The sequence below is a fragment of the Antechinus flavipes genome, chromosome 3, assembly GCF_016432865.1.
Source record: "Antechinus flavipes isolate AdamAnt ecotype Samford, QLD, Australia chromosome 3, AdamAnt_v2, whole genome shotgun sequence".
NCBI classification, from domain to species: Eukaryota; Metazoa; Chordata; class Mammalia; order Dasyuromorphia; family Dasyuridae; genus Antechinus; species Antechinus flavipes.
In genome coordinates, this window is record NC_067400.1 from 434,600,026 (window position 1) to 434,744,204 (window position 144,179).

Consider the following 144,179-nt stretch of genomic DNA (forward strand, 5'->3'; position numbering starts at 1 on the left):
CAAGAGATGAAACTTAAATATGCAAAATACAATATAGAGAAAATATGGCAAATTTAGTATTAACTTTACCGCTAGAACTTTCCAAGTCCGCACCCAGCACAGTATTTTGCACACAATAGGTACTCTAAAGATCTATTGAATGTAATTGAATCTGTAAAATGAAGGAATCTCCAAAGTCTCTCTCGCTGATATTTCAATTGAATGAAAGTTCTTTGAGGGCAGGAGTGTGACTATTTCTTTGTCCTTGTATTCCCAGCATCTAGGCAAGAACGTAAATTGAAACACATTGAATGTGAGCTTTGTAGTTCTAATACGTTTTGGTTCCGTTTTTTACTCCTTAACGGAATGTTTTCCTCTGTTGGGTTCATTAATTTAGAACAGTGGGTCACAATAACAGCTGAAACTGGATTCATTCTCTTAACCACCGGAAGTAAGGATTGAACAGGGCCCCCTCAATTACTCCAGCTCCACTGTCCTCCAGAGATCAAAGCAAAACCAAAAGGAAAGAGCTAAAAAAAAAAGGGCAGTTCCCAGTTCCCCACTGGGAGGAGGTATAAGGGGCCAGCCCCCAAGCTTGCTGTCTTCCCTGGGGTCCTGAGAAAGGAGGCGCTTGGCGACCTCTATGAGCCAAAAGAAGCTACGGGGAGCAGAGGCAGCTAGCCGGCCAGTCCCTGGTGCTTTTCCGGGGGACTAGAAACAGGGTCTTTGCCAAGGCTCTTCCCACCCCGCAAGGGGCCCTCCCCCCACGCAGTGTTTGCCTCCAGTGACAGCGACTGGGGGGTCACGATCAGGAGTGGGCTGCGGTAAAGAATCCAGGATTTCTGTGAGGGGCAGGCAAACACCGCCTCCCTCTGCCCCCCGCAATTTCATCCACTCCGCCAGATTGCAGAGGAGGTTCTTGGTTCGCTCGCGTGGACCAGCGCACCCGACTCGCAGTCATGTCCGAAGCTGTGGTCGCTTCGCTCCCCACCCTACTGCTCCTGCTGGGCCTCACCGCAGCTGGTAAGCCGTCCAGCTCTCCCGGCCCTGCAGAGAGACCGCGGGAGGGCAAGGGGGACTGGAGATAATGGGGAGGGGGGGAAGGGGAGAAACTAGAGCACTGCTAGGGTGCGGGAGAAGGCAAAGGAGAATTAGAGGAACGGAGGGAGGAGAGAGGGAAGCAGGGAAAGGAACGGAAGGGAAGAGGGGGAGGAGAGGGATGGACAAATAGACACCAGCAGAGAGATAACAGATACAGACTCAGCGACCTAAGTCAGGTAGACAGGCTGAGGAGCTAGCTCAGGCAGGTTTTGATATGAGGCCTGACTGGCTAGATCCTCACTGAGATCAAGAGAGAATCCTATAAAGCGGGCTGGAGGGGATGAACACACAACCCTTGACCAGATTCTTCAGAGCACTGAAAAACATTCCCCGGAGGAGGGGGAGGGGGGAAGCGGGGAGGATGTGATTCCTGAACATTGAAACTCCTCCTAAATCCCCTCCCTCCACAAGTGGTTCTCCAGGAGCTTGTCAGAAATCTGTACCACTCTGGTTCAGGTGTATGCTGTCACTCCTTACGGCATTTCTTCCCCTGCAGAAGTGGGCACCCATAATCTTGGTAGGTCTAATGGATCAATGGGGAAGACTGCCTAACAGTTCAGATTAAAAGAGAATTAGGAAGGAAAGGAGGAAGTTGTGCATTTTTTGCTGAAATTGTCTAAAGGGGAAATTTGGAGAGGAGAGCAATTGCCTTTCTTTGTGAACATCAGGAAATGGAGTGGGAGGCAAAACTGCTCTTTATCCATTTGGACCATAGACAAGGGAACAGAGGATTGAAAAACTCAGCACAGCTAAACCAACCCAGCAGAATCAGTAAAGAGCACTTCCCAAAATAACTCAAGCACATAGGATCCATACCACTGAACTTGTGGTAAAAGAAATGTTTGCTTTAGAAACAGACCTAAAGTGGGGTTGTTTTCTGGGGGAAGTGAGTATGGGAGGAGAAGATTTGGGAAACACTACAATTTAGAAGTATTATTGTTGAAAAATTCCAGGACTTGAAAACAAAACTAGAACAGCCTGTTTTCTTGCAACTTTTTTTTTTAATCAAAATAAAGTGATTACACAAGAGAGTTCCTGAATTTTCAATGTCATTCTGTGATAGTTAAGCCCTGTTTCAAATTTACTGGCAAACTAGACAATATGCAGTCAGACTCCAAGCTTCAGCCTTTAAAAGTTTATGTAAGCCCTTGAGTCTACAAATGCAGACTGAAATGTGGGACATTTGTTTGAGGTGGGCAAGAAAAGTGAGAGGTTAAGAAGTGACAGAACTTGAACAGGAGTCAAATCAACTGAAACATTAATATTCACCTCTAAAATAGAGGCGGTGCCTACATGGTCTTAAACCTGGAGCAAAGCTGCATTTCTCAGCTCTTTGCCTCCCACCTCGAGTCTCTGCCACTACTTACCACAAAAACTTCCAAATATTTTAGAATGACAAAATTCATGATTGCCATATCCACCACACTATCATTTATTTAGATTTGCCCTGTGGATCTTTGCTTTAATATTCTTCACTTGGAGTATTCTTAGCCTCTTTAGATATTAATTTTTTCATTAGCAAAACTAGAAGCATAAACCTGATTCACATATTCTCCACTTGGGGTATTATCAGCTTCTCTGGATATTAGTTTTTTCATCAGTAAAACTAGAAGCATAAACCTGATGATTCTTAAAGTTATTTCCAGTCTGAAAATCTGAAATTTATGAAATTCAAGCCACTAGAAAGGTGCTGTATTCCACAATTTGCTTCAGGTACCTTTTTTCCTACCTTTGGACAAAGACATGAGGAAAACACCTCTAGCACGTCTAAAAATCAAACTTAACCATTGGGTATTTCTAGTATAATTAGTACTATTGATTTCCAATCATTAAGTTCTGGATAAAACCAGAGAAAAATAATTAACCTGATCCTAATCAACTCTGCTTTAGCAACAATCATAGTTCTCATCGCCTTCTGACTACCACAACTCTATCTATACCTAGAAAAATCTAGCCCTTACGAAGGTGGGTTTGACCCTTTAGGCTCTGCCTGTCTTCCTTTCTCAGTAAAATTCTTCCTAGTTGCCATTACCCAAGAGTAAATGAATGAACACCCTCAAGTGGGGTGATTTCATCTGATACATCACAAAAAATCAACAGTCCCTTTACTTCCCACTACTTTCATCCAAAAATCTGTGGGGCCTTCTTTCTATCCAAGTACAGTTATTTATCTACAAAAAGCTCTATATTAACTAAGATTATGTGCCCTTTTGATGGGATGGATGAAAGGAAAGATGATGAACCTGGAGTCAAGAGGATCCTGGCTGTGCCTTCTTGATTCTAACTTCTTTGAGCCTCATTTATTTCATATCTAAAATAAGGCTCTTGGAACTAGCTGATTTCAAAGATCCCTTCCAGCTATGACCCAAATATCCCTTCCCAAACCATAGGTTTTTCTTCATGATAAGCAGTGCAACACTCAAGATTATGCACCTTTCTTCCTTGCTCAACTCGTGACCAGTGACTAAGATAGATTCCCTGCCATTATTTTGGATAGTGCTTTGTGAATTCTGTGTTTGGCAGTCCACAAGATCTCTTGATTATAGGGTCATTTGTCCAGTCTAATCTCTTCATATCATATAATGATATCATGAGTAATATAATGAAATCATTATGAGTTATCTTCATTTTGTTAACTTTTTATGTTTTATTTTGTTGATTGGGATTGACTTTATTTATAATAGAATACTTTTAAAATTTTTTGAGAAGTTTATCAACATTGTTGTCGTTATAGATGTTGGTGGTTTTGGCGAGTCATATTCAACTCTACATGACTCTCTTTTTGTCCATGAGGTTTTCTTGGCAAAGATATCGGAGTTAGTTGTCATCTTCTTTTCCAGTATGTCCCATTTTACAGATGAGGAACTGAGGCAAAATGGGAATAAGTGAATTACAGCTAGGTGATGCAGTGGATAAATTATTAAGTATGGAGTCAGTAGATGGAGATGAAGGTGGAGAACATTTCATGCCATTTAAAATGCTTAGAGCTGGAAGATGGAAAAGGAGGAAGGTCAGTGACATTGACTTGAAGAGTATGATTGGGGTGCTGCAGGGGTGTAATAAAACTGTTAAGGTGGGATAGAGGCTCAGTTACAAAGACCTTTAAATGTCAGAGGATTTTATTTTTTAGATGCTGGAGATGATGGGAAGCTTCTGGAGTTTAAAGTGGGGAAGGAAACATGACTGAACTTCAATTCAGGAAAATCACTTTGAGAGCTTAGCAGAAGATGGATTAGAATGGGTTGAGACTAGTGGCAGGCAGGTAAACCAGAAGGCTATTGCAATAATTCATACATGAGGAAATGATTCCTCACCTTCAATGAAATGGTTCACTATCAGAGAAGAGGAGATATATTCAAAAGATGTTAGAAAAATAAAATCAACAAGCCTTTGCACCAGATTGGAGATGGGGTGGAGATTGAGAAAGAGTAAAGAGTCAAGGATAACACTTAATTTGAAAGAATAGGAGATTGAAAGGATGGTGGTCTGATCTTCAGTGGTACAAGAGAAAGGGGAAGTGTTTGGAATAAAAAATAATGAGTTCAGGATTTCTACAGGACATGTATGGTCATGAAGTAGTATATCAGGAGAAGAGAAGAGATCCTAGCCAGAGCATTACAAATGTCCCTGTGAGGTACTTGTGGTTAGTATGTGTTATCTGAATGAAGGTGCAGCCCAAGATTGAGAAATAATCAAATAGGTAAAAAAAGAAACAGAAGAATGTAGTGTCCCAAAAACTTAGGAAAAGAGATTTTCAGAGAGAAAAGGATAGTTGTCAGTGTCAGAGGTTTAGAATGAGGATTAAATTTGGTGATTAAGAGACCGTTGGTACTTTGTAGAGAACAGTTTTGGTTTACTGATGAAACTGCAAACTAAATTGTAGAGATTTGAGAAGAGAGTGAAATGAACAGAAGTAGATGTATCTGTTTTAGATGATCTCAAGGAGTTTATCCACAAAAAGCAGGAGAAAGATATGGGACAAGAATTAATAGAGATGAGCAGATCAAGTAAGGGCTTTTGAGGAGGGAGGAGAGAAGGGAATGTGTATAAGTAGTAGGGTCCAAATGAATTGGTATAGGCACAGATGTGGCTAGCATGGATTATAAAAGTATATAATCTTTTATAAAATTATAAAATCTGATAATTTTATGTAAGTCAGGGGAAAAAATAGAAGCCTGAGGCATGAAAGAGTAACCACCCCATGATGTTTTGGCTGACTACATTCAGGATGTCAGAAATTTTTTGCATCAATAACGAAATGATTGCAGCTATATAACATTTGTTTTGCATGAGATCATTTAGCATTAATGGACTTGCCTAATTGTCCCTATGGAAAGGTGTTACATAATATATGGCAAAAAAATAAAATGTACTGACTCTAGAAACATCTCTCACCAGCACCATATTGCTACAGCCTTTGAAGGGATGGAGGACAGAATTGGAATGCAGAGGTTGGACATGATATAGAAAGAAACTATTTTTGTTTGGGGGTGGAGAGGCCTGAAGACAGTAAAAGAGCTGAAATTAGCACTTAATTTATTTCCCCTTATTTACCTCCTTGAGAATTCTAATCTTATCCTCAAAAACTCTATCACCTGGATTCTTGAACCTGATAATGCTTTCAAGGACCCAGATTTAAGAAACAATTTTTTTTATCCCCAAATATAACAAAACAACTTATTCCATTTTCTTATTCACTTCCTTCTTGTCTTACCATTATATTCCTTTCTCTCTTATTTATCTTTCTTTGCCTTCACTTTCAATTGTCCTATCTTCTTTTTCTCTTTTTATTCTTGTTACTTCTCCCCCTAGTCCTTTTTTCCTATTCTTTCCCATTCCTTTCCCCTCTATCTTCAGATCCTTTTTGTTTTGTTTTTTTTTTGTTTGTTTGTTTGTTTGTTTGTTTTGTTTTGTTTTTTTTCTAATTCTTCCTCTTCCCTCTAGAACTCTTCCAGAAAACGGGTCCCAACTCTTGGAGCTTCAAATATTAGTCCTTTGCAAGATAGACATTGCCTGTACTGCAGATAGGAAGCAGAAAAAAAATTCACATATTAAGGAAAGTAATGGGGAAGGAGGACAAGGGGAGAAAGGGTCTCATTAAAAAGCCTGGCTAGCTACCAAATAGGAAATATTTAAAACATGACATGCCCTTTGCCTTTGTTCACATTTAAGGAAATATATACACTGAGGATCACTTCTCCTCATTTGCTTGTGACTTTCAAAAGGGAACAGTTTTATTTAATTTCACTGAAAATCCAAGATTGTTATGAGAACATTACATTAACCCTTTGAAGCACCAACTTGAAGCATCAGTTGATAGAATCTTGAAGCACTTAGAATTCGGTCCATGACTCATTTTAAAAAATTTAACAGGTCCTTAAACAGTTATTCCTTGATTTATCAGTCTGTGAATATTTAATTATCACAAATATTATGAAGCAAAAGGAATGTCGAGGTAATATTGCATAAAATTATTTCTTAAATGTCTTCTAATGAACTCATAGAAAGTTTGACTGTTATGTAGATAATTATATCTCTGACCTATCTATTTTTCAAGAATCTTGTAAGAAATTGCAAATAGGAGTAGATTGCTGCATAAATGGGTTCTAATCATTAGATCAGAAAATCTCAGGATTGGAAGAGACCTTACCTGCCAATTAAGACAAACTCTCAACTAATTTAAAAATGCCCTTTACAACATCCCTGACAGTCCAACCTCTGCTTGACCACCTTTTTCAAAAGACAATTTATTAACTAACAAAGCAACGTGTTCCATTTTAAAATAATTCTGAGTGGTAGTGTTCTTCCTTGTACTGAACAAACTAACTAAATAAAAAAGACTTCCTGTTTTTTTCCTCATAGTTCTAACTTTTACACTTGTGAGATATAGAGAAAAGAGCATTCATTGGACATGACTAAAAAGATCTCAATTTGGATCCTGGCTCTATATTTGCCAGAGGATCCTGGACAAGATGTTTTAATTTCATTGAGCCTTCAAATTGTAAAATGGAGATACTTATACTGTCTACTTCATATCATAGTTGGAAGTAAATACTTTATATAGTAAATTACTATGTAAATATGAGCTGTTGGGCTGAATATTTTATTCTTTTTAACTATATATCAATGGTTTTACATTTTTTGAAATATGTAAATAAAAGGAATCATAATATTTTTCTGTAATTAGATATCTAAAGCACTTGAATCAAAATAAGATTTTAAATATAATATGGGTGGAAAGAGGGCCTTATTTATTTTATTAAAATTGGGAGTGCTTTGGCAGATTATGACCTTAAATCTTTTTGCCTTCCCTTTTCTTTCCCTCTATCATATCCCAACAAATCTAGCTTCTTTGCATATCTCTCCTAACCCTTAGCCAAATGGCAGGATAGTATTAAACTGGGAATTTTTAAACAGAAACCTTAAGGATAATCCAGCCCAACTTTTTCATTTTAAACATGAGAAGACTAAAATCCTGAATGGTTATTATAATATAAAATATGTAAGCAAAATATATATATATATATATCATATATATATTTTATATTATATTATATATTATAATACATATATATGTGTGTGTGTATATTATATACACACATATATAGGGATATTGATGAAGTTCAGCTCCCCTGCATTCCTGGTCAGGGAGCCAAAAATGATGAGGTTGGTTCAGCACAGGGCAGGGAGTTGTGGGAACCTCCTTCTGGTCAGTGCAGGTCTTTTGTAAATTAATTTACAAACCTGAAAAGTTAGACTGGTAAAAGAAGTTTATTGGCACTTGGCATTGGGAAGTTAGCCTTTGCTAGGAAAAACTGACTTCCAAGTGGCAAGGTCCCAATAGAAAAGTAAAGCTCTAGCAAAGAAATTCCAACAAAGAGATATATAAGGTCCTATTAGGGAAATAGGTGAGAGAGATAAAGAAGGAGTAATGCTGAAAAGAGAATGTCTTTTCAGGGGGCAGAGGGCTGCAGCTATGCCAAGGAGAGAGAGAAAGGTTCCTTGGCAAGATTCCTGTTTTTGGCCCTCTGCAAGGAATTGAGCTGAAGGAAACTTGTAATATGGGCAGCTCTTGGTGGGAGCTGGGAGCAATTTGAATTGAAATCAGAATAGAGAATCTTCTAATTAAATGAGATCCTGGACTAATCTCCAACTCAATAGGGTTAGATAGAAATCTCAATCTCCAGCTCTGGCTAAGTAGGAGTGGTCCTGGACTCAATTAATCCCACCCAGATAACAGAATGAAACCACTTTGTCTTGATTCCCTGGGGCAGGTCTCTCAGGGGAGAGCTTCTCTAAGGGAGTTTCTCAAGCTTTCCCCCCAAAGTCTGAGAAAGAGAGTGTGTGTGTGTGTGTGTGTGTGTGTGTGTGTGTGTTTTAGGGTTCCCCTCATCAATATGAGAAGTCTGAATGGGATAAAAAGTCATTTGATATTTCCTGATTCTTTCCTATCTATTAGAATTCTTTCCCCTCACCTCAAATTATTTTATATTTTCTTTTCTGTTTACATATTAAATAGCTCATGGGGAATATAAGCTCCTAGAAGTTAGAAACAATTTTGTCCTAACTCTAGGGCCTTGCCCAATTTTTTATTATTGTTGTTAAATTGTGATTCTTCATGACCTCGTGGACCTTTTATCTTCCACTAGCTCCTAAGTTTTGTCCAAGTTCATATTCATTGTTTCCAAGACACTAATAGTCTTTCTCATCTTCTGCCATCCCTTGAATCTTTTGCCTTGAATCTTTGCCAACATCAGGGTCTTTTCCAATGAGTTCTTTTTTCTCCTCATGTGGCCATTATGTCAGTTAGTTTCAGTATTTGATCTTCCAATGAATATTCTGAATTAACTGTTCATTGTAAGAGCTTAACAAATGTTCGATAAGCTGAATTTAATTGAAGTAGTACCAACTGGACTTGGTGATTGATTGAGAGGAAGGAGATTGAAGAGTCAAAGAAAACCCTTGTCTGAAACAAGAAAGATTAGATGAGTGGTTTATAGGATCATACATTTAGAGCAGAGACCTTGGAAATTATGTACTCCAAACCTGTCATTTTAAGATGAGGAAATTGAAGTTGAAAATGGCTTGTCTAGAGATATACAACTTGTTAAGAACAGAGTAGAGGTTATAACTCCAAACCTATGACCCCAAAGACATTACATTTTCCATTATTCCAGATATTCTTGTTGGTCTGAAGTGCTTGAGTTCAAGTGCAGAGATTTGCAAATTATTTGCTTAGAGGTGAGAATTGAAGGCATGAGAGGGAATAATATTGGTTGAGATAAAGTTTAAGAGAAGACTAAGGAGAGATTCATAGGAAATTACCATCTTAAAGATTTAGGAAGGGAATAAGTAGAAAAGGCTCAGAGTTAAGAGAAGAACCAGGAAACTTAGGGGTCTTTAAAGTCAAAAAAAGAGAGGCTATCCTCAGGAATATCACAGTCAACAATGTCAAATGCTACAGAGAAGTGACAGAAAAAACCTACTTTAAAAACAAATTGTATTTGAAGATTTAGTATTTATTTGAATTTTAATAGGTAGTTTCATTACAGTAGTGAAGATGTAAACCAGATTACAAGGAGTTAAGGAGTGTATGATGGGAAAGTATAGGCGCTGGGTAAAGAAAACTTTTTTTAAGAAGTTGGGCCATGGAAGAGTCATATGAATTGATGCATACTGAAGTAATCATAACCAACAAAACAGTATACACAATGATTGCAATAATGTAAATAGAAACAACAACAAAATGAAATTAAATACAGTATCTCTCTATTGACCAACATTATCTCTACAGAAGAGTTGAGAAAATGCTTCTTCCTTTTTACAAAGGTTGGGAGGAAAAACTGGATATGAAACAATGCACATTTCATTCAACTTGACATATTGTTTGGCTTTGCTACTCTGACTTTTTTCCTCTTTTTAAAAAAATGTTTTATTATAAGGGATGATTCTCTAAGAAAGGAGAGGAGTATAGACAGGAAGGAAAGTAAAGAAAATGCTAAGAAGTTTGAAGGAGAAGGAAGTATTTCACTAGAACTTAAGACATTGATCAAATTTTTTTTTTTTTTCCTTTCTAGCCCAGGGTCACAAAGCTAATAAGAGTCTGAGGCCAGATTCCAGGCCCAGCATTCTATCTATTGACCACCTCACTGCCCAAATGAAAGCGATATAAAGACAAAATATATCAATATGTGTGTGTGTTTAATTTAAAAGGATGAATGGAGAAGAATGGTCATAAATGGGAGAAAGAAATGTGACATTAAACTGGATAAGGTGGAATTTTCAAAGAAAATTTTTTTAAGAATAGCAGAATCTTGATCATGTATTTTGACAGCTAGAAAGAAAAAAAATGGAAAGAAAAAGAGGAGATGTATGAAAGTGAGTGAATGATAGCTAGAATACGTTTCCTGAAGGAGGAAGAAGGGATGAGATTACGGAAGAGATAAAAGGATTTCCTTTTGCCAAAAGTTGGGTTCCTTTTCCTCTGAGACAGGAAGGAAAGAAAAAAAAATGCGAAGAAGTCTGGAGGAGAAGGAAGAATTTGATGAGTTCTAATGAAATAACAAAAAGGATCATCTACAGGATGTTGGGAGTTGGGATAAGATGAGGTTCAATATTTGAGGAAGAAAAAGGAAAAGTATGAACTCCATAAGTAGTAAAATAGGATTTAATAAAAATTAAAAGAAGACTTTCTGAGCAGCATTGAGCACCAAATAATATTATGCAAAAATTTATAGCAGCATGATGTAGTCTGAGAGTATATTTGGAGTCACAGGATCTGGGTTTGAATCACAAGTAGTGATTTACTTAACTTGCATTATTAGTTCCTGAAACTTGATTTCTTCATTTTTAAACTGAGAGAATTAAATTAGATGAGCTCCAAAATCTTTTCCAACTCTAGATCTTGTGATATATAAATTTTTTGAATTTCAGTAGTGATGCTTAACAGTCCAAGAACTGGAGGGAGGAATGAGATGGTAGGTACCAAGGATCAGAGGTCAGAAATAGTAGCAGGACAGAAGGGAGACAGGAATTTTATGATAAATGTGTTTTTATGATAACACTTCCCAGGATGTGGTTATGGATTTACTGGATTTAATGAATCTAGGGTCATAGAGATGGCAGTCTGATAAAATCTACAGCCTCCTTCATAGAACAATATTCTTAAATGCATAAAATAAAATAGGATTTCAAAGGAAAACAATTATGTTGAAGAGGTAATTTTTTTCTCCAACCAACTTTAAAGACCCCTGAAATCTGTCCATAGATCTCTTGAAGGTCTCTGGAACCCAAGTTAACACTCCTTGCTCTAGATTATTTGAACATTTCATAGATTGACCAGTAAAGAACATGTTTTATACATTGATAATTCCTTTTACTTACTTACTACATGACCAACTTAACTCCTTCACTGGACTTACATCTTCAATGATCCTGAATGCCATTTTTCCTACATAACTCTATTGGCAACATGCTACAGCCTGTGTATACTTTATTTCCTCAAAAACTGTGACTTCCCATTAAGTGTAGCTAGTAAGATCATTGAATATTGATATTTTTAAAAGGCAGGCCTCTGTTTCAAAGAAGTTGTTATCAAAAGGAGTACATGAGTCTATTTCCTTCCTAGATTTGTTATTCATCTCAGATGTCTGTCCTAGATATCATATGTAAACACACATATCTTTATATATATGTGCATATTTATGTACTCATATAATAACTCAATGGGTTGTCAACTCATCACATTCTGGACAATAGATATTCTTTATTCATTTAGATTTTTTTTCTTCTTCTGTGGACAATTAGGCTAAACTTTTAGACTGATTGTGGATCTCACTTATGAGGTTCTATGATGTTCTAGGGTTTGAAGCAATCAAAACAATGTCATCCAAAAATAGGAGCATCTAGAAGACTTCATCACCCATTTGGATTCTTTATGTGTGGACATTCTTTATGACAGTGTCCAAACACATTTGGCAAGTACAAATATTCCTCTTTTATCCCTTGCTTCATATTACTACTCAGGAAGGATGAACAAAATTATCTATGTTTTTAAATTTTGCAAAGTCTTCTTGCAAATACTCATTTTGTTTGATTTTGACAGGCATGGGCAGCTCCTTGTTGGAACATAGCAATTAAAGCAGCATTTTTCTCTACCAAATCACATGTTTTTTCCCCTAGTTAGTGAACAATAAACACAATGAAATTTTGTATACTCTGTACTTTTCAGAGAATTGTGTATCTGTAAATATATGGTCTGCTGTAGAATGTTATTTATGAAATCCTCTTGTTCCTTTTTATACCTTCAACAAGATGCCCCCTGAAGATTTTATAGAAGTGGGAAAATAAGTATATATCTCAATAATTAGTAATATTTCCCCTTATTACCTTTTTGGGGGTTAATAATGAAGTCCATTCTGCCTTCCCAGCTTGTCTTCTTAAGATAACTTGCAAGTTGATCTTTCAGCATCCTCAAAACTGTTTCAACCCAGCTAGCAGTTTTTCCTCTCATTGTTTTCTTTGGGGTCATGTCTAGTTACTCATGCAATACTTCGAGGATTGTGATGTTGGAATATAAATGTAGTAGCACCATGTCATTGATGAGAAAGAATTTTTTAAAAGTAAAAATCTTGTGTCTTTTAAGTTTATCACTTGTTTACTGTCCTCCTTTCAGTTTCATCCTAAATGCTCTCTAAGCAAATAATATAACGATTTGGATCTTATACTATGTTTTCTGTAATCTTATTTTCCCTTCTGTTATCTTGTTTCTCTGGAATTAACACAAGGTAGCAAGGAGTTTGTCGACCCTTTCTCTAAGAAAGTGTTGTGAGGGATCTGGTGTTCTCCTTAGAAGAAAGTTAAGTTTCAGTTTTAAAAAAGATATGGAAAGGGGTGAGAGGAAAAAAATAGAAGTTGTGAGGATAGATTTGAAGTTCTACAGGCTACAGCAAAATGAGATATAAAAACAGTACAGAAGCTCATCAGGAGTTCAGAAAAGGTAAAGAACACTTCTACCTGGGATGACCAGGAAATGCTTTAATGAGAAGATGATATTTGAGCTGAAGAAAGTTTGAAGAAACTTGAGCCTAAAGAAAGGAAACTATTTCCATTATTGAAGATAATTTGGGAACTATAGTTGATTTTTCTTCTGTAAACAATAAGGCTTAATAATGTAACAAGAATTTTTTTTCTTTTTTGTTGGCATGGATATGGAATATGCTTCTATGGATTTATCAAGGCACATTTTACTCAGTATAAACAGTATTTTATAAATTGTTCATGTTTGACATTCTTGAGTTATTTACTATGGATATAAAATATTTACTACTCTCCTGACATAAAATAAAACTTGTTTAGACTGTCTTGAGTATGAGATATGAATACACAATTTTATGGATCAGTACATAGCATAAGCATCTCATTGTCATTAATTTTGTTAAGTATATGTAAACTAACCATATTGATTTGGTTCTGAAAATAGTCGTATTATTGATCTATGTACATATTTTATATGTGTATGTATGTATGTGTTGGAGATGTTATGTAATCTGCCTTATTAAAATATAAGCATAATATTGATTCTCAGTTTATCCTGGATAATTCATTTTTATTCTCCTCCCTTTTTAAAGTGTTTCATAAATAATGAGAACCACTAGGAAATATATATACTAGAAAGTATGAAAGCCAATGAAAAACACTTAAGCCAGAATCATCACAATTTTTTTTATTTTTTGCAGGAAGGAAATAAATATTTATTCAAGACCTACTATATACCAGACACTGTACTAAGTGCTTTAGAAATATTATCTCATTTTATCATCACAACAACCCTGGGAGGCAAGTATTATTATTATTCACATTTTACATTCAGAAAACAGAGGCAGACAGCCTAAGGAACTGGCCCAGTCAGCTAAATTCATATTCAGTGTCACCTAAATTCACCCAAGCTTCTGAATTCACTTTCAAATCCAGATCCTCCTGAGTCCAGGCCCAGTGTTTTAACCACTGCATCACCTATGTGCTTCTAGCTACAAGATCACTATTTTTTAAAGAGATTCAGGATTAAGTGACTTGCCTGTTTTCACACAGCTTGAAAGTATTAAGTGTCTGAGGTGAGATTTGAATGTGGGATCTCCTGATTCCTGGATTGCTACTCTATCCATTGCTAACTCCAGAATCATCACTATGAATGGGGTTTTTTAAATCTGTTGTTACAGTATATTATTCTTTCCTGTGAATTAAGGGAATAGGGATGGGATGATGAAAGTGTAGCAATCAAATAGAAGCTGGCAAACCTAGACACTAGGTCTTAACTCATTTGTTTAGTAGCTAAGCAAATCACTTAATCTTTTTGGACCTAATTCTCCTTATCTGTGGAATAAGGGGCATAGACTGAATGCAGATTTACCAGTTGTTGGTATTTAAACTGAACCTTGGAGAAAGGGTAAGAATAAATGCATGTTTATTATATGAAGATTTTCATAGAATGTTAGAGCTGTAAGAGCTTGATGGTCATATAAGAACAAGTCAGGAGAAATGGACAAATGGGCAAGTAAAATAAATTTTTTTTTTCCCAGTCTCTTCTAACTTTTCTTCCATCCACTATACAATGTCTTTCTTTTACCTCGCTCAACTTCTGGTCAAAATTAATCATAGGAAAGAGATGTTTAAACCCCCAGGGGGAGCCAAAACACAGAGAAGTTACCACTTACTGACAATAAATGTTATTATAAAGCCTCTGCAGCCAATTTGGGAGAAAGGGAAAAGTGTAAGATTTGGAAACAGACTCAGCCTGAATTGTTCTTCTATCACGCTCACAGAGCTGTGGAGTGGGCAAGTCACTTGTCCGGGTCTCAGTTTCCCCTTATGGAAAATGAGGGACTTGGACCACATGCCCTCTCAGGAACCTTATAGCTCTCCATTTAGAGAATATGAATTAGCTGCTATACATTACCATCTCTATCAGCAAAAGAAGACTTTGCCTTGCGTATTTTAATTAAAGAAACAATACATAAAATACAATCCTGATTTGCTTCTCTTGATAAATAGTCTAATTAAACCAAGAGCTTCTGTTAATAGCCTTTAGGATAGGATTCAGATGAAACGGTCTTGGATTTCTCGCAGCTCAGAAAAAAAATTAATAGAAAAAATATATATTTCAGCCTATCTCTAGCTTGGCCTATTTCAGCATACAGTATACTTTTCTGTGGAAAACTTTAAAAAAAAATTTAAGTTGGAAAGATCCATAAAAATTTCTGGCCAAGGATAGGGTTCAAGCTAAGGCCTGGTTAAAGACTGTTTTAGGTCATAATCAATGGTTTCTCACTCCTGATACTTCCCTATTCCCACGCGCAGTTGTCATTGAGTAGATAACAGCATAATTAAATAAATATGAAACTTGAGTACAAAGTGTAGTAGATGGAAGTAAACTTCCTAAAATGTATCACAAAAGTCGGAGGAGTCGGAGGGGGAGGAGGAGAAGGTTGTCTTTGCTCAGAAGCTGGGACTGCAATCACAGCAAACTTTGACATTTTTAATTACTAAGTATCTGTATGGGCAGTACATGTGAAAGATGGCATTTCTAATCTGTCAGAAAATGTCTGATGAATGCCGATGGCTTCGTTCCATTTTGACTGTGAGGGTCACTATGCCAGCCTGGGGCTAGGAAGGCAGGTTTCTTAAGAGACTAGCATGACTTCTGCTTGAATTTTATATTCTAGTCAAATGTATTTGATTAAATTTGTTCATTTTGAATCTACATCAAGAGGGGCAACTGAGCACTATAATAAGATTAACAATTCTTCTGTACTATTTGTTTCCCATGTTTTATTAATGGATTTCCTCATGTGTTAAAATAATAGAGAAGTTTCACCTGCCTTGCAGCCTCCAAGTTGCTGTAGCAATAGAATGAGTCATTTTATGTGGCAACAGGCAGTGAACAATTTGTTCCTAGGTTTCTGGGAAATAGACAGTGTTTGCATTTCTTGTCTGAAACAGTTGCTGAAAGTAAAAGCCATTATATCAAAATCTAGATTGTTTGTACCAAGGTAAAAGTTCACTTTAAAAGCCTAGGAAGGGCAACTTGTTTATGTACATCTGTTTGAAGTAGTCAGTAAGATAGATTTTAGTAAATATTTCCTAATTTCCTGGGAAGAATAGTTTTCTGGTGAATTTAAAATTAAGTATAATATAGTAAACAAGTCATATAATTAATAATAAACAATATTATGTGTAATTCATATATAACAAAATTTATTATGCTATTATTTTAATTAACATTCCATATTTATGTTAAATTATTTTATATAAGTATATACTATTTGCTTTAAGTTATAAATTATATGTAATTTATATTTTACTACATTTAATTAAACTTTAACTTTATAGTTACAGTCCCTAGCCAGGAAAAATTATGTATAATGTGAATTAGAAACCTCTTTACATTTCTCTTGTACAAGATATGTGATATTTACCTGTATATGAACACACATACAGAATAAATAACTAGCACATTTCTTCATAATACTATGGAAGGTCACTAGAGATATACTTTTAAAATCATGTTTGTGATTTCATTGTTAAAAAGAACTTTCAAAAGAAGAAATGCCTTCTACTAATAGATGTCAGCACCTTTTCAGCAACTTAGTCTTCAATAATTGCCAAAGGACTGAAAGGATAATTGACCTGTCCAAAGTCACCCAGTTAATATGTGTCAAAAGTAGGACTTGGCCCCAAATATTTCTGGCAAGAAGCCAGCTCTCTCCACTACACAGTACTGCCCTTCTAAGGTGCTTATAGAAATGGGGTCAGTTTGAAAATTACTTTTAGCCATAAATGGAAAAGTCATTACAGTAATAATAGTTATAACTAACAACTAACTAAAGGCCAGCTAAGTAATGCTGTGGATAAAGTGATGAGCCTAGAGTCTTCTTTCATATCTGGCTTAAGATCCTTGGTACCTGTGACCCAGACAGCTGCCTCAATTTCCTTAGTTATAAAATAGGGATAATCATAGTACTTACCTTCCAACATTGTTGTGAGAATCAAATGAGATAATAATGATGAATTAACACAGTGCTAAGTGGCACATAATAAGCAATAAATGTATGTATGTATCTATGAATATGTATATGGAGGGGATGTTATCATAGTAGTTATGATATTCCTGGAAGAGATCTTCCCTAAATTAATGTTTAATTTTTTTTTACAATGTACAATGTGTATTTGAAATTGTGAGTGTGCAAATTAACTCAGAAAAAGCATTACTGATTTGAAAGTTAAAGACTGTAGTCACTAATCATTCAGTCAACTGATATTATTGCTTCCACTATATAGGCAGCTAAGTAGTATTGTGTATAGAGTGTGGGGACCTAGAGTCAAGGAGACTTGAATTCAAATTCAACATTAGATCCTAGCTTTATGATGCTGGGGCCAATCTCTTAACTTCTTCTGTTTGTCTCAGTTGCTGTAAAATGGGAATCCTAAGGGGCAGCTAGATGGTACAGTGGATAGAGTGGATAGAGTCAGGAAGACTCGAGTTCAAATCCAGCCTCAGACACTTAATACTTTCTAGCTGTGTGAACCTGGGTGAGTCACTTAACCCCATTTGCCTCAGCAAAAAAAAAAAAAAAGAGAGAGATCCTAATAGCTCCTGTCTGGAAGTGTTGAAAGGATTAAATGAGGTAATATTTATAAAGCACTTAGCCCTATGCTTTGTGCTAGGCAATACAAATGATGTAAAATACCCCCAAAAAAAACTTAAAGGAGCTTATACTATAATTGGTAAATAAGATATACTCAGCTAGGTGGCACAATGGATAGAGCATTGGGCTTGGAATCAGGAAGACCCATTTTCATGAGTTCAAATCTGGCCTCAGACACTGTAAGACCCTGTATGAGGCACTTAACCCCATTTGCCCAAGTTTCCTCATCTATAAAATGAGCTAGAGAAATAAATGGCAAATTACTGTAGTATCTTTGCCAAAAAAGCCAAAATGGAGTCATGAAGAGTTGGGCATGGCTGAAATGATTCAGCAACAAAAGACAAAAAGCACATAAAAAGATTAAATACCAATAAACAACATTGTCTCCTGTGAACAAAATGAGTGGAACAGCAATGAGTATAATAAGAATTCAGAACAGTAAAATATCATTGTAAACTGAGATGATCAACATTTTAATCAATGATTTGAATGAAGACTTAACTAGCTTTCTTTTACTTATTTATTTTTGAATTATAGCTTTTCATTTAATAAGATACATGCATGGGTAATTTTTCAGCATTGACCCTTGCAAAATCCTCTTTTTCAACTTTTCCCCTCCTTCTCCCCACCCCTTCCCTTAGATGGCAGGCAGACCCATATATCTTAAATATGCCTAACTAACGTTCTTAACAAATTTGCAGATAACAGAAAACGGTGACAAATTGTTATTATCTTTGATGATTATTTAAAGAAGATAGTATTCAAAAGATAATTTCAAAAGGATAAGATGGGAAAAATTTGACAAGAGACCAGTTTGTCTGAAAAAAAACTTTGGATTTTAGTTCAATGCAAGTTATAAGAGTCAACAATATAATGTGATAGACAAGAAAGATAATGTGATTATTTTATTTATTATTTTATTATAGTCTTCATATCACATCTAGAATACTATAATCAGTTCTGGATGTGACTTGCTAAACTGAGGTATGTCCAGATGTTAGGAGCCCTTCAGATCATTTGTGCCATATAAGGACCAACTGAATGAACTGAGAATATTTAGCCTGGAGTAGAAAAGACTTCTGGGAATATGGCAGTTATTTTTAAATATTCAAAGGGTTGTCATATGGAAGATGAATTAAACTTGCTTGGCTACAGAAGCAGAACTAGGACCAAAGAGTAGAAGTTACCCAAGTTGAAGATTCAGACTTTAAAGGAAAACTTCCTAACAATTGAAACTATCTAGAAATGGAATAAGTCATCTCAAAGTAGTAGATTCCTCCCACAGGTGTGCTGGCAAATGTTTAAGAACTGCTAGTGGTTTTTTTTCTAACATGGTATTGAATATGGTTCTCTAGTTAACAGTAATGAATATAAGAGTTTGGAGCCCTGCCAAGGACTTTTTCTCTTTTTAGCTCCTCAATTCAGTTATCTTTCGAATATTTGGAATAGGTATTAGAAATTTCTATGTCCTTCCAACTTCTTTGATTCCCAATTGAGGGAAATTCTTCCTTAAATGGGTCCCAAGCCCAGCTCTACCACCTGTCCCTAAATTTTCAGGTCTTAAGGCCTCATCTTGTTAAAGATCTCCATATTCCTCATCCTCTAGAAGCTTATTGTCCTGTTGTCTCTTTTCTAGATAGCCAAATTTAGACAACTATTGTTAGCAAGACCTTTGAGGGTGGCTTAGTATTTGATGGTTTCACAGATTGTTTGTAGCATATTCTCTTCTTAAACTAATTTTCTCTCTAATTCTTATCTTGTGTCTGTTTCTCATCCCAACATAATCCCATATTCATTAGTTGAGCTAAGCTAAGAAACACAATTCAAGGACCAAAGAGTATTGGACATTTTTCATTATTTTCTTTTTAAATAATTCCCTTACTCTCCTATCTCAAGCTAATGACTTAGTGGCCAACATTTGGGCCTCTCCCCTCCAGTTTAAAGATCAAAAAATATTTTTAGAATAACTGTGTATTAACACACAGATTCACATAATAGTATCAACACATTTCCATCCTTACTCCAATAATGAGGCATTGCCATACTAGACATTATAAATATATTATGGGTAATCCCACAGACTTCTGAATTTTTAAAAAATATGACATATTTCTTTTAAATTTTGCCCTCACATTTCCCCAGTCATAAATATTGTATTCTACATTAATTTCAATATTTATTAAGTATTTGCTTTATGCAAGATATTGGGCAAGGCATTGGAAAACAAAGATTTAATTTCAATATTTATTAAGCACTTGCTTTATGCAAGACATTGGGCAAGGCATTGGAAAACAAAGATTTAAAAGAAACAAACCTAAGTCATTATCCATTAAAAGGTAGAAAGAGGGATTAGATATGAATAATATAAATTTAAATATAAACTCATAAAAAAAGTCTGGGAGACACAAGATGTTCAAGAAGGGCTAGAAGAATAGAGTGAAGCTAGATTGGGGATAGATAAAATATAGATAGGATGACAAAATAAATATGTATTAAATATATACAATGTCAAGCACTGTGCTAAGTGCTAGGGACACAGATGCAAACAGACAAAACAGCCCTTACCATGAAGAAGTTTATATTCTAATGTGGGAAAACTTGTTGTTATACCTTCTTCATTCTCAAAAGATAACCATGACATCAGGTACATGATACCATGGTATGCACGTGCGTTCAGTTTGAGTGAGAAGTGCATTGGATTTGAGTGGGGAAGGACTGTGCAAAGTCACCAGTCTTATTTTCTCCTCCAGAGCCAACTAGATCCAATGGCAAAATAAAGATCTAGACAGCTGGAAATGGTGCTGGATGCAGTAGGAGACTTGAACCTTTTTAAGCTAAGATCTTTGAGGCCATGTCCAATCAATGATTAACACTAAGTAAGAAATGAGAAAAGGAGTGGCCCTTTTTAACCTTAAAAAGTTAGTTATTCTGGGTGGGGAAAACCCCTCACAGTTTCTTGCCAAAATAGCAACAATTATTATTTACACTCATTCTGGAGACTATATGAAAGGGAAAGCTAGAAAGTGGGGGTAAAGCAGCAGAGTATAACTAGAGGGGCTCAAAGAAAGCTGGAGAGTTAGAGTGAAAGTCCTTGATTACCAAACTAATGAACTTTTATTTTATTCTTCTTTTTTATTTTATTTGGTCATCCTTTCACCCTTCTCCTTTGATGTTTCTTTTAATTTGTTTTGAATGGACTCTGTGTTTCAGAGGGATTGGGAATTCTTAGTGAGAATACTTTCCTCTATCAATGTAGTTCAGCAACTGTTTTGCTGCTTCGATTTTAGAAAGTCTTTCCAGGGCACAGGCAAATTAAGTGACTTTTCCATGGTCACACAGAAAAGAATGTCTCAGATCTGGGACTTGATCCCAAGTTATTCTAAATCTAAAACAGAATCTTCCCACTATAACAAGCTGTCTTTCAATTGTAAGAGAAGAGATGGCTGAGAGTATTTAGAAGCAGGTCAAAGAAGCACTTTAGGGAATGCTCACATTTGTGCATAGGAGATAAAGAATAATCAAGAAAGGAGTATGAGGAGAATCAGAAGACAGGATCTCTGAAGTCAAGGATAACAGAAGTAGTTGTAAAACTGTCATGAAGGATTAAGACTGAGAAAAAACCATTGGGATCATTGGTAACCTTGAATGGAGCAGTTTCAATAGAATAATGATAACAAAATCCAGAAATATGTTCCTAAAGATTGTTTGTAAAATATATTTTTAAAAAAATAAGTCAACATTTACATGTTAGCCTCTAACTATGCATGCAAAACACTTAAGGTTTCTCTGGCCACCAAATAAGTGACATCTTATGGAGCTCCCCTTGAGTTTGTCAACAAGCATTTGAGTGATTTAATTTTACTCATTTATATCTAATATGAACACTATTTGAAAACAAAAATAAAAACGACATCTTTAAAATTATAAAGAAACAGACCTTTTTCCCCCCTTTCAGTTTAGGCAGAATTTTGCAACCTTTTATTTTGAATTAACAGCTTAACTACACTAATTCTTAAAATGCTCTTAAGAAAAATGACAATTTCATTTTTAAATGTTTATGTCCCTAGTTTACTGAATTCATTAAATTATTCTTTTATTCATTATAACAGTGTCTTCTTTTCCATACAGATTGTCCTTCTTCTACCTGGGTTCAATTTCAAAGCAATTGTTATATTTTTCTTGAAACATCAGTCAAAATAGGAAACATTGAGGATGTAAGAAATCAGTGTACAGACTATGGTGAGTTGTTCAGCTTTGTACTTTACTTTGGTATATTAGAACATAATAAATACAAACTGATTGAAGCTGAAGAAATGAATTTGGAAAACATCTGCATAAAGGTGATAATTGAATCCATGGGAATAGATGAAATTACCAAGGGAAAGAGTCTATAGAGAGAAACAATAATGATTTTAAAATCGAATGTATAATTAGTTGTCTATCTGTTACCTTTTCAAGCTTCAGTCTAATTTTCTTTGATTATCTTTGTTGCTCTGTCCTAGAATTACCTGATACTAACTCTCTGTTGTGGTTTTACTTTTATGTGTAGGATTTTTTAAAATAACCTTTTCTTAATTTTAAATATTGTCTTTAATTTTAATAAATATTAATCTTTTCATTGTATTTAGAGGGTAATGAACAAATATTTCGTATGCTTCTTCTTTTGTGTGATTTGAGAATAACTATTGAAAGATTAGAGATCTGCATTAGATTTTAGCCAGGTTGACATTGGGATGTATTGTTCAAAATTCTTTATTTATCTGTGTAAATGAATTCTCTAAGGTCCCATGGTGTAATTTGTTAAAGAAAATGGAAATAGGCCTTATTTTCTGGCATAGTAAATTAACATCATACAGTATTTAATTAGATTACAATTTAAAAATCATTATAAACCCATTGGCTTCTACAAGGTCATACATAATGATGAAAAACTCATCTTTTGATAGTTAAGCCTAAACTATTGCCTAGTTAAGCATTCTCCTTGAGAATCTACAGAGAAACTTGAATTTTCTTTTACAAGGAAGAAGAATGTAAAACAACATCAGAGAAGTAACCTTTTGCCCCTGGATGTCACCCCAGCAAGGGAGTAGCCACCTATCAGCATCATTAATAAAGGGGGTAGGGGCCCATTTCCTTCCAGAAGAAACCTTTTCTTCACCCCACAAACCTTTGGCTGTATGTAAGCTAATTGTTCAGAGGAAACTTCCTCCAGCATCTTGTTGCCATGGCATTCCTATAGAGGGTTTTTCCTATGCCAGAGTCTTAAAAACTGAGAGAGAGAGGATTGAAAGATTGGTCATTCCCTCTCCTGATATGACTGCATCCACATTGAAGTCTCCTTTGTTTTCCTGCTACTGCCATATTCCATCTCCAGCTTCAATTAAATATGCCCAGGTATAATTATGATTAGTGACAATTCTAAATATCATCAATTTAGATGATATGAAGTATAAAGGAAATGATTTTCTTAGGAACTCTGAATAAATAGGATATTCATGAGTTTGGAGATAATAGGATTAGACTAAAGAATTCACCTGCCAAGAAAAAAAGACCAAAATATTTTTAACATGAATGTATTAGTTTATTAACAATAGTAATTAAGTAGTAAAGTAGTGTGGAAAGGATATAATAAATAACAGTTTGGGCTTGGGTATCTGTTAGAATTCCATTTCTAACAAAAACTTTGGGACTTTGGGCAAGTCATTTAACCTTTGTGTATCTTAAGCAACTCCTTCTGATATCTTTATGAAGTCAGAGACTAGTTGAAATTTTGGTTGGTTGAGAGAATTCTTAGACTGAGAGCTCCTTACACCGATGAAATAACATGACTGTCATGAATTTGTATTATTAGGATTAATAATAATGCCAATATCAAAGTATGTGGAAATATGCACAGATCTGAGAAGAACTTCTTCTATCAATGCAGGCTGGTACCTGCTCTGTGCAATTTATTTTCTTAGAAGGTTTCCAGAAACACCAAGAAGTGGTTAAGTAGCTTACCCAAAATCACATTATCAGTTTGATTCAGAAATGGGAACTAGAACATTAGAGAAATAGCATGGTATAGTGGAGAGGGAACTAGATTTGGAATTAGGAAGATCTAAGTTCAAACCCTATCTCGGATATTCACTTGATATGTGATGGTGAGTAATCTCTCTGAACTTTAGTTTCCTTCTGTGTGTAAAAAAAAAAAAATGTATGGATTCAAAGGCCTCTAAAGTCCTTTCAGTTTCTCAATCTGTGGTGTTATGATTTTGAAACCAGTTCTCCCTCTTCTTTAATATACTGCCTCTCAATAATTTATATTTTCCAAGAAACTTTCACAAATCAAAATGGACTGATAGATTTTTTTTTCCCTCAACAGCTTCAGGAGCTGATATGATTAGCATACATAATGAAGAAGAAAATGCATTTATATTGGAGACTTTTAAAAAACGATGGAAGAGCCAGGATGATATTTTATTAGGCATGTTTTATGACACAGATGGTAAGTGATAGTTCTGCTCTAGAATAGAATAATGTTAGAAATGCTTTCAGTCCCTTAAGTTTCCTTCAGTTTTAGCTTCAGTGAAAATTGACATTTTCTGTGGCTTACTGGGTAGCTCTTGCTACCCTAGACTCACAAGAAGCTGTTTATCATAGTGTTCCACATGATTCAAACATTTATAGATTTACAAGATACTCTTGAAAGTTGTGAAGAATTTAAGAAATGACATGTTTTAAAAGCTCAAAGTTGGTTCTTTAATTGAAATTTTGTTCTCAGTCTACTGTAATTACACAGATAGCCTTATAGCATTATAAATATTTAATAAGCGAAGAGGACATTATTATGGTTAAATTACCAAATCACCAAAGTGAAAAAAATCACAAATCGATGATTGTTTATGATACGCTAGATCTTCCAGAGATCCTACAGATCTTTGGAGTAGGTGTGATATAGCAGATATATATTTAAGGGTTTTAATCACATTTATTCGTCTACTTGACTATAGAGAAAAAAAACAGTGATGTTAAAGGCCCCACTGTACTTGTTGACAAGGCAATAATCTTGTGCTGAGGACAAAAGAGAATTCTTTCTTTCAAAATTATTCATCCTAAAAATCATTAAATTCAAGATTTTCCTTGGGAAATAAAGGAAGGAATAATCAGTAGGGAATAAAGGAAGAGAACAAATATTTATTAAATGCTTACAATGTCCTAAGAACTTTACAAATAACTCATCATGAATCTCATTTACTAGGGAGGTAAATGTTATTATTATCTCCATGTTATAGTTGAGGAAACTGAGGTAGGCAGAGATCAAGTTGCCCAAAGTTACAGAATTGATTATTATCCGAAGCTAAATTTGAACTCTGGTCTTCCTGATTCCAGGACTATCACCATATCCACTGCATCACTTAATCTGTAGAGGAAGAAAGCTTGAAAGTGGGCCCTTGGTGTGTTAAAATGGAAAGAAGACTGATTTAGGATTCAGACATTCTGGGTTGAAACCTTCTTCCTTGCTCCCTGATTGACCAAATTCTATCTGTGGAATCTTGGGCTAGTTATTTAACTTTTCTGACCCTCAGTTTGCTGATTTGTAAAATGAAGAGATTGGACAAAATGACTTTGTAGGGTCCTTCCATATCAAAATTATAATGATATTCTGCTGTCTCCAGTGATATAATATCTGAAGGGAAGAGCCCCAAATCAACAAAGATCTGTCTTCTTGCAGTTGTAGGTACACTAAGGTTGCTCTTATTTGATGTAACCTTAGAGGCTTCTGGCCAGCATTCTAATTTATTTTAATCTGGTATCACAGTTTATCTGGAGAATATCTCTAACCTCATATTTTCATTTTTCTGAATTCATGAATTTCAACCCCCCAATGAAGCCAGACAAGTGAAAACTTTTCAATAAATTACTTTATCCTAACACTCCTAGGGGGTATAGGGCATACTCACAAAATGTACATTATTCTAACTTGTTTAAATATAATTTCACATTTTGTGCAAAGGATTTTCCTAAATAAAATTCTCACCACTTTCTTAAGAGTATCTAACAAAATTACTCATCTTTTTTCTTTTGAATTCCTAAGTGCAAATTGACTTATCAATTTCTAGTTAATCTTTGCTCCTTATACCTACCTAGTTTTTACTTCTTTTCTTTCATTCACATTCATTTTTCCTCCTTTTCCTTCTTTCACATTTTCAGTATTAATGCTTTCATTTTTTGAGCCTTGTAAAGAAAACATTAGGCCAGATCTTGGTCATTTTCCACCTGTTATTCTAAAAAAATTTTTGTTGACTTTTGGCTCATAAAAATGCTGACAATATTAATATGAGAAGACTTCCTCTAACCCACAGATGAAAGCTTCAAATGGTATGACAAGTCTAACATGACATTTAACAAGTGGAAAAACTCAGAAGAAAGTCCAAATCTAATAGACACATGTGCTTTTTTTCAAACCAAGTCTGGTATATGGAAAAAAGGAAATTGTGAAGTTTCTTCTGTGGAGGGCGCCCTATGTAAAGCAGCTGGTAAGTATGGCTGAAGGCTTTTTCTTATTCTAAGAAGAACAATGAAGTGGGAAAAGAAGATTTATGCTCTTTTACTTTTGTTTCTTTAAAAAAAAAAATGTTGCAGCATGTGTTAAAGATTGAGAACTTGTGAGGACCTTCAAGGTCAACTAGTCCATATACCTCTTTCTTTGCTTTTTTTTTTTTTTTTTTGCTTTTTGCTTTTTGTTTTCTTACTGATGAGGAAACTGGGGCGTAAAAAGGTGAAAACCCAAGGGCAGACAGGCCCTAAGCAGCAGAGCTGGAATTCAGACTCTTCTGACTCCAAATCCAGCTCTTTTCAATGTGCTTTTCAGAATAAACCCCGAAAATGGTCTCTTCCTAAATAGTGTGCAAATTAATTCTGTAACTTGCATAAATTCAGTAGCTAAAGTCAAACCATGTAATCTAGAAGCAATTTTATTCTTCTCATATTTTTAAGTATTGCAAGGGGAATTTCCCTTCTTAGAAAAATTATCTTAGAGCTGTCTATGTGATAGATCAGTTCAAGAAATAGTTTTACAAAGTCAATAGAAAAACTCCATAAATCCAGATTACTTGAAAAAGAATTATTTTCCATGAAAGAATAAATCCTTTTGTCTAAACATACAAAAAGTTAATAACATTTTAATCCTTTTTTAGATTATAGGTCATCTATATTTATTTTTTGCCAAACCAGTGGTTTGGCAGAAAATTAATTTTGTGGACAAAATTATATTAGAGCATGATAATATTTTGTTCAAAAGTCACTGAATATAATGTGAACATTGCACATGAACACTTGCACATGTTCTAATTATTTTAATTTAAATGTTTTTTCTTTGTAGTTGAAAGTTTCTCTTTTTGAATTAAGAGATTTAAAATATCCGTTCATTTTAGCTGACATTTTTTCCATGTGTTGTGACTGTTCAGTCCTTTCAGTCAAGTCTGAGACTCCATTTGGTGTTTTCTTGGCACAGATTTGCCATTTTGCCATTTTCTTCTCCAGCTCATTTTACAGATGACAAAACTGAGGCAAGCAGAGTTAAATGACTTGCTCACAGCCACACAGCCAATTAAGTGTTTAATGCTAGATTTGAACTTAGGAAGATGAATCTTCCTGACTTTAGGCCTAGTATCATATCTACTACTCCACCTAACTGATCACTTTTCTTTATACTGTCAATAATCATCTTTTCAATTTAACTCTACAACCAAAACTCTAGTAAAGACTTTATTTTTGAATCTCCCTAGGTATAATATTGCAGTAACTTATAATGACAATTTTTCATTCACTGAACCATTCTATTTTCCCAATTTTTTAAAATTATGACCAGGGAAAGAGACAAATGTTTTATACTAGTGGAACCCCAAAGACAGTTATGAGATATATTTAAATATATCCTCCCTTTCCCACCAATGCCACCAAGGCAATCTACCACAATTTTAATTGCTTATTTTGTCATTGCTTCTACTGATTGACATCTTAGCTAGACAAAACAACAATAACAAGATGACAACAATGTTGTTAGGCCTTCCTCCCTCTCCTCTTTCTTCAAGAAATCTGGTGGTCTTCTTTCATAATGAAAAGATAAACTACAGCTGATTCAACACAAGATCCCAGTCTGAGGATACTGCTGCTGTGCATTAGAGCAACAAACAGATGCTAGTTATTGTTTTCTTTTGTTGCTTTGTAAATAACTTGAGTAGCTGAAGGGGTAAGGATGAGAAATTTCAGGTAGAATCTGGTTTTCTGCAAAGGACTTCAATATCTTCATTTTCTATGTGTGTTTGTATCCCTGCCTAATGCATTAGTGTTTGATAGATAGTAAAATATCTCCCATTAAAAAAATTGGGAGAGAAGGGGAAGGGAAGAAAGCATGGCATATATATAATTTGAAAGAAATAAAATTTATTTTGCTATGATATGCTGGTGGTTAAATAGGCATTTAAATGTACTAATATAATAATCATATCTCTATTCTTAAATTCTCATACGGAAAAATAGATTTCTTAACTTCTTGTCATTGACAGTTGAAATTTTATAGCAGAGACATATTATTACCATTGTTTGGGGTTATTTTCATTTTTTTAATTGTTTCCTTCACATGCACACTTTAGAGCATAATTATATTAAAAGAAAACATTAATAAGTATGCAGAATGCATATAAGTTGGCAAGTTTTTATTTTGAAATTCATTGCTTAGCAAGATAACTGTATAAATATGCATACATATATTAGATTCAATATATATTTTAACATATTTAACATGTATTGGACTACTTGCTATCTAGGGGAGAGATGGGGGAAGGAGGGAAAAATTTGTGCATGCATATGTTTTGTAAGTAAAAAGCTTTAATAAAATTTTTTTAAAAATAAAGTAAAAAAGGACATTTCAAAAAAATAAAATTCATTGCTTAAAGTTAATAAGCTAAAAACTATGAATTTTTAAATTCTGATTTTCTTTTTTTCAGTTTCTTATGAGAAGAAATACTTGCCAGGTGAGCATTATTCTTTGCTTTAAATTTAATTAATGTTCCACATGTACTATGATGAAAATACACCATGTTATCCTTCTTGTACATATAGACCATGTTTGCCTTTTTGTTTTCTTTTGGGTCCTAGAATCACAGATTATTTAAACAAATGATCCATCACACAAACGGTCTCAGCTTTTATATGAATGGGACAAAAAACCACTTGTTTGTCTGCTTTACATGTTAGATATTTTCTTCCAAAGTTCAACTCACATGCCTCCAGTGCCTCTTTCATGATCCATCTCTCCAGTAGATCTTGCAGAGTACTTTGTTTTATGACACTAGTATCCTTTTCATGTAATAATACTGTGTGTTATTCATAAGTATAGGGGAGGGGAAGACACACAGAAGGCATTTAGTCTGAAAGAGATAGGAGATTGCAAACTCAATTTGAGTGAACAGTGTGATGTGCCTGTCCAAAAAAGAAAAGAAGAAGAAGAAGAAGAAGAAGAAAATATCATCTTGGGGTATGTTAACAAATGCATGGTTTCCAGGAATCAGTATATTGGTCTCTTCTTTGTCGTTCATTTGTTCAGTCATGTCTGACTCTTCCTACCACCATGAACTAAAGTACTCTAGGTTCTTCTATTCTCCACTATCTCTCAAAATCTGTCCAAGCTCCTGTTCGTTGTTTCCAAGGATCTCTCTGTACTCTGTCCAAGTCAGATAATAATTAGAATGGTGTGTTCTTTTTTAATCTCCACAATTTAAATAGGATGATGATAATACTCAGGGCAAACAAGACAGTGAAGGATCTTGAGTCTATGCCATAAGAAAACTGAATGAAGGAATGGGGTTGTTTAGTCTAAAGAGAAGAAAGGGAGAACGTAGAGTAATCTTTAAGTGTTTGAAGAGTTGTCATTTGAAAGAGATATTATTCAATTTATTCTGTTTGGCCCCAGGGGCTGAAGCAAGTGGAGTATGTGGAAGTTACAAAGAAGCAAAATTAGAGGAAGAAGAAAGTTCCCATTTATTGTGGTTCAGTCATTTTTCAGTCATGTCCAATTCTTTTTGATCCCATTTGGGGTTTTCTTAGCAAAGATACTGGAGTAGTTTGCCATTTCCTTCTCCAGCTTTACAGATGCGAAATCAAGGCAAAAAAGGTAAAGGGACTTCCCCAAGAATACATAACTAGTGAATGTTTGAGGCCAGATTTGAACTCAAGAGGGTGAGTATTCCTGACCCCAGACCCAACATTCTATTCCCTGTGCCCCGTAGCAGCCCTTCCATTTATCAGAGTTCCCCAAACAGAAATTGGATCATTTGTCAGGGACTCCTTTCAGGTATGAATATATGTCTGGTATGATCCCTTCTAACACTGAAATTATCATTCTTCCATTTTTAGCTCCCTACTGAATTGTAAACTCCTTAAAGACAGAGATATCTTCTAAGGGCAGCAAGATGATGCAGTGGGTAGGGTGCTGGGTCTGAAGTCAGGAAAGCCTAAGTTCAAATCTGGCCTCAGACATGCACTAGCTGTATGACTCTGAGAAAGTCATTTAACTCTATTTGCCTTAGTTTCCTTATTTTTAAAATGAGTTAGAAAAGGAAATGGTGAACCACTCTGGTATCTTTGCCCCAAAAGGAATTACAAAGATTCATGAAGAGTGAATGAAAAATGAACAACAAATGTCTTCTTTTGTCTAACATAAGTACAATAAGGGCTTAACAAATGCTTGTTACTGAATCATATTGAAAAATTATATTTGAAATTTTTATATTGAATCATATATTCCCACTGACTTGCATAATAATTTCAGAGAAACATTCCAATGGAAAATTACTTTGTCCCATGTAATAATATTCACACCTGTAAATGTTAATTTCACTTCAAGGAGCATCTGTCCTCCTCAGTATTTAATTCTGTGTGCATTTAATTCTTCCATATAACTCCTGCAGGAAAAGTTAATTAAAAGGATAATTAATCAACATGGCCTTTTCAAACATTCATTGGTATATGCTAAAATATACCACACAGTTTTCATTACAATAGTAGTTTTCACTGATTTTATAGTACATGAACATTTGTAAGCAGTCACTAGTTTGGGGCATTGTTTCAGGTATTCCATAAACTCACAAATTAGCAAGAGGCCATGACAAGTATTTTCAGAGTTCATTGAACTTTCACTTGAACGATTCCAGTTTCAGATTACTCACTCGGAGTATCCATCCAGAAACAGAAGCAGGACATTCCATTCCTGGATGTCTATAATTGTTAGAAGGTTCTTTATGTACATATACATATATAGGTGAAAGTATGCCATCTTGCAATTTCTTCTTTTTCTGCCCTTTGGCCAAAAAGACAGAAACTATTCCATGTTTCACAAGAGTTTTTTTAATTATTTGAAAGCGTGTGTTATGTTTCCTCTAATTCTTCTCTGCTCTAAATGAAATAACCCCAATTCCTACAACCAATCCTCAAATTTATTCAACAAAATTAAGTGTATATTTGCACTGAGAAATACATAAAGATAAGATAGACTCTTCCCTCAAGAAGTTTATCAACCACATATAAACAAAAATAATGTGGATATAAAGTAGAGTGTGAAATTTCATCAACAAGTTATTGTGAAATATAATATATAGAAAAGATCATTTTGGACTGGAGTGGGCTAAGGATATAGAAAGGCTTAATGGAATAGGTGGGATTACTGGAGATGGGAAGGGGAATATGGATTCTAGTTACAAGAAAGAATGTGAATAAAGCTGTAGAGAAGAATGTATTTGGCAGTTTGGGGGGCAAGTTGTAGGTATGAATCTGAAGAAAGAATTGTGTGAGATAAAATAAGGAAAATTAAATGAAAATCAAATTTCATATCCTTTACAATCAAGACTTCCTTCCTATGGATGCAGTACAGTTTTTCAATGTTTCTTTAAACATTGTTCACTGGCAGCCTGAACCAATTGTGATATGATCATTGCAAAGTGTTGTATTCCTATTTCTTTACTGATCTAAATAATCCTCCCCCAACTCCTACTTTCATGCATCATTGCGGTGTGGAGGTAACTCTAGGTACTTTAAGATAATGACAGAATGACCATCTTAGGCAACTAATAGATTTTGAGCACCAGCATACATTTGGAAAGACAAATCAAAAAAAAGTTTGACCAGTGAAAAAAAGGCATGGCGATGACAAGGTAGCAAAGATTCAGTCATAACTACTTTAAAAAAAATTGTTTATTAAAGTTTGGAGACATGATCTGTATCTGCAGATGGAATACCCACCATTATAAAATCATGCACTTTTGAAGTTGAAAATTACATTAGGTTAAAAAAAATTAGCATCCATATCATACTCTCAGCTCCTACTAAAATTGTAATTTTATTCAAAGTCATATACACACACACATTAAGATAATCATCATGTATGGATGGATAGACAGAGATTAGCTCAAAATGTCAATCTGCAATTTTCATGGTTTTCATAATCTTCCATTCCTCTCAAGATCAGTGAAAAAAATAAGTTTTTTAATTTTTAAAAAATAGTGAACCTTGGACCATTTTTAATAAAAAGCAGTAATTTATTTTTTGTCATGGAATGAGTTAATGATTCTATCTATAATTTATTGAAATTTTTGAAGTAAATTCAAATTCATTATCTCATTTGATTAAAAAAACTTTTAAAAATCAAACTTCAAAAAAAATTTTAAAACTTCTCACATTAATATAATGCTTTAGTTCCCCTTCCTTCAACAATACAATGAAGTAGACAAGTGTATTATTATACACCATTTGGCAAATGAGGAAATGAAAGCTAAAAGAGGTGTGAAGTATGACTTTGTCTGTTACTGAGTATCTGAAATTAAATTTGAACGGTCTTCTAATTCCATGTTCAACCTCTTATCTGCATTTCTCTTATGGATATATAAACATATAACTATTTTTGTCATCATCCATCCAATAATATAGGCAGTACACCGAGTACAGTACTGAATAGGAGTTAGGAAAACCTGAGCTCCAACCTGGTCTCAAGTACTTATTAGCTGTGTGTCCTTAAGCAAGAAATTTAATCTCTGCCTGGTGGTTTATTTATTTTGTAAAATAGAAATAATAGTATTTATCTCCCAAATCTATTGTGAATATAAAATGAAATGGAATTTATGAAGTTCTTATATACACATTAGAGTGCTATATAAATGTTATTGTTATTATTCAAAATAAATTGATATATGTATATATATCTAAAAACATTTATATTGATTAAGCATTTATTTTAGATTCTTTCAAAAAAATTTGTGTGCCAAATTTTCTCCTTCCCTTCCACCCACTCCCTAACCCATTGAAAAGAAAATGATATATCAATCTTATATATACATGTATATGAAACTATGCATAACATATTTCTATATTAGCTATATTTTTTTAAAGCAAAAAAAAAGTGAGAAACTTATGCTCCAATTTGCACTGTGTTCATGTGTTCTCTCTCCAAAGGTGGATAGCATTTTTTTCATTATGACACCTTTGGGAATGCTTTGGGAATGTATTGATCAGAGCAGACATTTCTTTCACAGTTGATCATCATTTCAATAAAGCTGTTACTGTGCATAATGATCTTCTGGTTCCTCTCACTTTACTTTGCATCAGTTCATATAGTTCTTAGCATGTTTTTTCTAAAACTAGTGTCTTCATCATTTCTTTTTAAAAATATTTCATTTTCCCCTCAACTACATAAAAAAATTTTTAACATTCATTTTTAAAACTGTTGAGTTACAAATTCTTTTTCCTTCCTTTTCCCTCCCACCATTGAGAAGACAAGTATGTTATACATGTACAGTCATGCAAAACACATTTCCCTGCTAATCATATGAAAGAAAACACAAACAAAAAAAGAGAAAAGGAAAAAAAAATTTTTTTTTAAAGTATGCCTCAATCTACAACCAGACTTCATGAGTTCTTTCTCTGAAGATGCATGGCATTTTTCATCATAAGTCCTTCAGAATTGTCTTGGATCACTTTATTGCTGAGACTAGCTAATTCGTTGATAATTGTACAATATTGCTATTACTTTGTACAATGGTCTCCTCATTCTGTTTACTTCACTTTGTACCAGTTCATATAAGTCTCTGAGAGCATCCTGCTGAACACTTTTAAAACACAATAATATTCCACTACAAATCATATGCTACAACTTGTTTAGCCATTGCCCAACTGATGGGCATCCCCTCAATTTTCAATTCTTTACCACTACTAAAACAACTGTTATAAATATTTTTGTATTATGGGTCCATTTCATTTTTTTTAATGTTTTTTGGGATAAAGACTTAGAATTTATATTTCTCGGTCAAAGAATATGCATGGCTTTATAGCCCTTTGGAGTTAATTCCAATTTGCTTTATAGAACATTTGAATCAGTATACTACTTCATCAGTAGTACATTAGCATCTCATTTTTCCCCCATCTTCAACATTTGTCATTTCCTTTTCTGTCATTTTAGCTATTCTGATAGGTATGGAGTTGGAACTCAGAATTGTTTAAATTTATATTTCTCTAATCACTAGTGATTTAGAAGATTTTTATTTGACTATAGATACTTCTGATTAATTCATTGAAAACTACTTGTTCATGTTCTTTGATCATTAATCAACTGAAGAATGAATCTTATTTCTATAAAGTTGATTCCATTTTATGTATTTAAGAAATGAAGTCTTTATCAGAAAAAATTGATATAAATTTTTTTCAGTTATGATTACTATGTATTCCACTCCATCCTATTTTTCACATCTATCCCACTCTCCCTTTCTTTATACTCTGTTTCTTCTCAAAAGTATTTTGCCTCTGACTTTTCCTTCCCCCAAGCTGCTCTTCCTTATATCAGCTGATTTCTCCTTCTCCCCAGCCACCCACCCCATCTTCTCTAATTTTTATCCCCTTGGTCTTTCCTATGGGTAAGTTAAATTTCTATATCCAAATGAGTGTGTATTTTATTCTTTCTTTGAGCTAATTTTGATGAAACTAAGGTTTATGTACTCCCCTTTCTCTTATCATTCCCTTCACGGTAAAAGCTTTTATGCTTCTTTTATTTCAGATAATTTACTCCATTCTACTTCTCCCTTTCCCCATCTCCCAATGCATTCCTTTTCTTCACATTTTAATTTTATTATTTTAGGTAACCATTCTATCATATTCAACTCATACCTTCTGTCCATGTATACTTCTTCTAACTACTCTAATAATGAGAAAATTTTTAGGAATTACAAATATCATTTCCCCATGTAAGAATATACACAGTTTAACTGTATTGACTCTGTCTTGATTTCTCTTTCCTTTTAACCTTTTTATCAGTCTTTTTTATCAGAAATCCTTGAAAGTCATCTATTTCATTAAATATCCATTTATCTCCTTAAGGATAATACTCAGTTTTGCTGTAGGTGCTTCTTGGTTGTAATTCTAGCTCTTTTGCCATATGAGTGAATTCTAATTCTTTAATGTAAAAACTACTAAATCATGTGTTACCTTGATTGTGGCTCCATGATGTTTGATTTTTTTTTTTGGCTGCTTGTGAAAGATAAGACCTAGAAGTTCTGGAATTTGGCTATAATAATCCTGGGAGTTTTCATTTTGGGATTTATTTCAAGAAGTGATGGATTCTTTCAGTTTTGATGCTACCCTCTGGTTCCAAAATATCGGGGCTATTTTCCTTGGTAATTTATTGAAAGATGATGTCTAGCCTCTTTTTTTGATCATGGCTTTCACTTAGTTCAATAAATCTTAAATTATCTCATCATTTTTTATAGCACAATAATAAGTGCTTCATCACAGTCATTCCACAACTTGTCAGCCATTTCCCAATTAATGAGCATATCTTCACTTTCTAATTCTTTATCATCACAAAAAAAGAGCTGCACCTACATTTAAAGAAATGATAAAGTTCTTAGGAGTTATATTTATCATTTCCCCACATAGGAATGTAAATAATTTAACTTTATTGAGTTCCTTAGGATCACTCTTTCAAGTATATCTTTTAATGCTTCTCTTGAATCTTTTATTTGAATGTGAAATTTTTATTCAGCTCTGATCTTTTCATCAGGAATAATCAAGTCTCAGATACTTAACTAGCTGTATAACCCTGGGCAAATTACTTAATCCTGTTTGCTTCAGTCCCTGATCTGTAAAATAAGCTGGAGAAAGAAATGGCAAACCACTCCAGTATCTTTGCCAAGAAAACACCAAATGGGGTTATGAGGAATCCAAAATAACTGAAACAAATTATCAACAATTACAATAATTTCATCAGAAATGTATGAAAGCACTTTATTTCATTAACTATCCATTTTACCCTGAAAGATTATACACATTTTTGCTGAGTAAATTCTAATACTCATTCCTTTGCCTTCCAGTATTTCATATTCCAAGTCCTCCGCTTCTTTAATATGTAAACCACTAAATCTTGTGTGATCCTGACTCTGGTTCCATGATATTTGAATTTTTTCTTTTTGACTGCATGAAGTATTTTCTTCTTGACCTAGTGCTCTAGAATTTGGCCATAGTATTCCTGCAAGTTCAATTTCTATTTTAAACTCTGTATCTAAGATACCAGGAAACTTTTACTTGATAACTTTTTGAAATATAATGTGTGAGTTCATTCTTTAATCACAAATTTTAGGGATTCCAATAATTCTTTGTCTCTCTTGGATTGATTATCCAGACCAGTTAGTTATTTTTCTGATGAAATATTTCACATGTTCTTCATTTATTTCATTCTTTTGAGTTTTTTTTATTGTTCTTGATGTCTTATGAAGTTATTAACTTCCATTTGCCCAATGCTAATTTTTAAGGAGTTACTTTCCTCATTCAGTAAGCTTTTGTACCTCTTTTGCCTTTCTTCCAGTTCTGTTTTTAAGGAATTATGTTCTTTAGTATTTTTAATGCTCCTTTACTGAATTAATTCTCTTTTCATAATTTTCTGGTATTACTCTAATTTAATTTATGAATTTTTTCTCTACCACTTATCCTAAAAAACAACAAAAAACTTTCAGGAAGTCCCATTGGGTTTTGATCTAATTAGTATTTTTCTTGGGGTTTTGTTTTGTTTGGAGCTGTTTTCACATTTTTTTTCTCTTCTGAGTTTGTTTTGGGTTTCCTTATTACTAGAGTAGCTTTTTATGATCAATTTGTTGTTGTTATTGTTTGCTCATTTTTCCAGCTTATTTCTTGACTTTGAATTTTATGCTAAAGTTGGGTTCTCTTTACCTAAGAGGAGAAAGCACCCCAAGCTTTAAGGTTTTTTAATGCTATTATTTTCAGAGGCAGTTCTAGATTCTGCAAGTTTGGGGTGTTTCCAATGTTGAAAGAATTCTTCTGGGTTGCCTTTAATCTTAGCTCTGCATCTTTCTTATAAACATACCACTCCTACATTTTCATCCATGTTTACTTTTTTCTGCTTCTTTTTCCTCTGTTCCACAGCATGCTTTACACTTTTTATGAGTTTTCCTAATTCTTTTCTCTATTTGAACATAAACTTCACAGTTTCTATTCCAATATTCAGAATTCAATATTCTATTCTAATATTTTTTTAATGCGCTATCTTTTCTGTCTTGGAGTTTTATATTGGATTAAAGCAAATTATTTGTTATTCATTATATTCCCTATCATATCTCTTCTTCATCCTGATCTTCTACAGCCTTTTAAAAAGTCTTTTCATGTCATTTCCTAATCTTTTCATTTCTATTTTATACATAGAACCCCCTTGTGACATTTCTTTGTATACAATTTGTGTGATATACTACTTCAGATTTTCTTCATTTAGTCTCTACTCTGTCATCATCCTTTACCACAGTCTTTTTGTTTTTGTCTTTTAAGAAAATCTTTCTTCCCACAAGTCTTTCAACGTGTATTTCTGGAGTCTGAAGGTCACCTCCCAAATCTCACTGAATTTTGATTTCTCAATAGTAACATACAGGCATTAGACAACAAACCAAATCATTAATAAGCATGCTTGGTCCTCTTGTCACCAGTGGCAAATGCATTAATCATCTTCTAACCGACTTTTCTCTATTGTTCCATAAAATGAGCTTCTATCAATAGGACTATGCATCCTCTTGGTGGAAGCCATTTATGACTAGTGCCAATGAAAGTGGCATTAAAATTTCTTGATCCATTTATTCTATTGATATTTTTGTTTCATCCACATCGTTTTCAACTCCATTTCCCAATTTTATTTTGCATTGTCCGTTCCAAAATGCACACTAAAAGTGCTCATTAGCCCACCTTGCATTTTCATACCTTCAGAATAATATCATTCTTCTCTTTCCCTTTTCCACCCCCAGTTTCATCTCCCAACTATCAAAAGCAACAACAAGCATTTACATATAAACTGCTTTATGCCAGGCACTGTCCTAAGTCCTGGGATGGAAACAAAGGCAAAACCGGTCCCTGCCTTCAAGCTCACAATCTAATGGTGGTAATGTGAACAATTATGGACAAACAAAATATTTATAGGGTAAATTAGAAATAATTGTAGTGGGAAACCATTAAGATTGAGGATTGGGAAAACTTCATGAAGGTAAGGTTTGAAACTGAGACTCAGAGGAAGCCAGAGAACTCAAAAACCAGAGATGAGGAAGGAAAGAGTTCTAAAAAAGGAGGAAAGTTAGTGAAAATCCATTGTTAGGAATATCTTGGTGAGGAATAGCAAAAAGGCAAGGGTCAATGAAATGAACTGGAGTAAATATAAGAAGATTAGATAGGCAGAACAGTGGCAGGTTGTGAACGATTTTAAAAAATTAAATAAGGCTTTATATTCGATCCTGAAAATACGAGGGACTCATTGGAGTTTTTGGAATAGGGAAGTGATATGGTCAAATCTGTATTTTAGAAAGATCATTTTGATAGCTCAGTGAAGAATGAACTAGAGTAAGGAGAGACTTAAAATATGAAGAATAACAAGTAGGCTACTGAAATCCCATTATTATGAGTCTTCACTTTATTTTTTAACTTACAGCTTCACTGGCATACTCCACCCTACCTCACAGGACTGTTGTATAGAAAGTGAATTATTACCATTATTAAAATACATTATTTGAATGTATTATTGACAGTATCATGTCACGTGCAAAAGTTATAACTGGGTTCAGTTTACAAACCACTTACCATATTTCATAGATGGTACCTAACTAAAATTTGACATTTTAATTTTCAATTTTATTTATATCTATTGCTTTGCATAAATTCTGAAAAGATCTCTTCTGACCCATCAAGTCATTTGTTTAAAAAAAAAGAAAAAATGTGGTTAAACAGAAACTAAATAACATATTAATCAAGTCTGACAGTATCATCCACCTCTATAGTGTCCCACCTCTGCAGAGAAGTAACGAAAGTGTATTCTCTCATTTATTCTCCAGAGACAAATTTTACAGTCCTTATAATTACATAACAGTCATTTCTTTTTTTTTTTTTGGTCTTTTCATTTACATTTTTATAGTAATTGTGTATATTGTTTTCCTCATTCTGCTTACTTTATTCTACAATAGAATATATAACTCTCCCTATACTTCTGTGAATTCTTTGTAACTCAGTAATTGTTATTAATACATTATGTTCATTTAACTATTCCTCATTCAGTGGCTGTGTAATTTGTTTCTAGTTCTTTGCTACCATAAAAAATTGTTAGGTTCTTAGCTTCTTCTTTACCAAGACAGAAGATGATGGGTGTGAAAAATTGTAGATGCTCAGACTTCCTGAATATGCTGATTAGTTTCATTTAATTGCTTCTTCCCCCAATTTTCTCTCCCCACCCCACCCCCCTTCCTAAATCTTTGTTATTAGGGGATGACTCTCTGGTTAGGGAGGAGAAGAAAGATACATTTGGAAATAAAGGTGATATTAAAAAAAGTTATTAATAAAAATATTAAAGTGCTACAGTAAATATTTTTTATCCAAACCCTAAGTGGACTTTGTGATTTAAACACTTCTACAGTTTGTCCAATATGCAAAATATAATATGAACAAAGATTCAATGATCCTTAAAATTTTAATTTTTATCCTTTATTTTAGCATTTGCCATGCCTTTGCCATTCTTTTCATTTTGACTTCTTAAAACATTTATTTAAGGAATCTCATCTGTAATTTCTCATTCATTGCCATTGTAATTTCAATGCTATTGTGCCCTTTCTTCCTTTGATGACTATCTGTTCTTTCCAATTTGTTTCAAGCACTAAATTACTTTTATCTCTCCTTTATTTCACTTTTAAAATTTGGGTTCCATCAACACTAAACTTATTTTCTCCTCCATTATTTTATCTACAGACTCTTTTATTTTTTTCTAGAGACTTTATACAAAGCTATTTTGAAACATTAGTTTTTTTCTTAGCAAAAAATCTCTTATTCCCGCTATTATCTTCTTGGACTACTTAAACATCCCCAGGTCCTTTGCTTGTTTTCCTTTTCCTACCCCCCATCATCTCTTTTCTTCCACCTGCTCCAGGAAACTTCCTATTGCTTTTTATTTTTTTCTCATCCAGAAGACCTTGCCAACATCATTGTCCTCTTGCATTTATTTCTTAGACTTATAGAACAAGACCCATTTCTCTTATATTATGACCCATTGTTGGACAATCTGCATAAATGTGGCCTTTATTATCACAAAAGATTATACAGTTCTCTTTTATATGGGAGACAATTGTATTCTTAGTCTTGACTTTCTATTCTTTTCCTTATTTTTTTTTGTATTTGCTGGCTTGAGTTGCTACATCTGCCATTCATAGGATCATAGATGATTTAATGCTGGATTAATGAGGTGAGTTAGTTCAACTTCCTCATTTTATGGATGAGGAAACCGAGGACTAGAAAAGTTAAGTGCCTAACCTAATGTCAATGTGGCAGACTTGGAATTTGAACCCAGGATTTAAATAGCCGTAAACTGAAAAGGACCTTTTCAGCTCTAAATTGATGATTCTATGTTTGACTAAATTCTGTGCTCTTTCCACTGGACCTCCCAGTCTTCCCAAGTCTCCTTTCTGTCACAAACCACTCACAACACAAATAAAGGGCATTTCATTTTAATAAAAGTCCAGGGAGATAGGATGAGCATTGCTATTTCTGTTTGACAGATAAAGAAAAAGCAAGCCCACCCAGTTACCCACTTACTTCCTCCCACAGATACAAATAGTGGTAGGGATGAAACTGGCCTCCAGGTCTGCAAACTTCCAAGTCCAGGTCTCTCTATATAGTTATACTATCTATTTTGTGGACCAGGCTGCTACTTTAAATTCAATTTGAAGGCTTTTATTAAGCACTTGTAGTGTCAATGGCACTATACTAAGCCCTACTTTTAACTTTTAGTGGCTATATGTGTCTCCCCTCATGAAAAGGGAAGATTTTGAGGCTTAAACACACATAAACATCAAAAATGTTACTAAGAATTGTCATTACTTTATCACATCATATTAATGCTAATATTTTTTTCCTCAATAATATTTTATTTCCCCAAATACATGTGAAAATGGTTTTCACATATAAGGTTTTGTGTTCCAAATTTTTTCTTCCTTCCTCTACCTTTTCCTCCCCAAGACAGTAAAAAATCAGATATAGGTTAAAGTACACACCTTCCAAACATTTCCATATTTGTCACATTGAGCAAGAAAAATCAGACCAAAAGCAAAAAAACCATGAGAAAGGAAAAGTAGATAAAAAAAAAAGCAAAAATACTGTGCTTCAATCCATAGTCTCCATAGTTAGCATTATCCAGAGAGAGAACTAATATATTTCACTTTAGCAAATGGCAACCTCACTTTTAGAGTCTCCCCTCTCCTTACAGCTTATGGGTGCCTTTTTTTTTAAGTGCTAGGTCAAAGGATTTTAAGAGGCCACCATCAGGATTTGATGGTAGCTTGGCCTTCACTTTTCCCTATCCTATAGAATTACAAAGGGCAAAGAGCAAACAGACAAGACAAGCCCCAGAAAACTGAATAAGATCAAACTCTGAAGGGGGCATTTTAGTTTTTCCAGAAACAAACATCTGTTTCTGTTTTTACATTTCAGGAGCTCTGTGATCTCCATTCCATGGAGGTGGTAAGATAGATTCAGCTTCTTATCCTATGCTCTCTTGCTCTGGTCCTCCATAGGGAGGCTGCCCACTGAATTTATAGCCTCTCTAAGTAGTAAGTTTGGAGGACACTCTAAAATTACTTTACCATCCTAACCATTGAATTTAATGAAGTTTGTTTTATGTAACTGATTCCTGATTAAGAAGAAATGCTCTACTAACTGCAGTGGAACATTTCAGAAACATCTGGATCAATTTAGAATTTAAAAGAATTATCTCTGAAAACTTATAAAAAATCCTTTTTGAAATAGCACAACTAAAAAAAAATTAACGGATATCTAAAGACTATATTAGAATGATAAAAACCACTCTCCCAATCTGCTTAAATCTTTCTTTAAAATATTTCATTGTGGCTAATGTTCCTTACTTGGATAACAGAACTTTAAATCTTCAAGATCATCTAGCTCTAATCACTTCATTTTTTACAGATTTAAAAACTGAAGATCCAAAAGAAATAATTTGTCTAAAACCACAGAAATTACTTTACCTAGATCCAAACCCAGATCTTCTGACTTTAAACAATGCTTTTTGCATAAAGAAAATCCTCCAGGAAATATTTCTCCCAATAGCTAAATTTTTATTATTGCCAAAACTTGACCATTACTTGTAATGTTCTGGATGGTTTTCTGGAGGTCTCTGGACAAGCCTTCATTTCAGCAGAGTAATCACCACAGAATGACCAGAGATAAAGTCCAAATTCTTTTATTATCTCCTTCACAGTCTAGTTTCCTTGCCTGAGGCCCTGGGCTAGCTTTCTGGAGATCTTTCAGAGGGGACTTGGTTTCAGTGATGAAATGGGGAGCCATCAGGAGTTGAATTTGTCCCAGTTTATAATACTGAGTATAAACCAATCATTATATCACTAAGGAATTATTATTTGTTGTAAGATTAAATCAATCATACTGAACTAGAGAACTATTAATCACCACGCTAAACTAGATAACCATTGTCTCATCATTCCACTGAGCACTTTGTAAGAATCCTTGTTTCAAGTTCTGGCCCATTACAATTACTGGCATGAATTTGCAAGTAACCATGGAATCCATATAAAAATATAAAACATATAAGCTATTATCACTGCAAAAATAAGTGCACATATAAGAAAGTTCTAGGGGATAGGAACTCAGACATCATTATATGGCATGGGATCTTTTGCTGCCATTTATGATCTTAAGTCTTTAATTTTTCTTCCTAACTTGCAAATCAATTCTCTTAGATTTAGCTAGCTGAATTATCTCACACAAAGGTGAAGGTACTTAAAGTTTGTAAAAGGAAAGAACTGCATGCTTGCACATTTTAGCAATACTTTTTGATAGAGCTGCAAAAAGTTGCCTGTAAAGAATCCAGAGAACCAAAAAAACTTTGTTATACTATCCTTGAAAAGTGGTTTTTCCCCAGCTAATAATAAACATAATTTATTACCGATATTTATATAGCATTATGTGCCACAGAGTGTTAAGCAATTTTTACAATTATTTTTCTTTTATCTTAATAACCTTGGAAGATATTTGTTTTATGATTTCCATTTTACAGATGGGGAAATGGAGGCAAGAAATTGCCCAGGGTCAGACACTAAGTGTCTGAGGTTGGATTTAAACTCAGGTCTTTCTGACTCCAAACCCAAGAATTTTTTTTTTTTATATCAGCATATTTTATTTTATTTTATTTTATTTTTTTAATTTTTATTTAATAATTACTTTATATTGACAGAATCTATGCCAGGGTAATTTTTTTTACAACATTATCCCTTGCACTCGTTTCTGTTCCGATTTTTTTCCCCTCCCTACCTCCACCCCCTCCCCTAGATGGCAAGCAGTCCTTTATATGTTGGATATGTTGCAGTATATCCTAGATACAATATATGTTTGCAGAACCGAACAGTTCTCTTGTTGCACAGGGAGAATTGGATTCAGAAGGTATAAATAACCCAGGAAGAAAAACAAAAATGCAGATAGTTCACATTCGTTTCCCAGTGTTCTTTCTTTGGGCGTAGCTGCTTCTGTCCATCATTTATCAATTGAAACTCAGGTCTCTTTGTCAAAGAAATCCACTTCCATCAAAATATGTCCTCATACAATATCGTTGTCGAAGTGTATAATGATCTCCTGGTTCTGCTCATTTCACTTAGCATCAGTTCCTGTAAGTCTCTCCAAGCCTCTCTGTATTCATCCTGCTGGTCATTTCTTAGAGAACAATAATATTCCATAACATTCATATACCACAATTTACCCAGCCATTCTCCAATTGATGGGCATCCATTCATTTTCCAGTTTCTAGCCACTACAAATAGGGCTGCCACAAACATTTTGGCACATACAGGTCCCTTTCCCTTCTTTAGTATTTCTTTGGGATATAAGCCCAATAGAAACACTGCTGGATCAAAGGGTATGCACAATTTGATAATTTTTTGGGCATAATTCCAGATTGCTCTCCAGAATGGTTGGATTCGTTCACAACTCCACCAACAATGCATTAGTGTCCCAGTTTTCCTGCATCCCCTCCAACATTCATCATTATTTTTTTCCTGTCATCTTAGCCAATCTGACAGGTGTGTAGTGGTATCTCAGAGTTGTCTTAATTTGCATTTCTCTGATCAATAATGATTTGGAACACTCTTTCATATGAGTGATAATAGTTTCAATTTCATCCTCTGAAAATTGTCTGATCATATCCTTTGACCATTTATCAATTGGAGAATCAAACCCAAGAATTTTAGAAATGATCTGGGTTGAAACAAAAACTTACTAATCTGTAAAATTAGGGAGATGAGCTAAGAGATCCAGTCTGGCCTTCAGTCATATAAAAGTCTCATTGGTCCATATAAAATGAAATGACTTACCCAAGGTCACATAAATACTAAATCCTATTTAATTATGCCAGAAAAGCATATTTAAGCCTCTAATTCTCTAATTACAATTGTTCACGGGCAATGAGCAGGTTTGGCCCATATTTTAAAGTTTAAAGATTTTCAAGTTGAAAAGAGCTAAGTAAAATGCCTAAGCAATGACTTGGAAGGTAGGTTGAAATATGACTGAAATATCAACAAACTATGCTTGGCAGGTGACCAATATTCTTTTGGTAGCCATATGTTAGATGAAATGGAAGAAAAGCTCAGGCACTTTGGGGCAACTTTTTGTGAAATTATGGGTCTCAAAATTTAGAAGGAAAAAGCATATGGAATTTTAGTTGACAACGGTTTTTTGTCTACTTTTGTTTGTCCTACACTTTCATTAGTGACTTTGAATGTATGGGTAAGCATGTTTTGCTTGTGTCAAACTCATTCAAATATATGACGTCTCCAATGTCTATAACCATGCTTAAATGTGTCATGAGAGAAATGATGTTGGAAGGCACAAACACTGAATGTTAACACTGCTGAAGTGAGTCTAACAAGGAAGCTAGAGCACTAAAGTAAGAATTGTGAAAAGGAAATTGCACAAAGGCACTTAACCATTTTGAGGAAGATTAGATGAAGATGTGCATTTTTTTTTTTTTTTTTTTGGTTTGCTTGAATTGGGTAAGAATTTTCTCTATTCCTAAAGTCATCACAAAGATTTATATACTAATTATAGCACATTTAATACATAGCTATTTGGATGTAACTGTGAAAGTATAGTAAGGAGCCTTCTATTTCAATCTACTTTACTTTTGCCAAGTAAGCTACTGTCAGCTTACCAAAAGATAGTATTATTTCTTTCTGGGACAGGTGAGAACCAATTTCTCTCTGGGTATCCTTTTACATCGGGAATAATGAAAACTCCTAAAAAAATTCAAATTTAGTACTATCTAAAAGCATCATCTGGATGTCATGAGCACTTTATTGCAATTACTCAATTTTAACAATTAATCATTACAAATGTAATTCCCAAAGGACCCCAAATCACCATTTTAATAATAAAGTTGAAGCATTTCTGGTCTAAGCATTTAGATCCAGTGAACCTTAGGTTTGCAGAAGTGATTTTAAAGTGTAAAAAAACACTTGGCTCTGTTGTTGCTTTTTAAATATTGAAGGAATTGTTTGTAGATGAATAGTTCCATTTAGAGATTTCCTTAAATCTGTCTTGCCTTTTATATAGTCACCAAAACAAAACAACAACAACAAAAACCAAACAGAGCCTGTTTATAGTTTTCAAAGGTCTCCTTCTGAATAGTTATAAACCTAATGTTCAATGCATTAGTAGTAGCAAATCCTAGAATACAACAGTTTTAAATGGCAAAAACAAACCAAATTGTTCTGAATGTTTTCAATGTTGTATCCTACAATGTTGGCAGGCCATTTTAGCATCTTTTAAATTGTTTTTGAAGCAGTTCTGAACTAAAAAACCTAGGGAAATGGCTGCTTTAGACAATATCAAGAAAAATCTATCATTCAATCTTATGTTGTCTCCTTTATAAAAATGGAGACAATTGAAATGTATGAGATAGTTATTAATGCAGGATGTTAATAGAAACTGTTGACTAATTCAGAAGAAATGAATGAAACTTGGACATTAAAAAAAAAACTGCTTGTCCACAAGAATCTTGTCATTTTCTTCATGTCCCAACTTAACACTACATTACCGATTTTTCTCAAATAGTAAAAGATGAAAAAAAAAAAAAAAGAAATTATGGGTCTCACAATTTAATGATTAAATTTAATTTAGTCATCACTGGAACAAACACACAAACCCATGAAATCCAGATATTCAAGTATTTTTGACGATTTAGATGGCTTAGAACTCAATCATTAAATACGTAGGTGCCATATACATTTTTAGATGTGGGGCATACAAAGAAAAAAAATCAAATAATTCATACATTCAATAAGTTTACATTCTATCAGGCTAAACATCAAAATCATTTAAAGTTAGGAAGGAGGCATCCAGGAGAATTAAGTCCTTATATAAGTGAGCAGAGGTTTGAAGAAAAAAGGGGGATTCTAAGAGATGAAGAAAAGAGATTTCATGAGGGACAACCTGTGCAGACAAGATAGAAAATGGATTGGGTCTCATGTTAAGAATATGATGGCCAATTTGACAGGACCAGAGAGTGCATGAAAAGGGGTAATATACAATGAGGCTAGAAAAGTAGGGTGGAGTTAGATTGTAAAGGGCTTTAAATGCCAAGATACCAGAATGGCATGGTCAGACCTATATTTTAAGAAAATTACTAGAAATAAAAAACTTAATTAGGCATGCCTTATACCAACATTTCCCAGATGTTGAAATATGAAGAGTTTGGTCCCTAACATGTAATTTCTTTTTCTTTTCCCTTCACAGATAACCATATTTTAATAACAGCATTGGTGATTGCCAGCACTACAATCCTGACAATTACAGGAGCAATAGTTTGGTTCCTCTACAAAAGAAATCTCACTTCTGGCCTAACAAATACAGCTTACACAACAGCACCTCAACTTTCTTATAATGATGACTGTATTTTAGTAGATGCAGAAGAAAATGAGTATGTTGCTTAATTTCAATAAGAACTGATAATTTCAGATACAGATTCAAAGCAAAATTTTGAACCACGATCCAAATATAAGCTTCTAAGATAAAGGGGAAAAAAGGTTTTTTAAATCACAAAATCATTTTTCTACTTACATAACAACTAAAAAATCATCTCTAAAGAATGCTGATCATACTGGAAACAATTCTTTGACTAGCAAAAAGAATTTATAGCTTCAAAGCAAAACTAGGTTAAAATTGGAGGAAGTCTTATAAAGCATCTGATCCAATACCCTAATTTTTCAGATAAGGAAAATGAGTGAGGCATGAAGTGATGTGCCCAAACTCTCAAAGCCAGTTATTCATTTGAAAAGGGAGATACTTAAGCTACATGTATAACTAAATTGCAGTTTATATAAACACTAAATATTATAATGGTAATAAAATGAAATGGATTATTAAGAAACATACTGGAATTTTCATATCCACCTACATATTTTTCTTCAAAGTAGAGACATCATGGGACTTATTTATAGATATGAAATATACAGTTCCTGGACTATTCACTATATACGTTCATGGACTACACATCACAGACAACTGTTAAAGGGCTGAAATTTGAACCGAAGACCTCTGACTCCAAATTCTAAGTTCTTTCCACTAAATCATTTTACAAGTTATGCAAGATAATCAAGTCTCATTACTTAATTACCACGGAATGTTTTTCTACTCACAATACGGATTGAAATATGGATGAAACCATAGGGGTTGTTCAATTCCTTGTTATAGGTGCAGAAATTCATGGCAAGAGGTTATAAATTGTACTTCACAGTTAAGAAGCAATCAAAATTCGGATGCAAGAGTTATCTTTAAATCTGGTATTTCCAATATATCACTGTTCTGAATAACATTCAGCAGTTTCCAAAAATTTATATTGCATACGTGGGGGCTTATGCCCCCAAATTTTAAAGAGATGGCAGCATTAGATGTCTTCTTTCAAGTGTTCAAGTTATTTACATAACTGTTAAGCAGGAGAATGCTGGAATTCTGTTCACATTTGATTTGGGAATGAAGTTATCTGTAAGTCACCATGCAATTAATAAGAGGTTTACTTTGCCCAAACATAGCAAGGAAACAGTATAATTTAGCTACCCTGGGTAAACCCTTGCCTTTATATGGAAAACATGTCAGCATGGAAATATGAAGACTTGCATAATCTTCAACCATCTACTTGGTTGGTCAGAGGGGCTCAAACTCTTTCATAGTTGAGACTTTGCTCTTTTAGAAATCTGCATAAAGGGAAAGGGGGCAATCAAGTCCTGGGGACAGCTTTGTCTTTCAGGAAAATTAATTCTTACTATGGGAATTTGGTTCTATCACACATACCTAACTTCAGGTCTTCTCCATTATGAAATACATGAATCCCATTTACCCATACTATTTTTCATCAACATACAAGCTGACATTTACAATTTAAGCTTCATTTACTCCATTAAATTGCTGCAAAAAAACATAGAGAGAAAGCACTCAACACTGGTCAGTGCTGACAGATAGTTCTAGCAATTCCCTTACTGATTGAAAGTTTGTACTGAGGAAAAAAGCCTATGTAATCTACTAAAGCGGAAAAGAGAAAGGGAAAAATTCCGTCTACTGATATGCTCATTACCATGGTGATTTGTCCACTGTAGCTTCTTGGATTAAGGCTTATGACATAAAGGAGAATAAGAAAAAAAGAAAAAGCCTAAACCTGCAGATTCACTATTAATATTCAACCCAACTAGAATTTTGCATTAAAATATTCTGAACCTGGAATTAATGATCTTAAAAATGTCTGTGTACATGTATGTGTGTGTGTGTATAAATATATATTTATTTCAGTAACTAAACCATCTTCTACTGCCAGAATATACTCCATCTCAATCTCCCAGAATTCATGCCTATATATAAATAAAATAGGAAAGGACCATGACCATGTAGTCTAACCCCCTCAATTTGTACAATTGTTGTCATCATTGCTCAGCTGTTTCAGTTGTGTCTGACTTCATGACCCTAATTGGAGTTTTTATGTCAGATACTGTAGTTTGCATTTTCTTCTGTACCTCTACAAATTAGCAGGTTTTTCCAAATCATTAAATATACAGAAGTAGAAAGTAATATTGAATTAATAAAAATAAAGTTCACGAACGCCAAATTAAAAATCTTTTCCATTTAATATGTTGTTTATTTGATTATAATTTTGCTTCTGGCATCAAAAACATTCATTACTCATGTTTCATCAAAAATGATGGCATTAATTTATTAAATTAAACAATCTAAAATAAAGTGAAATTCAGAGGTAAAATAACTTCTCCGAGGTTACAGGCACATTTAAAATGGTATGAAAAGTCAAACTCTGGTCCTTTTGACTGAAAATCCAGCACTTCTATCATACCATTAACTTCCTCTATCTTCCTGTAATAGGTTTTTTTTCTTTGTACTGTAACTGTTTACATACTTTATCCAGCCCCACTCCCTTCAGCAGAATGTATGGTAAGGACTTTTTTTTGTATTCTCAATATTAGTTTATATTAAGGTATTTAAATGAGTTTGTTGAATTTAACTGAAATCAATGACTAACCCAAGTCAGAGGAAGGGGCTAACATTGTCTTGCACATTAGCTTATCAACTATATAATACAATAAATGACTAACTTTAATTCAGACCTTTGCTCCCATGCATAGAAATATGTTTTTAGAATGGAAATATTACCCAAGAGACTCTTAGAAAAAAGTTTTGCAGAAATAGACTTATTAGTACTTGAATAATAACACAAGATATCCCTATAGTCTTAGGGCAGTTTCAAGTTATTAAAGCTTGATGACAAGTTTTGGGTGTTTTGTTTTGTTTTGTTTTTTTGGATAAAACTTAAAATTACACTAAGCCTTTTGGGACATCCTATAAGCATTTTATGATTATATTCAGTTTAGGAATATAATTCGATGCTAGGATTATACTTGTATAATTCTACTCCAGAACTCAAAACTAATAGCTAAAAGAATTCCTTTTCTCTTAAAATAATAAACAAACATTAAATACATAAAACCTGAAAGTTTAAGAAAAGACAACAAATATCAATTATATATACATCATATTTATTTATTATAGAAATGACAACACTAAAAAACACATTGATAACCAGTGTTTTAATTGTGAATGTGGGATCTAAAAAACTTTTAATTAACAGCTTAATTAAGATTGCAATAATTTTGATAAGTTGCATTTCTGCAGACAATTTTGAAATAAAAATTTAGAGTTGTAATATTCCTGAATGGAATACCTGCATACCACATATATCAAATACAATCAGATTTCAAATCAAAACATAATAATTCCATCATTTAAACATTTAAATCCTCGTAATCTTTTATTGCTGTTTAAGTGAGTTAAGAGTTTAAATTTGTTTTAGAAACCTAATATTACAGCTTTTCATAAAGTTTCACTTGCTTACTTTTTTTTTTTAAACACTGGAATTGATTATCAAAATGAGACTGCAACTTAAGGAAGTTTAAACAGAAAAATATCATCCTGTTTCCTGCCCATCCCTCCCTCCCATCTTCAAAAGTATCCAATCTCTTTACTATCAAGGGATAAAATTGAAATTGAATCATCTTCCATAAATATAATCTGACTACAGTAATCAGAACACAAAATGAGGGGAGGAGAATTAAATACTTGAAACAAAGCTAATACTTTCCCACTCACCTCAAGGAGGAAAAAAAAAAAAAAAAAAAAAAAAATCAACATGAAACTGCCAGTCTATAAACATATTATTTTCACTGGCCATGTTTTAGGGCATAACAGTGTAGTTTGAAGTCAGCAACATTTGAAATAAAAGTAGTAATATTCAATGTACTTTTAATAAGCATCCCCTCCCACCCAAATTAATTGTTATTTTATTATCAATTGTTTGCAGCTCATTCGTCTCACATGATGTTAGGCCATGTCAAATGTTCTGTTATGGTCTCCATCTTCTTCAGATTCATCTTCAGAGGCTGTTGAAAGAACAATAACAGAATCAAAACATGACCAAGAAATAAAATGGTTATCAGAAAACAATGTCTGGGGGGAAAAAATTTTGAGTTTTATATCACAATTTGGTTAAAAATTGCCAAAATGAGGATCAAGGATATCATCTTAAAGAGACTTCACAGAAAATTTAATCTGTTACAAGTATAAGGAAAAAGCACCTCACAAGAATGGATGATGCAGACAACGGTAACTCATTAGTTTATGAACACTAATAAATTTAAAGTCACTGAAGCTGTCACTAACAATGCAATGCCAACATATTTGTTCAATTTATTTAAAATAACCAATTAAGTCCACTATAAACACAGCTTGAGCTAAAAATGTCAACAACAAAAAAAGTGACCTTTTCTTGGAACTATTCTATTCCATTTATTTCTATTACACTGAAAGAAAGACTCCTAAAAATGCAAGGTGTGATTTTTAGCAAGAAGCAATAAGATAATCATTACGAAGTTACATAAGGATATCCTAGGATTACTTTAAGAAATTGAATGAATCAATCATGAAGGAGTTATAAAAGACTGAGTTTTAATTACAACTTTGACACTAATTGGCTATGTGACCAGTAGGGGAAAAAAAAAAAAACCCACAATCTTTTCCAAGGTTGATTTTCTTATTTAGAAAGAAGAATATTTATACTACTTACCTAATGAGTTGTTGTGAGGAAAAGTGCACTGCAAATCCTAAAGCACTACGTTCTTAAAGATTGTAAGTTGGATTACCAAGTTTGGGGGGGGGAGAGGGGTAAGAAGAGGATACTGCCAATTTCAAATGACTTTCCAATTTTCTTGGAAAAAATGTCATTATCTGTGTATTATATTTAATAATATGTAACATTTATCTTTTTTTTTAAAACAATATCCAATCAAAATTAAATCCATTTAAAACAACATAAGGGTAGAGAGGAGAGTGTGTGCAATATTTAAGTATTATAATGGATTATATACTATTATGTGTTTCTTGTTTATTCATTCCTACTAGAAATTCCTTTCAAAGAGAATTAAATTTGAAAAATTAATGAAAATCTAAATTCCCACTTTAACCTCCAATTTCTTCACTTGCACTTCATTCAACAAAGAATTTATAACTCCCAGCTGTAAGGCTACTTATAGCCCTAAAATGACAAAGAAATGCCTTTTTTATGGATATAAGTAATATGTGTTATTGTAATATTGTCAACACAACCAAATCCATAAGGAAGAAAAATTCAATGTTTACCTATCTTGAGGAACACATCTTTTTTTCCCCTTTATTCTTGTTCTTACAGAAAATTAAACTGAAACAAGTAAACCAAATTTGTACTTTTATAAAAATGATATGAGATTTTTCTATAACTCATGTTCTCTTCCATTTATTCTCTATTGTTTTTAAAGAAGATGGATATGGGGACTAATAATCTTTAAATGCTAAATAGAATGTATTACAGAAAGTCTGAGGACCAAAAAAACCAAAACAAAATGAAATGAAACAAAACAAAACAACCAAAAAAACAACCCAACTATCAGCCCAAAAGCAATTAACATTAGAAAGCACATATAGCATAAAACACCTATGTTCTTTTTCATAAAAACTTACTAGTTACTGAATTTGAACCATGAAATTCTTAATCCTAAACAACTATGTCTTCATTAAGACTGTTAAATAATGTAATTTTAAAAATAAACACTCAGTTTAAAAATATTGCCAAATTCTTAAAAATAGAAATCTGTTGATAAAATTCAGATCATTTAAAAAGTGCCTTAGAATTACAAAGTACACCCTAGAGTTTGAATGCCCTGCTATGTGCAACATGCATGATTCAGATGTGATTTAGTCAATGTGAAAAGGATAGGAATCATCTAAACAACATGATGGCAGAAGCTTTTGAGAGGAAAGGGGACAGAAGAATACATGGAAAAACAGGGTTCAAAGACATTTGACATTTTCATATAGATGATAAATTACTACCTTAAGGCTTATACAGTATCTTAAAATTTACATATTTTTAAATGTAATTATATAAATTTAATAAGTGTCTGCTTTAAAAAAAAAATATTGAATCATTTACTGTTTTAGTCCCACTTAAAGATTGAGACTGATTGATTCAAGGCATGTTAGGGTTTCTTAACTTCCCATTAAATGAACAGTCCACTGATCATCATCAGTCCCGCCCCTCAATGTTTTCAACAATTTAGTTTCTCTAAATTTCTATCCCATTCTCCCCCCTCCCCCAATTCCGTGTTAACAAAATCACATATCAGTCAAAATGACATTAAAGCTAATACAGCACATGCCTTCAAAAAAGAGGAACAGTGGTAGGTTTTCTTCAATGGGGTTAATTTGCAATAATAAATTTAACAAATCTGGGGAGGGGAAATGTCACCTACTTTCAAGATCTTCCATATGTGCCTGAAGAGTTCTTGCAAGGTTAATAAACTAGAAACAATGCAGAAAGAAATAGAGTAGTTTAAATGTTGTATATGGATCTACAGAATAAGTATAGGTGGTTTATTGTACTTAACACAAAGTTAAATATCATTTTAAGCCCATAAAAATCTAGTTTCTGGGGCTTTATCCTCAATCAATTAAAATACATAACTTAAGGGCAGTATTTGAAATATGTGCATGTATATACATGCTATTAACAATAATCTACTTTTTCAGGAAAATTTTTATTTAATACTAGGTTGCTGCTCTCATTGTTTGCCACAAAGAAAAACAGCTACGACATTCCTTAAATAGAAACAGATTATTCCATGCAATGGTACTCATTCTTTGCACTGAAGCAAATTACTTCAAAATTTAATCCAATTTTGAAAACTCCTTAACCTGGGGACTACATCAATTTAGAGATATATTACAAAAAGACAACTGGATTTCACATTAAAAAGAAAAACAAAAAATTCACAAACCTAATTTTCTGTTTAAATTTGATGTAACAGTCTAAGAAAATTGAAGTTCAATTTTATGCTAAAAATAGTATTGACTTTGAAAAAATCTTCTTAATCACATTTATGTACATAATAGGTTAAGGGACAGATTTAATATTAAAAAACCATCATTCTGTAACCAGTTTTGTTTTAAAAAGAAAAACCATTTTATAATTTGATCAGATTAGAAGAGTAGGAATTCCATGATTTCTAGAAAACATGTGGTCAGGAAATTTTTTTCTGTGGTATCTTAATAATTTATTATTGTTAATTCTTTTTTATTTACCAACAGATGGGTATAATATTAAGTGCAAACAAAATGAAGAACTTACATAAAATGATCTGATCATTTCACATTTTTCAATTTTTTTTCACCATGATTTGTTAATAGAATAAAGTACTGAACTTCATTTACACAATAGCTTCCAAAAAATAAAAAATAAAACACATATATTATATTATAAACTACATTAGGGAACCTTTCTAGTTCTATATAATAAGGAACAGAGTTAAATGCAAAATAAATTATTCAGGGACTATATGAGCATTTAGGCAAATATATTTCAAAATGTTGTCTAGTAACATATAAAATCTAAAAGCTAGCCAAAATAAATAAATCCATAATGGTGGTGTGTAATCATCCACCCCACTCCACCCATTCCCCCAAAAAAAGACCAGGACTTGTTTTGGTATGATGGTGAATAAAGTACCATCTATGATAAATACTACGTGGTAGGATATAGGTTCAAGTAGTTTTTAAGAATATATGGAAAACAATTCATGTTCCAATAAAAATCTGATAGTCCAGAATTAATAGTAAGTTGGAAGTGTAAAAATGGATGATGAAAGGCAAAATTAACTTGATAAAACTATGCCATTCATTACTTCACCAAAAAAATAGCCTAATTTGGCTCTAATAACTGCAGCAAAGTTAGAAGTAAACCTTGTAAAAATGTCAAACTAGCATAGAACTTATGTCAAAGGATGTTTAAAAACAAATGAGAAAATTATCCTGCACATAAGCTCATAACCTGAAAAGAAATATTACATCAAATCCTAAATAAAAATCTTGATGCTGAACAGTACTTAAATTAAAAATTAGTTCACTTTACTAAAGAATTTTTGCTAGTAACTTTGCTACAGTTTATCTCTAAATAATTGTCATGAGACCTCTACCTTCATGACCTAAAATAGAGAGATATTGAATATTGGGGGAGCAAAGGGGGAAGGGGGAAGGGGAGATAAGGGCTTGACTTACAAGTAAGGGGAGAGCTGGTATTTTTCATCTATCTTCAAAGATTAATCAAAAATTAATCACTGAGAAACCCAGAATTTAGAATGATCTAATCTAACTCCCTTTAAAACAACTGTTTTTCAATAACTACAAAATCTACCTTCAACAAAAGTTGAAAATGTTTCGATACAAATAATATATATTGGAAAAAAAATTTTTTTCTACGCTGGAGTTAATTTATAGCATGATCAAATAACTAGAAATAAGCTTATAAAAGTGCCTTCTACCAAGTTTTTAAATTTTGGAAGTTATATTTTAAATTTCCATGCTATATAATTTGTTACAGAAAAAAAATTCTATCTCTTATGTTAATAATTCTATCTAAAGCTGCCATTATTCAAAGTAAAATCATTCTAAAAAATAAACATTATTTCCCTATCCTTGAAAATGTTTTCAAGAACAGAATATTGGAACAGTATCCATACTGGATAGAAAATAGTAAATGTCTGAAAAAAGAAATTAAGGACTTTCACTTTTAAGATCTTTTAGCACCATTTAAAAAAAATAGTTCTCCTAAAACAATTTATATATTTCTAAGCTAAACTACTGATTCAGCCTATTCTCCCATCCCCACCTCAATTATTACTTACTCGGACACGTGTGCTAGCTTCACTCGCAGTTCCCAGCATATCAGAAAAGCTTTGTTCACATAAATGCAACAATACAACCAGGTACAGACCCGAGCTGATAAACTCATACTCTGCCTTCAATTGAAAGGAAAAATATGAGAGAAAAAAAAATCAGAAAAGCAGACTCAAGATATAGATATACAGTGACTAAGTTCCCTGATAAACAGAAGAAAAACACTCATATAAATTAGGTGCCATAGCAGAGGATAAGGCTTAAACATTTTTTAAAAAATATTCAGAAAAACCCTCTTATCAAAACACCATGCCATCTGTTACATGGGAAAGATGTTTATTTAGGCATATTAAAAGAAAAAAAAGTATTTAAAAGAATGGAGGGAAAAGGTTTTAAATCATCCAAAATGGTACAGAACTTTATTTTCTACAAATCTCAGAATAAAGAAAATATTCCAAAATTGTTTCCTTAGCTATTAACTTAAAACTCACATAACTGAAAAAGGATTTAGATAACTAAAATTTTCCATTATGTAAAAACCTACATATCTATAAAAAGTTGGTATAGTAACTAGTGGACTAGTTACTTAGAATATTTGTCAAAATCTATCTGGCTTTTGCATTATGCAAGGCCAGTTAACATATCTGAACTTTAAACTACATATTTACCAAAAACGTCAGCAGTATCCTAATATGCTAAGAAATTTTTAATCACTTCTCTAATTCTAAAAGTCAGTTATTCCTCTAATATTAATAACACTAGACTTGGTAAAAATCCATCTTCTACAGAGGATGTAAAGAGGAAAATAATGAAACAATTCTATTCATGAACATTTTAAACATCTTGCATATCTAATCATGGATTATGATAGATAATGGATAATGAAAAAGTTTACCAAATCACTAAAATCAAAATTCACCAACCAAATCAAGGCCAGGAAGACAGACAAGTGATTATTACAACCAATTCCTAGCACTTAACATTTGCTTTAATAAGACTATTGCTAATTTAGGGAGCCAGAGCCTTCTCAAAAAAGAAATGTTTTAAAGGGCCCAAATCTCCAAGTCTCACTCAAAAATTAATGTTGGAACGGATATCAATAATCAGGCCTATTCCTATAATTCTATTCAACTCACATTCTCTGAGGCAAAAAAAAAAAAAAAGCTTTTTGGCAAAAGGCCAAAATGGGCTCTTGAGATAAAAATAATTCTTCACTATTAGTAGAAAAGGCATTTTTTCCAGCAAAATAGGATAGGGATAGGTTTTGTTTTTATTAGAAAATTTCATTTTCAGCAGGGAAAAATTAGAGGAAATATATCTGTCACTCATATGTCACCTTTGAACCTCTAAGAAGTGATACTAACCTACATAATGACTTGCAATGGAGAAGCTACCATATCACAAAAGTGGATATAGCAATAAATACTTTTAAGGTACTTTGAAGGTACTAATGAACAGATTTGACTAGGGAGCCATGTGAAAGATTAGTTCTTTTGTCAATGAGAAGTTCTAATGAGAAATACTAGAATAAATCAACTCTGTCATGTCAAAAATAAGCTTTGGTCTAACCTTTTTCTTGATCTTCAAGCATATAAAAATTCCCTAAACTGTTTTTAAAATTTTGTTTCATTATCAATAATAATGAAGGTTGTTGGAAACTAATTTTTAATCTCTTATAGACAAAATCAAGGGGGTAAGAGAAGAAAAGAGAGAATTAAAGTGAATGCAGTTGAAAAAAATCAGCATTAATTTAACCATGAAGAAATCATCTATATCCTTTATGGGGAATAGTTAAATGGGAATTCAAAATGTGAAATGAGAGGAAACAATGCTTAAATCATTTCTCTACTCCTTTTCTAAGAGAAATTAAAGCAAAATGCAATCAAATCTCTACCCAAACTGATGGCAAATTCTATTCTTATAGGAAAAGAGGGAAAAAGCTTGAAATTGGTCAATACTATTCACAACAGGCAGCTGGAATCAGAATAATCCTGGTAAAAGAAAGGGGGAAAAATTGCATGACTGAGAAACTTTTTCAAACTTTAATTTGTAAAAAGTTTTTAAGCCTCATAAATACAAAATTAATGACTTGACTAGTGTTTTACCTTTTACCTTAAAAAAGTTAAAGATAAAGGCAGAAGAGAAAAGTCAAAGTATAAGTTCTGAAATAACTCCCAAAATGATGAAAAGCACTATTTGGAAAATAAGTGTTTTGTTTTGTTTTTTAATGCAGGATCCTGATCATGATCAAATTGATTTCCTCAAAAGTTGTCCTCTAAGCACAAAACAGACACTTACCAAATTAGGCAAAATATACTAACTTGTTCATTTGCATGAGCCCTATGAAGTTCATGAATATCAAAATCCTCTAGGTTAAGCTGTAACTTTTCTTTACACAGTTCACAGGTGGTTACAGCTTCCAATGATGAACCTAGTAGACATGAAATTCAAGTTAGATTTTATTTTCATGTATTTCCATAAAACTATTTGCATCCTCATCCCAAACCACCTTTAAAGTTTATTCAGGGGTCCTCAAACTTTTTAAATAGGGGATCAATTCACTGTCCCTCAGACTGTTGGAGGACCAGACAACAGTTAAAAAAAAAAAAAACCTTTAGATTTTGTGGGTCTTTAAATAAAGAAACTTCATAGCCCTAGGTGAGGGGGATAATCGTCCTCAGCTGGCACATCTGGCTGAGGGCTTTAGCTTGAGGACCCCTGGTTTATATAATTAATATATCAACTTTATTCATGAAAAAAAACACTAATTTTCAAAGCAGTAAAATAAATATCTCCTTGAATATGGAAATAGGCAATTTTCAATATGCATGTCAAACAACAACTATTGCCCCAGATAAAATTTGCTTATTCATACTTAGCTTTTCCCAGAAACCTCTACAAAAGAATGGAATTTACAATTTTCCTTTACATGGCAACATACAAACAATGGCAAAGTCTACTCTAATTACTTTAAGACATAAACATCAAGAGACACACCCTGATGAAGTGTCTTTGGTATGTAAATACCTAACAATTTTTAGGGGCTAAGCACTTGCCTCATGTGTTACTAATCCAATTGCTTTAGAAATATGGAAAATAGTCATCACAGTCAGATTCCCAGCAGCATTTCCTTATCCCCAAATACCCTTAACCCTTGGACACTTTTAAATTTCAATTTCCAAACGACTAACAGTAATCCTAAACTAATCAAATATCTTGGTTATTCTTTTCTTTTTTTTTTTTTTTAATTAAAGCTTTTTAATTTTCAAAACATAAGCACGGACAATTCTTCAACATCAGCCCTTGCAAAATTTTGTGTTCCAATTTTCCCTTCCTTCCCCCACATCCATCCCTAGATAACAAGTAGTCCAATATATGTTAAACATGGTAGAAACATGTTAAATCTGATACACGCATAGATATTTATACAATTATTGTGCCGCACAGATCTTGGTTATTCTTAAAAGGCTTCAAAGTTAAGGGCAGTTTTCTAAAAAGCAATTCAGTACTCAATAGAACAAAGTATAATAACCACAAAGTATATAGTGATAATTTGAAAAAATAAATGTAGAAAAGCAGGAGTAACATGTAATAAATTAATATCAGTACTTCAAGGTAAAAAAACTAAAGATGAATACTTAGAGCTCAGAACAACAAGTCAATGTATCTAAAAATGTATTGCAAATAATCCATTTCACTTTCACTATAATTCCAATGAAGAACTAAAATTCAAATTTGTCTTAGATTGAAATTACTTTGTTACAGATTTAGAACAGGAAGGGAACTCAAGATAATCTAGTCATATGCCTTATCTAGAGAATAAATGAGATCTAAACTTTCAATTGATTTTCCCAGACTAATTCAGCAATTTTTCCACTGCAGAACATTTCTTCCCATAAACTTTGTTGCTGCTCTTTTACATTTCCCTTTTGTTAAAAATAATTCCTTATGTGGAAAATCTGTATCTAAAAAACAAGAACATACTGACCACAGAATTTATAACTGAAAAGGACCTTTACTGTCACCTAACTTTAATTTTGCAACTTTATTTGAAGCCTAGAGTTTAACTAATTTATCCGAGGAAATACTTGTAGCAAGGATAAGAATGAAATCTTCTGACAGGAATCTCCACCCCCTTCCCCACTAAACCATACTTCCTTCTACATGTTTGAATTCAAGTGGTGAGGAAACTGCGAGCAGAGCTGCTAAAAATTATGTGCAACAATTAAAGTTTCTGAAAGCACAAACAGACTCATCTAAGTAAACCTACAGACATTTTTCAAATACCAGTGAATAATCAAGTGACAGTTACATAAGGATTAAAATCAAATAAATTTTCCATTCTAGTAGTAACTCAAATTACCTAATTTCCACAGCATTAAACAAAATCTGATTATCAAAAATTATACTAGTGTGTATATTAAAAAAAAAAAAAAAAACAGTTCTCTTAACATGCCAAATCAATTAACAAAATAAAATTTTAACAATACTATGAAAGTAAGAGCTTTTTGTTTCTTCAGGATCAACACAAAAAGCAGTTATGAAAGTGATAGATATTAAGGCAGAAATCAATATTATTAGTATTAGACTCACTCTGCAATTTAAATGCCATGTTCCTGGTAAAATTCATAAAGCTAAAGATTCTCAGGACAATTCATAAAAAGTATATAGGAAAAGATAATTCAAGACAAATATGGAAAAACAGGCAACTGGAAAGGAAATATGTAATGCTAAGATCCTCTTCCCAGCCATAGATAGAAAGTTGAGAAGAGAACTAGCAGCACTGTTAACACTGTCTCCTCCCCTCCTAAGCTTCCACTTTCTAGGGCAGCACACCATTCCATAAACAGTCTGATCCAGCTGTTTAGGATACAAGTTATTCACTTTAAAAGTACTTTTAATAAGAAAATATTGATGGAGAGGTTAGGAAAAGAGGTAAATTAAAACAGTAATGAAATCTTAGCTTTTAGGTGATTAAAATTTTAGGAATGTCACTGTACCCATTTCAAAATGTGATTTTTAATTATGAAATGGGGAATTCAAGAGAATAATTAAGATTCTACAGTGAAGTGATTCCACCAGCAAAGCAAATATATAACTGAAAAAATCGGAAATGTGACTATGATAAGCGTAATGGAACTTGGAAATAAAAATATTAAAAGTAAATGAAATAAAGATCACATGCCTTCTACACCAGGAGGAAAGGCACTCCACTATTATTTTTTTCTTTGTAGCAAGAATTCCAAGCTACTTTGAATTTAAAAAAAAAAGTCTGTTCACAGGTTTGTATTTGATACAAACTGTTGAGTTTAAGTTTGAGTTGAGTATACCACACGTTAATCTCAGAAGCCTCTGAAAACACTTCAGTTGATTAAAAAAATAAAATCCTCATCCATACTTAAATACTAAAAATCCCTATACTTCAACCTTATTTATCATATTAACCTCAAAAATTCCTTCTAAATACTAATATTCTAAGGAACAGTTTGAAGAAAATTCTATTCTCAATGATACCTCTACATTACCCAAGTTTCAGTAATCAGAGATAAAACAGATTGAACTCTCAGGAACTCTCCTCTACAATTCCATGGTTGGAAAACCCCTGTTTTCCAACATAATGCTGCCTCAGACCTCACTCCATATTTTTTGGCTACTTGGATCTAATCTTAAAGAAAGAAGCCCATTCTCCTAGCCAATGCCTTCCCAATTACTTGTGTCCTTAATGTCCAACCCCTCAATCAACTTTCTTCTTCGATCTTATCTTTTTCTTACTTTCAATCTCTTTAGATTCAATTGTTCCACTATGGTTACAACAAATATGACTAGATCTCTATTCTTTAAAAATAAAATAACTGACTTCTGCATCCAAATAGCTATTTAATCTTTTCTATTCAACCTTGTCAATATCTCTCCATTTCATAACTCTTTTCTCCACTAACACAAACTAACTTGGTTCAGATTTTCATGATCTTTCACCTGGACTACTGAAAATAATTTTCTAATCCATCTTTCATATAACTGCTAAATTAATAATTTGAAAGTCTCTTTGTCACTCTCCTATTTAAAAAGTGCTCTGGGGGTTGTCCCCACAATGATCTTTTGGTAAAAATACAAATTCTCAATTGTGATTTAAAGCCCTTCACAATCTGGTTCTAGCTTATTTTTCCAGATTGATTACACCTTACTCTCCCCTCAGGTATTGCTATTGTTCACCATACATAATTTTCTATCTTCCACTTCTATGAATTTGGTTATGATGAGTGTCGAATACTTTTTTTCACCACTATGTGGTTTTGTGTATATGTCCTTTATCCAAATACGAGGAATGAAACTCTCACATTTGTACTTATATCCCAATAATTAACAGTTATCTGGCATATAGCAAGCACTTAATAAATAAATGCTTATTGACTATGACTAGATTACATTTTATATTCACTATTTTTAAAGTTTATAATATATGTCCTTGATTTTAGTTTAGTTTTATTACTTTATTGGAATAATCTGAACACTTTCATTTTGTAACTTTAGAGTTGAGGAAAATGTACTACAACCCAAATCTTACAGCTTATTTAAAAAGTAACTGTGTTGTGATCAACTATTACAAATTTAGCTCTTTTCAACAATACAATGATCAAAGACAATCTCAAAAGATGCGTGATGGAAAATTCTATTCATATCCAGAGAAAGAATTACTTATATCTGAATGTAAATCAAAGCATACTATTTTCACTTTATTTTTTTCATGTTTTTTCTTTTTGTTCTGTTTTTTAGCAACATGACTAATACAAAAATGTGTTTTATAGGATTACACATATATAACCTATATTAAATTACTTACTACCTTGCAGAAGTGGGGGCTAGAAGAGAGGATGAAAACAAATTTGCAACAACTTTTTTTTTTAAGTGAAACATTAAAAATTTTCTTTACATGTAATTGGAAAAAATAAAATACCTTTAAAAACCAAAACAGAGGTGCTAGTCATTTTCATTTCAAAAGATGTTTTTAACTTGCAAGATACTGAAGAGTAAGTAAGAGATAAATTATGCAGAGAAGAGAGTTAAAACAACTTAAAAGGAGATGGGAAGGTTCTTTGACTCAGAAAAATTCAGGTTTGCTTATAGGTAGAGGAGATGAAGTTACTAGAGAAGTTGATGGGGAAAGCAGGGTAGGAAATGACCCATGATGCTCAAGTAAAGTAAGACCTGGTGGTCTGGCCTGGTCACTCCCCTATACTTAAACTCTAGTAGTCTATATTATCTTGAGATACTTGGTTCTTACCCCCAACCCTCTTCAAAATACATCAAAATCTGACCACCTCCTATCTTTCTGGTCTTATCATTACTCTACCTATAATTAGATATAATCTGGCAACCATGGTCGTCATCTTGTTCCTAGCAAACAACACTTCATTCTCCTGACTATCTTTTCACAAGCTGTTCTTCATAACTCGAATATATTCTTTCCTCACCTCTGCATTCCGGTTCACATTCCAGCCTCAGGTCAAATTCCATAGTCCTTTACTAGTTCCCCTAATTGCTAGTGGTATATATAACATATGTGAAAAACTTTCTGTCACACGGTCTCATCCATTATAGTGTCAGCTGATGAAGGCAGGGATCCCATTTTTCACTGCGTGCCTGACACACAGGAAACATTTAATAAATACTTTCTGATTGACCTTTAAGAATCTCTTCTACAATATTACTAATAATCACCAAATTCTACTTTTCTTTGCAGAAATAAAACCTCAATTAAAGTAAAACTGGAAAAATGTGGGTGATGCCAGGTGGTAGTTTAGTAATGTCCAAGCAGAGCTCCACTGCTCAGAAGAAAATCCCACCATTAGATGGTGAGATACCCAGAGCTGGCAACACAGGAAAAGCAGATATTAAAGATTTCAAGAGTGGAGGGAAGAAAAATGTTGAAATCACTAAAAACAAGATGAAAATAATAGAGTAGTAAGTGGCAGGATAGCAGATTATGAAAACATAACTGTTTTCTGAAAGATAACAGAACAAAGTAGAATAGGAGAGGTAGAAGGAAAGGGGTTTTATCAGAGTTTAACATCTTAAGAGATATCAAAAGCAAAAGAAGACTCAAATTGCAGAACTGAACAGACATCTATATGCAGGATCCATAAGTGACAAAATAAATCAAAACTAGAATACAAATGTCATTTGTCACTGAACAGAAAAGAGACAATTCTAAAATTAACACAGACACATAATTATATGCTAGGTTTGAAGGATCCCTATATTGGCCTAAAGTAATCAATACAAGTATCCATTATATTCACACTGTACATATGTGAAGAGGCTACTAGTTAGCTGAAAATTTGATAGGGAATTTGGTAGGAATTTGGTAGGGAAAACTACAATGGATGGGAGAGGATTCAATAAAGCCAATTTCCAGAAGTAACTCTTCAACTAAATTGGCTACATGACCTTGCCAGACTTAAATTTCTTTGAGTCTTGTATTCTTCATTTGTAAAATGAAGTTTTCTAAATTCTAAGATTCTTTAAAGTCTTTCTCCTTTTAAGAGTTTATGCTAGTAAGAAAAATGAATTTCAAGTTAATAGTTCTTTGGAACTAATTCATTGGGCTGGTATATTTTTCTTGACTTCAGATTAAAATTCCAACAGATAATATACATCACATGGAGTCCCAGAACAAATTTTATGCTAATTCTAGAAAGACAAAATAGTCAGAAAACAGTAGATTTTACCAGAATTAATTTTGGCCTGTAACCACTTCTTCATACATTCTTGATGAACATACTGCAAACTTCCAGTGCATTTGCATGGCTCTATTAGAAGATTAGAAGATGATGCAGCTGCCATCTGGCAAATTCTACACAAATCACCTTCTTCTTCATCAGAGTCCTCTAAGAGAAGACTAAAAAAAAAAAAAAGGAAACAAATGATGGTGTGTTTTTCTCTTCAAATAAAGTATTTTTATCCCTGACTCCACACATTTATATTTGGCTTATGTTAGAATGATTTCAAAAGTCTTATTCCCCTCAACTTATAGGGGAACCCAAAGACTACTTATCATCCAAGATGAACCCAAAGCCACATAACAAGAAATTGTCATCATCATGTATTTGGAAGTAATGAAATACCAATTCAAATCCTTTATCCATTATCTGAATGTAGCATATACATAGCAATACTGTTCACGTGTTTCTTCCCAAGGTCTTTTTAATATATAAAGATTTGTCTCCCCAACAATCTTATTTGTGCCATCCTGATTTCTTAAAAGGACAAATGATTTAACGCTTTGAGAGAAGCACCCATCAAGGCAATTCTCCTTTTGAACGTTTTGTGTGTGTGTGGGGGGGGGGGGGGGGGGGGGGGGAGGGGGGGGGAGGGGGGGTACATGCAAACACATACACACACAGCTTAATTATTAGCAAAGTCTAAGTGTTGAAAACAAGCAAAATATGAATCAAATTAGTTAATCTCCCCAAAAAGTTAAATTTTAATCATAATGAAAGGATAAACTTTTTCTTAGCAGCCTCAATCTACTTAATCTGGACTATTAAAACTACTGGATGAAGAAGTCTAGGTTGCTCCCCTAGGTCCAGAGGAAGGGAAAGAAATTCTAAACAGCTACAAGAAGTTTCTTGTAGATTATACAACAACCTACGCCCTCAAAAAACTAATCTTCTTTTCTTGTGTATTTTTGTATTCTAAGAAAATAAAAATTTATTTTGTTTGCTATTATCTATCCTTAATTATTAACACACATAATTCAATACAACCATTTCATAGAATCATATTAAGTACCTATTGGTAATACAGCATATAGACTTTAGAATCTAACTTTCAAAAATTTTCAGTTCAATTATCATTATTGGAAAGCATTTAAGTAAGAGAAATTCTAAGCAGATTACTACACATAGAACTTTTACGGTTTCAAGAAAAATACATTGGTTTACCTCTCTTTTATTTTTTGTAGCCTTTCTGGATCTCTTGATGGTAGGGTTTTAGTCTTATCATTCTGCCCATCAGATGAATTCCAACCTGAGGGAATAATATCTACAGTGATCATGACATTGTCAGATAAACTGCTTCCTAGAGCTGAGGGGACTGCAAATCGGAATAAGGAACCAGGAAGAATTCCAGATATTCCTGTATTTCTTCCACTATGAGCCAAATCTGGTGTGGAAGCAGCAGAAGCAGCTGCACTGCTGGGTACTGTAGGGGTTTGTGATCTGTTAGCAGTAGTCCCAAGGGACTCATTTTGTGTTTCAAGGTGAACGTCTTCATTAGACTCTCTTCTCAAAACATGATGAGGTCTAGATGGCACATCACTAGTGCGAATTCGTGTAGATTCATCTCTTCCTTCTCGACGTCTCCTTGAAAATAAAGGTGTGCATCTATTTCTTAGAGAAGAGGACAACCAGGAACCAGCATTTCTACTTTCAGACTCTTGGCTAAAGTTTTCTGAACCAGTCTCAGAGTTAGGATTTTGGCCAACAGATGATAAACCCCATCTTCGCCTAAGAAATCTAAATCCCTGAGAAGATTCAGGTGTTCTATTATCTGGAACTTCAGAAGATGAAACTGCACTACCACTGGATTGTGTAGAAGTCAAAACTGTTGGAGCAACATAAGAATTTTCAGAATCTAATGATCTTGTATTCAGGGAATCCTGACTAGATCTTCGTGAAAAAAAGGTAGATGACATACTAGAAGCTAGACGAGACAACAACTGCCTGGTTGTCCGCCTTCCTTCAGTGTCATTGGAAGGCTCAGTCAATGACCTTTGAGATGAACCAATCCTTTCAGAATTATTAATGGAAGAAGCTTCATCTCTATTTGGGATGTAAGAAAAACCTTGCTGTACACTCCTCTGGGGAGATTCCATTTCTCTTGGAGAAAAGTTTGATCTGGAAGAATTTCTACTTGGTTCTCTAGAATAAAATGAGGACTGATGTTCAGAAGGCCATTGACGGTTCATGGATGATGTATTTAATCTTAAAGTGTTCAGTGAATTCTCTTTTGGTCTTGCTCCTTGAGAATATGAAGAAGCAACTCTATCTTGAAGATCTATTATTAAAACAGCAAGACAAAAGGAGAAAATGATTAGCTGAACATAATTTTGATATTAAAAAGTTATATCTGTTATTATCTTCATGTTGTCATTACGTTATTCACAAGAACAGACGACGTATGAAATGCAATTTTATTGCAAAAATACTCTGGGACATGATAAAACTCATGGCTTAACTGTTATCTAAGATTATAAATTTTAAAATTGTATATTATTACACATGTACTATTATTTTATATTATATAAAATATAAATTTTTAAATTCAAAAATTGGCTAACTTATGTTATGAAAATATATAGTACTGACCAATAACATCATTTTTGCTATGTTGAATAGAAACAAAGTCCTCAAAAGCACAAGTCAGTTTGAGCAAAAGAATGAAAAGGAATGTGATACAAAGACAGAAAGACATTCTGAAGCCAGATTATAAAAAGCTTAAAATACTAAGCTTAGAAATATGTACTTCTTTTACAGACAATAGGGAATCATAGATAGATATGTTTTAATAAGTAAATGAAGAATAACTGAAGCAGAAAGTTCAACTGAGAGATAAGTAAAATAGTTAAGTGAATGATTTTTAGACCTTTTGATCCCCAAATTTCTAGATTCGAAAATTACTGAGGACCCCTTTCTTTACAATCTTGAAAAGTGACTACCCCAAAAAGTTTTTATTTGGGTTATATCTGTCAATATTTTTAAAGTATTAAAAATTATTCATTTAAAGATAATAAAATCATTGCCTATTAAAATAATTTTAATGGGGAAAAAACTTTTCCAAAAACTAAATTTTAGTGAGAAAAATGGTATTGTTTATTTATTTATGAAAATTTCTTTAATTTCAGCTTAGTAGAAGACAGGGGGATTCTCTTATTTGCTTCTGCATTCAATCTGTTGTGATGATATTTGAAGAATATGAAAAAACCTGAAGCAAAAGATATATAATTGGTAAAGAGGACTATTTTTAATAATCAAAGTCTTATTATAAAAAGTTCTGATATCACAAACCCCTTAAAAGAATCTTAGGGGCACACAGCTTTTATAGAATCATTTGTCTAGAATAGTGATTCTAAATCTTCTGGGTGATTAGAGCTTAAAATGGGGTGGTAGTCATGAGTGGAAAGGAAAAATGTGATTCAAGCATTAAAATTGAAAAGACTTGGCAAATGAACAGATACGAAGGGAAAAAAACAAAGATGAAAGTGACACATTACTCCACATTACTCTTGAATGACCGAGATGGTAGTTGCTTCAATGGATATAGAGAAGTGTGGAACAGATTAAAGAAGATAATGAAATTTGGAGATGCTAAAATCAATAGGCTTACAGGATATAACAGAAGAAATTTTAGACATACATAGCTCTGGCAGTAATTTCCATAAACATAAATCAATCTATTGTGGGCTAATGAGATCACCAGGAAAAAAAAGAGACTAAGAAGAGGACCTAGAAAGAACTTTAGGAGATCATCTGTAGGGACCAGTCAGAGATAGGATAATAAGTAAAAAGGAATTATCACAAGAAATACCCAGAATGGGATAGTGAACAGCATTAAATGTTTCTTAGAAACAGGTTGGGGGGGAGGCAGCTAGGTGGTACAGTGAATAGAGCACCTGAATTCAAATCTGGCCTCAGACACTTAACACTTCCTAGGTGTTTGACCCTGGGCAAATCACTTAACCCAAGTGCCTCAGCCAAAAAAAAAAAAAAAAAAGAAAGAAACAAGTAAAGGACTAAGTAAACATGGTCAATAGAGAAATCTGTTTTGCTTAATTATGCACATTTGTTATAGGTATTTTACTGTTTTTTAATGGGGATGGGTGTTCATTAATTTTTTTTAATTTTAAAATGATGCAGAAAAGTAAAAATGATGAGAAATAAGAACAAGTCAAAAGATTTAACAAAAGTATACACTCAAATCATGGAGAGATCTGTTTCGGTCAGGAGATAGGAGAGGAAGTCTAATTCCAAAGAATTCAAAGTGAATGAGATAATGAAGTATAAGCAAAGGTTTAGACTTTCTTTTTCTAGAAGAATGGTTATGAAAGGAAAAACAATTGGCAAATAAACACTCACCTTATTAGTTGGGGAATCCCAAACCCAAATAATAAAACTGCTTTCTCAACTTGTGCTTCCCTCCTTCTCTACCTAATGTCATAAATTGTACTTACTTTTCTTTCTTTTTATTACTTATTTAAGGAATATATGTAAAACAATGAAAAAAATGGCACTTCCCAAGAAAAATACAATTTAAACGTACATGATGAAGATGTAAAATCACCACTCCTGTGACTATAATCCATAAGATTAATAGAGGGATCTGCTCTCCTTTCCAGATCTCTTCTCTCTCTTACTAATTCAGTCCCCAGTGATCCAAGTACCATTGAAGAAGACCTGGGAATTTGGCTAGTTCTCCAAGAAGAATCTAAAAATAAAAGTGAAGTTTTAATCCAAAGAGCTTTCCAAAGAGTCTTTAAAAGCTCATCCATATGTTTCACTAATACACATTTAAAATCACACATTTTGGGGATACAAAATATAGCAGATCTTTTACAGAAAATAAGCCACCAATGTTTTTGAATTGCTACTTCATTTTTGCATAGTGAAAACAGAAAGGCACTTATTTTGGTACAGGTCAAGATCTATTAAAAAAAAAAATTCTCTAATGAAACACTATAATGACTTCACAACCCATATTCTTAGATTTAAAATGCAACGTGATTGGCTATAAGAAAACTATTTTTCAGAAACAAGTTGGGACAAAACTTCTATTAATATCAATTACTAAAATTAGAAGTTACATAATAAAATTTGAACCAGTTATTTATTTCATTACAACATAAAACAACTTAGAGATAAATGAACAGTAAGTATTAGCATTCAAATTTATCTGTAATAGAAATAATTCATCTCTCTACAAGGCAAACTACCAACCTCATGAAATCAAAAATTTATGACAGCAACAATAGTCATTTAATTCTTTTCATTTGTCTCATGAAGAAAATGAGTGTAAAAAATGAACTCCAGTAATTAGTTGGGAGGAAGGAGAGGGAGGGGTTAAGTGGGAGAAGAAATTCTAAATTTATATACTCATGGAAGACAATGCTTAAAGTCCTTGCCTTACCTAATTCAAAAATCTATAAATTTCACAAATCAATTTTATTTCAAAGAAGTATAAAGCCACACCATGAAAAACCTAGCTTCATTCTCTTGTCTTAATATGATTACCTTTCAGGCATTAGTAACTCATATTTATAGCATATTTTAAAGATTTACAAAGGGTTTTCTTCATAACAACCCTTAAGTTATTTAAAGCATTACTAACTATCAAAAATGATTCTAAAATGTGGGCTCTACACAATCCAGTAGTTTATCAATCCTAGGATAAACAGGAAGTATTTTAATTTTTAAAAGTACCTTCTAATAAAGGTTTGTATAAACCAAAGATTTACATAGAATAAAGTCAATAATAATTTAATTTGCTAAGTACTCGCCCTCCAACTCTACATGCAATGTATTAATATTAGAATAGATCACACCCTCCCAAAAAATACTTCTCCTAAGACACAGATAACACTCTCTTGGTTCTTTTTTCTATCTCTATTGTTCTTGCTATCTCTTTCAAAAACTACCCTTTCTTTTTCTTTTCACCTTATGCCAGGTTCTTCAACTTAAACCGGCATTATATATTTTTCACTATATTTTTTGGCTTGGTAAATTTAGTCATCTAACAGCTGTACCTATCACCTCCATATCAGTTTATTCTAAAATCTTTACTTCCAGTTCCAATTTCTCTTCAAACTACAGACACTTCTGACTTCCTAGAGGCCATTGCCACCTAGATGTCTGTACAATCTCAAATTTAACTCATTCAGATTTGATCTTTTTAATCTTCTCCTTATGATGGTTCTGATTTTACTATTTCAATCAATGGCACCATCATTCATTTATAAGTCACCTATCTTTGAAATCTTGATCGTCTTCCTCATCCCTAATTTCAAATAGATCTGTGATTTTATGAAACGAATATTTTCCTTCAAAGATATAGATGGAAACACATCTGTGGCAGCTCATTCTGTGCAATTCTTGTCCTACTCCTTCTTTAAATACACCATGAGGATCCATCAACACAATGGGGACTGCCTTGCCCCTTCCTGCAAGAATTTAAGTGCTACAAAAGGATAAGCATCACTATCAATTGCCCTCACACTCTTAGTGTAACTAACCTTATTTTAAAATCACAAAATTTTAAAAATTATTTTATTATAATTATAATAGAGATCTTATTATATAAATATAATTGTAATTAATATTGCAAATACTAATTAAAATGAACATTTCCATTCTTTGATTTCTGCTAGCTCATGCCTACCATATATTTCTCAAATGCCATTTTCAATTCTTTTGACAACTCTTACTTTATATAGCACCTTATGATTTGCCAAGAGCTTTCCTCACAACAATCCTGTGAAGTACATATTACCCTTATTTCCATCTTACTGATGAAGAACTTAGGTTCAAAGAACAAGTAACAGAAATGGGCTTGAAACCCAAGTTTTCTTTTACCTAATCCAGGACTCATTCCACTAAACATATTGACTCTCAGTAATCACTTATTGGACTACTATAAAAAACTTCCTAAGAGGTTTTTTTAACACTACCTATCTTCTCCAATTTATTCATCACACTGAAGCATATCTCATCATGATTCCTGTACTCAAAATTTTTTCAACCAAATTACAATACCTCTGCAGATCATTCAAGGCCTTCCATAACCAGCTTTACACCTTCCCTAATAGCAAACACTGGTCATTAAAATACACAATACAGTATGGTCCAGGAATACAGAGGCTCAAAATTCTGTGTTAGTTTTAATAATATGGCTGAGGGATACCTACTAATTAACGAGTATGCCTTACAGATGGATCTTCCTTCAAGGAAAAAGCTAGATAAATGGAATGATAAGTCCATTTCAGTAGGACACTAGAAATGGGAAGCCAATGGATTTCAAAAGTTATTTTTTAAAAAAAATCTGCCAACCCTATTCTCCCAATCAAATTCTTGATTTTACAAAATCCACATGTTTGAAAACTGCCTTAGCATGGAAGCTACAAACTGTTAAGGAGTGAAATCTGGGCTATGGGTAAGATTCTAGCCTTGTGACAAATCCTGCCTGAACTTCTCCAATTCTGAAATGAAATCGGGGGAAAATGGGAAGAATTGTTTCCTTTATTGCCATAGCTTTGTGTAAAGGAATAGTTCAGATATTTTCCTTTGAAACAAACAAAAAAATTGTTTATGTTAATAAACAAAGTTTTCTATTCCTATATTTTTATTTTTAGGGTCAGAGGTGTCTGAGGTGTCTTCTTTCACTATTCCTATTTATAAGAGAGATACTAAAAGTAAATGTGAAACCCATGAGTAATTTGGAAAGGGGAAAGGAATAGTTATCCATAAGACACAGTTCATCACCTCTTTTTTTCCTGCTCCACAACTAATGAGCTCAAGCTAGTTCATTTGCTGGCAAGATGAAGGTAGATTTCTGGGCTAGTCACCAAGAATTCCTGGAGACAAAGAAACGTCCCAGTCCCTCATCAGTTACAAGTTTGAGGATTTCCCAACAATCCCATACAAGTCCTTCTTTTCCTTTCTCAAGTACAATTACTCCATTCTTATCTCTTTCAAAAGTAAGTTCTCTTGGGAGTAACTGTGCTATTAAGTGATCATGATAGCATTTATACAATGGAAGGGCTAACAAAATCTTTTGTTTTTCATTTCCATATGAAAATGAATTCTTGAAGCATTTTATACTTGGAAATACTGTGTGAAAATTAAAATTTTGTATTTGTGGATCACAAAGAGCCTTAAGAGACCTAATTCAATTCCTTGGTCAAACCTTAATAGGAAGGAACTTCTGGTTGGATCCTAAATTATCTAAAACTTAATAGAAGCTTCTGGGATTTCTAAACATAAAGTTAAATTCTAAATAGAATTATGGCCTTATGTTAAAATTTTTATTTAAAAACTAGAAAAACTATCAAGTTTCACTTTCTAATTTCAGTACTGACTTGAAGGATGACTGGACATTTAACATAATTAATAATTCAGTCTCATAACCTATAAAATTATTTCTACCCATTCAACTCCAAATATTTGGCTCATTGAAAGGTTTTGCCTTATGAAAACAAAAACAAAATCAGAATTTTTTTTCTGCTTTTGAAAATATTTACTATAGTTTGACTCTAAGTGATTTCATTATTTACCTGATATTGAATTCAAACCACTTGCACTATTTCTCCCAGTTGAGGTAGATGTACAACTTGTATAAGAAAGCTTAGGTCTCTTTGAATCATGTTCTCGTTGCTGGTTTTGCAATCTTGGGTATGCTCCCTGAGTTCTCTCAGATTCACCATACCATGAAGACTGAAAAGGTGAAGTCAGTGTTGATGATGTTGCCTACAAGTTAAAAAAAAATTAGATTGAAAATAAAATAGTTTGTTTTCTACTTGCAGTTTAAAATTTCATCTAAAATGGTTTGTCATGTTCAAGAACCATTTATCCCTCTCTACAATTCTCAATTTATCTGAGCAAATTCTGACATGTAAACTACACACACACACACACACACACACACACACACACACACACACACACACACACACAGGCTTGGGTAGTTTGTAACTTTAATTAACAATTAATAAGTTTTTTATTTAAACATAAGGTATTTGCTTTCAAAGGACTACTGAGTTTTAATTTGAAATCTAGTCTTGAGTAACAATTCTTGAAAAAAAGATATTTTACATAAGTAATATGACTAGAAATAGTTTTTAAAGTACTAGGCATCACCACAATAAAGATGGATCTATTTAGAACCCTTTATTTTATAAATGATGATCCAGATTCAGAGTTTAAACAACATGCTCAAGGTTCATAAAAGAATCAAAATTGGAACTGAGGTCCATGCTTCTTTTTACTATATACTGACTACTCACCCCTATCGCACACCCAAGACAATTTGGAGGGGGGTTGGGGGGAAAGGCCTGTTCCCAAATTGCTCCTGCATTAATCCCTCCAAAAATACCTTAAATTACCATTCCTAAAGATGTCAAACTACATGTAAAATTAGTTAAATTAAAATTTTAAATGCAAAATTAATTTTATTTACCAGAATGCCAGATTCTAGTGAAAAAAAGTAAATGTCTGAAAACACATAGCAGATATATTTTACACATACACAAAATACTTTTCAACATACTTTTACACATACACAAAGTCCTTTTCAACATCAAGTATTTTCAACTTTCACAACTCAGACCTTAGTTTAAAAAAAAAAATCACTGACAGCATGAACATGCAAGAATACAATCTTACTTAGAAATAATGTCAAGTGAGGGGACACACACACACACACACACACACACACACACACACAAAGTTTAAAACTCTATTTAAAAATAACCATCCCATACCAAAAAAAAACAAAAAAAACCCCCAGCAGGATATCACTAACATTGAACACTTCAATCAAAATCAGTTAAGTTCTAGATTTTTTTAAAGCACAAAATCACTTACTTCCCTTTAATAAGCAAAATATTTTTAGCTAGTTTACCAAATAAAAAGAAAAATGAACTTGAAAACACAATCTCTACCTAAATCACAATCTTTATTTATATGAGAAAGAAATGTTTTAATATCATAAGCTGCCATAAAAAGGAATATGATAAAGAGCTCTGTTATTAAATAATATTATGATTCTAATTTTCTGTGAAAGGACAAGCAAAAATAAGATGTGAACAGCAGACATGTTAATATGTTAATAGTACATTTGCTGAATAGCAAATTAACACACATCAAATATGCCTAAGTTTTAGCAGAAACCATGCTATTGAACATTTATTTCAAATGTTATATTAGAGCTATTTAAATTTGTTAGAAATATTGAAAAACCCTCAATGGACAGGATAAATAGCAGCTAAGAGAGATCACTGAGATGGTGCTATGTCAATACAAATTAAGCATTTGTTTAAAATTACTAAACGGCATATTGTAGAGATTTTAGGATTAGGAACCAGAAGGAATCTTAAATATTATCTGGTCTAATTCATTCATTTTTACAAATGGAGAAAAAGATCCAGATGAAATTGGGATAAAATGATTTACTTAGGGTCACATAAATGATAGAGATAGAATTCAAATCTAGATTCTCATGTCTAAAAAAATACAGATGAATTTTAATCACATATTTGACAAGTGTATGCCAATCCCTTTCATTCCCCACAAGGTAGTACAACAGGATAAATATTCCGCAATTAAAGTGGTATTATTCATCACTTCAACTTATTAAAATCAGAAGTTGCTCTTTTCAAAAAAAAAAAAAAAAAAAGTATGCTCCATAATATTTAGTATATTAACTTTCAATATGCTCAAGAAAATTTAACTGATAACACCAGAAAAATTGTGCAGGCTTCCCTACAATTAAAAGATGTCAGAAGCACCCATACAAATAAATAGTATGTGTAACCTATTCAACATGTAAAGGACTGCTTGCCATCTGGGGGAGAGGGTGGAGGGAGAGAGGGGAAAAAATCGGAACAGAAGTGAGTGCAAGGGATGTTGTAAAAAATTACACTAGCATGGGTTCTATCAATAAAAAGTTATTTAAAAAAACCAAATAAATAGTATGATAGTGATACAGGATATATTTAAAACAAAAATTAAAAACCTATAAAAGTAATTTTTTTAAAAATTGGGGGGGGGGTGAGGATGAAAATTCATAATGATGGTTTGGTTTAAATAATTCAAACTCAAAAACTTCTTTATGGCTTAAGAATTATGTACATATCAGTATTTTTAGATAGTTTTTAAATAAAAATTTTAACGTAAGGCCATAGTTTTATTTAGAACTTAACTTTATGGATAGAAATCCCAGAAGCTTCTATTAAGTTTTATATAGAATTAGGAAGCCAACCAGAGGTTCCTTCCTATTAAGTTTTGACCAAGGAATTGAATTAGATCTCTTAAGGCTCTTTATGATCCACAAATACAAAATTTTAATTTTCAAATAGTATTTCCAAGTGTAAAATGTTTCAAGAATTCATTTTCATATGGAAATGAAAAATGAAATCTCTTATTAGCCCTGCCATTGTATAAACTAGGTTAAGAAGCAAATCTTATAGCTCTTTCCTGCCAATTCAAATCATGCCAATTAGCCACCAAAAAACCACTTCAATTCCCTCTACCAAAAATTCTGTTGATTGGAACTAAATCATTGGCAGAATCCCTTTACTAACTGTATAGTTCAGCTATTGCTTCTTATACTATGACCTACTACTACCATTACAACACTTAGCTAATTTTTAGTAAGATTTGTTTTCTCTTTTCTCCCATACTCTACCCCCTAACTAGGTTTTCAAGTTTCTTAATGATTATATCCAAGTGCTTGGCATATAGTATCTTACTCAATATTTTTTCAAAATATTCATAAATTTATAGGTGAATAGAAGATGACTGGAAATAGGGCAGAAAGGAAAAAATCATGATCTGAGAGAAGTTTTAACTTTCCCGAGGTCTTCATCCCCATTGACCTTGTAATTCAACCTTCTAAATTTAGCCCTAAGAAGGGATGTAAGTTTCACTGTTGGACTCCATACTCCAAGCCTTCCAAGTTTAGAAAGATCTGCCTGAATGAGTACTTTTCTTGGCATAAACCTCTAAAAACCTTGGAATCACCTCCACATTAAGGAGGGCCTGCAGTAGATTAGTACAATCTACAATACAGAGTAAAAATACTTAAACATTTATTATTGCAAAAACCAACATTTTATATAAAAACTAAATGAAGGGAAGGTTGTTGGAAATGAAATAAAATTAAAGAATCTTAGAATTTCAGCTGGGAATAATAAATCTAGGCAAAAAGGAATCAAAATAAATGCAAAGAAAGAGCAAAGACTCAAAATGAATCAAGTCAAAAATGTAAGTAGTCTTAAAAACAAAACAGACTGACAATATAAATAAGCAGTAGTTACATATCAACTAAACCATAAACCTTTTCACAGGCACCAAACCAATATGAGATTTTGAGATAAAAGGTTGAATTAAAGAAAAAGAGGTTAGAAGCAGGGGGTAATGTTGATGATAAAGTTTTTTAAGTGTCTACGAGTCTTTTTAGTATTCCTCTGAATGGAATGAAGGCAAGTACTTCATGTTTACTGAATAAATCAATGAATCCTCAAAAACTATATAGGAGGGAGAAAGGCAGAAAGATTGTGGTAGTAACTGGTTTTGATATTTCCCAAAAGACCTGATTTAAATAACACTTTTCTCAAATAAAGGCAATCGGAATTTAAAAACAAAGGGCACAAATTAAAATTTTATGCTACACTTCAACTACAAACTAAAGAAATAAAACTGAAGATGAATATCAAATCTCATTCATTCCGAAGTATCTCATGTTCAACATGTGCTTGAAATTTAAAATCAAAGAATTAAAAGAACTATTTAAAAAAAAATGATGACCTCATCCTTCCCACATACAATAGAGACCTAGTTTAGGTTTGATGTGAGTCTTACCAATCTGCTTCTACTTCCCAAAAAGTTTCCAGACCATGGACGCTCAAATGTTCCTGAGAAGTGAGTTGGAGAGGAACTGGTAAATTTCCATGGAGTTTCATGGGCTTCTCTTTCTCCAAATCCCCAGTCTCTACCAGAAGTATGCAACAGATTGGACTCCTGGAGTAAATAACATTTTCATGACTCACTTCCAAACTCAAAAGAGTTTTCTGATAGCCTATACAATTTAAACACTATTAACTGAATCCTCATAGTTTATCCTTGTCCTGTGCACTACAGACTTAAGTAAAAAGAATCTTAAATTATCTATGTACTATATCAAAAACTGTCACTATATATGGCAAGAGATTAATAAAAATTGAGATTTTCATGGTATTTCTATAACTATCAATATGGGTTCATTCAACTACAAATTAAGTGTAGCTTCAATAGAAGGTATACTTAAGTATACCTTAAAGTACTTAACTTTTCCTTTATAATAAACTATTTGTCTTGTCCATAGTGAATGGTTATTTCCAAGCTTTTAAAAAGAACAGAAAACATTTTAAACAATCACCTTCCATCTTGCCTAAGTATTTCCATATCAACTAGATCTGCCATATATGACTATGTCCTCAAGCAGAAAAACAGCATTTAAAGTAAGAGTCTAATTAGCTATACTTCTGCCTGCCTTGACATCTGGGAGCTCCTGGGATCTACTGCTATTTCCCATGATGAAATTTCAACTCAGTTTCCCAAATAAGCAAAAACTGAATGTGTAACTAGACATAGTTCTCTTGTCCCCATAGATATCTATATAAAGACTTGTTATCTGGTACCCTATTCTTTCTCCCCTCTTTTGACATGTGAGAAAAGGTTCTTTTTAACTATGCCCTTAAGTGTTGTAATGTATAAAATATAGTTTATCTTTCCTACAATAGGAATATACAAATATTGAAGTCTGCCAGTCACAGAAAGCCAAAACGTCAAATGGTCTGGCTATCCAAAACCACCTTAGTTTGTTCGTGCGTGTGTGTGTCTGGGTAACAAATTTAAAAGTATGCTATTACAGAGATTGCTTCAATTTCAACAATGAACTGATACATATCTAAGTGGACACACATAAAAATACATTAAATTCACATTTATAGTATCCCTTCTTATGTTCTTATAATGTCAAATAGAACAGAATTACCTTGAAAGTTATCTTTAAAAAAAATTCTCATCAAATAACCACATATTCTACTACTATACCCCAAAGATTAGAATTTTTATCTATTCAAAATTATTTTATGCCATTAACATTTATTTTCAAAGATAAGCATTAAAAAGATTTACAATAGCAAGTCCCCAATTTACAAATTATCAATAAAAAAAATACAGCAATTTAGAATCAGAACCTATTTTCCCAAAGAAACAGTATAAGTAATAGAGTTAAGATAGTCAACAAAAAAATCTGTTTTGAACAGAAATCAAATGAAACAATAGTATATATTTAAACAGTACCCTCCAAATAAACCCTGGACCCTAAATCCTCTGGTTCTAAATATCTCTGAGTATCTTGAAGAGAGGGAGGGTTAGAAGGGTAATGTCCCAGCATTAACAAGAGTTAGTAATTGGACAAGTATGCTGGTGAAAAAGTAAGATTTTCGTTAACATGCAAAATCATTCTTAAATTGAATGTTTATAAATTGAGGACTTTCCTTAAAGTATTTTAGCTGATAACTTTTTCAGATCATGAAATCTATAAATTCTCTAAAACATGGGGAAAATTAAAATTTAAACAAGTATGTTTAGTGGGTTTTTTTTTTTTAAAGAAACCAAGAATTTATAGAACAATTCAAATTTGATTTTAAATGCTCCAAATTTTGAAATTTTTCAATAAACTCATGACCACATTAATCTCAGGTAATTTTGAATGAACTGATATAGGATGTATACACTTAGACAAACTTTCAAAGTCTCAAAAAACCTACACTGTGCTCAAAATAACGTACTCCATGTTATTTTCTGTGAAAGTCAATATATTTAAACTAACTTATTCAATTGGAGCCTGATGACATTTAGTTACTGCGCATAAAAGTTAAATTTTCCAGGAAACTGTAAAAGAAAAAAATCAAAATGACATCCCAACCTGTGAACCCAATATTCACAAGATTGAAGACACAACATGGAGAACAAAAACAAATAAACACAAAAATGAGTTCTTTTAATTGAAAAAGATGGGCAAGAAAGGCAGAGTAAAAACTACTCTAGGAAAAAATGAGTATGCTCTCTCAAATGGACACACCTAAAGCCATGTATTTCCTCTTTATAATTTCTATGTATAGAGGAGATTTACCTTGAAGCAAGTCCCAAATGAAGTAGTATAATACCAGTTATGCACCAAAGCGTCTCATCTCTAAATAAAAGGAATATGCTGAGGTGTTCTCTATTACAGCTGTTTCAATATCTGACTCAGATATATTTCAGGTGCTGAAAAAGCCAGTCAGGATTAGACCTATATAGGGCAAAGCAGGTTGGGAATATTTTACCAATTACGGGAACTTGTGCCATATTAAAAAATAAAAATAAAAATCCAAGAAATTTGCTCCTATGGTCATATTAGCAAAGAAAAACCAAAGCCTAAGGGAATAGATTCAATTCATTACGAGTCTAAATCAATTTTATTTTTCTGACCAAAGAAAATTTTAGTCAAAGATAATTTGGATTCTAAATCTAACCCAAATTTGATTGTACTTGGGTGTTCAAATCAGATTAACACATATTGAAAATCTTTAGAATTTATTTTGGAAAATTTGTTTTTATTGCTGGGATAAAACTAGAGAAACAGAAGTTATAGTATGGAAATTTTATCAAAGAACACGAAACTAAAAAGACTCTCAAAGATGCCACAGAATTCTCTTTACATTGAAAGGTTCAAAAAACTTTTTTTACAAATCAAAAATCTTGCTATGCAAATGCTACCATTATAATGTAACATCTTTTAGAATGTTTCCATCCACATTACCTACTATAAGTCATTAATATATGGCATATTAATAACATGCTAAGAATTCATAAATGGCCATATCCAAAACTCAAAATCACTTTCCCTTTTAACTCCCTTCCAAAAACCAAATAATCTTTGAAGCCTTTTTTTATGATAAAACATTGTGAATTGGAAATAAAAAGAAGGCTGGATTTTTACATCGAAATTTTTATAACAAAGAACTCAGGTTTAATCCCCCTATCATTTATTACCTGTATGGCCTACTCTTTACCTTTCTGGGCCTCAGTTTCCTAATCTGTAAGGGGGTTGGACTAGGTTCCCCTTCAGGCTCAAACTTATGATTATGACTAATCAAATTCTAAACAAATATAATTGAATAATGAAAGCTCTCTGACTTTCTGGTTTTGTTTCCAAGATAAATTAATTTAATCCTTGATAGTTTTAAAAGGGGTTCTGCTACCTTGGGAAACTGCATATAGAACTTGCCTCCAAAGAACCATCTTCACACAAAGAATAAAATCTACACCAAGAGTAAATATGGCCACATTTGCTCTGCAGTTCTTGAGAATAATTGTCAATCTATATGAAACTGAATATTTCTTAACAAGGGTCTAATAACCACAGTTTTCAATATGCTTTATACATTTAAAAAAGGAAATGTGGTTTTATTTTTGGCCAGAAGCTGAAGCAGAAATTTTTTTTTAATCACAAATTCTAAATCTTAATGTTTGAAATTCCCACATCTTGTATATAATTAGCACCTTCTCCTACAAGAAAACTGGGACTAAGAAACTTCAACCTGTCATGCAGGACTGCTCAAGGACCTAGTGACAATTTTAAGTATTTGTTTTATTTTTATGTGAAATAAGTTCAGTTACATAGAAGAAAACCATTGTAAACTAATACAAAATCCAGACTTATAAAATTAATTGATATTTGGGATACTGATTTACTTTCTGAGATAAATTTTATTAAAAACTCACTGAGATCTATAACTAGCAAATTAGCAAATTCCCCAAGCACATTTGTAACCAATTGCTAAAATCCTTATATTCAACTCTTCTAAAACTCCAATACATGAGATTATATTAAATAGCAATGTATTATGCTCTTTCTTAATAATACTCATGAAATAATGCTTTATTCCTAGATCACAGACAGTGTGACAAAACCAGTTAGGCATTTCAGTTAAAAAACATAAAACCTTATACAAATTCCCAATATAGAAAAGAAGGCAAAAACTTTGTCCCTACTGATATCATATCATTAGCATCTCATACCAAAAAAAAAAAAAAAAAAAAAAAAAAAAAAAAGCCCATTAATCACTTATTCTTTTTTCTTTAAACTTGCCAAGTTTTTTGTTGTTGTTTTATTTGGAGGTAGGGGAATAAATGTTAAATAACAACTCATTATTGTTTTGGGCATGCACTGTGATGTGCCAGAGAAGGAAAAACAAAATTTTTACTTCCTTATTAAAGGAGGTTTAGAAATATAACTAATTTAGCAACATCTGTATTCAAAAGTTAATTGATATTTTAATTTTTAAAAACACACATTAATCTGATTCCTTGATAATTTCACAAATTAACTATTAATGCAGTAAGTGGGAAAATATTTTTAATGTTTCAAATTAATATGTTACCTGATGCTCAGAATTCAGTCTGAATGGAGATTCTCTTGGGTGATATGCATCACTCATACCACTTCCTCTGCCTCCAGATACAGTTCGAGCACTTAAGGAAGAACTGGAGGGCTCAACAGTTATCCTTCTAGGGATCCTTGAAGGTTTGGATTCCATTCTTAAGGTTGTCTGTGAAATGCAAATTTCAATTAATTGTCTCTGGGGAAAAAAATAAACTCAAACACACTTATCAAAAGGGTAAAGCAACAATATCTAATCTGATTTAAATTATCATCTGCTTAAAAAAGGGATTTCAAAATTAAAATCAATAAAGTATTTTTGAGTAGAGAATACAATCCTCACTCCTGAGAAATCAAAGTCCTGGACACTTTATACACCCCTAACTCTAATAATCTATAAAATTATCCAAACTGCATAAACCAAAACTACATTATAGCACTGGGTGAGACAATTTTTATGGATAATATTTCTCTATCATGATCCTGTAGAGCAGCTGGTATCTGGGATCAAATTTAAGAAAAAGACCTTTATAAATCTCTGCAAAAACTAGTCTGCAGAAAAAAGAAATTTAATAAGACTTATCTCATGTTTTCTCAATCTATAAATGCCATGTTACAAAACTAAATTGGTTCTTTTCAACAAAGGACAGTTCCTACCACATGTGGAATAAAAACATTAAATTAATTCCTAGTCTAATTAACTTCATACTATGTTTCAACTTGTGACAGTGTTTGAATTAAAAGAAACAATGAAAACCCTTCTAAGATGACTTCTGAAATTGTAGGAGTGGTACTATTTGAACCTTCTGATCAAATACTAATTTTACAATGTCTTATTTTAATGTTAGCTATTTTTTAAAAGTCAGCTATTGTTTAAATCAGTAAAGTACAGAGCCAGCATGTGCCAGCCAAGTCAAACCAGCACCAGCATCTGCCTTTAGAACCTGAAGGAGGTAAGCCCAGAATTCCTAAACCCAAGAAGTTTGGAAATAACAATATCCCCCTCCAAAACCAAGATATACAGCCAAGCTTCCTCAATCATTATAGAGGGTAGCAATCACTGTGGAGAAGGGGGCTCACCTTCCTCATCACTATCAGCCACAACTGCTAACCAACTATCATATTAAGTAAGAAGCAGATAAGCAAAAGAGGATGCCCCCAAAGCACAGGTTCTGCTTCCATGGTTCCTTCCAGACAAGCTCTCAGACTCACCATCTAGAAATGCAATTCCTGTGAAAGCAGGCAATTCCATCAATTACCAACCAAAAATTTCTCACAGGGCAGGCTAACCATCCTTGTAGAGAATAAATAGGACAAGGACGGATAGGCACCTCCACCACCACCTTGACCAAATTCTCCCCTCAGAACTTGATAGAGACAGCCCAGGAACCTGAATCTATCCACGGGCTTTGAGACTAACAATGCTTTCAACCCAATGATCTCAGCCATCATCCCTATAGAGATGAAGCATGGCAAAGACTCTTGTAATTACCAAATCTACTGAAACCTCCAGGGAACAAAATGTTATCAAAGTCTTTGGCATGGTCAAATGGTTCAATTTCAGAAACAGTTAAGATTTTTTGCCAGTAGCAATGACATTAAAGAATAGCCATTTCCATCTGTTTTTTTGTCACTACTCCCTAAGGAGGACTTTTTCAATTGAACTGAGCTCTTTGAGAAGCTGGGACTGTCTTGCTTTTCTATTTGTATCCCTAGTGCTGTTTTCTTTGTACACAGTAACTACTTAATACATGTTTCACTCATTTATTCTTTCATTCTCAAATTAGTACATACAGGTCTAATTATTTTTGTTCTTATTTCCCCTTTTATTATAGTAGGAAAAGTCAAAAAACCTAATTTCTAAATCTACAAATTAGCAATATGACTTTTGGCAAGGCTTTAAAGCATTCTTTAAAATATAATTTTTTGAAGACACTAATGGTGGGAAGCAGTATGGCATGATATTATGATGGGAAAAGTGCTAGATTTGGAATCAAAAGATTTGGGTTTAAATCTTGGTTCTGATACTTGATTACCTTGTATAATACTTCATCAAGTCACTTAACCTCTGTAAGTTTTAATTCCTCATCAAAGAAATATGAGGATTATATTACATGACCTCTGAAGTCCTTTTAGTTCTAAATCTAATGTCACTTAGATTTAAATCAGGTTCCTCTGTACTGGCTTATAACTTTTAATTTATCATCTAATGGAAATAGCAAAATTATTTACTGTCTCTAGCTTTTTTTTTTTTTTTTTTCCCTAAATACACTTCTATCTTTAAATCTTATGATTTCCAAATAGGAACTCAGAAGCAAACAATGATTTCAAGAGGGTAAGGTTTAAGTAAAGGTGTCAATCCACAGACCCAAGACATTGCATATCCCCAAATTGCAGACCTCTAACTAAAGAGCCAAAGAGTTGGAGAACTAAGGTTTCCTTAACTGCCTTGCTCAGTGAGGAAAAATAGGATTTTCTATTTACAAGTTCTCAGGTGCTACTTAGACTGTAGCAATCTTAATGTTGCCTTACCACTTTTGTTAACCACTCCCCCCACCACCACCACACACTCACACATCCTTTTCTCTTCAAAATTCTCTCATTTTCACAATTATGTTCTAAGTATCAAAAAATATAATAAATGGGAATATGATTATAAAGTAATATACTTAAAGTACAAGATTGGTATATGTGAGGCTTTCATCTTTCTACCTAGAGGGGATCCTCTGGGATCTTCTAGTCCAACTTAATTCATTTTGCAGAATGAGGAAAATGAAGTCCAAAAGTTAAATGACTTGTAATGCATAAGGTCAGTAGGAGAGTTCTAGCTCCAAATCCAGTATTCTTTCCAATATATCATATCATTCCTGTAAAGAAGGAAAATTCTGATATTTTTAAAAAGGTTTTAAGCAATTCTTAATAGTGTCAAAAATTCTTGTGAAATCAAACTGGGACCTCAATCAATCAACAAGCATTTATTTAGTACATACTATATGTTATATTCTTGATACCAGGATTAGAAAGAATAATAGTTCCTGATCTTAAGAAATGTACATTATAATGGAAGATGGCATACATACATTAAAACACACTATAAATATTGTATAGAGGGGAAGGTGACCTAGATGCTACAGCATTAACCACCACTATGCACCTTTATGTTTTTCCCAGTACCTTATTTTAATAAGACATTATTAAAAATTTTGCTTACTTGGGGCAACTAGGTGGTGCAGTGGATAGAACTCCAGCCATGGAGTCAGGAGGATCTGAGTCCAAATATGGCCTCAAACACAACACTTCCTAATTGTATAATCCTGGGCATATCACAACCTCCATAACCTTGTCCCTACACTTCCACCACCGGCGCAAAAAAAAAAAAAAAAAAAGCTTCTATTTCTAATAGAATAGAAACTCATTTCTTTGTTTTTCCAAAATCAGAAGCCTGACACATTTTAGATGCTTAAAACATTTATCAACTGGTTCCATTTGAGACTTGCATTTTAAGCAATATTCCTTCAACAAAGTTCAAAATGTCTCCTTCGGAAGCAACATGGTAACATGGGAAAAGTAGTAGCTCTGTAACCAGAGAACATAGGTTCAAATATCATCTACTACCAAGTAAACTTTAAGTCACTTAATGTCCTTGAGTCTCAATTTCCTAAATTATAAAAGAAGGTATTAGACTAGGTAGCAGCTAGATCATGGAGTAGATAGAATGCCTGGAATTAGGAAGACCAAAGTTCATTTCCTGCCCCAGATATTTACTAGCTGTGGAACCCTGGGCAAGTCACTTAACTGTTTATCTCAGTTTCCTCATCTGTAAAATGAGCTGAAGAAGCTGGCAAACCATTCTTCTTAACATTTTGCCAAGAAAATTCCAAAGGGGGTCCCAAAGATTGAAATAGCAGCAACAACAACAAAGTATTTTCTTCTAGTTCAATATTCATGATCTTTCTCAAATGCAGCATCCCACCATAGAGATGAACCCCAGATCCTTGGAAGTCTATTAACATAGGTATGCAAGTTCTCAATGGTATTGAAAAGGCATCTCTTACCATATGAGCACCAGACTACCTACTTTCCAAGGTCCCAAGCTAGTTATGGAAAAACCTCATTTTCAGCGGGGGGCCCAACTGGCAATGAGTTCTTTGGTCATGATAATTTTTGAAACAAAATACAAGACAGATTCCAATCTCTTATTGATGCTTTCTATTTTGCTTTCACACCAACTTTTCACAGGTGTTGGCCCATCAGTCACTCACAACCTATAGACAATTTACCCAGGTATGGCCATTCTACATGCTGATTTACCTTGAAGCAAATCCCAAATGGAGTCACAAGAACTGAGTGCCAGCCAGACACCAAAGATGGATAAGCAACATGGAATGTGCTCAAGAAAGCTCTCACACCAGATGTGCTAGTCCTCCTTGAACACCCACATATCCCCAGGAAGAGAAGTATTTTTGTTGCTGAAAATTTACTTGATGGCTCTCCAGAATGACAGAAGCTACCAGTTTGGTAAAACTTCTAAGGATCTGAGATTGAGGTATTCACAATCTGAAATAGCTTGTTCTTTACAATTCCCAATTTTAAAAATTATATCATAGTTGGACTCTATTTTGTACTTTTTCTCACTTATTTCCTAGGTCGTTCTAAACTTAAATAAGCAACTCTGGATAAACTATTACAAACTATTAAACTATTACAGCCAAAGTAATACTAATTCCAGAAAAACTAAATTAGGCCAAATAATTAACATCTATTTTACTTAAGTGTGTATCTCTGATTCTCTACTATACAGCTTTGTAGGAAAATTTTCAAAATCCAAATATTTAATCTTTTGGGTTTCCAGATTTCCCATCTGCAAAATGAGAATTGTACTTCCATTACTTTCCTTACGGGACTGCCAGGAGGAAAAGCATTTTGTAAAACGTTAAGATATATACATACATTTGTAGATACATATTTACACAGGCACATATATACATATATACACACACATATTACTAACAAGACAGTTAAATAACCTGCCCAGGTTCACAAAAGATAGGAGGTGAATCTGTGTACTTGGACTAGTCCTGTTTCCACTGTATACACTGAAAATACTTCTAAACACTGTCACTGTCCCCAAAAATTTTAGTAAAGATTTGAGAAAAAGCTTAGCCTGATGTTAAGACTGGTGAGAAGGTATGTTTATTTCTAGTAGCAAATTAAATTAGGAAGGAATGGATCTGGGGATAATTGTTAGAGTATTTACGTAATGTATTATTAATATTATTATTTGTTCTTCTTTTAAATGACTGTAATGTTCAACCTTAAACCTTCTATGTGTAATTTGTTTTTGCTTCATGAGCTGCTATCATAAGAAAGGGTACATGAGCTGCTATATTATAAGAAAAGGTAATAACAAAAGGAGCCAAACTGAAAGTTACAGTAGTATTTTTTAAAAAGGAAATAAAACAAAATAAAAACAAAAAAAGTAGCAGGCATTTCCTCAGCAAGTGATATGAAAGAAGGTATTAAGAAAACAAGTATAACAAGCACATTTCCTGGTTAGTAAACTAAAAATATATAAGCAAAAGATATTTAGACCCAAAAAAGTACTAATGTTAAATTGAATTTGATTAGTAATTTTATCTAGGATACTGGTTTTCAAAATGACCTAAACAGGAAGGTCTAAAATTCCTTTTGAAAGATAAATGTTAGGGGCAACTAGGTGACTCGGTGGATTGAGGACCAGCCCTGGAATCAAGGCTATGTGATTCTGGACAAGTCACTTAACCCACTGTCCTCCCACCCACCCCCAAAGATAAAAGTTAGCAAGTAGCTCTCAAACAACAATACTAATCTTAATATTGTCCAATATAATATTCTGAACATAAATACATACTCACTCCATTATGACCAGGCAAATTTGGAGATTAAAAATAACCTAATAGGAAATCTGCTCAAAATGAAACTCAAGGGAGAAAATGAACTAGTAGAGACCTCAGAGACAGCAAATTTACAAGGGTAGGTAATTATTTCTGGCAATTCCTTTTAGATGACTTGATTGAATTCTGACAATATACGTGTCACTTGGAAACTTATGTAATGTGGTTGCATAAGTAGTAGGTCAAACTAGACTAGAGCACTTATTGGGTTAAATAAATGGATTTCCTTCCACTCACTAGGACTAAGTGTTTGAAATTCAATGCTCTAAATCACAATCTGCAACTCAAACTTGAAATTTAGAATCACATTCAGGACAATTCCAATAGACTTGAGATGGAAAGAAACATTTGCTTTCAGAAAAATGACAGTGGGGACTGAATATGGATCACAACACAGTATTTTCACCTTTGTTGTTTTGCTTGCTTTTAATTTTCTTTCTCTTTGATCTGTTTTTTTCTTGTTCAGCATTATTAGTATGGAAATATACATATATAGAAAAACTGCACATGTTTAACATATACAGGATTACTTACTGTCTAAGGAAGTAGATGAAGAAAAGGGAGAAGAATTTAGTTTTGTAAGGGTGAATGTTGAAAACTATCTTTGCATATATTTTGAAAATAAAAAGCTATTTTTAAAAAAAAATTTTTAATTTAGAATCACAGAAAGTTCACAATCAATATTATAATTAAATTTATGATTATTTTATTTTATTCCTATTAAAAATGTCATTGATGTTGACTTCCCTTTTCAATTTGTAATTTCTTAATCAGATCTATACATACGTTCAAATTGAAGACAAAAAAAATTTAAATCCAATTCCATCATACTTTACCATTACAGATAACTAAAAATCAATTTTAATTTTAAAAAGAAATTAGCAGAATTTGATGCTGTAGAACTATTAACTAAAGTCAAGGTGGCCAATAGAAAGAGCTGATGTTTACTTCATTTTTCAGATTAAGTATTTGATTGAAAGGAAAGTCTTTGAACTAAGAAAACAGCATAGTACAAGTTTTTTTTTTTTTAAATCAACTACCCATTTTATTTACATAAGAATGAAACAATTAGACAATTTTAACACAAAGACACCAAAGACATGAGGATAATTAGCCCATTAGTGTTAATAGGGGACTGAGCCAATAAGTGCTACTCTTTAAAAGTATGATGCAATATGACAGACCTAGTCCCACTCAAAGTGGAGGCCAGGGGAGCCTATTTCCAGGCATGCATAATATAATTCCCCTAATTCCAGAGCATTCAAGCAGGTGTCTTCTACTCCCAGTAGGTTGCATAAACACAAAGGTCTTATAAATTGGCTGCAGAGCTGCATGGAACTGAATATACATACAAAAGGTTCCAGATAAAATCTCCTCCTCTATCCAGCAAGAGAGAGGAAACGAGGACTGCCTTCTTCTCTGGTAAGAAACACAAGATCTCTTGAACCTTGAAGCCAATTAAAAGTTTTTTCATCACCCTGAAGCTGAAAGGAAGCAACCAGAAGATACCTGCCAGTGTGCTCTGAAATGGAAAGAAGGGCCTCTTCATTACACATGCAAAGAAGCTGTCTCACCAATCCTCCAAGTGGAAAAGAACCAAGCAAGACACATTGCTCAACCTAGGCTCTTCTCACAAGCCAGTATCCTATTACTCTAAATTTATTTTAAAATCTCTGGAAATATAATTAAGGCAACATCCAAGCAGCATGCTTTACTACTGAAATCCAAATTAAATTCAACTATTTACTATGTTCATGACACCATGATATGGTCCATAAGTTAAATAAAGCAAAATCTTAAATACTAAGCTAAGATGGAGGAAGGTTATTTATAGTGTAAATGTTTCTACAATAAGTAAAACAAACAAAATTTTAAGATTTACATGTGATAAAAAGTAACATTCTCAAGAAAAGCAGTATAACTTAAAGGTCAGGAGTAGTACAGTTGAACTGACATTACTAATCAACCTATTAAGTCCAAAATTCACAGAAGAAATTGTATTTTAGGTAAACAAGAGGCAGACAAGAAGTGTGAAAATTAACTGAATAAAAAAAAGTTGGCTATGAAGAGAGATGAATAACAGAAAATATTTAAGCAGAAAGAACTAGTACTTATAACTAATGTTGTAAATAGAGACTATAAAAATATCAAACATGCCAATTCCCAAAAATTTTCAATGAATTTCCAGGAAATACTAGGGATGATTCATTTCTGACAAATTTTGTAAGCTCATTGCTTTAGACTTTTAATATAAAGAAAAGAAAACATAAGAGAAAAAGGAAGGGAAAGAAAAAGAGGAGGGGGAAAAGTGAGAAGACACAAGAAAAAGTAGAAAGGAAAAAACCTTATAACAAGGTTTTCTGAAATGGATATAGTGCTGAGGTTAAAGTCAGACCTGATTTCAAATCAGACCTCAGAGACTGAATAAAGAAATGGCAAACTACTCCAGTATCTCTGCTAAGAAAAGCCCATGGATAGTATGGTCCACAGGGTCATATAGTATCTTATACAACAAAAACACCAAGACTCCAGCAACCTGGTAAAGCCTATGAATCTTCTCTCAAAATGTTTTAGTTGTGTAAAATAGAATTATAAAGGAAACCATTTATATTGAAACAGTCACCAATATTTTTTTCCAAGTTCTCCAAATCTAGATTAAGAACTCCAGTATTAAAGCAATGTATTAGTTGAAACTGAAGTTTCTGAGTAAAAATATCAGCTAGATTGTATAAGCTAATAAAGCTAATCCCTGCTCTCCTTTTTGCAGTAACTCTATTAATTTCAAGGCTGGAAAATTAAGTATCTACTATATTGTCACGCCCCTCAGTTTCTAGTCATTTTGTCATACCAGTAAATTTATAAATTGTAAACTTTTCACAAACTTTATTCTTGCAAAAGACTAGACAAATGATTCATTTTTCTTTTGATTATAATGTGATGAACTTGGAAGAAGGTGCCCTAGAAGCATTCTTTAGTCACAAAATATCACAAAAGAACATTTTGTGTTAGCATCATATAAAAACTGTAGATCAACTTTAGGCTAGAATTGACTAGAATTCATAACCTTTCTCAGACACTTATTAGTTGTATGATTCTGGGCAATTCACTGAACCCAACTTGCCTCAGTTTCCGAATCTGTAAAAAGAGCTGGAGAAGGAAATGACAAACCAATTTAGTATCTTTAGCACTACCTACCCCCCAAAAAAGATGGGGATCATAAAGAGTTGAACGTGATTGAAATGACTAAACAAGCACTTCATCAATGCTTGTTTATTTATTCTCTATTAATGCTGAAGTCTTTGAAAATTAACTCAACATAATTCATTCTACATTCTACTTCAGAAATTTAAAACCTCACAGAGGTGTAGGAAATGCTATCAAATAATTCTAATGAAAGACAGATATATAAATAATTACAGATAGGAGTAACTGAAATGGCAATTTTCAGTGACCCAAATTATCATCCACACGTTGTAATGCTTCCCTAGTCAAGCTAGGTTATGAAAAATCTATTCTTCCACCTCCTAGAGTCTTCCCTTTTTTTTTTCCTCTCCCCACAAGACACCTGAAGCCCTCCCATTACCTCAAGCTGCTCTAAATCCCCATTGAAGCTCCCAACTCAAGCCCCAAGCTCCTTAATTAACTCTAGCCCAAGAGAAAATCCATAGCACTAGAAAGAAAGTCAGCTTTGAAGTCAGTGTGAATCCTGGCTCTCCCACTTACTACCTGTTTGACCTTGAACATGATGCTTTTCTGGACCTTCTTATCTGATCTGTAAAATGAGAAAGTTGAATTAAATGGTCTTTTAAGATCTCTTCAAGTGCTCAACTATATATCCTATGACCCTAAGGCCTCATTTTTTTCTGTACTTTATCCCTAACATTTGGCCAGGAATACATGCAATCATCTCTATCCCATAAATATTTAATCACAAAATATCCTAAGATCTTTTTTTTGACAACCTCAAATTAAGTTTACAATTTAAATCTAAGATATAGTGATCTTTTATCATTTGGCATCAGAGGATGTGGTTTCAAACTAAAGTTCTACTAGTTTATATAACTTTTAGGCATGCAATTATAATGTTTCTCCTAGATTTCTTCATGAATAAAATAAAATAAAATTAGGGTAGACAAATCCCAAAGTCTTTTCAGTTCTAAATCTTAAAAATCATTTAAATTAATTGACAATGAAGCATAACTGATAAAGCCCCTTTCCAAATTAGGATGATCTCTGATTTGGCCCATAATCTGAAGCTACAGAAATATGAAATTCATATTAGGGAACAGGAGAGAAAGTGAAGAAGGAAGACAATATTAGTTCCAATCTTCCCTTGTCTCCCAGATCTAAAAGGTAGTGTTTGCCTTGGACATATCATAAGCTGGCCTTAAGTGTAGGATCTCTCTTGTAAGATAACAATATATCTTCAAATACTATCAAAGAGAGTCTCTCCTCCTCCCCAATATGTGTGCCAACATCCATTCCAAGAACTGGGGCATCTTGCCCTTTTACCGGTAACAAAGTGGGGCAGTGGATAGAATATTTGGAGTGAGTTCAGGAAGACACAAGTTAAAAATTCTCAAATCAGAAACTAGTGATCTAAACAAGTCATTTAACCTGTTTGCCCCAATTTCCTCAACTGTAAACTTAGGATAAAAGTAGCACTTACCTCGCAAGACTGCTGTGAGGATCAAATTAGATATTTGTAAAGCTCTCAGCACAAGGCCTGATATATTAGCAACTCTACAAATGCATGTTCCCCTCTCCTATTACCACAAAGGGGAAAAGTAACTACAGTAACTTCTGGATGACCTCTACTGCCCTTTCCTGTTTAAAACAACTGGGATGCTATCTATGGATGTTTTGTTCTGATGTACAGTCTGTACAATCAAGACTTACACAACAGTCATATACTAGAAGCCGAAACTACCAACACTGCAATGGCCCCACCCATGTTTACAGTTTGTTACAATTCCCTACATACTTCCCCAACTTTCTAGTACTCCACATATACAATAAAATTGGCTATTTTCCCATTACTACTAAAGATAAGACTCCCACGACAAATTCCCTTCAAAAAAATGAAATCATAAGTACAAGTACAGTATGATGGGACCTACCAACTAATTTCCATTAGGCTAAGTCTTATGTTTTTACAATCTTGGGCATCTGATAATTAAATTATACACACTTAATAATGTGAACAGCTTAACAGGAATTCTCAAAACAATCTTTCCAATGCTTATGCCATTTTTAACATCAATAAACAAAAGGTTTTTAACCCAGTTTCAGTAAAAAAAAAAAAAAAAAAACTGGTTATAGTTCATTAACTAAGTATAGTCAAAAATTGCAGACTACTGTGCTATTTTCTGTTTTCTGGTTAGTACCATTTTGGCCAAAGAAGGAAGTGAACCTAAGTAAATCTAGTAAAGACTAAATAAAACATAAGTTATAAGCCATGTCATATAGTTATGCCAACATAGCAAAATGTAAATTTACCCTACTTTTTTGAAGTGGATCTGGAAGGAGAGGAACTGGTTCACATCCTTGTTCTGCCAGGATTTAATTTATGTAACCTTCTGTAAAATGACTGTTCTCTTAACTCCTAGATATGTTAGCTAGGTGACAGAATGGATGCAATGGAAAGAGTGTATGGCCTGAAGTCAGAAAGACTCATGAGGTTAAAGGTGACCGAGACACTTTATAGCTGTATGACCCTGAAAAAGTCACTTAAACTGTTTGCCTCAACTTCTTCATCTGTAAAATGAGCTGAAGAAGGAAATGATAAAACATTGCAGCATCTTTGTCAAGATAACCTTAAATGGGGTCAACAGAGAGCTGGAAACAACTGAAATTGCTAAACAAGAAAAAGCCTCTAGATTTCCAGCTCCCAAATTATAATCTTAGGATTTAACTCCACATACTAACATATATATGAAAGGGAATCCTATTTCCTTAAATCTATTATATATGGAAATCTTTAGACAGGTTGCTGTATTAAAATAAAGAGCTGGATGTGAGTTAAGAATACCTCAGTTCAAATCTTGCCTCAGACATTGTCTCCTAAGTGTCTGGAGAAGTGACTTTTTTCAGATCATTTTCCTCAATTGTTTAATTAAAAAAAAAAAAAAAAAAAAGGAACAATGATGTGATAAAATCCACTTCAAAATTGTCCCAAGGATCAAATGAATGATAAAGTTCTTCACAAACTATTAACATTTAAATATTATTTACTGATATTAAAGTTATACCCACAGTGGAACCTGACTACATATATAATATAGTGGAATTCAGTGAAATTAGGCTATTTTAAAACCATGAAAACTGCTCACTATCAACATTAATAAAGTCTATGTAAGAATGAAAAATTTACAAAGGACTTTTCTTTAACAAGTTTAGTAAACTAAGTTTTCCCCCACCCACACACCATGCTGCCTCTATTTAAAGTGGACCTACTAAATAATCCAGTATCAAAGATCCCAAGGACAGCTTTGTAACAATCCAAATTCCATTTCTTATTCTATCTCTCCCTAAGAAAATGTTTCATATTAAGTAACTGAATCATCAGTTCTTTCTGTAAAGAATACATATGTGATCCACTTAGGAAAATAACAACTAAAGTCTAAAGGAAAGCAGGATAAAACAAAATGGAAATTTGGGGGGGAAATTTTAGCATATTAAGCCTCTTCTAAATCTTTGGAATTATGTTTGCTATATTTTGTGTGTCTTATTCACACATTATAAGACATCTGCTTTCTAATTGTTGATCTTATCATATCACCCTATTCAAACTCCAATGTCTTCAGTACATATTCCAAAAAAAATACATCTATGTTCTACATGAAGCCTGTTCTATCCTTTCAGGTGCTATAACCATTCCCCTCAAACCACCTTACATTATTTTGCATTTATTTGTATTACTCTCTTTATATTTATTCTGCATACATTTATATGCTAAGGAAACACTTGTCTCCTGATTCTGATTGATTAAAGGGATTAATTTAATGTTAAAGTACAGAATTAATAAAAAACTGAAAGCAAAATTTAATTCCATAGTCCTAACAGATTTAAGATTAATGGAAAACAGAATTAGACTTGGAATCAGAGGACCTGGGTTCAAATTCTGACCCTGCTACATTCCTTTAACAAGCAATTTCCCTTAAGAAAAAAAGTGTTGAATTTGGAGTCAGAACACAGATTCAATTCCTGTTTTTTGACAGTTGGTATCTAACTTGGGCAAATAACTATAGGTGTCCTCATCTGTGAAATGAGATCAGTCTAAATGATATCTAAAGGTCCCTTTCTTTATGATAGTGTGATTCTTTAGGTTTTAGGCTCCTCATTTGTTAAATAAGTTTAGTTAATTATCTAAGGTTCCTTTAAGCTCTAAATGATTCTGCTATAATACAGAGAAGCTGTTTTAAATTTCTAAGATCACTTAAGTGGTATCAAGGAAATTCTTGATGTGGTTGAATCATCCCCAAATTAATAAAAGAATTTAACAAACACATCTTGTATCAATTTTTAAAGTGAGTTTTAATTTGCAACTCTAAAGGTCAAGTGTTTGTAAGTTATATGAGTCATAAGGAAATATTACATGGAAATGCTTAAATAATAATAGAAATAAAACTCGTTTTTCTCAATAGAATTGAAAAAACCTGCTCTCTTCCAAAATGGCTGCCAAAACGGGTGTCAACTTAGTGACTTTAAAAACCGGTTGTTCTGCATATGCAGCATAACTGGTAGAGCCAACAAAGGAATATATTTGAGAGCAAGCAGAATCAGCTTTGATTCTATCTGAAGGTAGAAAGGTAAAAGTGTCTTTTAAAATATGGTTTATGTTCTAATGAAATTAAAATCTATCCAACTAACAGCCCTTACAAAGACTGATTAATTTGTAAAATAACAAAGTTGTGTTTCTCATTATCTGCAGTTCTTATCATGATTTATTACCATTTCCAAAATTAAAGACCAAGGAAGAATACCATGGAATGGAAATTTTTTACAAGGAATGGGGATGGCACTGTAGTACTGTAGTACTGATTACTTCCGGAATATGACCTTTATGGGGCAACTAATATAATCTTTAATACTAAGAATTATAATGGACTATAGATTTAACAACCAGCTTTAACTACCAGTTATTTATTATGATTGCTGAGAGATGAAATTGAATGTTAGGTAAAATAAGGCCTACGGCTTCTGAAGATTTTATTTCGGTTTTATTTTGTCATCTATATATCTTCTTGTAACCTATTATATACTTGTAACTTGTAATCTCAGCTGAAATTTTGATGGCTCATCTTTTTCTTCTAGGTAAGAAGAAATAATCTGGAGATTTAGGAAGCAAATATAGATGCCAAAAAATTCACACACACAAAACTTAAGTTTTGCTATTAATCTCATCATTAAGAGTTACATTTAACATAATGTTAAATGCACACAGAGTGGAAAGAACCCCAAAATAAGGGTTTGAACAAGTTTAATCCCTTTCAGCCTCAGTTTCCTCATCTGTAAAATGGGAAAATATTTTTGCTAACTACTTTCACAATTGAAGAAAATCTTTTGTAAACCTGAAAATGCTATATCAATGTGAGCTATTACATCAGCAATAAACCACGCTAAACAGTCATTCTAATGATTTTGCCCCCATATTAGTAAATTTCTATTTATGATAGTTTATCACTTAAGAAAAAAAGAAAATTGTGCCAAATCTCGATTTTTAATTAAAATTACATAAGCAATTAAGTTTTATTTTTATTACGTAATCCTTTGCCAAAATAAAACAGCATCACACTATCGTAAAGAAATATTTAAAGGCCTAGAAGGGCAGTATTCTATAAAATGACATAAAACGCGGGAGGGATTGCATTTGTGATACATTTTCCCTTCACTACACTTTATAGATCAATCCCACTCAAATAAAAATTTACCTTGGCCAGCAAACACAGAAGTGAAACACAAAGCTTCTATACACCCCAAAACAAGGTTCTAGCAAACTGGCTTTAATTCAAAAGCTCTTGGCACTCACCTATTCAATTCTGATCAGTTTTTGATCAACAAGTATTCACCAAAAATCGGAGCCATGTGGGTGGTTCCATTTCACTAGCGAGCCCCTCTCCCCCACTCCCAGGCTATTTCTGACCCTGACCTCAGACTCCCTCCCCCCACACGTTCTTTCCATCGAAGATCCCTCTCAACTCTCCACCCGACCAAATGCACCAAAGCACTAACCAGGGAAGGGGGGATCCCCTAATTCGCCTAGACCGCCTTTCCCCTTTTCCCCTCCCCCAAACCTAAAGGCTGTGACCCAAAGTACGGACCTGGCCCGCGCCCGAGGACATCCTCCGCCCAGATTTTGGGGCGACAGGGCCTGCTACCTCCTTAGGTCTGGGGTCGCCTCTCCACCCTCCTCTCCTCGTCAGCCCCCTTCCTCCTTTTGGCCTCCACAGATGCTAGAGGAAAAAGCTTACCTCCGACGCGCATAACCCTCTGGTCTCCTACAGCGCTTTGCTGGGCGAGTCTCCGTCGCCTCCTCCTAGTGTCCGGCTTCCCTGTTTCCTTTCCTCCTCCCACGGAAAAAGGGCCTGCACCAGGCACAATGGCGCCCGCCCCTCTTCCAGCTCCAGCGCAAAGGCAAATCGCCCCCGTCACGTGCCCCGCCCCTTCCTCCCCGAGCCCTGCCTGGCGCTCGCCCGTGCGCAAGCGTCTCGCGAGAGTTGTGTGTTAAATGGTAGGGACGGAACGTGGGGAGAGTGGGGAGGAGGTGGGTCCAGTTCGCGGGGCGGTGCTGCAGCCCAGGGAGCTATCGAGGCCGCAGTTCCCGGGCGTCGGGGTGCGGCCTCTTCAGGCCAGCTGTGAGAAGTTGGTCCTCTGCTTAGCTGCCTTCACTTCCCCTGCTGTGCAGCTCACTTTCTCAGTCAATCCCAGCATCGGCCCCTGGGCTGCACTTCGAACCCCAAGGCTCGCCCAAAGCCAGCATCTTCCCACCCCCCACCCCCGACCTTCATCTCTTTACGCCCCACCTCCCCCAATTCTCTTGCCTAATTTCAGATGCTTCCTTCCCATGAGGCTGTTCACTATTGGGCCACAATTCAGTAGCAGGACTTAGAAGAACCCTTAAATGCCAACTACAGATCACAAAGAGTAAACTTATGTTTATATACCTTTTTGCAGAAGTCCTGTTTCTACAATATTTCCGTAAATCCTTACAATGAGTGGATACCCATCGGTTGGGGAACGACTGAATAAGTTATGGTATGTGAATGTTAAGGGATATTACTGTTCTGTAAGAAAAGATCAGCAGGCTGATTTCAGAGAGGACTGGAAAGGACTTACATGAACTGAAGTTAAGTGAAGCAAGAGAACGTTGTCCACAGCAACAGCAAGATCTTAGGATGATCAATTCTAATGGACCTGGCTTTTTTCAATAGCGAGGTAATTCAGACCAATTCCAATGGACTTGTGAAGGAGAGAGCCATCTGTACCCAAAAGAGGATTATGGGGACTGAATGTGGACCACAACATAGTATTTTTTATTTTTTGTTTGCTTTTTTCCTTTCCAAGTTTTTCTTTTTCATCTGATTGTTCTTATGCAGCATCATAAATGTAGAAATAGGTTTAGAAGAATTGCACATGTTTAACATATATTGGATTACTTGTCTAAGGGAGGGAGGTGGGGGTAAGGGAAGGAGAAAATTTGAAACAAAGTTTTGCAAAGGTGAATATTGGAAACTTATTGCATGTATTTTGAAAATGAAAGTGGTTTTAAAAAAAAGAAAAGCAAACTATCTTGGGTAAGGTACATAATTACAGTACACATTTTACAGATGAAGATACTGTTTAGAGTTTAAATGTCTTGTATATTGTCCCCTTATATTTATTTCCTGTTTGTCCTCTATATAGTTTGTTGGCATGTTGTCTTCTCCCCAACCCCACCCCCATCAGATTATAAACTTTTTAAGGGCAGGGACCATCTTTTGCCTCTTTTTGTATCCCCAACATTTAACACAGCCCCTTAATAACTACAGGACTTTCCTTCCTTTAATTATTTACTATTCTGTCTGTAGCTTGCTTTGTATATATTTGTTGGTATGTTGTCTTCTCCACATCAGATTGTGAAGTCCTTGAGGACAGGGACTGACTTTTGCTTCTTTATACCTCATGCTTAATTTCCAGAACAGTGCTTGGCATTCTTTAAGCTTTTAATAAATGTTTTTTGATTGTTAGAGACAAGAAAACACTATATACACAAGACTATGTCAGGTCTTCTGATCAGCATTCTAACCATCAGAACAGATTCTGTCTCTCCTCATAGTAAATCTCTTTGTATAAAGTTTTAAGATTTGCAAGTTACTTACCTCCAGCATCTCCTTCTTTGTTCAAAAATTCTGACATTCCCTTTTCTTACTATAACCTCTAATCATTACATCCCTCTCTGTGGCTCATTTATCCTCAACCTATTCTTTGCTCTCATTTGAACCTCCTTTCCCTCTATCCCTCAGTATTTTCTTAAGCCCTGTATTGACTTCACATTACTCCCTTCCCAACCCAATACTTAAAGTTAACCAATTCAATTTCATACTCTATTCGGTACTCAAATCTCTCACAGTTAAGGACTATGACTAAGTCTGAAGTCCCCATAGCTGTGAATCATAACACACTTGAAGGAATTGCCTATCAGCCTTTACTGATACAGATGTTGCTTGGGAATTGGGAATGAAATAAATTGGAGGCAAGAGGTCAGAGAACTTGCCTCTCAGTCTCCTTGTATCTTTATCATCCTCTCACAGGAAAGGTTCTGTTCTGCTAGTCAGAATTAGATCCTCAGCAGCCACTAGCAGGTGGCTCCAATAACAACTCATTCCATTGTCCTATCTCCTACTTAACCTTAATCCACTTTACTACCATCTTCTCCAATTGTTATCCCTCCTTTGTTTTAGAAGAAAACCTGAAGACATCATGGATTAATGTCTTGACTCTTTTGTGAATTGGATGTAAATGAGGCAGAGTTGCACAGTCATCAGCCTCACTGTCTCTTCCACAGTCATCTAAGTATAGAAGCAAGACAAAAATCAAGATGACTGGATGCAATGGATGACCTTGGTATTTTTGATATCTGACCAAACTCTAAGGGATCCAAAGTTCTTGCTTCAGCCTCCTTCATCCAACATGGGAACAAATTGTTCTCATTGACCCATTCCACCAAGGGAAGTCTTCACATGTTTGGAATAGTCATCACTCTAACTCCCCAACAGGTCTGAAGCCTGCCAGTTACCCTCAACCTGGTTTACTCCATCTGCCAACGAAGTTTATGAAAGTGTGACTGCTCCTTATTCTATAGCTTCCTTAAACTAAGCCACAAGTGAAAATTGGGTGGTAAGTGGGGACACCAAAGCAGAAGTGCTGGTCCTCCCTGCAAACCTCATTACTTCTAATAAATTTTAGCTGAATAACTTGAGTTATTCTCATAACTCAAAAAGTCTGCTTTTCATGTGCTGCTGAAAGGAACTGAAGGAAGTCACAAAACTGTGCTTACTGGACATACTACAAATTTATGTTATGCAATTTCAATTGGGTCCTCATTTCAACAATGCAGGTTTTTTGGACACTAAACTGATTCCTTGTTTTATTCTCTAGAGAATCTACATAAACTCTTCTCTTTTCAAGCCTTCTGTATCCTTCTTACCCTTCACTTTCTCAACTTAAGAACTGAACTCCTAACTGAGAAAATTGAAACCATTTTCTAGAGCATCCTCCTTTCCCATTCTCTCTGTTTCAAACCTCTTGACAGCATCTCCCATGCTCTCCTTTCTCCTGTCTTTGACAAAGAAGTGGTTCTCCTCCTTGCCAAGGCTAACCCCTTCTACTTATACATTTGATCTCACCCCCTCATGTTTTCTGCAGCTAATTACATCTTTAGTCATCTTCCACCACCTTATCCCATTCATGCTCCTTAGTGGAGACAGCTAAGTCGTTCAGTGGATGGAGTACTAGAGCAAGGACTAGAGTCAGGTAAACCTGAGTTTAAATTTGGACTCAGTCAAGTACTAGATATGTGACCTAGGCAAGTCACGTAACTTCACTTTGCTTTAATCCATTGGAAAAGGAAATGCAAACCACTCTAGTATCTTTGCCAAGAAAACTCTTCAGACAGTTTTGGGACATACTACTAAACAAGGAATCAACAGATTCCTTCCTTATCACTTTTAAACTGGCCCATTTCCCCATCCTTAAAAAAAAAAAAAAAAACTAAATCCTATCATCCATCCCTTCAAGCTGTTACTGTGTATCTTCCCTCCCTTTCTCAGTCAAATTTCTTGAAAAAAGTCTTCTATGCTTGCACTTCTCCTTACTCCTAAATTATTTTCAATCTGGCTGTCAACTTCCTAACTTGACTGAACCTACTCTTTCCAAAAAACTCTTAATTGTCAAATTTGATGGTCTTTCTCAGTCTTAACCTTTTTCAAATACATGCTGCATTTGACAGTTAACTGTTCTTTCATTAGTTCAATCTTTTTATCCTTTGTTCTTAAAGAGGACCCCAACATCAGGAAGCTGATGTCATGACTTGCAAATAACTTGGATCTAAGTGAGGCAGGGCTGAGCCTCACTCCCCTTCTCTGGAGCCATCTGGGTTGAGATATAGATAAGGACAACTGAAGAGGCCTCTCCTCCCCCGCTTTTAATTACTCTTTTCTCCTGTATACTCTCTCCTCTCTGTATTTTTGAGACACTACTTTCTCTACAATTCACCTTCTACCTTTTTAATTGCCCCTTCTCAGTCTCTTTTACTGTCCCATTATACAAACCACACCCCCCAAATTCCCCAAGATTCTTTCCTGGGACCCTCTTTTTTCCTCCCTCTATATTTTCTCAATAATTTTATCAGCTGTCATGAATTTAGCCATAATTTCTAAGTAAAAGATTTATACAGCTATGTATCCACTATTTTTCTCTACTAAATCACTATTTCAAACTGTCCCTGAAACATCTTAAATTCAACATGTCCATTTTAATTTATTACCTTCCCTCCCAAACACTCTCCTCTTCTAAACTTCTCTTTTTATATGAAAGGCACTATTGTAGCCTTTCCAGTACTTCTGGTCAGTAATTTTAACATTGTTCTTGATTCCTCACTCTTCCTTGTCCTACATATTCAATCAGGGCAAAATAACTTGCATTTTTAGATGACATACCTTCATAACATCTCTAATTCCTTCTCTCCACTCATACCAGTTAATCAATAAACACTTAGTAAGTGCCTATTATGTGTTATATGCTAATTCCTAAAGATGCCCTTAAAATCTAATGAGGGAGACAACAAGTTAACAAATATATACAAAGTAATCTAAATACAAGATAAATAGGAAATATTTAATAGAAGGAAAGCACTTAAACCATTAAGATGGTTAGGAAAGGCATTCTCTTGAAAGTGGAATTTTAGTTTAGGAGTTGAGACACTCATTACTTCTTACCTAGATTATTACCATAACTTCCCAATCTTTCTGTTTTTAGTCTTGTAAGATTCTAGTATTCTACTCCCAAAGGAATTTGTGATAACCTATTAAACCAAATCTTGTGATTTCTTACTGCCTTTAAGATAAAATATAAATTCCTCTGTTTACCTTTTAAATCATTATATAACTTGGCCCCGGCAGCTTCATTTGACATTACTTCTCTCATGGACTCTCCAATTCAGCCAAACTGACCTTCCCACATGACACTCAATGTACTGGTGGTCCTCTTACTTACAATGCAATTCTTTCTTACCTCAGCCTCATGTGGTCACTCTTTCTTTAAGTAGCAGCTCAGATACTATTTTCTTCATGAAGTCTTTCTTGATCTCCTGAGCTATTAGTGTCCTCCCTCTCAAACTGTCTTGTATATATTGTGTATACTATGTATAGGTAAAGTATGTTTATTACACATATGTATAATGTATGTATATTATATTTATACCATTTATGCATATATTTATTTTATATGTATTTTTCTCTCTCATTAGAACATAAGCTAATTGGGAGTAAGGATTTTTCCATTCTTTGTACTTGTATCCTCAGTGCCTAGCCTAGTGCCTGACACATGGTAGCAGGTGCTTAATCAATACTAGTTGATTAATTGATAGATTGATAGAACTTGAAAGCATTTGATTTGTTTTTTGTCCTTATCCTTAATAATTAGGAGAGCTACTTACATGTAATAGGAACTTAATCAATATTTACCAAAATACTGAATTGTTGAAATATTTGAAATTCCTAATTATTAGGCTATGAATGAATAAGATATACATAATGCTTTCAGAGTTGCAAAGTATTTAAGATAGATGATAATAATAAAATAGCTGATATTTATATAATGCTTACTGTGTGCCAGGTACTTTGTTAATGCTTCGTAATTGTTATTTTATTTGATCCTCACAACAACCCTGGAGGTAGATGTTAATTATTATCTCCATTTTACAGGTAAAGAAACTGAGATAAATGTAGACCAAATGATTTGTCAAATAGCTAGTAAATATCTGAATTCAGATTTGAACTTAGATCGTTCTTTTTTATTATTTTCAAAACATATCCATGGATAATTTTTTAATATTGACCCTTATAAAACCTTGTGTCCAAATTTTCCCCTCCTTCCCCCACCTCCTTTCCTAGATGGCAAGTAATCCAAAAATGTTAAACATGCTAAAACATATATTAAATCCAATATATGTATATAAATATACATATTTATACAATAATCTTACTGCACAAGAAAAATCAGATCTAAAAGAAATGAGAAAGAAAACAAAATGCAAGCAAACAATAACAAAAAGTGAAAATGCCATAATGTGATCCATTATCACTCACAGTTCCCACAGTCTGAAACTGAAATGTAGATGAGTGTCAATGGCTTTTTTCATCACAAAATCATTGAAACTGGCTGGAATCATATCATTTTTGAAAATATCATCAAATGTTTCAGAATTGATCATTGTATAATCTTGCTGTTGTTGTGTAGTGATCTCCAGGTTCTTCTCAATCCACTTAGCATCAGTTCATGTAAGTTTCTCCAAGCCTCTCTGAAATCATCATGTTGATCATTTCTTATAGAACAATAATATTCTGTGACATTCATATATCATAATTTATTCAGCCATTCTCCAACTGATGGGATCCACTCAGTTTCCAGTTTCTTGACACTACAAAAAGGGTTGCCATAACTTTTTTGCACATCTGGATCCCTATCCCTCCTTTAAGATCTCTTTGGGATATAAGCCCAGTAGAAACACTGCTGGATCAAAGGGTATGGACAATGTGATAACTTTTTGAGCATATGAATTTATATCTTTTACTTCTGGCCCAGCATTCTTCATTTTTTATTGTTCTTCCATTGAAGAAGAATTTTGGCTGGGATACTTGCTGGAAGTGTGATGATGAGCCACAAAAGTCACCTAATGCTAGTTTTAGTTTTCTCATCTGTAAAGTAACAATTATAATACAACATCCACTTCCCAGAGCTACTGTGAGGAAATTGATTTTTCAAGTCATAAAGCAACATGTTGATGGGAAATATTATTATTTATTCTTACAGTAGACTTAAGGTACAATAAGCAAATATCATTTCAATCTTATTAATGGAGAAATCATAATGACTGTAATAACAACAGCTGGTATTTATAATGTGCCTTAAAGGCTGCAAAATAATGCACAAATATTATTGCATTTGATCCTCAAAACAACTCTGAGAGATAAGTGCTCTCATTTTACAAATCCCAATTTTACAAATGACAAAACTGAGGAAGACAGATGTTAAGTAATTTGCCCAAGGTCACACAGCTAAATGTCTGAAGTCATATTTGCACTCAAATCTTACCAAAGCAGGATCCCGTGCTCTGTCCTTTATATCACTTACCTGCTTTGCTTCTCAGTTTTGGAGTCCTGATAATTTTTTCCCCATTCACTGCTCTAGTTATTATAGCTTTCTCCATCCAATGGCTTATTTTAGTTCTCCATCTTACCATTGTTCTTACAATCATAGATTTCTCTGAATATTTTATTTTGGAGTTGCCATTAAAATCTCTTTTATATTGGCCATCTGGGAATTTAGAAATATAATATGATGAAAACCAAAAAATAAGCAAACATATTCTAGGGATAGTAGCAGAAAAAAGAGCTTGATTTGCTTTTTAAAAAATAATTTGTTTAAATTTTTTAAAACTTTGAAGACATGGCCTCAACCTATTTTTAAACATTGTTATAAATTACTTCCTGCACTGTTTAATCTATCCAGACTGACCTTTTTGCTATTTATCATAGAAAACATTCCATCTCCCATCTCCATGAATTAGCGCTGTCTGGAATATATTCCCTTCTCACTTGGCCTCCAAGAATCTTTGTTTCTTTTAAAACTCAGTTCATATCTCATTTTTCTTATGAAATCTTTTCTCATACTGTAGGTGTTGATGCTCCCCTACTCCAGTAACTTATATTACTTTTGTATATACGTATTTGTGTTGTATATTCTGATTAACGGTAAACTCAAGAAGAGAAACTGTTTCCTTTTTTATATTCCCAGTGTTGTCACATAGTACAAACTTTAAAAATGCTGCTTGATACATTGATTTCATTCCCTTTCTACATTATTTCTTCACAATTTCCACTAATAATTTCTCTTTCTGAGAGTTTATCTTACAGATTCCCTAAGTACCTTCTCCTTAATCCTCCTCTTCTAATAGAGTGCTTCCATTGTCCACTATGTACATAAGAAGGGATTCTACCAAGTTTCTGAACTCATCTCAATTAATTGTATCTTCTATTCAAAGTCTATAAACTTTGTAAGTCATAGCAAATCTTACAGTTTGACAGAGAATGGGAATCTTATTCAGCATGCATATTATCAGAGGTGAGTATGGAAGAGTTAGCTTGTATAAACAGAGATAAAGACAATATATTCTTCTGCAACTAACATATGTTAAGTATGTGATAAAATATTTCTTTGTCCTCTACTAGTGCTCTTTTTAAAGATTCTTTGGGTTCTGTCTCATCATCAACAATAAACATTTATTGAAGTTATTATGAACAAGGTACCTTGTTAGATGAAACAGATATAAACAAGCATAAGATTTAATTATTTGTCTTTAAGAAGCATAAACCATAATTCTGAAAGCCCTCTATTGAATCCTAATGTCTTTTTCTTCCATCATGCCTTATACATGATTCAGGTAAATAAAATCTCTATCCTTATGCAATCTTGAATTATTCCAAATCTCCATTTTCTCTAAGCCATGATATATGCCCTAATATGAACTTAAAGGCAAGGGAAGCTGATTGTAGCTGACAATTTGAGCTATTAGCTTCTTCCTAGACAAACCTCACTGCAAACTGTTCCCTGTGTTGCTCCTTAAATTGCTACCATTTTATTATTCCTTTGTATAAAAGAAAATCTGATAGCCACTAACTTTTATCTACATGACTAGTGCTGATTTGAGATTTGGGGAAAAGTCTGGATCTTTGTAGAGAGAAATGCATCCTCGTTTTAGTCTGACTAAAGGAAAGATAGGAAAAACACTTACTCTGTTGTAACATCACAAATGCAATAGAGTCACTTTGAAATTATATCTATAAGAAATCAAGATAACAGAGTGCTAGTAATCAGTACATTAAGGTATCTTCTATAAACTCCTCCAAAAAGATTTAGAAAACATTTCAGTGATTCAAACTAGTTTCAATAATCTTATAATGATGAGAGCCATCTACACCCAGAGAGAGGTCTATGGGAACTGAGTGTGGATTACAACATAGCATTTTCATTTCTTTTGTTGTTGTTTGTTTGAATTTTATTTTTTTTCTCAGTTTTTTTTTCCTTTTTGATATGATTTCTCTTGTGCAGCAAGATAATTGTATAAATATGTATGCCTATATTGGATTTACATATATTTTTACCATGTTTAATATTGGATTACTTGCCATCTATCCCAGGGAGTGGAGGGAAGGGGGAGGAAATTGGAACACAAGGTTTTGCAAAGGTCAATGATGAAAAATTATCCTTGCATATGTTTTGAAAATAAAAAGCTTCAAAAAAAAAAAAAAGAAAGAAAGAAACAACCGAATGTAGGGGTCTGGATGTAAATCAAAGAATACTATTTTATACTTCTTTTAAAAAAGAGAGAGAAGAGAAGAAAATGCTCCAGACTGAATCCTAATTTGAAAATCCAGAAAAAATCACAGTGAATCATTACTTCAGCCTAGGTCAGAATAGGGAGACAAATAGGGATGTATGTGGATAGTGAAGACAGATCAGGCTAGGTGTGTTGAATATGAGCATTCCAATATGCAGGGAAAGGTTGGCCAATGACAGAAAGTAGGCTGGAATAATGAACAAAGTAAGAATTCCAATATAAAGAGCTATTATGGTAACATGAACACTCAAAATTACAAATCTAGAAGAAGAGAATGATTCCCCAAACATCTGGGAACAAAGCCTCAAATAAAAACACAGCTTGGGCAAGAATTTGATTAGAATTCCTAGAAGAAATGAAGCAACAATTTAAAAAAAAATTTAAAAATATTTTAATGAATATAATTAAAATGTTTGAAGAAAATATTGGGAAAAAAAAAGACTAGCTATGGGAAGTAGGGGGGAATTGGAAAGGGAATTAACACCTTGGCACAAGAGTTATAAAAACTATTCCAAAACAACAAGCTGCCTGAAAATTAGAATGGACCAAGCGAAAGTCAATGACTGGATGAGGCAAAAATAGTAAAGCAAAGTCCAAAGGCTGGAAAAAAGAAGAAGAAAATATGAAGTACCTCATAGTAAAAGTAACTAGCTTGGAAAACTGATTGGGGAGAAAAAAAAAACTTAGAATTACTGGACTATAAAACACCAGGCCAACAAAAAAAAAAATTTAAAAAGAGTTTAGACATTATATTTTAAGTAACTTTAAAAGAAAATGGCCTAGATCTTTTGGGCTAAGAATTTACCAGTCTCCTGAAAGAAATACTACAAGGAAATTCACAAAAAACAAAGTCAAAATGCTTCCAGATCAAAGAAAAAATATTGCAAACAGCCAAAAAGAAAGCCATAGTCAGAATCATACATGATTCAGCAACCACCACCAATAGGAGTAGAAAGCTTGAATATGCTATTACAGAAAGCAAAGGTTAAAGGCACACAGCCAAGAACACAGCCAAAAATTTAGCAAAACTGCATATAATCCTACAGGGGTAAAAATAGGCTTTAATTGAAATAAAGGATTTCCAAGCATTCCAAGCATTTTCCAAGCATGACAAGACCAGAGCTTTTGTGAATCTTGGAAGTTCAAACATAGGAGTGAAGTTTGCATAAAAAGGTAAATATGAATGAATAATGAAAAAAGGACTAAACAAGGACAAACTGCTTTCATTCAACTATAAGGAGAAGGGACACTTCTAAATACTATCATCATCAGAGTTCAGAGAAAGAATCCAATTAGATGAGACCTGGGAGTGATTCTGTTATACTTGAAGTATTAAGAAAAGAATGGAACAACAGGGGAAAAGACTACAATGGAAAGAAAGAGGAAGAATCAGGAAATTATCTCACTTAAGCAGAATTCACAAATAGATAGCTATGCAAATAAGAAAGAGGGATGAAGGGGGAGTGATTGATAACTTGAACCTCACTTTACTACCTTCTGAACTGGTTAAAAGAAGAGAAAGAACACAGAGACAGAGAGAGAGAGAGAGGGAGAGAAGAGAGAGGAAGAGAGAGAGAGAGAGAGAGAGAGAGAGAGAGAGAGAGAGAGAGAGAGAGAGAGAGAGATCATTTCATTCCACAGGAAGGAAAGGGTAGAAAGCAGGAGGGGTAATTGGAGAGAGGGCAAATTAAGAGAGGGATTAGTCCTTAGTAAAACAAATTCTAAGGATGAGCAAATGTTTACAGTTCTTTTGAGATAGCAAAGAATGAGAATCTGAGAAGGTGTCCATAAAATGATGAATGGATTAACCATGTTTTGGTACATAAATTGCTGGAATGCTTTTGTACCAAATTCTCTCCCCTCCTTTTCCTCCTCCCCCCCTTTACCCCCAGGCAATTGGGGTTAAGTGACTTACCCAGGGTCACACAGCTAAGACTTGTTAAGTGTCTGAGAACAGATTTGAACTCAGGCCCTCTTGACTTCAGAGCTAGCTTCTAGCCACTGCACCACCTGGCTGCCCTATCGTGCTATATTCTTAATAGGATAATGACCAACCAGGATTCTAAAGGCCTAATGATGAAACATTCTACCCACCCTCTATTAGAAAGGTCAAAGACTCAGAATGTAAAATGAAACACTTGTTATTTTTTTTTAATATGACCAATGTGGAAATGCATTTTAATTGACTATAATTTGTAATAAGTTTTTTTTTTTTTTAAATTTTCAATTGTGGGTGAAACAGAGTAAGAAGACAGTTCTTGGATGATTAAAATATATAACATTTTAAAAAAAAAGAAATTGTAGGAGCAGCTACATGGTGCAGTGGATAGAGGACCAGGCCTGAAATCAGGAGGACTTGAGTTCAAATGTGGACTTAGATACTTAATACTTCCTAGTTGTATGATCTAATTGTCTCAGGAAAAAAATATATATATATATACCTGATCATATATAAGTTTGTATAAGCAGTATAGTCTATAAACCAAGATTAATAATATAGACATAAATTTCCCCCTAGACCTAACAGAGATAAGCCCTGAAAGAAAAAATAAGAAAAATATAGAAAAAGGGGATCTGTGTTATCATTTGTTTACTGCCTAATTGTTAATAAGTTATAGTTTTAGGAGTTTAGATCTATAGGGTACCCTAATACGTGGAAGTAACAGTCTTCGTTTTGGGAATGCAACTTGTATCTTTCAATGGAAGTTGGAGGAGTTGCCTAGATATGATATAATATAATAATATAATGTGTTACACATTAAAAAAAATTATGAAGAAACAATAACAAAAATCAGAAAAGACATCTAATAGAGAATAGAATTTGAGGTGTTATGGAGGCAAGAAATAAATGTTGTGTATAGAGAATAGCAAATCAGTTTGGCTAGGTTGTAGATTGCATGATAGAAAATCATGTGTATTTAGCCTGCAGATTTATGCTGGATTTAAAAAAGTAATGATGAGACACCTCTTGGAAGAGAGGTGATGAACTAAAGGTACAAAACGAGACATACAACAAGTAATGTGTTGATATGTTTTGCTTGATCATACTGTTGATTTTATTTGTTACAGGGAAGGGCATTTATTTGGTGAGAAGCCAGGGAATTGAGAGATGTGAGGATGGGGAGATGAAAAGTAGTGAAAGTCAAACAAAATAAAGCAAACATAAATAAAACATTAAAAAATATGCATAACGGAGAAAGAAGGACAATTTTGTTACTATTGTGCTAAATTTTAAATGTACTTCTTTTTACATTTTTATTATTTTGAATTAAGAAACATTTTCCCTCTTATCTTCTCCCCTCAATAAAAAGAAAAAGTGAAAAACAAATCCTTTATAATGAATATGTATAGCCAAGTAAAATAAATTTCTTTCTTGACCAAAATGTCCAAAAATGTGGGTTTCATTCTGCATATTTAGTCCATCACGTCTTTGTCAGAAAGTGGATAGCATTCCTTATCATTGGTCCTCTGGAATCATTGTTGATCATCAAAATGATCAGAGTAAGTCTTTCAAAATATTTTTAAAAGATTATTATTTTATTCTATACTTTAACATACAGAATACATTACAGAAATTCACGGTTTACACAATCCTCTTTTTTATTCTTTGTATTTTGAAATTTTCACTTTTGTTATTTGCTAAGGTCATAATAAAAAAATGAAAAAAATTAAGAATGGCATCTGATTGTGAAAGACTTCCAAGTCTCCTTCCTATCAGATAAGCCAACTTGACTTTTGCAGGGCTACACTGTATCACTAGCAAGATTTTAACCTAACTCTTTATATCAGTAAATCTTTAAAAGTTTATTTACATTTAATTCTAATTAAAAAAAAATAAAATCCAAATCCATTCTTTCCCCTACCCATTGAAAAAGCAAGTATCATGATACCAATTATACATATGAAGTCATATAAAACATATTTCCATATTGGCCATGTTGCCAAAAAACAAACAAACCCCACAATAAAAAAGAGAGAGAGAGAGACATAAAGAAAGCAAAAAGAAAAAAAAAAGTTTCAATCTGTACTCAGAGTTCATCAGTTCTTTCTTTGGAAATGGGTCTTTTGGAATTGTCTTGGACCATTATATTGATAAGAGATTCCAACTTCCTATTAGATATCTCAAACTGATTGCCCTGTGGAGATCAAAAACCTAAAATGTCTAAACCAAAACTCAATTTCTTCCCCTGCCCCCAAACTCTTCTGATCATGACTTTTCTACTATTGTAAAAGGTACTATTATCTTCCCAATCATGCAGGCCTATAGTCCAGGTATCATTCCCAACTGTTCCATGCTTGATTATCATAGCATTGCTGTTACTGTATTAAATGTTCTCCTAGTCCTGCTCATTTCATTTTGCTTCAGTTCATTTTAAGTCTTCCTGATCATTATTTGTTATAGAACATTACAGTCTATCATAATCAATATACCACAGTTTGTTCAGCCATTTCCCAATTGGTACACATCTCCCTCTATTTGCAATTCTTTGCCACCACAAAAAAAAAAAAAAAAAAAAGAGCTACTATGTATGTATATTCCAGTTGTGAAGTAATAAGACTTCCAATGGGCTGAAAGCAGTATTAGAGGAGAAGAAGGAATACATTCAAGATATGCTATAAAGTTAGAAACGATGTAATATGACAAATGATTGCATATGGGGAGAGCAGTTGATAATGTGAGGAGTTAGGAATGACAACTGGACTGCAAGCCTGCATGATTGAGAAGATGATGGTACTCTTAACAATATTAGAAAAGTCATGTTTAAAAAGAGTTTGAGGAGGGGAAAGAAATTGAGTTTTGATTTAGACATTTTGGGTTTATGATATCCATAGGGCAACCAGTTAGAGATATCTAATAGGAAGTTGAAGATCTGAATCTGAAGGTCAGGAGACAGGTGAGGGCTAGACAATTAGATCTGAGAATCATTTGCATAGAAATGATAATAGAAACCATGGCAGATGATCCAAGGACAGAATCAACAGTAAGAGTAATTTGGATCACACTTCAGCAAAGGAGACAGAAAGAAAGGAGAATAAGGAGAGCAATGTTAAGAAAACTTAGAAAAGAGTGTATCAAAAAGAAAAGAGTAATCAATAACATTAAAGGCTATACAGAGAGGTCAAGAAGGATTAGAGCTGAGAAGAGAGCATTAGATTTAGCAATTAAGAGATCAGAGAAGTTTCAGTTGAATGATTAGGTCAGAGGGCAGACTACAAAGAATTAAGAAAGAGTGAAAGGAAGTGGGAAAGTTTTTACTGATGACCTTTTAAGAAGGTTAACTACAAAAAGTAGGAGGGAATATAAGATTATAATTACTGGAGATAGACCAATGATGTGAGAGATCAAGTGAGAGCTTTTTGGGGATGGAGGAAACATAGACATATTTTTAGGCAGAAGGTAAGCATCTATTAGGCAAGGCACAGCTGAAGATTACTGAAAGAGTATTAATGATAGTAGGAGCCATCCTCCAGGCAAAATAGAATGAAATGGGACTACTTGTGCATATGAATAAATCAGATAAAGCCTCATATATATTTTCACCAAAAAAAATTTGAGATCATCTTTTACATCCTTTTTCTCCAAGTTCCACACTTCATCTCAATTTTATCATTCAGTCTTTTCTGCTTTGCTCCAGTTTTAAAAGATGATAACTTTCTTATCCAAACTAACTTTTATAATTATGTTTCTGCTCATTTGCATCACTTTCCTGTTATCTTTTGGAATTTGTTTCTTTGACCACGAACCAATGTAGTTCCCATTTTCAATTTTTTCCCATTAATTCTCTTCCTGCTACCCATAACAGACACAGATCTCCCTAAATTTTAAAAATAAAACCAAAATTTTTCCTGAAACACTATTCCATCAAGATTTCATCCTACATAACATGCACAATTTTCAGATGAAGAAACTGAAATCATTTCTAGTCATATGAAAAGGTACTCTAAATCAAATCACTTTTTACCAGAGAATTGCAAATTAAGACAATTCTGAGATATCACCATACACCCCTCAGATTGGCTAAGACGATAAGAAAAGATAATGGCAAAGATTGGAAAGGATTTGGGAAAACTGGGACACTAATACATTGTTGGTGGAGTTGTGAACTGATTCAACCATTCTGGAGAGCAATTTGGAACTATGCCCAAAGGGCTATATAAGGTGCACACCCTTTGATCCAGCAATGAGTGTCTCTATTGGGCCTCCTAAAGAGATCACAAAGGAGGGAAAGGGACTCAGATGTACAAAAATGTTTGTGGCAGTCCTTTTTGTAGTGGCAAGAAACTGGAAAATGAGTGAATGCCCATCAATTGGGGAATGACTGAATAAATTATAGTATATGAATGTTATGGAATATTATTGTTTTATAAGAAATGATCAACATGATGATTTCAGAGAGTCTGGAGAAACTTACATGAATTGATGCTAAGTGAAGTGAGTAGAACCAGGAAATCATTGTATACAGCAACAACAAGATTATACAATGATCAATTCTGATGGATATTTTCAAAAATGATATGATTCCAGCCAGTTTCAATGGTCTTGTGATGAAAAGAGTCATCTGCACCCAGAGAGAGGATTGTGGGGACTGAGAGTGGATCACAACATAGTATTTTCACTCTTTTTGTTATTGTTGGCTATCATTTGTTTTCTTTCTCATTTTTTCTTTTTTGATCTGATTTTTCTTATGCAGCATGATAATAGTGGAACTATATAGAGAACAATTGCATATGTTTAACATTGGTCGTATTACTTGTCGTCTAGGGGAGAAGATAGGGGGAAGGGAGGGAAAAAAATTTAGAACCCAAAGTTTTGCAAGGGTGAATGTTGAAAATTATCTATGCATATATTTTGAAAATAAAAAGCTTTATTTAAAAAAAGATTTCATCCTATATTTGTAGCAGCTCTTTTTGTGGTAGCAAGGAATTGGAAAATGAGTACCTATCCATCAATTGGGGAATGGCTGAACAAGTTGTGGTATATGAAATTAATGGAATATTATTATTCGATAAAAAATGATAAGCTGATTTTAGAAAGGTTTGGAAAGATTTACATGAACTGATACTGAGTGAAACAAGCAGAACTATGAATACGTTGTACACAATAACAGTAAGAAAATGCAATGATCAACTATGAAAGATTTGGCCCTTCTCAGTAATTCAGTGATCCAAAGCAATTCCAATGGACTTTGTTCAGAAAATACCATCTACATCTAGAACTAAGAACACTGAATGTAAATCAACACATGCTATGTTCACTTCTTTTTTCTGTTTTTTAACTCTCCCATGGCTTTTCCCCTTTGTTCTGATTTTTCTCTCCCATTATGATTCATAAAAGCAATGTGTGTTTAAAATAAATTAAAAATTAAATTAAAACAACAACAACACTAGAGAATATAGCAATAAATGGAGTTTTCCTTTAAAAAATATTTCATCCCATATCTCTCATCCTTTCCACAGTCACACTCTTAGAATAAAAGCTATCTACAATAATTTCCCCACTTTCCCTACCTATTCACTTCTTATAGAAGCTTTATACGTACGCTTTTGTCCTAATCAATCTGAAAAAACTCTCTTTTAGGCATTGATAATCTCATTTTTACTAAATCCAATGGCTTTTCCTCAGTTCTCATCCTTTTTTTGTTGTTGTTGCTGTTGAGCTTTGTGTCCTCTGGAAATCCCCTTCTTAGAGGTTGTGACATTTGCCTTGCATTGATTCTCTTCCTAGCTATCAGACTGATATTTCTCAGTGTCTTTTAAAAATCTATCATCCATGTCTCTTATATAAGTGCCCTCTCCTATTATTTCTCTATATTCTTTCATAGTGCTATAACCAGTATTCATGCATGTTAATATAAATGACTCCCAAATCTACATATCTAACTCTAACTTCTTGGTTAAGCTGTATATCTCCAACTGTGCATTTCCAAGTGGATATCAAAAACGCATCTCAAAATTACTATATCCAAAATAGAACTCATGATTTTTCTGCTAAATGCATCCTTCTTAATGTGAGTGCTTCTACTGGATGGACCACCGTTCTTCTAGTCATTTCAGTTCACAATCAAGGAATTAGCATCACCTTCATTCTCACATATCTCTGTGCTGTTTTGATGTGCTCAACATTTCTTTTCTCTGTTAGCAACAGTCATCCTAATTTAGGCCTAATCACTTTTCACCTGTTCTATTGCAATAGCCTCCTAATTGGTCTCCTTGCATCCAGCCTTTTCTCTCTCCAATCCATTCTTCACAGAGCTATCAAAGTGATATTTGTAAAGCATAGATATGATTATGCTACTCCCTTGCTCAATAAACTCTATTAACAAATAAATGTTACAAGTAAAAAAATGTTAACCAATACTGTTATGGTATCTTAAAAGTTATGTACAATTGGTATGGGTATCATTTGAGGGGACTAAATTTTCTTTTTTTCTAGCTTTAAAACATTTGAATAGCATTTTATTTTTTCCAAATACATGCAGACAGTTTTCAACATTCACCTTTGTAAAACATATTTACATATTCATCATGTTGTGCAAAAAAAAAAAAATCAGATCAAAAAGAAAAAAAAACACAAGAAAGGAGAAAAAAATTAAGCAAACAAACAACAACAAAGGGGAAAATACTTAGCTTTGTTACACATTCAGTCACCATATTCTCTCTCTGGATGTAGAGATCACTTTCCATCACAAGTCTATTGGAATTGCCCTGAATTACTTCACTGTTGAAAAGAGCCAAGTTCACCATAGTTGATTATCACATAATCTTCTTGTTCCTGTCTGCAGTGTTCTCCTGGTTCTGCTCACTTCACTCAGTCTCTGTTCTTGTCTTTCCATGTTTTTATGAAAATCAGCCTGTTCTTCATTTCTTACATAACAATAATATTACTCCATATACCATAATTTAATCATAAATTCCCCAACTGATAGGCATCCAATCAATTTTCAGTTCCATGTCACAACAAAAAGGGCTGCTACAAACATTTTTACACATCTTGGTCCCTTCCCCTCCTTTATGATCTCTTTGGTATACAGACCCAATAAAGACACTGCTGGATCAAAGGATATGCCCAGTTTGATAGCCCATTGAGCATACTTCTAAACTTCTCTCCAGAATGGTTGGGTCATTTCACAACTCCATCAATAACATCAACAACAATGCATTAGTGTCCAAGTTATCCCACATCCCTTCCAACATTCATCATTATCTTTTCCTGTCACCTTAGCCACTCTGAGAGTGATTAGGGCATTTTTTTTTCATATGATAGAATTTTAGAATGAGGTCTTTACCAGAAACAGTGGCTGTAAAATTGTTTTTCAAGCTTTCTCCTTCCCTTTTAATCTTGGCTACAGTGGTTTTATTTGTGCAAAACTATTTTAATTTAATCAATGTTATCCATTTTGCATTTCATAATGTTTTCTAGTTCTTCTTTGGCCATCAATTCCTCCCTTGTCTGCAGATCTCAGAGGAAGACTATTCCTTGTTCTCTTAATTTGTTTATAGTGTCACCCTTTATGTCTAAATCATGCATCCATTCTCATCTTGTCTTGGCACAGGGTATTAGGTGTTGGTCAATGTCTAGTTTCTGCCATACTATTTTTCACTTTTCCTAGCAATTTTTGTAAAATAGTAAGTTGGAGCAAAATTTTCAAACCTAAAAATGGTATCTTTTCAAAAAGAGGTACTTTTTTCTTTTGTAGTTATACCCTAAATTCAAAGGTTTTATATTTTCATTTTTAATTGTTAATATTCTAAATTACTGACATTCTAAATTCTCCCATCCCATTGTCTAATACAAGAACTGCAGTTTCAGATAGATAAAATTGATGTAACATAAAGACGCCATATTTTCCAATTTTGCAATTGTAGTATAAGTATTTTAAAATCTGTAATATTAAAAATCTTTATAATACTCATATATACTTTTGTATTTTTACAGGAAAAACTCTACAAAATAAATATGTAAATATTTTCAAACATGTTCAAAACATCACACTGTGTACATGTTTAGGATATAAAATATACAATTTTTCTTAGGCAGTAAAATAAACTTTGGTCACATTAGGGAAAGTTTACTTTGAAGAAAAACACACAAATCATTACTTCAGAAAAATGAGGGGAAGGAAAGCAGGTTAGGTAGCATTTAATAACTATATGGTACAAAATACAAAAATATTCAGAAGTTGTTGTTTACTGTCTTAGGAAATCTTTTAACAAAATTTAAAATATTCCATTGTCTAAGATGACAGGAAAAGATAATAAATGTTGGAGGGGATATGGGAAAACTGGGATACTAATACATTGTTGGTGGAATTGTGATCCAACCTTTCTAGAGAGCAATTTGGAATTATGCCCAAAAGGCTATAAAATTTTGTATAACCTTTGGTCCAGTAGTGCCAAAGAAGTCATAAAAAAGAGAAAAGAACCCACAAATGCAAAAAATGTTCATGGCCTCTCTTTTTGAGGTAGCAAAGAACTGGAAAATGAACATCATTTCATTTCATCAATTGAGGAGTGGCTGAATAAGTTATGGCATGTGAAAGTAATGGAATATTATTGTTCTACTAAAAAATGAACAGACTGATTTTAGAAAGAGCTGGAAAGATTTACATGAATGATACTGAGTGAAACAAACAGAAGCAGGGAAACATTATACACAACAACAATAGGATTATGTGATGATCAACTATGAAAAACTTGGTACTTTTAAATGGTTCACTAATCCAAGGCAATTCCAATAAACTTTGGATGGAAAGTGTTATTTGCTTGGGAACAACATGTAGATCAACACATTATTTTCACCTTTTTTTGTGTGTGATTTTTCTCTTTTATTATTATTTTCCCCTCCCAACATGATTCATATGGAAAAGTGTAAAAAAAGAAAGAAAGAAAACAATGTATAATCTAAAAAAGTTTTACATGTAACTGGGGAAAATAAAAATAATAAATATATTTTTTTTAAATTCCATGCTTTTACAGTGAACAAAAATACGCCCCATTTCCAGGGGGAAAACAATAAAGAAATAAGTATTATATTTATCATATAGGACACAAATAGAGAAATTCTTACATTCTGTAATGTTTGCTTCTTTGATAATTAAGGGTCAGAAAAGAACTACTCCAAAAAAACTAAATACAGAATTTCAATCTTTTTATTATTTAACATAACAATCCATAGAAAAGCCTTATGAAGTCCAATATATACAAGCCTATTAGATACAACACACTTTATAAATCCAACTTCACTTATTTTGCTTGGAGTTATTGTCTCCTCATGGAAAAGGTATTATATGAAATAATTCTTACTTCCTCTTTGTTTATTTTTCAAGGCAATAATAACTCAGAAGAATAGGAGAAAGAAGACTTCCTTCTTTCTGAGTTCTATTTTTTAGTTTTTTTCCATGCTAAGTAATCAAATTCAGAGTGAAAAGATGAAGTTAATATAAAATACAGTTATTTAGAAACCTGCAAATAAATAACTTTGCTGAAAAACTTCAACCCCCTAAAATTGACTACAGATAAGTGATATTTATAAAATGGCATCAGCATAGACACAAAAAAACTTTTTAAAATTTTATTTATTTTTTCTGCATTTATAACTTGTCTGTCTCATTTCTCATTTTTCTTTTGAGCAATAATAAAACCCTCATCATAAATAGGCATAGTCCAGTAAATATGCATAGTTCAATAAAAAAAATTTCCACTTAACCATTCCCTAAAATGTTATGTCTCAGACTGCATTTTAAGTTCATTACCTCTCTGGCAAAAAGTAGTGGTATATTTCATCTTTTGTTTCTGAACTCAGTTAATCATTGCATAGATCAACCTTCTGAAGTTTCTTAAAGTTTTTTTTCCTCCACAATATTGTTACCATTACACAGATTTGTTTTGCTCACTTCACCCTGCATCAGTTCTATGAAGGTTTTCGCAGTTAAGGAAACATTTTTTAACTTGATCAAGCCAAGATGAGAAATGTTTCTTCTCAAATAAGACTGCAATTCAATTCATCATATAAAAATAGATACAGATAAAATAAAACAAACACTTCCCCAACTTCAAATATATTCACACATTCAGAAAATGAAATACTTTCTCAGTTTTACACACACTCACACATCCAACAAAACAAATCAAGATTCAAATGTAGTTTTTTTTTCAAGTGCATTATATCAGTTAAATTTTTAGAGAATAATAAAAATATACAGATACTGACATTCCCTTACTTGAAGTTGACCTGTCTTTTTCAAAGATTCGCATGGGAAAGACACATGAGGACCTAGTAGCTCATAACCATATTTCTGGCAGTAAGGGAGAGGGGTCCCCTAAAACAAGAAAACTGATGAACTGGAGGAAGAATGAAGATGGATGAAGGAGAAAAGGTAATAGAATTTAGTTCCCCACTATCTGTTGTCCACATTAACTTGGAAAATGCACCAGACTGATTACTGATTGGGAAAGCCAAGAAAATGGTACAAGTAGTATTTTTTCCTGTCCCAGCACCCAGAACTGAAAGGAGCAGCAGGGCAGAAAGAGATCCTAGGAAACCCCTGAGTTATCACTGGGTGAAGGAATGAGCATCATCGGGCAAATCTGTTGCCTACTACTCGGCTCCAGAGTATGAATACAAGGGAAAAGAAACTGTCACAAGTATGAGTCCTAACTGTATAAAGAGTGAGGACTAAGTTCTAGAAATGTAGTTGTATGACTCTCATTTGCAAAGCAGAATAGTTCCAGGGGTCCTCAAACTGGCCCGTGGGCCAGATGCAGCAGCTGAGGATGATTATCCCCCTCACCAGGGCTATGAAGTTTCTTTATTTAAAGGCCCACAAAACAAAATTTTTGTTTTTACTATAGTCTGGCCCTCCAACAGTCTGAGGAACAGTGAACTGGCCTATAAACCAGTTCATATAAGCATATAAGCCTATAGTGAAATAACCATGGTAGGAGTCCCAGACCAAAAGGGTGCTGGAAGTTTAGTTGCCTGGGACCTGTAGAATCTCTTAGCTAGCAAACATGACTGAAATTCCCAGCCAAGGATAGATCTAAATTTGGATTAGGCACTAGCAGAACATAAGGGCTGTGAACAGACCACTCTGAATCACACCAGTTTGAGAGCATTGAAAGCTTATGGACTCTGAGCCTGAACTGTGAAAACAGTAGTAGGACATAAAGGGATAGAAACTCAGGCCAGGCATCCCTCCAGGATTGTGCAGGTCCAGTATTAGTAGAAAGTCATAAGTAAAGAAATCGGTCTGAAGAATGAACAAGCCAAAAAAGAATACCTCCATTAAGAGTTTTTATGAAGACAAAATCTCCACACACAGATAGAAGAAAAGAATGATTAAAAAAAAATCTATAAGCAAAGCCCCAAAGAAAAATGAAGCTTCAGCAGATGTCCAACAAGAATTCCTAAAAGAGTTAAAGTAAGAGTGTTAAAAGAGCTTTTAAATGTTTTTATAAATAAAATAAAAGTAGTACATACAAAAATTGGAAAAGAAATGAGAGTTAGGGAAGAAAGATGTGAAAAGAGTGATTAAAAAGAGATATAAAACCACGTTAATCAAGATAATTTCTTGAAAAATAGAATTGACCAAATGAAAGATAACTCCATGAAACATCAAGAAATAACAACGCTAAAAAGCCTAAAAAATAGAACATGTGAAATATAGGAAAAACAAATGGCCTGAAAAACAGATCAAAGTGAGATAATTTAAGAATATTGGACTATCTGAAAGCCATGAATAGAAAAAAGAGCCTAAATTTATGTCAAGAATTCACAAAAGAAATTTGCCCAGATATCTTAGAATCAAATTTAAGAATCCACTGGTCATCTTCTGAAAGAAATAAAATTTACAAAATCCCAATAAATATCACAGTCAAAATTTAGAGCTTCCTTTAAAGGAAAAAATACTGCAAGTAGTCAAACAGAAAAAATTCAAGTACTCTCTTTATGCTAATGATTTCAAATCATCCTTTCCAGTCCTAGTCTCTGTGCTGATCTCCCACTACATTTTCAACTACAGACTTGTCAAACTAGATTCTTACCTTGAACTGTGAAAACAGAAGTAGGGCATAAAAGGATAGAAACTCCCAGTTTCCCTAAAACACAGATCCAATCATATCACTCCTCCTACTCAATAAGCTCCAGTGACTTCCTACTGCCTCAAGGAGCAAATACAAAATAATCTGTTTGGCAGACTATAATAACTAAATTTACTTAGTGCCATATCAATCACACTACCAAAAGATAACTTTATATAGATAGAAAAAACTAATATTCATGTGGAAGAACAAAAAAATCAACTATCAAAAGGAATAAATGAAAAAAATGAGAAGGAAGTGAGCCTAGTACAATCAGATATCAAATCTAAAAATAGTAAGCATCAAAACAACTTACTACTGGTTAAGAAACAGAAAGATTGAACTATGGAATAGGTTAGATAAATAATATGTAAAAGAACATGAGGACAATAATTCAGCTGTTAGGGTAAGAATTCATTATTTAATGAAAATTGTTGGGAAAACTGAAGAGCATTCTGGGGAAAAAATCCACAAATGGAAGATCTGAACTTCAAAGAAAGTTCACTTGTAGTCACCTTTCTAAGCCTATTTATATGGATTTAAGAGTAATCCCTCTTATATAAAACATAACACCAGGAAAAGATGAGGAGAACAGGAGAAAGGACTCATCCTCAGTTTTTCCTCATCTTTTCATAATTAAGACTGAATCCTAATGTGGAAATCCAATTGAAAATTATAGTGAGTCATTTTTCTAACCAGACAAAAGGAATATTAATGTAGGATAGGGATCTTTTTGCAAATGGAGAGGATGTAAACCAGAGCAAGAAGAAATTCTAAATGTAACTCAGAGGGATCTAAATTTGTGTAGGCCACAAGAACAGCTGCTAACTGGCAGCTCTGTTGTTCACTACTCAGTTCTGCATCATAAATTCAGGGTGTAAGGGAACTTTCATCAGTACTGATTGAGGAATTGACCCCCAAAGCAAAGTAGATAAAGTTTTAGTTGCAGACTCCAGATCAATTTGAAGTCTGAAGAGTAATAATAGGATAGTAAGTACAGGATAGACCAAAAGGAAAGGTGCCATTTTGTCACTCTGAACCAGCAGAGCTTTTCAGCAGGCTGATAGTTCAAAGTCCTGTGGCAGTCTAGTAAAATTACAAATGGAGCATGCCCATAGACTAGTTGCTCAGATCCAAATTCAGATCAGAAATTTGTAGAGCTCAGATCAAGGGGTCAGTAATCAGACTCAGTCCTAGATCAGAACACTTTGAGATTACTGAAAGCTTGTAGGTCCCCCTGAAATGCTGAAATAATACTCATTCAATAGCCCAAGAGAACAACAAGAGGATCAACTCAGACATTCCAGCCAGAAATGTAAAGAGGCTGAATCTAACAAATAGTCCAAAGTTGGGAAGTAAGCTAGACAAATGATCAAGCAAAAAAAAAAAAAAAAAGAATCCTACTATAAAGAGTTATTACAATGACAGTAGTACTTAAAACACAAATACAGAAGAAGAAAGTGACTAAAAAATATTTAAAAGCAAGCCTCAAAGAAAAACAAGTTTAGACAAAAAATTCAAATTTGAATTTCTGGAAAAGATAAAGCAAGAATTTTTTTAAAGAGTTAAAGTATTTCTATAAATAAAATGAGAGGTCTAGAAGGAGAAATTTTTAAAAATGAGAACTAGAGAAGATAGACTTGGAATAGAAATTAATATAACATAAGCGGTTCAAAAATGCCCAAATAACAAATTCTCTGAATGTTAGAATTGACCAAATAGAATCTAATGATCCCATGAGTCAAGAAGAAATATTAAAATGAAGTTTTAAAAAATTCAGAAAAATAGAAGAAATTGTAAGATATCTCATTGCAAAAAATAATTGACTTGGAAAATAAATTAAGAAGAGAAAATTTGAGAATCACTGAACTATCCAAAAGCTATTAACAAAAAAAGAGACTATATATAATACACCAAAGAAATTTTCAAAGAAAATTGCCCAGATCTCTTAGAATCAGAGATCAAAGTGGAAAAAGAAAGAATCCAATAGTGAATTACTGAAGGAAATCCCAAAATGAAAACTCCCCAGAACATTTTAGCCAAAATTCATCTTTTAGGTTAGAAGTATATAGCAAGCATCCAGAAAGAAAGAATTCAAGTGCCAAGGAGCTATAGTGTAGATCATACACAATTTAGTAGCTACAATTAAAAAGAAGAGAAAAGCATGAAATGCAGTCATTCAAAAGGCAAAGGACATAGGCCTACAAGCAAGAACTTACTAAGCCTAATTGATTCTAATTTGGGCTGGGGCTGAGGGTAAAGGAAAGAATGAATTATTAATGGAAAAAAAAAAAGGACTTCAGAGCATTTCTGATGAAGAGATCAGAGATACATAGAAACTTCAAAATATAAACACAAGAGGCAAGAGAAACACAAAAAGATAAAGAATCATAAGGTGCCAAACAACGATGCATTTGCTTACATTCTAATTTGGGAATATAATACCCATGTCTTCTCTGAACCCTATCATCATCTCAGGTTACCGAGAGAGAGTTTAATTAGACATAAGATCTGGGAGTGATTCTGTTATGTTTGAATATCCCAAAGAAAAAATGGAAAAGGTGTGAAAGGGGAATGTACTGGTAAAGAGGGAAAGGGAGAGAAATAATGGGAGAAATTATCTCATATAAATGAACTTGCACGAGTAGAAGTCTCTACAAACAAAGAAGGAAGGGGTAAGGAAAGTGGTCAAAACTTGAGAATATGAAAAGATTAAAGGAAGACTACATAAATACACAGAGAATTGAATACAGAATATGTTTTACTTAAAGGGGGAAAAGAGAGAAAGGGGAAGAGGTAATAAAAAAGAGGATAGATTCATGAATGGCTTTGTCCTAAGCAAAACAAAGTAAGAACATGAGCATTCTTTTAGCAGTCATCAATTATAGAATAGCTAAACAAGTAAGAAATGAAAAACAAGATGAATTCAGAGAAACCTTGGAAGACCTTTATGAATCGATATAGAGTGAAGTAAGCAGAATTAGGAGGACAACAATAATGTAAAGAAAACACAAATGACAACAATATTGTAATGACAATGTTAAAAAGACATAGTAAGTCTAATCAACACAATGAAAAATCATGATTTAAGAGGATTGATGATGAAACTTGATATTCATTTCCTGATGGAGAAGTGAAAGATTCAGAGTGCAGATTGAGACATGTATTTTTTATTAGATATGGCCAATAAGGAGATTTTGCTTCTAAAGAAAAAGTTGGGGATAGGAACTGGGGGAAGAAAGCCATGTAAAAAAGAAGAAAAATGAAAGAAAAAAACCCATAACCTCTTGTGAAAGGAAAATTTCAAAGATGAATAAATTCACAGATCTTCTCTTACCATCCCCTCATCAGAGCTCAAATCTGCTACATTCAGTCATGCAATCAACAATAATTTATTAAGCTTCTACTGCTTTCAGACATAGTGCTTAGTACAATAGGGATACAAAGAAATGCAAAAATGTAGTCCCAAACATCAAAAAGATTGGAAACATACATATAAGATTGTGTGTGTGTGTGTGTGTGTGTGTGTGTGTGTGTGTGTGTGTAAAGGACCTATTTGTACAAAAATAATTATAGCAGCTCTTTTTAGGGTGGCAAAGACCTGGAAATTGAGGGGATATCCAATTGGGGATAAGCTGACCAAACTGTTGTACATAATTGTAATGGGATAATATGATGCTATAAGAAATAATGAGTAGGACAATTTAAGAAAAACCTGGAAAGACTTATTTGAATTGATGAAAAGTGAAATAAGCAGAATCAGGAGACCACAGTACACAGAAATAGCAACATTGTACAATAATCAACTGTGAATGATTTAGTTATTCTCAGCAACACAATGATTCTAGACAATTACAAAGGATTCATGGTTTAAAATGCTATTCATATCAAGAGAAAGGATAGAGTCTAAATGCAGATTGAAGCATACTATTTTTTTAGCTTCTTTATTTTTTTTCTTGATCTGTGTTTTCTTTTACAACATGACTAAAACAGAAATCTGTTTTATATGATTGTGCCTATATAACCTATATCAATTTGCTTACTGTTGAAGGGAGGAGGCAGGGGAGAGAGGAAAAGAATTTGGAACTCAAAAATTTGAAAAAATGAATGCTAAAAATTGCTTTACATATAATTAGAGAAAAATAAAATATTATTTTTTAAAATTATATATGTATTTATATATACACATAAAACAAAATGCATATTTTGTGTATTTGTATATATCTCCAATGACCCCATTCTTATTAATTAATTTTCTTACTATGAAATTTTATCTATACTTTTGCTGGCAAGATTGGGTTTTGCACCTCTTCTCTTCTGCCCGTATATAGTTTGGTATTATGTTACTATCTGTAATATGGAGTGGCTTACATACCTTAAAAGTGTTACCTCATGTAAATGTTTATAAAGCCTAATCATATATTTCGGAACTGGTCTATATTCCTTAAATTCATGAATATCATAATTCTTTAAAAGTCAATTTTATTTCATTTTATAGAAATAGCTTCGAATTTGAATATATTGTTTTGTTTTAAATTGTCTGACTCATATTTATTAAGAGAAGACTTTTCTAGTGTTTAATAGTAATCAAGGCTAATTATTAAGATATCTTCATTTTAGGAACTTATATCTAGCTGGCTACTTGAATTGTAAGGGTGTGTGTATTCATGTACAGGTACTTCAGGAAAAAGATGAGATGCATTTTTAATAGTGTTTTCTTCCTTCTACTTTTTACTTCAGTAGCTGTATGATTTAATCAGTGTGGACATTGTCTCAACTCCTCCACAGCTTCTTATACTTTATGATTTTTATTCATACCTTATTAAAAATCCTCCAAAGGGAATAAAATTCTCTTATTTAAAAACACAAGAATGGTAGATCTATCTATATGTGGCTTCTTTCTATCCGTCCACCATGCACTCCATCTAGAAGGTGGTTAACAAATGTTTTCTTGAACTGACTAAGGTTTTTTTTTTTTTTTTGCTTCCTCAGTTATTATCATAATGTATCTGCCTTTAAGAAAGAATAATTCAGAAATTGGATTATTTTTGTAGCAATATTTTAATATTCTATTAGTACTTAGTATTTTAAAGCTGTATAAATAGGATATCAACACAGTCAGATTTTCCTTTATATTATTCTGTTAATTGGCCAGATAAGATTCATTTTTTTAAGTTCGAGAAACACAGTTCTTATGTTGGATTTGAATTTTTTGTTGTTGTTGTTAGTGAGAAAAAGTAAAAACTGTTAGTGTTTTGATGGGTGACTTATCTTTACTTGGCAGAAAGCCACACAGAGGCTATTTGCATTTATTCCCCTCATTAAAAGACTTAAAAGAAAAAAAAATGTATAGAAAAAGCTAAAAATGCTGCAACACTTTACTCCTAAATCAACTGAATGTGGGAGAAAATGCTCCTACAATAGAAGCAACTCTCAGAAGTTGAATAGAAGCTTTTAGTGCCCTATTTAGAAGACTTTTGTGTGCTTGCTATGCAGAACCAAATGTGGAATTCAAGCTGTTGTTCAGGGTAGAAAAGGTCACAGAGCAGGATCTCCACAAACGATCTTTACAATATTCCTAACTTCTTTTATGCATGGAAAGAACGTGCAGTTGAAAAAATTAGGCAAAATTCATGAACATAAGGTTTACTGATGAATCAAGCTATCTGCTGCTTTTAAAAGAACGAATAACAAACAAAGAATTCAAGTCTACAACTGTAAGAGATGCATTCAATTGTTCAGTGTACATTTTATATGAAAATTAGGGGGATTTTAATTTTCAGTCTATATTTAATATTCTTGTTTCAGGTCTTCATTGGTCTAGAGAGGAAGGGGTAAATTGGTTTTGCTAATGAAAAAACTAAGCCTGGTTTCCACAAATCTTAACAGAAGGATATTATATATGACTAACTGAAATTAAGAATTAAAAAAATGCAAGTATCTACATATGTGACTAAAAACACTGGCAAATTATTAAAATAAATATATAGTTATTATAATGTTATTCTATCACCATAGAAAATACACATATAAATCATGTGTGTATTAAATTATGCACTAGCTGTTACTTTCTATTACATAGTGTTAATCATTGTTAGGTTTAATTTGTAAATGGTTTTAATTGATTGCCATTGAACAGGAATGTTTTGTGGGGCTTTTTTTTCTTTGAAATTCTTACTATATCCCAAGCATTGCTTCAGCATTTGAAAAGGAATTTCCTTTAGTCAGAGACATTTTAGCATTTTATAAAATGCTCTATTCGACTGGCATAATCGTTGGTTCATAGACTATTTTTTAAATGTAACTTTGAAAGTTATGTAGAAATTTGAAATTTGATACTGACTATGTAAAATGTCATCCTTTATGTAAAAATTAGTTGTGCATTTGTGATATGCATTACTAAAACTATATTCAGAAAATTAATAGCTAATTTTTGAATATTTTAAGCACAAATAAAGTTCACATTGTTTACTCTTACATAATCATTTTGCAAAATGCAAGATTAGCTTTAAGCAAATGATTATTTTCTATTGTCTGATAATGCTGACTAAAAAGAACAATCTTTAAAAAAAAAGATATGTTTAAATATTCAGTCAAGCTAAATAATAAATTACTTAATGTAATTTTTGAAATTTTAAATAGCAAATTGCAGAAACATAGTTATATTTTATTATACAAAAAATCAAGTCATCACTTGGTATTTTTTATGGTCACATATTATGAAAAGGCTCTTGGGAGATTAAATTCAAGATATTTTAAAGATATCTATCATTATTCAAGTATTGGTTAATTAGCTCGAATATGCCTTTTCTTCCCCTAGGAGAGCTGTAGAGCAGCAAAAAAATATCCTGCTGCTTACAAAACAAAATACAGATTTTTCAAAGTATATACATAAAACTGCTAGTGCTTAATGCTCATTAGCATAGATGTTAATGCATGATGCAAAAAATGTAGCTAATAATACCAAACTCTTAGGGGTTTTTCAAAAGAACATTTATCCAAAGAGCAGCAAGCTGCCTAGGATTAGTTCAGGATTGTAATGGTAATTTAAATTCATGATTATAAAACAAGAAGTACTAAAAAAGGAATGAAAACTTTATATACACAACCTTTGCTATGTGTATTTTTTAAACAATAGTATATTTAGTATACTATTAGTATACTAATAGTAAATAATAGTATATCCATCAAGTTTAATTCAATATGCTAATCTATGTCCATTAAGTAAAGGTAAAAAAAAAAAAAGTACTTTCAACACTTTCAAAGTTTTTCAGTTAGAGTTTCTCTTCCTTGATGTAACTTAGTACAAGTAATGAAAACTAGTACATTCAAGACTCCAGAAAAATTTCAGAAATAGTATTATTATTTCACAAGGAAACTGGATTAGATGATGTTTCATTCTGAGACTGAATAAAACTACCACAGCCATAGTTCCATTTATATGTGATCTTGAACTCTTGGACATCACCATTTATAGAATTAATTCCTTCCTCCCTACCCCCACCCTGAATTATTGGTTTGTTACAAAGCAATCTTCTTTTTTTTTTTAAATAACTTTTTATTGATAGAACCCATGCCAGAGTAATTTTTTACAGCTTTATTCCTTGCATTCACTTCTGTTCCGATTTTTTCCCCTTCCTCCCTCCACCCCTTCCCCCAGATGGCAAGCAGTCCTTTATATGTTGAATAGGTTACGGTATATCCTAGATAACAATATATAACAGTTTTCTTGTTGCACAGGGAGAATTGGATTCAGAAGGTATAAATAACCCGGGAAGAAAAACATAAATGCAAGCAGTTTATATTCATTTCCCACTTTGGGTAGCTGCTTCTGTCCATCCTTGATCAATTGAAACTGAATTAGCTCTCTTTATCGAAGAGATCCACTTCCATCAGAATACATCCTCAAACAGTATCGTTGTTGAAGTGTATAATGATCTCCTGGTTCTGCTCATTTCACTTAGCATCAGTTCATGTAAGTCTCACCAGTCCTCTTTGTATTTATCCTGCTGGTCATTTCTTACAGAACAATAATATTCCATAACGTTCATATACCACAATTTACTCAACCATTCTCCAATTGATGGGCATCCATTCATTTTCCAGCTTCTAGCCACTACAAACAGGGCTGCCACAAACACTTTGGCACATATAGGTCCTTCTTCTTTAGTATCTCTTTGGGGTATAAGCCCAGTAGAAACACTGCTGGATCAAAGGGTATGCACAGTTTGATAACTTTTTGAGCATAGTTCCAAATTGCTCTCCAGAATGGCTGGATGTATTCACAATTCCACCAACAATGTATCAGTGTCCCTGTTTTACCACATCCCCTCCAACATTCCACATTATCTTTCCATCACTCTAGCCAATCTGACAGGTGTGTAGTGGTATCTCAGAGTTGTCTTAATTTGCATTTCTCTGATTAATAATGATTTGGAGCATATTTTCATATGTCTATAAATAGTTTCAATTTCTTCATCTGAGAATTGTCTGTTCATATCCTTTGATCATTTATCAACTGGAGAATAGTTTGGTTTCTTATAAATTAGAGTCAATTCTCTATATATTTTGGAAATGAGGCCTTTATCAGAACCTTTGACTGTAAAAATGTTTTCCCAGTTTATTGTTTCCCTTCTAATCTTGTCTGCATTTGTTTTGTTTGTACAAAAACTTTTCAATTTGATATAATCAAAAATTTCTATTTTGTGGTCAGTAGTGATCTCTAGTTCTTCTTTGGTCATAAATTCTTCCCTTTTCCAGAGATCTGAGAGGTAAACTATCCTATGCTCTTCCAATTTATTTATAATCTCATTCTTTATGCTTAGGTCATGAATCCATTTTGACCTTATCTTGGTGTATGGTGTTAAATATGGGTCAATGCCTTGTTTCTGCCATACTAATTTCCAATTTTCCCAGCAATTTTTGTCAAATAGTGCATTCTTATCCCAGAAACTGGGGTCTTTGGGTTTGTCAAACACTATATTATTAAAGTTATTGGCTGTTTTGTCCTTTGAACCTAACCTATTCCATTGATCAACTAGTCTATTTCTTAGCCAATACCAGATGGTTTTAGTAACTGCTGCTTTATATATAATTTTAGATCTGGTACAGCTAGGCCGCCTTCATTTGATTTTTTTTCATTAATTCCCTTGAAATTCTTGACCTTTTGTTTTTCCATATGAACTTTGTTGTTATTTTTTCTAGTTCATCAAAGTAGTTTTTTGGGAGTCTGATTGGTATAAAGCAATCTTCTATTAGATTGTATCAGCTGCGTGGTGAATAATATCGGGCTTGGAGTCGGGAGGAGCTGAATTTAAATATGCTTTGGATGTTCCTGAGCTGTGTGATCCTGAGCAAGTCACTTTGCTTTTTTTTGCTTCAGTTTTCCCATCTACAAAAGGAAGGTAATAATGGCAACACTTAGCCCCAAGGGTTATTCCCAAGGGTAGAACTGAATTAAATGATATTTTAAAAGTGCTTTGTAAAAATCTGAAGCACTATAAAAATACCAGTTATTATTATATTCAATTATTTTTGTTGTTCAGTCCTATTCAACTCTTCATGATCCCTTAGGTCAGTGGTTTTCCACAGCTCATTTTACAGATGACTGAAGTGAGGCAATTTGGACTAAGTGACTTTCCCAAAGTCACACAGCTAGTAAGTGTCTGAGGCTGGATTTGAACACAAAAAAAGAATTTTTTTTGACTTTAGTTGAATTTTCCTGACTCCAGGTCAGGTATATATATATATAATTTTAAAATACCAGTCCAGTTTGTTTTTTCAAATTAAAAAAAAATCTTTAAAGATGACTAATGGTTGTCCTAAATAACTTTTCAAGTATTCTCATATTGCCGATTGGTAGAAATTAGGAAAAAGTTAATGACTATGGAAACTAACACATATATCAAATGTGATTTTGTACCCTGTTTCTTATATATTTCTTTTAAATCAATTTTAGAAATCTGATAAGTCTGATAATAAATAATTGGGGCAGTGGATGGTGCAGTAGATAGAGGACAGTCCCTGAAATCAGGAGGATTTAAGTTCAAATTCAGCCTCACTTAATACTTCCTAGCTCTGTGACCTGGGCAAGTCATTTAATCCCAATTGCCTTGCCAAAAAAAAAAAAAAAAGATAGTAGTAAATAATCATCATAAAACATAAAAACTCCATCATCATAGAGAATGGCATCTACATGCAGAGAGAGAACTATGGACATTAAAGATGTATACTGTTATAGTTTTTAATGGATTTCGATCCATATTCATGTGTTTTGGCATCATGAATGTTTTGGAATCATGAATGTTTTGGATTCACCTTTGTGACTAACATGACAGGTGTAATTGTCATTGTTGTTTTTGCACTTTGCCCTTAAATGTTCAATAAATATTTATGAAAAATGAAAAAAAAAGTCTAAGTAATTTGTTAGCAAGAGCTGTTTTTTTTTAAATCAACCAATTAATCATTCAACAAACATTTATTAAGTGCCTATTCTGTTTCAGACATCACACCAGTTCCCAAGAATAGAAATACAAAGAACATAACAATTCTTCAGGTTACTGGGGCATCGACAAGTACATATGTAAATATTTATACTGAATAAATATATATAAATACAAATAAATTTAATGTGAGGTAGTTTAGAAGGCAGAGCACTACTATTATTTGGTGAGACCAGGAAAGGTTTCATTCAGATGTGTTGTTTGAATTGCATTTTAAAGGAAAAGAGAGACTCTATGAGAAATAATAAGGAGCTATCAGTAGGAGCAGAGAGGAAGTGTACAGAAAAAGAAAAATGAGGGAAAGAGTATACCAGAAACTAGGTGCAATAATTTGTCTTTGTTACATATACATGAAATTAGTATTATTACTTTCTTTTAGTTTGTTAACTCTTATTTAGTTTTCTAATGTTGAAAGAAGCAAATGGAAATGTGTTTTGTATGACTTCATAAATATAATGGGTAATTCTTATCTTTTCAGTAAGTGGGAAAGGGAGTGGAAGTAGGAAGAGAATTTGAAACTAAAAATTAAGGAAGAAAAATAAAGTAATGAGTGAAGATACTCTTGAACACTCAAAACATCTATTTGGGACTTAAGAATATATACATACATATATATGTAAATGTACTTACAATAGAATTAGAATCATACTGCCCACGTGGCATGGTATAGCAATAAAATACACAACAATGCACAATATAGAATCAATAACACTAAGGTAGTATTATAAGGCAGGTGCTCTCACAATCACACTTTTCTCCTTGTCAGTCAATCCACGGCTGAAAGATAGATAGATAGAGATGTAACAGAGGTCTGCCACATATATAGAGTATCTTAGATTTTCTTTTTCCATTTGGAGAGTCTGAGGAGTCTGATTCCATGAAAGTTTAATGTGCACAGACATTTTGTAACTAGTCCTACTTTACTAACCACATAATAAAGAGAAAAAAATTTTTTATGTAGCTGGAACTAGAGCTATCGTCAAATTGACCTGAATTAGTTTTGACCTTGTCTCTTGCCTTACTGTCTTTAAGCTAGGTACGGTGCTTTTACTTCAATGATGGCATGGCAATTAAGCAAAAAGATCTTTGAGTTTTTTTTCCCATTGAAACTATGGTTTCTTTTAAATTAGGCTTTAATCCTTGGCATCTTCATTAATTATTTTTTTATTTTGGGTGAAGAAATTGAAGCCTTTGATCTTTTAGGTTGGGAGAATGCCTTAATATCTTGACTTTGCAGAGTTTAAGCTTTGAAGCTAGTATGGAACAAGGAGAGACCTTTAAGAATGATCTTCTGGTTCTGGCTGGGTGGAATTTTAAATAAGTATTCATTCAGTAGTTTCAGTGGAATCAGTGTTAAGCAGAAACTGAGCTAACAATGTATTCTTGAGGTGTTGGGGAAAATAATTATATATTTGTTTTTGTTGCACTTTCAAAGTAAATATTCATTGGGAAAAGATAATTGATGTTAAATGGTTAAATGTAACTGGAGCACTTGAGTTTTGGTAGTAGGGAATGATACTCTACAGATCTCTCAAGTAATCTTAAAATCCTGAGGGCAGATGTAGCCTTCCTGTACCTAAAAGAGTAGAAAAGAGAGAGAGACAAACAGAAAGAGAAAGGCAGAGAAGGAGAAGGAGGAAGAGGAGAAGAAGAAGAAGAAAAAGAAGACGAAGAAGAAGAAGAAGAAGAAGAAGAAGAAGAAGAAGAAGAAGAAGAAGAAGAAGAAGAAGAAGAAGAAGAAGAAGAAGGAAGAAGAAGAAGAAGAAGAAGAAGAAGAAGAAGAAGAGAAGAAGGAAGAAGAAGAAGAAGAAGAAGAAGAAGAAGAAGGAAGAAGAAGAAGGAGAAGAAGAAGAAGAAGAAGAAGAAGGAAGAAGAAGAAGGAAGAAGAAGAAGGAAGAAGAAGGAAGAAGAAGAAGGAAGAAGAAGAAGGAAGAAGGAAGAAGAAGAAGAAGAAGAAGAAGGAAGAAGAAGGAAGAAGAAGAAGGAAGAAGAAGAAGAAGAAGAAGAAGGAGAGAGAGAGAGAAGGAATATTTATTAAGCACTTACTATATATTGGGCATGGCACAAATACAATTTATCTGTACTCTCAAGTAAATTCTAGGGATGCAAATAAAATAGGCAACACAGTTTCTGCCTTCAAGGAGCTTAAAGAGGAAAATAACACACACATGAGGGAACTAGAAAGTTGGAAGGGGAAGGAGATACCTTCTGTTGCAGGGCTAGAGATGGACTAGAAATATAGTGGAGAATTGGAACCCAATAAATTAAAGCCAAAGCTGCTCTATCAAAACTAAAGGTGGCTTCAGGAACAGAATACCCTTCTCATTTTGGGAGAGAATAGGAATAATGGCTCAGGAAAGTCAAATTCAGACAACATGATTAGGGATGTCCTGGAAGAAAATCTGAATTGTTGTCAAATAAAATCATATTTGTAAAGCACTTAGCTCAGTGCCTCATACATGACAGGTGCTATATAAATTTTTATTTCTTTCCCCTTCCCTCTGTCCTCAACTCAAAGTTCACTTCCCTAGAGAAATGCATTTAGTTTTAAATCTGATCAATTTTAAGGCCAGCTATCACATGGATCAGGGAAGACAGGTTTCACTAGACTGCAATGAAAGTGCCTTTTTATAGTTCCAGCGCAAACCATAATAGTAACAACAGGGTTTTTTTTTTGTTCAAACATTGCAGTTTGCTCATGTGTTGATACTATTCTTTTACCCTAGGATATCCTTATGGGGCAGCTGATTGAACTAGTGATAACCCCTGGCTAATGAAATGCAGCAAAGTGGGCTGGGAATACCTAAGTATAATATCTCTTTTAGTCAAATTGAATTATTTGGGTGCTTTAAGTCCTGGAGTTGATAGAATTTATATATAGCAAACTTCAGACATGTCAGAGGTGCAATTAGGTTGCCTACTTAACTAACATATCTCAAAATAAAAAATGAGAATAGGAAGGAAGAAAAACTAAATCGGTGGTGACAACTCAAATAGAAATGGAAGTCACTAAACTGCGTACTTCAGGACCTTTGCTGACCACATATTGACTTAGAAAACTACATACTAACATTTTCATTTATTTTGTTTAATGTTTTCCAGTTACATTTTATTTGATTCAGGCTAACACTGGGAAATATTGTTACCTCATTGTGTCTGACACTTCTGAACTTCAGGTCCTATCTTAGCAGTGTTGTTCAGTAGAAAAAAAAAATACTAGATTTAGACACAAGAGGGCCTGGAATGATAACCAGTCTCTGTCACTTATGTGATAATGTGATCGTGGGTAAGGTACTTTAACACACCTTCCATCTCTAAATCCTAGGTCTTATGATCCTATGAGAGCTAGAATTGCAAGAGGTAAGGCCTAAGCTCAGACTAAGGGATTCAGGTAGTCAAAAAGGAAGATGTATTTTAAGTTGAAGACTTGAACAAAGATATGAAGATGGGAGCACAGAAGATATATGATTTCTCTTTTAAAAAATAAAGGAATTCAATATTATTTCTAAACAAAGTTTGTTGCAATGATAATGAATACAAAGTAATGATTATCTAGGAAGTTTAGGAATTGCAGTAAAAGAAACCTCAAAACTACCCAGAAGACTTGAAGCTGGTAAACTCCCAGTGCATCTTGCGTGTAATCTGTCTCCCTGGAGAACTACTGGTTGTGGGTGTGTCTGACTTCACCTTATCCATAGAGGATGATGTCTTGCTCCATCACTATCTGCTCCACCTTTGGTGGAGCCACAAGTCAGATGGCTTAAAGTGTGTCAACTTGGAGAACTTTGTTTTTGTGACATGAACTTTATTAGAGGAGAGAACTATGTAGTATATATAAATAAATAAATAAACTTTTTATTAAGAGCTATTATGTGTGAACCAGTTTGTTAAACACTGGAGATAAGGATAGAAAAGTCCCTGGAATACAAAAGATAGTCTTTATTCTCAAATAACTCACATTCTAAGAGGAGAGAAAGGGGAGATATAATACATATGTATTTGTATGTATATATGTGTGTATACATAGTTCTTTTAATATATTTAGTGTATATGCATATACACTAAATTAATTGAAATATATATACCAAACATATTAAGAATTTGAATGGAAATCATTTTGTTTTCTTTTTGCTGAGACAATTGTGATTAAGTGACTTGCCCAGGGTCACACAGCTAGGAAAGAGACAGAGAGACACATTAAGTGTCTGAGACCAGATTTGAACTCCGGTCCTCCTGACTTCAGGGCTGATATTCTATTCACTATACCAACTAGCCACCCCAAAAACCATACTGATAAGCAATCACTTCCTTTAAAAGGGTTGTTGACTTCAGAGAACACTTGGAGTTCTGTCTTCATCAGTCATTATTTTCTAAAGCTAATATCCTTTTATGTATTTATTAAATGATATTTTTCTAATTACATGTAAAGACAATTTTAACATTCTTTTAAAATAAGCTTTTGAGTTCCAATTTTTATCCCTTCTTTCTTCCTCTCCCTAAGACAAATAAGCAATTTGATATAGGTTATATATGTCCAATCATGTAAAATATATTTCCATATTAGTCATGTAAAAAAGAGAAGAAGAAGAAGCAGAAACAGAACAAAAGGAAATAAACTACAAAAAAAGTAAATACAGTTAAAGTAAATCTGCATTCACACTCCATCAGTTCTTTCTCTGGATGTGGATAGCATTGCATATCATGATTCTTTTACAATTTTCTTAGATCATTATAATGCTAAGAAGAGCTAAGTCAATCATCAAAGCTAATATTTTCTAATGTTTACAAAAAGTTCTTGGAATTTTTTAAATGCTAAAAAGTGACATTATAGAATATATTTAAATTTTTTTGCTTTGGCTGAATAATAATAGCTCACATTTAGATAGTGTCATTTCACTAACTAAAGCTTGCAAATCTTTACAAACATTTGAGGGGGTCTTACTGATAATGACTGATGTCAGAAGTAGAACTTTTTCAGTCTGTAAGCAAAAATATTATAGTCTCAAATTTCATTGCTGCCAAAGACACCCTGTGATATAACATCACTGTGGAAAAAGCTAATCTGGGATGAGAAGAAACTTTACAGGCTTAGAAGATTGCACATTTCATTTGGAAATATCTCAGGAACTTAAGAGCAGTGTTTCCATGCTAAGTATTTGATGTCTATGTGAGATCTGGTTAGTTATCTTTCATCTGGGAAAACACTGATAGCCTCCAATCCTACTAGAATATCTAAGCTGTTTTATTTTTAATTTTTATTTATTAATTACATAATTATTCATTTAGAAACAATAGTTACTAAATGTTGGGATGAGTATGTCTAACTCTAACTCAGAATTAGTCCCACAAACCTAAAATAGTGATGAGTAGTACAGATATTATTATCCTCATTTTATAGATTATGTAACTGAGACCAAGAGAGATAAGTGATTTGCCCATAGTTATGCAACTACTAAATACTAGACCCTGGACTCCAACTTGTTTTCTCTGATTATAAGTTTATTATGCTTTCAACAACTTTAGTACATAATACTATACTAATGGCTTAATGAATATTAATAATTTGGGATCTTAGAGAAAAAAAGGGAAATGAAATTGTTAGTCTATGAGAACTTTTTAAAAAATCAACTAATTTTTGAAAAACATGAACAATATAGAAGAAGATATTAGGAAATTAGGAGACAATCTCATGAAAATGAAATAGTATTCAGGCATGCATAAAATGTTGAATAAAAGGAGGAGGTTCTTGAAGGTAGTATTTTATGTTTATAAGATGCTACAGCAACAAGTGATCTGGCATTGGTGGTTAACATAGTAGCATATGCAATGTGATATTGGATTATAATTAATAGTAATTTGCACTTATGATACCTTTCATCCAAACATTTCAAAGCATTTTATAAACATTAATTAAACCTTTCAACACATCTATGGGGGGAGGTATTATTATAGAATTGCACATTCTCAGGTACATAAACAAAAAGCCAGAGAAACAAAATGATTTCCTTAAGATCATATAGTGTGTCATTGGTGACATGGAGAAATTCCAAATTCCCAGCTCCAACTCTTATATTTTAGTGCTAGTAAACTCCTTGGGCTAACGCCTAAAAATATTACTGCAGTCACTAAAAGAAAGCCTTTGGAAGATAAATCAGAGCCTATTATGGCTAAGGAGGAGTTATTTATATTTCTTATGAGCATTTATTTATGAGCATTTGCAATAAGTAGAACTGAAAATAGTAAGTTAATAGGTAAAAGATTGAATTCTTCAATCTTTTAAAGGATTTTAAAACTGGGACTTTATTAGAACAAAATATTTCTTCATCATTATGATTATGGCCAAAGAGAAAACTTTATTTTTTTGTGATCCACGTTTAAGCAATTGATTAAATCTAGCATTAAGTTCACATAAGTCATGCTCAGTTTTTGATATGGAGTCTCTTTTGATAAACAAAATTCAAAAAAAGTCAGACTTAGGATAGACTCAGGAAAAAAATAATAATACAATCAAGTAAAAAAAAACACATTACTATATCAAAAATGACTGTTTAAAAGAAAGTTATATTTTTCTAATGAAGACTCAATTCCAAGAAATAGAATTATTCCTTTCTGAATAAAAAACTATTTTTTAAGACTGCAGTTTCTTAAGCTTATCTTCACTGGCCAAGTATATAACATGTACTGGTTGGTAGAAAAACAATGATATGATGAAAGATTTACCTTTTCCTATACTATATTCTCCAATGAATTAAAGTTGATTAACCTTATGTAATATAATTTCCATAAAGCTACATCACCATTGACATGCCACAGCTTCTGTCCTGATCTTCAAAAACATCGAAAATTCTTCACCTAGTCAAAACAGAATATAAGAAGAATATTAATAGAAACATTGCCTGACAAGAAACTGGAAACTGAGTGGATGCCCATCAGTTGGAGAATAGCTGAATAAGTTATAGTATATAAATGTTATGGAATATTATTGTTCTATAAGAAATGATCAGCAGGATGATTTTAGAGAGGCTTGGAGAGACTTACATGAACCAATGCTAAGTGAAATGAGCAGAACCAGGAGATCATTGTACACAATAACAACAGATTATACGATGATCAATTCTGATGGATGTGGCTCTTTTCAACAGTGAGATGATTCAGACCAATTCCAATGATCTTAAGAGCCATCTACACGCAGAGAAAGGACTGTGGGAACTGAGTGTGCATCACAACATAGTATTTTCACTCTTTTTGTTGTTGTTTACTTGCATTTATTTTCTTTCTCATTTTTCCCCTTTTTGATTTCATTTTCCTTGCGCAGCAAGATAATTGTATGAATATGTATGCATATATTAGATTTAATGTATATATATTTATGTATATAGAAAGCTTTATATTTTCAAAACATATATGTGGATAATTTTTCAACATTGACCCTTACATAGCCTTGTGTCCAATTTTCCCTTTCTTCCCCCATCCCCTCTCCTAGATGACAAGCAATCCAATATATTTAACATATATTTTTACCATGTTTAATATACATTGGATTACTTGCTACCAAAGTTTTGCAAAGGTTAATGTTGAAAAATTATCCATGCATATCTTTTGAAAATTACAAAGCTTTAATTAAAAAAAACCAAACAATTAGGAAAAAGAAAAAAGAAACATTGCTTGGAACCTATGGTGGTGTCAAGTATTAAGTATACTTATCCCATTTAAATACCTTCAGATTTTTGTCTGTCTTGATCTTTTGAGATCCTGGTAACCACCTTAAGGTCACAGATGCTTATTTTCTCCAACTCTAAAAGATTCTACTTATGTTTTATTTTAGCACATGGAAAGGGTCCCTTCTATTCTTGTTGAATGCCAGTTTGAAACCTAAAGAAAGACTTAGAGCTTCTTTTGTTGCTCTGGTATCTTCAATTCTTCTTCTCAGGTGTAAACATCTTGTCATACTTGCCTCCTACTTACCAGGAAGAGTCAAGGTGTCTGACTAAATACATAAAAATTTCCTTAGCAGAACTAGTCAGTGGTCAAACTAGTTCAACATACTTTAATAAGAGGGCTATTAGACTTAATGAATGTCTAAGAGGAAGAGATTTGGTATGTTATTCATGAGTTTTTCAGGCAATGATATGTCCCCTCCCTAAAGTAGATTCCAGTGAAGGAAGTGAACAGTGAACTAGATGTACAGTTTTGGCTAGTAGCCTGGAAAATAAGTGTGTGTGTGTGTGTGTGTGTGTGTGTGTGTGAGAGAGAGAGAGAGAGAGAGACAGACAGACAGACAGACAGAGAAAAAGAGAGAGAGAGAGAGAGAGAGAGAGAAAGAGAGAGAGAGAGAGAAGGGGGGAGGGGCAGAAAGGTGATAATTCCTGTAAAGTTTTAAAATAATTCTATATAAACAAATTGTGGTACTTGATTATAATGGAATATTACTACACTACAAGAAACACCAAAAAAGTGAAGAATTCAGAGAAGGATGAGAAGACATATATGAACCAATATAAAATGAACTAAGTAGAATCGAGAAAACAATATCTACAATTACTACAATGTAAACGGGAAGAATTAAAACAACCCAAATGGGATACTTTGTAATCATTATGACAAAGCTTGGTCTCCAAGAAGAAATAAGAAATACATGTCTCTCCTTTTTTTTTTTTTTTAAAGGAGCAGCTAGATGGCACAATGGTTAGAGAAAGGGCCCTGAACTCAAAAGGACCTGAGTTCAAATTGGCCTCAGACACTTAACACTTCCTAAGTGTGTGCCCCTGGTTAAGTCACTTAACCCCAATTGCCTCAGAAAAAAAAAAAAGAAAAAAAAATGGAAGACATTGTTATGAAGTATTATATATACCCCTCAGACTTAATTGATGTGTTAGTTAGCTTTATTAAACTGATTTTCTTTCTCTCTTTTTTTATTCTTTATTAAAAGAGATATCTTTCTGGGTAAAGGAGGAGAAAGAGATATTTATCTCAAAACAAAATTTATCAATAATTTTTAAAAGATGCTTAGTAATCAATAAAGTAATGGGAAGTACTGGTTATACTACTATGGGATTCTTTGCTCTATTTCACAGAGCTTCCAGGATATTCTTAAGGGACAAATACCATTTCCCCCAAAGATTTTTGTAACTAGAAAAAGAGGTTTTGTTTATATTTTGGGTATCTATGGGACTGTTCTGTCTGTCTTTAATCTCTTTGGGATATAGGCCTACAAAAGAGATCTCTAAATGAAAGAACATGAGTAGTTTGGTAACTTTTCTTGCATAACTTCAAATTGTTTTCTGAAACATTGGTACCAACCCACAACTTTATTAATAGTATATTAATGTGTCTTTTTCCTGCAACTCATCAATGTTGTCTATTTTCACCTTTGCCAATCTGATTGTTGTTTTTCTTCCTAAATTCTGGGAAAGGATCAATGATATCATATGAGTGAAGTGTTGATTTGATTGTGATTGGCCTCAAGTGAGGTAGAACACAAAGTCATCAGTCTCATTCTCTCCTCCAGAGTCATTGAAGTCCAGCGGCAAGACAAAAGTCAGGAGGACTGGTGATGGCCCAAGATGAAGTGGTTGATCCTGGCCTTTTAAAATTTTGTTTATTTGAGACCACATCCATTCAACTAAGGACTAGGTTAGAATTGAGACAAAAGATGGTCCAATTTATTATCACTAAGATATTCCATCATTTACTGCTGTGGTATTACTCAGCCATTGGAATGTTCTCCAAATCATGACACCTTACATCCCTCAAGGATTAGCTGATGACCTAATATTAGCACTGGCTAAATTCTATCATTTATTTAAAAGGTTTTCATAGATTAACTCCAGGAAGCTAACTACCACTCTGAATTCCAAACACTTTACTTGCCAGGAATCTTACTAGATCTATACACAAATCTCAAGGGCCATCTAATTCAATTTCTTCATTTTCCAGAAAAGGAAACTGAGGCCCAGAGAGATGAAGTTCACATAGGAACTGTAATACCAGACTTGGGTTATGAAACCAGTTCCTTTGATGCCAGACTCAGTGCTCTTTCCACTGCACCTTTTTTTTTTTTTTTTTGAATTTAAACATTTATAAGCTTGAGATCACCTTTGTCTTGATTTTAAGAAGACACAACAAAGCTTTTCCCACTGAATATGAATAAAAGCTAAACTCCTTAGTCTAGGATTTATTTAACCCTGGGATATGTTACCATCTTAACTTTCTACCTGTATTTACTACTCCCTTTCATGCATACCAAACTAGCCAAATTTAACTCCTAGCTTTACTTTGAACAAAACTCACATTTACCAATCTCTGGATTTTAGCTCTTACTGAGAGCAGGTACACTAGAAAAATGAATCATGGACTAAGAGCCCAAAGATCTTGAAACTAGTCCTGTCACTGGTTTTCAGTTTCTTATTCTATAAAATGAGAAATTTTAATTAGAAGATATCTAAATTTCTTTTAGGGTCTATCATTCTTTGATTCCATGAAAAATTCGAAATTCTATCAGGTCATTTTTTAAAGTGATGATGTGTGCCTTTAAGTCATGAAATATCACAGTCTCCAAAGAACAAAAATTGAAGATACAATGAAGAAGCATATGGCAGGATTGGGAAGATACACTGTATTACAAGTGAATAATTATAAACTATCTTTAGAGGTAATTAAGAAAAATAAAATACTATTAAGAATAAAAAAGGAAGAATTATCTAAGATAAAGGGCATAAAGAATATCATCAGAGATATATAACTAGGAAACAAAAAGTAGGATGGTCACATGTCAAGAGTGAGGGATAACTAATGGATGTCTTATGAGCTCTACTGGTATATATAAATATCAGGTCAAGGGAACTAAGGGAAAGTTCCCATAGTAGGCAGACTATGAACAAGTCACTCAGGAAGGGCAGGTATGTATGAATTATAGAAGGAAATTATAGGAAGACAGCTTTGGACTTACTTTAAGAAAGAAATTTCTATCAATTACAGTTATACAAAAATAATAGGCTATCCAATGAAATATTGATGTTCCCATTACTAAAATAATTCAAGAAGAGTCATCCTGGTCGTATGAAAGGAATGTTGTTAAGTTGGTTCCTGTATTAGGTGAAAGAGTCACCTAGATGGCTTCTAAAGTTTTTTCTACTTCTATATTATTTGAGTCTGAAGTAAACAATGAAAATATAAACTTTATGAAAACCCCAAAATTGACTTGAAATTTTTTCCTTTAGTATGTTGAGGGCTTCAGATTTCTAAGCAAACATTTAAGAGATATTTAGTTATAAAAAATATGACCCAGTTCTTAATGGAGAGTTTTAATCATAATTTTAAACATGCCTTTGACAGGAAAATAAATAGCTACTCCATAAACATGTACCTGCCAATAAGAATGGTTCTATGTGAGAAACAAGTTAAATGTAAGAAAAAAAGTACATGGATAATACTTGGGAGAGAACCAAAGCAGAAGTAAAAACAAAAATCATAATGTTCTGCCTGGACAGATGGAGGAAGTATATGATAAGTTCCTGATAAAATTATAAAACCGGTGTGGAGGAGAGATGTAGCTGTCATGGCCAAGCATATAATCAAAGAGGCTTAAATAAATTAAATCCCACAGTTAATATAAAAATATGAGTCGGATAATCAAAAGACTAATCATTAAGGGACTGAAGTTAACAACACAAAGAGGAAAAAGGTGATCCAAAGGCAGAAAATTCCCAAAGATCTAAATGGGAAATTAAGGAGAAGAACTAAGGAATAAGGCAATTAGGATAGAGGGTTCTGTTACTATAAATTGTTGGTTGCTTTCTCAGATCTGCTTTTAATTATATCTATTATTATCATTCATCCATTTCAGTGGTGTCGAATTCTATGGCTCTATTTGGGGTTTTATTTATGACAAAGATGCTGGAGTGCTTTGCCATTTCCTTCTCCAGCTTATTTTACAGATGAGGAAACTGAAGCAAATAGGATTAAATGACTTGTTCAGGGTCCCATGGCTAGTAAATGTCTGCGGTTTCATTTGAACTCAGATAGATGAGTCAGAAAGACTCAGGACTATCACTCTATCCACTGTTCTATCTAGCTTCCTTATTAATAATACCAACTCATTCTTATG

General features: G+C 33.3%; 2 protein-coding genes across 8 annotated transcripts; one reads left to right on the plus strand and one right to left on the minus strand.

Moving 5' to 3' along the window:
• Positions 1-439: 439 nt before the first annotated feature.
• Positions 440-50,172, plus strand: CD302 (CD302 molecule). Its single transcript, XM_051986299.1, has 6 exons — positions 440-1,002; positions 21,912-22,022; positions 24,148-24,270; positions 26,129-26,302; positions 28,775-28,801; positions 47,139-50,172. The coding sequence occupies exons 1-6, from the start codon at positions 939-941 to the stop codon at positions 47,333-47,335; spliced, it is 696 nt and encodes a 231-aa protein (XP_051842259.1). The 5' UTR covers positions 440-938; the 3' UTR covers positions 47,336-50,172.
• A 244-nt stretch (positions 50,173-50,416) lies between these two features.
• Positions 50,417-97,985, minus strand: MARCHF7 (membrane associated ring-CH-type finger 7). 7 transcript variants are annotated; one of them, XM_051986292.1, is made up of 11 exons: positions 97,807-97,983; positions 82,402-82,569; positions 77,789-77,947; positions 73,483-73,675; positions 69,480-69,644; positions 66,104-67,217; positions 64,889-65,058; positions 58,458-58,590; positions 56,168-56,281; positions 53,741-53,789; positions 50,417-51,337 (listed from the first exon to the last, which is right to left on the minus strand). In XM_051986292.1, the coding sequence occupies exons 2-11, from the start codon at positions 82,555-82,557 to the stop codon at positions 51,269-51,271; spliced, it is 2,322 nt and encodes a 773-aa protein (XP_051842252.1). In that variant the 5' UTR covers positions 82,558-82,569; positions 97,807-97,983; the 3' UTR covers positions 50,417-51,268. The 7 variants fall into 7 exon arrangements, with proteins under 7 accessions (XP_051842252.1, XP_051842254.1, XP_051842253.1 ...); XM_051986294.1 differs by having other exon boundaries at positions 58,481-58,590; positions 97,807-97,982; XM_051986293.1 differs by lacking the exon at positions 97,807-97,983 and adding an exon at positions 85,113-85,649.
• Positions 97,986-144,179: the final 46,194 nt, after the last annotated feature.

Excerpts from the sequence above, each read along its gene's own strand:
- CD302 (XM_051986299.1), top strand. The coding sequence starts at position 939 with ATGTCCGAAGCTGTGGTCGCTTCGCTCCCCACCCTACTGCTCCTGCTG. Across the intron at positions 1,003-21,911 it reads GCTGGGCCTCACCGCAGCTG|ATTGTCCTTCTTCTACCTGG; the intron begins GTAAGCCGTCCA and ends TTTTCCATACAG. Across the intron at positions 28,802-47,138 it reads TGAGAAGAAATACTTGCCAG|ATAACCATATTTTAATAACA; the intron begins GTGAGCATTATT and ends TTCCCTTCACAG.
- MARCHF7 (XM_051986292.1), bottom strand. The coding sequence starts at position 82,557 with ATGGAATCCAAACCTTCAAGGATCCCTAGAAGGATAACTGTTGAGCCC. Across the intron at positions 73,676-77,788 it reads TGGGAAGTAGAAGCAGATTG|GCAACATCATCAACACTGAC; the intron begins GTAAGACTCACA and ends TTTAACTTGTAG. Across the intron at positions 67,218-69,479 it reads TGATTTTACATCTTCATCAT|ATCTTCAAGATAGAGTTGCT; the intron begins GTACGTTTAAAT and ends TTTTAATAATAG.